Here is a 129,516-nt window from a genome sequence, read left to right as displayed (position 1 = left end):
TATTGTGTAATATATTCAGTACCATAATACATCAAGTACCTATCTATACTAAATATCTATAATCAAATTATATTATTATTAGGCATTATAATTGTGTGTGTGTGGGTGTGTGTGTGTGTGTGCGCGCGAGTGTGTGTGCGTGTGTGTGTGTGTGTGTGTGTGTGTGTGTGTGTGTGTGTGGCATTGCGAGAGTCAAACATTTTCTGCAACCGTGTTACGCTCAATAGTAACTTAAAGTTTTTCGGAATATTACAGCCAGCAGGATTTGTTTACGATTGTTTGTTATTTTTTCTTTCTTTCGTGTACATAAAACGGGGCGAAGAAAAAATAATAATAATATAAAAACGTCAAAACCGGTGTAAAAAAGAAACCTACACTCGGCGGCTATTATTTTTACGACCCAAGAAAACTTTGGACCTCTCCCCGGGCTAAAGAAAGAAATCTCGGAACTTTTAACAACACCTGGACACCGCCGTCGATAATCCCGCGCGCACTCACCCCACAGGACAATACCCAATGACCTTAAGGACTTGGCCATTCAAATATTCGCACCTGTGTGACGGTCCTGTTTTTAAAGTCTACGCTTCTACAGTACTCGGGGGCTCGAATATGACAACCACCGGAGTGTGTAAGCATATCGGACCCGAGAAAATGCGCATTTATATTTTATTTTTTATGGGCGTAAAAATGTCGTTGCCATTTTTCTTGGTCCTGCAGCACACCTCAGATCCGATAGATTTAAGCGTTTGCGTGTATACAGAAATAATGAATTATTGATTGGTCGATGCCAAAAAACCACCATAAAATTTGATAAACAGAAACATAAAACCACCGGGATAAACGGAAATGACAAATTTTTATATCAGCCGACCTCCTTCCTCTCCGTCACTGTCCCCCTTAAAAACGCGCTTTATTTTACGAGGAAAATCCGCACAAAATTTATTAGTTCGCGAAAAACACATAAACCGATTTGCCCGTAAACAATTGTAATGTTGTAATGTCAAATTCTCCAGGTTATGTTATTGGTAAGCTACAGTCTTTACATTAATATTTTATCAACCAAAATAATCGGATTTATCAATTGAATCCTTACATAAGATCTTAACATCTCATGTACACACAGAAACAAATTAAACATATTATTTTGTCATTTGATATTTTTAAACTCTATAGTTATCGAGAATGCTATAGCGGCATATAGTTTCACAGTGGTTCTACGATGATATTTATTTTCTGAGAATATTTTTTTAGAATATTTTTTTTAGACTAAAGTTTATCCACTTATTTTTCATCTTATCATTTGTAGTTGATTGGAAAAATGTTATAAACACTTACAATGTATTTCGTCTGTCAAAATCTCAAAGCTCACATTTTTTTTTTTAAAAACGCTAAAAAAATCTCAATGGAAATATTTCTCATATTACTATGAATTTTTTTTATAAAATTAATCATTTTTGGTATGAACTTTTGCCAGAGATTATTTTCAATTTATATTCCAATTATATCCAAAAAATAAAAAATATATTACTGAACTATTTTTTTAAGTTGATATTTTTTTAAGCCAAGATGTGATTTATGCCAAATTACATAAGTTTGTAAGTTTTACTTAGAATGGCTTTTTTAATGTCATGTTACTATACATATATAATGTTATAAAATTAAAAATTATAACTTCCTCCCAAGATACCTACATGTATAAAACCAATGGTCTATTTCCCCTAAAACGTTTATTTGGTTTTTTAATGTTCCATTAGGTATTTAAAAAAAAAATTCACTGCTCTACATTTAATTTTTTCATAAAGACGGTTTAATATTCATCAACTTTATTGATTAATTAAATCTAAATACTGTGTATAATGTATATAGATTATAGTCTATAGATACAGTTCACAATATATATAATTTGTCGAACAATATCTATTTTTTTATTTTTATAGGTAATTAAAAATTGTCCCTAATAAAAAAACCACAATAATATTCTTAATTTATTGTAAAATGATTGATTTTAATGACCGACTTTTGATTTAGAAGTGAATGTAAAATAAAATTAATCAATTTGATTTGTGTGCAATCATTTTTGGGGATCAGTGATTTGCAAACATAAGTACCTATATAATATATTTGGTTCTACGTGGAATATAGGTCATAATCATTGGTAGAATTTTAATCAACCAAATGCATCAAGCACAAATGACATACCATAATAGTAGAGGGAAATAATTAAAATATAATATATTAATTTTGACATTTTAGATATTACGAACAAGACTAATATTCTTTCGTTGATACCCTTTATTAATTGTGTACATAATACTCACTAAAATTAATATTATGACAACACAAATATTATTTAATACTACTAGAAAATAAATTATTCTATGTATCGACTAATTATTGAATTGAATGTATGACTTTTGTAGTTTCGCCTATGCCTATATATTTATGAAGTTTAGGTTTATTAAAATAGGTACCTCCTACATAGAGGTTCTTGTATGTATTAACAATATATTGTTCAATAATTAACACTTACCGTAAAAAATAAAATAAATTACACGACGCCCTGTCTAAGTTTTATTAAAACAATATATTTATAGTAAGTTAACAAAAGTTTAGTCAAATCGACTCCATTAATAAAGAAAATATGGTGTCCTGAGGTTTTCACTTTGTTGTGCAAAGAGATTTTAAAAATATAAATCGTAAGACTATAATTTATACGTACATAAAAAACAATGTTTTCCTAATAATCTAAGCTATACATAAATTTAAAAGTTTCTAAAATAGATATTTATTATAACTAATTGTTATACAAAATAATATAAAGCTATTTTTCACTAAAAAAAATTATTTAGGAATAAAATAACAAAACGTAGTGAACTGACTTAATGCTTGTAGTATAGGTGATAAAAAAAGTAGATGGTAACTATTTAAACTTTTATGGTGACAAGAAGGAAAGAGGAAAACGTAAAAGAAAGAAAAGAAAAAAAATCTTTTCAAAGGCTCTTTATATTTCCACCGTCCTAAAAAACCACTTGTGAAAAGAGACCACAGGACTCGACCTTAATATTGCATTTCATTGTTCTATCACTAAAACCCCAATTTACCGCACAAAGTGCTCAAAAACTCTTTGCATTTTTCACCCCGACTTGTAACTTTTATATTTCTTCTTGGATTTAAAAAAAAAAGTTTTATTACAGTATAAATCATTAACGTTAATTTTTTTAACCTCCAAAAAAATTGACTTGGTTTTCATAAATATACCACTACAGTAGTGACTAGTTAGTAAAACCTCTTAAAAGCCCAGTAAATTATCAACAAAGATATGATAGCATCTCGACTACCTTTTTTCAAGTTGATCTGTACATCATTAAGACTGAAGTCTTTAATCTCCATAGTCTTAAAGAGTACCTTAAAATTAACTGAATTTTCATACCGAATTCAAAACTCTTGTTCGGGTAATTTATTTGAAATAAAATTATTAATAAGTGGTGAACATTTAATTATTTTTTAGTTAATAATTATTTCATACATCATATTTTATAATTTAGTACACAACTCAAATGAAATAAAAAATAATTAGTTTAATAGTGATTGGCACAAACGGATATTATCATATACTTTATTGAAGGCACATAGGAGTAAGTAGCACTAGCAAACAGATACTATTCTTTCCATCACCAACCAACTAATTGCAATGTAACTACCTACTTTTAGATTGTAGGTAACTACTCGAATATTAATTAATTGAAATCTAATTTGATCAGTTTTTTGTTCATAACTGTATTTTCAGATATCAATTAATTTATTAGGTACACAACTATAATGATAGTAAAATAACGTTTACTGGACATTTATGGATTTGTTGCATGTATTTTATACGAGCAGAACAACATCTAAATATTTCATGTGTTGGTGGCAAAGGTCGAGTGTAGACTTTCAAGGCAATAAAAAAATCTACTCATATATTGTGCGCCGGCTGTGGGGCACTTAACATCATAGTTAGGTCAGGTTAACATGGTGCTTAACCGCAGCAGTTTAAAAGTGCGTTCTTTACGTTTGACACAACGGCTGTCTTAGCTTATAAAATATTATTTAATGCTGATAAAATGTAAAGAGACTAAACATAATTATTGTGAATAATCAATAAAATATTTTCAATCCAAACAAATGTAATAGGTATATACGTAGTACCTATTTAATAATACATGATTATTACATCGGGTGGCTGCCTAAAATGACTTGCTCCATATATTAAATTAAAAATAATGGGTACATACAATAGCTTACATCTGACAAAATGTTCTAATACATGAGTTGTGTTATGTTTGATTTTACGGAATAAAAAATACTTTAATACAATGAATTAAACGCATTACTTACATGTTGTTATTATTTAAGGATATTTAATTTTTATACTACGCTTGTTATTTGAGAAAATTGTTTAACTAACTAATTATAATAACTACGCACAGCACACTACACACAATCTAAGGAAATACTACAATTTTCTACCCTAAAAAATAAGTAACCCGTCGAATAATTGTTTTTGAGTAATTGGTTAATTTATATTTTGACAGCGAGAAGTGTACATGTTGTTGGTAATTTATTCAAGTGAAAAAATAACGGCAAAATAAAGTGTGTTTTGAGCTATGAAAATAATGATTAAACATGACTGCTTGAACAAATATTTTCATTATATTTCTTCTGAAAAAAAGAATAATAGTAATAATAAAACAATCTAATAATGCTTCGTTTCGCGTATAGTGATGTATATTTAAATTTCAAATTATATTCTTATTACGTAGATAATATTTTTATGTATTTGCTTGATTAAGAATATAAATTAACCGTCGCAAGCCATTGAAATATTAAATTTAAGATATCACTCCACATTAATTCAGTGTGACGACTGTTTACTCAGAATCATACGAAATGCGTTACGGTTAGGCGTGTGGTTTTAAATACTAAATATTTTTACCGGCGTAGATACCTAAAATACGTGTACGGATTGCGGACGGAAATATGCGTGAAGTACCTGCCCAGAACTACTGTATTAACCAGTGTGTATTTGTTTTTTGTATTTGTGTTTATACAGTTATTAATATCAATCGAAGTTTTAATGTTACGTATATTTAACCATGTCGATAAGTACATCATTGCGAAAACCGATAGATATTGTTACGGTAGTACGGTCTGAAAATCAGAATAATTATCATAATTGATTTTTCGTCATATTATAATATACATAATATTATGTACTACCTATACTATAATTCCTAAACCTAACATTTTGAACGTGAATTTTTTTGTTGGCTATCTGAACGCGTTTATTATATTATATTAATGTGTATTATTTTTTTTATAAAATGTTTAACGCTACACGCTCAGCTAAGCTTATTTGACTTAAATTTACATCATTTAAATTGATTGTAGATGCACTTCGAAATATTGATGACGCTACATTATATTATAATCAATTTTTTAATAATTTTTTACCACTGATATTTTTATTTCTTATCAAATGATCGTTATTGTTATACATAACAATATGAGATACTTACCCATCCGAGAAAAAGTAGTTTTTAATTGTAAAAACATTATGTATCTTGTCACCAAAATCTGAATTAACATGCGTCAACGAGAAATTAATATGAAGTTTATCTAGAACTCATTAAATGTTTAACGACTTGACCTATATCGTTGCAAAAATATTATTGTTAACGTTAGCGATTTTTAATGAAAGGTTGTAATTGAGGTTTGATTGAATACTCGAATCTTATGTAATTTAATGAAACACGTTTATATGTAATAACCCTTGAAGGTATAAATACAATAGAAAAATCAATTTTCTTAAGCCCCTTAAATTTCGTGCATATTGTTTTGAGTTTTTGATAACACAACTCCAATTACATGTTCAAAGTTTTGGAAAAACACTAACGAGTTAAAATATACGTTTTTGAAACAATCTGCGTAGAAATTAATATGTTAATTGACCTGTAAGAGATTAGTTTTGTAATTATAATATTATTATATGAAATAAATAAAAAAAAGAGATTGAAGATGGCTTGTGCGAGTGAACTACTGTGACAACGTCACATTTGTTTTTATTCGAATGTTAAATAATATGGAAATTACAACAACACTGTTGAACGCATTTCAGATGGAAATGTTCCTGACATCTGACTGGTTATAGTAATAATAACGTCGGTTGTGATTTCATCATCTAAAATTCTAAACCAAAGAGACCGATAAACATACTCAATTATCAATTATTTGGAATGCGTTAAACAATTTAAACATTTATTTTAGAAAATCGTCCAATTAAAAAAGCTCATATTATTGTGTTTTATACACATAAGTGAATTATTACATTTCACTAGTTTTTTTTTTTAATATTACCTAATATTTTTATTGATACAATAATCATATCGAATTAGAAACTGTTTGTTATTTATACACAAACGATAATATATTACATTTTATCGTACACGTGCCAGCCGGTTAATGGCATAGTTTACATATTATACCAATACACACTTTAAAAATATGTTGAAATTAAATTAGCCATATAAGAGAGTTTTTAATTTGTACTAGGTTTTTTTTTACTATTCATATTAATATTTATGCAGTAATAATATCGAACGAGAAATGTTTTATTATTTATACACAAACGATAATATTTCATATTTTATCGTACACGTGCCAGTCGGTTAATGGTATTGTTAAGCTATTACACTAATACACACTTTAAAATTTTGAAATAAAATTAGTTCTTAATTTACAAAATTATATATCATAAAGAAATGATGACGATATACCCAATTAACTGAACAGAATACTCTGAGCCCACAAATTGAAATGACAAATAATACAATTCTTAAAACAATCAGATTTGTAAAGACTAATTTATAAATTAAAGAGTACTTTTAGTACTTTTAGTAGTTACTTTTAAGCAAATATTAACACACAAAAAAAATATAAATAATATGTTAATTTTTCTGAATATACCTAATGCTTATAAACATTTTTGTTGAAGCTCATTGTTTAATACAATAAATAAATTCCACATACATTATATTTTGATGTTTTTTCAGTAATAAGCTGTAGAAATAATATGTACTTTAACCTGTGAAATAACACAATACATAGATAAATACAATACAATGACCATAGATCAAAGACTAGCTAATCAAAATTAAAATACAATCAAATTAATGTTGTGCAATGATATGTTTCAACGCAACATTTTAATTTTAATAATTAAATAATATATAATTTTAAAAACAAAACTATGAAGCTGCGATGAAAAAATTGAAATTAAAATCGAAAATGTTTTGTTATTCGATTTCAAGCTCTGGTAATAATTTTTCAAATAACAATTACAAGTATATATATATACGCCTACTTGTAAATTTAATTAAACAATTAGGCTGCGCGGACAATAATAATTGGGGGTGGCTTGTGCAATTGTCACTGGCTCACGACTTTGTTATGTTAAACGAGTAGATTCCTTTGTCTAGTCAGTATGATTATTCGGTATACACGTAATATTATGTATATAGTGGACAAAACACGAAAATGGAAAAATACGCACTATATACATGTTCGCGACGCGGGCACGATTCCGCCGCACAAAAGGAAGGTAATTTTGCGGCGCACTTTCCACTTTCCTCGTTACCCTGCCGTCATAATCTCCGGAGCCCCGGCGCCTTTGATCTCCAATCATGCGCTCCTGCTTTCTGTAATCATTTCATAGCATTTGTCCCGCAAGCAGCCCCGGGTCAGCCGATCCTGTGCGTGTACACATGCAAACGGTTTCCCGCAATGTCCTTCAAACGCCGGGCGCGGGTAGAAAAATCCTCGGTCTATTGTGTGTGTGTGTGTGTGTGTGTGTGTGTGTAGTCGACTTCGTTATCTGCATTATTAAGTTTAACCGTCCGAGAGTTCTGTGTTGGTGACATTTGCAGGACACGCGTGTTTGAGGGGGGGGGGTGCTTACACAAAGATGTACTTAGTAACAAACGCCGCCCGGCCGACCGGAGTGCAAAATATATAATGCTTAATAGTACCGCGAAATGACATATTGCCACGGTGTCATTAGCAAACCGAGTAGGACGGCGTAAGACGAATTTCAAAAAGTGATGTTTGTTTTTTTTTAGGTACCTATGTATATTTCATTATTACGCGAAACACGTTAATTGTTCGCAATGAAAATCGAGAAAACTACGTTTGTATAAAAGTATAACATGTATTCGGAAAAAATAGTGAAAAGAAATTAAAACGCCGGTCGATGGAGCAAACTGTAAAATCGTATTTAATTTAATTATCAATTACGTAACAATAAATACGAACTAAAATACTTTTTCTGTAATTAAAGTTTAAAAGTTAACGAACCGAGTAAATCGTTCAATAATTCGATACCGAATGATTATGTTTGTGATTTATTTTAAATAATATTTTACATAATAGCTTACGGCAAACAAACTGTACAAACCAAAGTAATTATTTATTTATGACTTTGTTGTTGTTGGAAGGATTAAAGTTTGTTTACTGCGAATTAGAGTCTTATCATTTTGCATGATTCTATAGGTTTTATCTTACATTAATTGTATTAAGTACAATATATTAATAAATTGTACCTAATCGATGGATGTAATGTGAACAAAAATAGTTTGAAAGGCGAAAAGCTTCTCTTTCTCATACATGCACGAGAAGACAAATTAGTGCATCAATTATTCAATTTTTTTTTTTATTAATTTATTATTTTGCAAGTTATTAAAAACAAACTAAATGTATTACACTGTTTGTATATGCCTATGTAGGCAAAAAATAATAATTTAGTAGTACTATATAATATATGCTATGATAAAGATATAAATTTGTCAATTATATAATTAATTAATTAATTAATTAGTAAGTGACTAATTAAAAATAATATGATTTCATAACAATGTCATTTTTTTGTTTAGACATGTTATTTCTAAATCATAATAATTTTATATTCATGTGATTATTCATTGTTTCGGGGGACGTTGTGCATATGTTATTCCACGAACCACGAAACTTTCTCGGGGGTCATACCTGGAACTGCAAGCTTGGTATCTCGGAACTTTGTAATGCGTTGATTGAGGACTTTCTATAATTCTCAATTTAAAAATGTTTTCTATAGTTTTGAGATGATAGGCTCTTATTTGGCTGCTCCGTATTTTTTAGGTAGAAACATAATATTATGTCCAGTTCAAAGCAGTGTAAACGAGAAGGTGCGTTATCGAAAGCTGTTCTGTAAAATCGGTTCGTTCTGTATTTCATGCATTCTTTCGGTCGAATGATTGAGATAGTTGTCCCAGATAAGCATCTACATTTAAGTCTAGATTAGGGAGACATCGTCCACTAATTGATGGATCGGGCACACTCTAATGTTAGTTGGATTGTTTTCTGGTTTGGCGTAATGTTAAAAGGGATAAATTCATACCATAAAAGTGATACCACGTCAAAAGCGTGGATTCAGGGTTTCTGATGTATACCATTAACAAGGTTTCGTACAGGTGGACATCTCCTTTATTCGAAGTGTCGAATACATACATTTTTTGGTTAAGAAGTAAGGAACAAACAAAACCTATTACCTTCTTCAAAAAAATTAAAAATAATGACCCTGATACCATGACACCCCCCCCCTCCGTTTGTAAAGCCATCGGTATGGTGGTTCTTTCCCGTAATGTGTCTCAGTAGTTTGCAGATATTTCATAAAAGTAAATAGTTCAATACCCCAACAATTATAACTATGTTATAATATGTCAAGCATTATTATTATGTTATGGAAATTATCCATTATTTATAATTCAGAATTTATTTAAGTCCATCTTTATAGGGAAACGTTTTATCTTTGGTTAGACACATAATATTGGTTATTTTATTAAAGAGGTTAGCTTAGGTTCTCCGGAAATTAAAATAGTAAATACGTTTTTTTATTTTATAGTTAAATAAATATTCATTTTTGATTGTTATTAAATTAAATTCGTATGTTTTAGTTATTTTTGCTCGTTGTGAAAATGGTAATATTAAAAAATGGCAATAAAATTATAAAAACATTTATTCGTATATATGGATAAAGTGGTATTGTTTATACGAATTTGTTTTTTTATTAAATATATTTAATTTGTATTAAAAGAAAAAAACATTACCACCCTAAAATTTGACTAACTTCCAACCCATTGGTGTAAGTTATAATTGCTCTCGACTCTCGAGTAAGTTTAATATCAATATTTGAATTATATCGACTGCAGCAAGCTTGGTGACGATGTTCACGTCGTGTTCCTATGTGTGCATAATGATCTAACCTAATACAAAACGTGTTTGTAGTGTAGAATACTCATTCGTATTTGTTGACCTTTTCAACCGCATGCGCGTAAACTTCAGTAATTAAAATGTTTAATCATACCGCACAGGATTAAAGATAGCGTTTCGCATTCGCCATAAAACTACCCCCGCACCCCGTTACAAATATTGCATTTTTGTTAATTTCGTTTAAACATAGCCTGTAGTCGTAGAACGAGCGTGATCAGCGGGTGTAAGCCCGTGGAAATCGCACCAAATAAATTAACACCTGCCCCGGTAAAGTGTATAATAATAATCATAAAAACAACAACATATTATAACGGTGTGCCACGCTTACTGCAAAAAGGTGTTTTTATCCGGAATTATTGCTCAGCACCGTATTAATTTCGACCTTTAAAACTAGGAGAATTTTATTCAAACGATATCCAACCGTACACGACTGCTGCAGTATATTAATTCATTTTTATATTACTACCATTGTCCATATCATCAACTACGATGGTAATTACTAATCAGCTGTAACATCAATATTCACGTTGTGTTAACATTACCAATACCTATATTGAGATATAGTCATTTTGATTTATTTAAGATATGAAATTATTGTTTTTTTTTATCTGATTATAATGAGTCATTACTAATGACCAATCGCGTAGTATATAGATGCACGATGATGAGTAAAGTTTTTATTACGTGTTGGGCATAAGGCAGGATCAGTATTTCCCATGAGGTGTCTAATGTCTGTCAGGTAGAATTTAGTGTGGTCAATTCTTAGTCGGTATGAGACTACCTTTTTCTTCGATTCAATATATTACCGTGCATATTTCATACATCTGGTACATCAACAAGTGATGAAAAGAAAAGTGTTTCACTATTGACGTTGCTATTATTCCGTTTCTTGCTGCTATATTTGGCTCCTTATATCGCTTTATGTTGCAATATCTCGGGTTCCATATAAATTGTTTATCCGTTTTATTGGATTTGAAAAGAAATTTGCTGATTTTTACGAGTGCTCCATTAGTATTCCATTATTGATTCAAAATTGGATGGGTACTAAGTGAGTTATAATAATATTATGATAGGTATACTTAATGTAAAAGTATTGTACAGTAGTGAAACACTAATTTGAATCAGAAGAACGGTTTAAACTAGTGATGTGAGTTTGTAAATTTACCATGTAAAACCTTACCAGTAAAGTAAATTTACCATAAATTTCCAAAAAAAATGTACAATCTACATTTTTTTTTACCGCTCAAACAGTTGAGCGACCACTTTATTTGTATGTTTTTGTATTTTTTTGTCGAGATATAAGGATTATAATACAAATCAGGATTTTTTGCAAATGATAATGACAGTTACGTGATACGAATCATTGTGGTATGGTGAATGTGGTTACTGGTTCTGTTAGTTTGATACGATACGTTATCACTTATCGTTATCTCATCACATTTATTTTGAATACAATATTATTATAAGTTATAAATAGAATGGCCATAATAAATAATAATAATTTTCAATATATTTGTTATTATTATTTTTTTTTTTTTATTAAATAAAGTTTTACTGACATCTTATTTGTATGTTCAATTTTATTTTGTAAATGCTAATTAACACATAATAAGTCATGAAGCCTCGACAAATTATGAATTATTATTAATTGTTATTTTTAATAAAGCAATTAAATACAAATACTTTAATTTATATCTATCTTGTCTTCTTTACATAATATTGTGAAAAAATTCAACAGGCACACTATAAATTGAATTTTAATAAAAATTTACCAATTTTACCGTAAATTACCAAAAAATTCTTTTAAAACCTAACCTAACCTTCCACATCACTAGTTTAAACGGTTACGTGTCATCTCCGATCGGTGTGGTTTCTTGAGGTTTTTTTAATAGGGTTCCTTAATTACATCGTGACAATTTCTTTTATCTTTTCACTTTTACTTTATCAATAGTAAATACTTACCTATGTAATATGTATTCTGCGTGTATGGAATTGAAGTGCTGTATATTCAATAATTAAATTTATTTAAAAAAAAAAAGGAATTTGCAAATAACTTTTATCGGATGCATACCAATACAATTTACATTATAATTACATATTCTAAATACCTATATTATGTTATACAGATTATGGGTTTCCTAACATACCTATTTGAACTTTTACGCATCGGCCGACGGAGAGTTTGTAAATTTAATGGCAGGCCGAAAATAGGGGTGCCTAATTACACCCTATAGTATAGGGCTTATACCATACCCCAAATGACACTTCTGCATATAATATATTATATTATATCGGACACTAGCCACCAAATCGGTTAGGTGTTGCAAGGGACGTTGGCGTGCTCACGTGCTGTAATAATATTGTCCTATGCATGCATGTATTGTGATTAAATCGAAAATTGAATTAACTCGAGATATCATACGCGAGTTTGTTATAATAACGTTTTCGGCGAACGCATATAATTTTTTTTAGTCGTTCCCTCGAGACTCGTAGAAGCGGAGTAACGGAAACACGAAAATGCTCATCACTCGTGTACGCGAGTCGAAACGGCTTAAAAACTGTTTGGGATGAAATGCAGAGGAGCAAACTGGTGCGATTCGGAGAACATATTATTATCGTTATAATAAGCATGGCAAGAAGGCGGTCGTAAAAATAGTTTCATTTTTTAGCAGACGCTAATCGAACGGCGTTTACTGCGTATTGCGTTTAGCGATGATATCAAACAGTTAGCATTCAAATAATGGGTGGAAATGCCGGTTAAAATTATATTTTATATTTTAGTACCTTTATACCTTAATTATAATTACTATTTCACTAATCTACTGCTCGATCCCTTTTTAAAGAGGTTAATACTGTGTATTATATCAACGAAAATGAGTTCACAGAAAAAGCTATCACATCTAAATGATATGATGAATTTTGATCATTTATTTTTTTATGTGATAAAAAATTTTATTGAAGTCGGATCAAACTCCAAATTGTTGTTTTACTTTAAAAAGTGCTAGAAAATTACGTTTGAAAAAGATCAAATATTGTGCATTATTCAAATGTATAGTTTAGCTTCCATTGTTATAATTTTGAAAATCAGGTGTCGATCCGACTTGCAAAATGTTTTCTTTTTTTTAAATAAAACAAAAAACAACAAAATTCAACTATTTTTACAGGGCGTGAGAGTTTTCTGGTAAAACTTTTTTTTGTACTAAAAAACGTGTATATCCGTTATATTATAATATTGTCTTCTATGACATTTTCAATGTCTATTGCTTCTATTTGATTATTTCTTTTTTACATAATAATATATTGGTATATTATATTATTATTTCTACCGTATGAACAATTGGGTATGCTCTATAACTTAGTTCATGTACAATCTCAGTACCCTATCCATATTTTTGAACTGTGTTTGCGAGATATACAACTAGACTGTTTGATCACAAATTCCCATAGCTTTCAATTTTTTAACTCTTGTATTTTGCACATACTCGACAATTTTACATTTGTTTGTACCGTGTTTTTGAGGACACGTGGTATAATATATAATTATTTATTATTGTAATATGTAAATATGACAATATGTTTGTATTTTCGTACTGTAGACTTTCACCGAGGTATGCGATAAAGTAAAAACCCTATGATAATATTATTGCACTTATATGTATGGTTATTCAGCACGCAACTCGGAGGCGCCCAAAAATAAATTTCTCATGCAATTCGTTTGTTACGATTATAAATCTTTATCTGCCGTACGCGATTCGGATGCTCCTACGGGTGCAGGAATATCACAATCCACAATGGTAGCTATTAACAGGGTTTAGCGTGCATACACACAGGTATAATATTGTACACTGCGATTTCCGGATATGACTTTTCGTTCGGTTTTCGAGAGGGCGAATTATAATAATAATAATAATAATAAAGGGAGACCTCATTAGACCAAACTCGCAAGCCAGCAGGGCAGCGGCGGAGTTGGATTTCAAAGGCTTTTATGCACGGGACTCTTCATTATAAAGGAGATCTTATTAAAAGATAGCACTGCAGGTTCGTCTTTTCACCATGAACTACTACTACCTATATAATACACTACCACTAAACTACTCAGCCACTACTGCCACTATTACTACTGCTAGCATAATACTGCTAATTATAATAATAAACACAACCGCTGCGACCGCGATAACAATAATTAAATATTAATATTTCGACCTGGGTATTTATAATATTTTATACTGGGTGATTCACCGACCATTGCTCGATCATATTTTTGTCTTTAGTCGCTATTAAACCTACCTGGACCATTTCTTAAAATTATTAATGTAGACTTGGTTAGTATTGATTACTAAAATGTTCGAACCATCGTAGCTCATATCTTCCAAACCCACCATTATAGACGCACTATCTTTTACACACAAAGTTAAATAACTCAAAAACTAGAAGTTGTAATTTTTAGTTTGACAAGTGAAAATTTTCAAATAAAATATAATCCGTTAAATAATTTACAGTAGGAAATTGGGGAGGGGTCATTTGAAAAACAAAACTTTGTGTCTTTTCAGGGCACTCCTTAGGTGATCGAAAAAATCTAAAAAATTTGAAAATATATTTTCTAAGTTCGTATATATTTAAAAATTCCAAAACTCAGACTTTAAGTTGAAGGAGAAAAAAGAGAGTAAGCCTGTTTGGGGAAACACCCTGTATACGGACGCATTATATACGAAATAGTAGTAGCTGCTTAGCACAACGGATATTATTCGTCGACGGACACATTAACGAAAAACACAGGCTACGCTTCATTAAGCCGCCGCCGTGTTATATTGTACGACGACAATTCAATTTCCAAAACCACGAGCGCGCGTCAACAGGTCTTGAAAACCCAGCTATATAGCAACGTTTAATTATTGTTGTTATTACATATTATTATATAGGTAGGTAAGTATGGTTTTCGACCCTTCAACTCGACCTCGAGACTCGAACCTATATATATATATGTGAGTACGACAACTCTTTCGAGAACACGCAAAACGCCATTTTGTATACATAATATTTAAATAGACGTACTTACTTCTATAAACAAGTATTATATGTATTCGGTTTTTCGGGCTTTTCGTGTTTGTTCGTTTATTTTATTCCGTTTTGCCGGTCAATTACGAGGGTTCACGTCGTGCCCTGCCCCCTCTCTCCGCTGGAATGCGAGGGATCTTTCGGCTCGGGATTGTGTTCGATTAACACACGCTGTACACACGTAAATCTGAATAATGGAAAACGTTTTTCTTTTTTTTTGCTGCTGTTGCTGCTGATAATAAGTATTAACGTATACAATATTTTAATACTAGTTTTTTACATCGTACTTTTTATCTCTCCTCGTCCACTCTTTGTACACGTGTTTTTCATTATCCGCGTGTTGTGCATGTTCAAACAAGGACAATTCCAATAATATACTATCCATATATCGATGTATTATCCCTATATATTTTATTACATACTATAGGGCGACCTTATCGATTCTTCAGCTTGTTTAACGTTAGAGATTTTGTTTTGTTTTTCCTTATAATGCATAAGGTGATTAACCAAGTACGTCCATTCTCCACTCTCTTTTAAATTCAAACTATGGTTTTTGGAATTTATAAAATAATATAATCTTAATTACCGAGAGGTACTAATATTAAAATACTTCAATTTTTATACCATTTAAGGACAGTGTCTTGTGTCATAACAAACGCTTTATTTTTTAAAAGAGATTTTGTCTTTTTTACTGTAAGTTGTTGAGTAGGTAAACGATTTTTTTTAAAAAAAATTGTTGTATCTTAATCGAAATTTAAATGAGCAGATTTTAAGTTTTTAAACTTTATATGTACAAAGAACTAAAAGTCCCAAAAATAAGACATAAAATATATGTAATATTTATTACAGTACTTATGACCTTTCCTTTACAAATTATAAAATGTTAATAAATATATTAACTACTATAATTTAAAAACCATATCATAGTCCTTATATCTTTTAAGTCTATATTATTATAACGGATTATTATCCTTAGTACCTACATAAAGTTTAATAACTCAAAAAACTAATTTTTTGAGTTTCAATTTATGTAGTATGCACTTTCTCCAAAATCTAAAAAAAATCATCTGCTTAACAATTTCCACTAAAAAAAAATGTTTGAATCATCTAAGTTCAAATCTAAATATTTAAAAAGTTGTCATTTATAAAAACATTTTAAAATTTCCAAAAATAATAATTTTAATGAAGTATGCATAGTTAAACATTTAATGTGAATGATAGCTGAATTATTATTTTGTATATTTAGTTATATTTAGTGTTTTATGGAAGCTTTAAACAAATACATACAATTATTTTTTCATTTAGGATTTCAAAGCTATATTAACGAGGAGAAATAATTATGATCTTAATAAATAATTACTTACACATCCATTGAAATATCAACCGGACGATCATATAACATCATTTTATTATTGGCTAATATTTTAAATGTTTATTTTTCATTGAAGAGTTAGGGTGGACAAGTGAAGGACGTAACTATACCACTGAGCATACTTGAATAATGATGTATATGTATATATTGTATATAATTTCAATATTAACTAGGAACGTATGTAGCTTGATCTAAAAAAGGAAATGGATTTTATACACCAATGGTGATCTCTGATATCTGATAATATAATACTTAACAGGTACACAAAACACTGTATGTATTATATTGTGAAATATTTGCAATTTAATTAAAAGGATAAAAAATATATAATATTATGTACAGCGTAGGTGCATCTCATTTAAAACGTTATCGATTTGCTTTTAGGGAGTTGTAAATAGCAGTCATATAGTTTACACATTTTATTAATTTTGTAACTTTATGTTTATAACTAGAGGTACTCACATATTGATAAGCAAAAAAAATAAATTAATTCTCCACTCCGCTCTGATACTAGAACGGTTTAGGGGTGGTTCATCAAATGTAGTGTGTCGGTGGCATGTCTATAATTATTTTTAACGGCTTGATATTTAACAGAGATCATGATTTAGGAAATGATATTTATTTTTAAATTATCTAACACCCTCTCTCCAGATATTTAACAGTTAAAAATGAAATCAGTATATTTTATTTTATGCAATTTATCTCTTAACATATGAGAAACAAATTTTAATAGAGTAAAAATATGAGAATGAAAAAAATGTTTATTTATTTGTTTTTAATGTTTTATTAATGTTGTTATTACATAAGCCTCCAGCAATACTTATGTATATACTTAGTTTTCATATAATAGTTGATTGATTGGGTTCTATTATTGTAATTTTTAATTTTCATACAATAGTTGTAATATAAAATAAGTATGTACTTAGCAATTATCAAAATAATAGAGGTCCGATGATACCCAGATACCTAATAGTAATAACCAAAAATTAAAAAGTATTACAGTCCTGTACTTGAAGAGAGTAAATTTGTTATTCGAATATTACTTTAGGTATATTATGTATTATTTTACTATTTATTTTTGTTTTGTTTGTACCTCTTACACTTTTAACAAATCTGCTTATTATGTGCTTTGGCATAAATGTAGGTTGTATTTATTCAGTTTAAAAAAATATATATGATTGGTTTTAATTTAGTTCAGGTATTTTTTTTATTTAACTAGTATTTTCTACAAGTTAAAAAAATAAACAAAAAGTAACTTCCATAGCTACTGTGGTGCGTATAAAACACACGGGTGGGGCTGACAGTGGCGACGGCAGTGATGGTGTATTACACAATTAAATTCAAATTGACGAGAGCACTGTTACTGAAATCATTCGAGAGCTGAATAGGAGAGAGAAATGGGATAATGCTAATAAATAAGATTAGTGCGGTGCTAACTTACACCGGTCGTACACTCAACCACTGTGCCTGTGTGTTCTATAACGTGTACATAGTTATATACGTTTGAACGTTTCTCTCTCTATCTACACTATAATATTATAATATTTTGAATGGTGTAATACGTACACGTACAACAGTGAAGCTGGCGCTCATCTCTCGTTCGGAATTAAACGCCGCGAACATAGCATAATATTATTATGTATCACCAATAAACATTTATCGCGGTCCGATCCAAAAGTCGCGTATGCCCCTAATCTATATATTACAACAGCCATATATAAGCAGTAAATAATACACAATATTAAACGAAAATATGCACAAGACATTGTGAAGGTGTGTAATGTGTATGATAATGGAAATGTATTTTTTGCTGAAAGACAAAATAATTACATCATTATATAGTGCTATTCACTTTTAGTATTTACTTTCTTGTAGTTTATACAGTTCGAATAATGCATAAAAAAACAATAAAACATTATGCAGCTATTATAATTACTGCAGCTGCTGATCTGGCCAGTAATGGATTTCGGCATGAAAAAGGTGTAGACACAAAATTGGAAGTGAACAAATTAAATTTTGTATATTTTAAGTGTGTATAAACAGTATAAACACCCAAGCGTGTATGAATATCTGTATCACTAATTGTCCTCAACACGTTCGTGGTTTTTTCCATAAACGGAACAGAACTTTAACTTTGGGGCTGTTTTTATTTTTCAATACTATAAAATTTATAATTAATTCGCAAAAAATGTACTACCTACCTTCTAAAGTTCATGCTTAATCTAATGAAATACTCGAGTTGTGCTTTATATCTACACAACAAAAGCACTTCACTGAATAAATGAATATAATATGAATTCAATATATTAAATTGAAAGAAGTTAGTTAACACAAAACAGTTATTATTTTGTTTAGTGTGCCAAGAGCGGTAGGTACCTCTACACCGACTTATTGGGACCACTCGCTTATTGTTCCGTTCTAAATGTTTTCAACACATATTTTAATAATTGTTGGGTTTTAATTTTTTTAAATTACATACTTACGAACTTTTAAAAAGCGGGTGTATGAAATCCCCTTAATATAATTCAATATACTAATGTTTCGTCGAAATTATAGCGCGGTACCTAACTGTTGTAATTAAGAAAAACAGTAGTCCGGTTATTGTTTAATTGCATTAATATTTTTTTCTTTTTAACGATAAATTATACAGCTACCTACGGACATTTCAAAAATAATTGTTAAAAACTGATAAAATGAAAGCACAAAAAAAAATATGTAATTGTATAAATGTTTCATTTTTTTTATTTAAAAGTCGTTAAATCACACTATATTATTACAATGATATTATTATAAAACAGCAAACTCAAATTACAATTTTAGATTTTTATTATTTTATCGTTTTAAATTTAACTTAAAAATTAACAGCAACGATTACTACTTCTTTTTTTTAAATTAAAATTTTGTATTATTTTTCTTTTAAAATAGTTGTTATTAATATCAATATAAATCAGTTTTTTCTAAAGTATTACTCGTTTTTAGCATTTGTTTGTTGTCCCATGATTTCGAGTAATCGGACAGAAAAAACTGATTAAAATCTAAAATTCTTTAACAGATGATAGGTTCATAATATTGTTCATCAGTAGTTAAATTTAAAAAGTAATAAAAAGTAATTATTTATTTTTCCTAGGCCAGTTCACTGTCACGCATAACGATGAATATGGAACAAGTGAATGGCACAGGCATCTCGTAATTAAGAATATAAATAAAAACGTATTACATTTATTCTTTAAATCTAAAAAATGATTGTTTAAAAAACTTAAATAATTATAAAACAATTTAATCATTGCTGTGGTACAATATCATAAAATCATAAAATCATATACTATTTTATTTTAAATTTAAATTTAAAAAAAAAATACAAAAACATATCAATAAGTCAAATAAATTGAAATTAAAACTAAAACCGAAAATTTTCAATCCCTGGGCTTATAAAATATATATTTGTATACAAGAAATTTCGATTCAACGTGGAGGATGTTTTTGATTCGAAAACGGAGAGTGTTGGGGACGGATTAGTATCGTTTGTGATCTAAGAGACGACTTAAGTATTATTATATTAAAATGTTTGTACACAGAATACAACTGAGACACACCTATGTGTCGTTGGGTCGATGATACGGTGTATTACTCGGCGGCGGCGACATCGCGATGCCGTTTCGGGATTTTCTGGAGATCGCGCGAGCAGCAATAAATATTACTTCCGTCTGGAATATCAAATCGGATGGCGAATATAATACAATTTCTACCACCGCCGCACGCACTACACGTGTATCGCACATCGATCATAAAATATATTTTTTGTCTTCATATCATATATGTTTCCCCGATACGCGAGTGAAAAAAAAAATAGAGAGAAAAAGTTGTTTTCCCCTTCTTTATTGTTCCCTGTGACTCGGCATACTTTTTCCAGAGCCGTGGTACACCCCGTACAACCGAAAACTTTGCTCTTACACCGAAGCTCCTCCGGCAACTGAGGAAAAAAATTATTTATCGATGCGATTTCTGTCTCATATACGAAAAGAAAATACATTTTTTACTTACGCGCGTTTAACTTTTTTTGGTACTGTGCTTATTACTATTATTATATTTATTTATTTATTATGTTATTATGATACGTTTTCCGTTTTATTTTTCAGTTAATACTATCGACGGTCAGAGCTTGGGACTCCGCAAACTCGAACACGTCTTACATGGACGACGTAAGTAATTCATTTCTAATCCATAAAATATATATATATATATATATATGAATAATACTGCCATATAGGTATATGCGCGTTCGTAGTTCGTTCGCAGTTAAGCCGTGTTAAGGTTTTAATATCCATTATAGCATGTTATTAAATTTAATATTATATAAATGTGCCTCTGCAGTCAGTTATTTTTTTTTTTTTTTACATCGACCTTTATAACGCAGGTATACTAGGTTGTAATATATACGAGTATTAATATTTACGGTATTTATATTTTTCTCTCGCCCGAGCGCACACGGAATATAATATACTCGTAGGTTAGGTATACGCTATATTATGATAATATACCTACAGACACATCGGATTCATTAACGAGATTTTTTTCCCATTTTCCGGCATTAAATATTATATTATTATCGTCACCGTAAGCTCCTGTTTTTACGTGCATATTTCATTTCGCAACCTACGCGTATAATAATAATAGTATTATTACTATTACTATACACCTGAAGCGTATTTTGGGACGAATTTCAGAGTCACGGTGATGTAACTGTATATATATATATAAATTATATACTGTAGGTACATATACAGTGGCAGCAGTTGACAGTGGGTATATAAAGTGCGCGTATACGACAACGCGTCACATTTGAAGTTTGGACTGTTCTGATGACTAAATTATAAATGGGGCACTAATCGATTCTCTCGGGCGTATTTCTGCAATATTTAATTTATGTCGCATCTCTCCAGTGTATAGGTCTGGTAGGTATATCTGAAGCGTTATACGTAACGATTTTAATTCGACAAAATATATATATGTATATATATATAGTATATAAATAGCTGGAAACATATTACTATTAAAACAAACAGGAACGTATTGTTATGCCACTATACCAACAATATCGTTATTATAATTATTATAATATGAGGGATAATAATATTGTGATATGTGATGAACGATATAAAGGGTGACACATCAACAGTATGCTCAGGCGCAAAATATTTTTCTTTAAAAAAGGATTTATTGAAATTCTGGTTTTTAGAAGTTTTAAGCAGGTTAAAAGCCATATTTTCAAATGTATTCAAAAATATTATAAGTCAGATTTGAATGAATGCATAATGAAGGAAATAATAGGGGTGAACATGCTCGGTGAATTACCCTCTGGTGTGTTATTATATTATAGCCATATACAGAACTATAAATATATTTCATCACTGCATACTAAACTATAATATTGTTATATTATAATATTAACAAAACATATTGTACGGTACAGTGGCGTATGCAGGGGAAGTGGGAGATGCAAGTCTTTTCATCAGAATTTGGAAAGAAATAAATGTGTACGATGTTTGTGTAGTTAATATGTTATGAATATAATATTATATAATGTTATGCAAACACGCAGTGCCTCCATAAATATATATGCCACTGAGTGGGCAAGTCCGCCCCAAAAAAAACAAAAAAAAAATATGCCACTGGTACGATACCTTATAATAAGAGTGCGAAGTTGTAAATAACATAGTTATTGCAACATAAGTTATAAAATTTATTATTCTGATTGATCGTATGATATGCTATAAGTTTAATCAAATAAATTGGTTTATAGCATAGAGATTGATAATATTAAATAATATCAAACACTATTAGTGCATATTTCGACATTGTAATATTTTAATGAATTATTACACGAAATTAACTATACTTTACATATAATTTCGTATTTTAATAAATATTAAGATGTTTTTAAACATTTTCGAAGAACTTAAGAAACCTGACCTCAAAAACAACTAATTTCAACATGAAAAATTATTATTATTCAAATTTTGATTAAAAATGTTACGATTAATGTTGAAAGAAATTAATAATTTGGGTTTCATTGCGGAATACCCAGAAAGGTTCAGCAATTACGATACTTATCTTCTACGAGTCAATCTCTATCTTTAATGTTGTTTTGCTATTTGTGACTACACATACTAAAATAATAAAATATCGATTCAGAATATGAAACATCACGATTGATGTTATTTATTTAATAGACGTTTACCTATAATATAGGTATAAAGTATTATTTTTCCATAGGTATTAGAATATATACATATGAGATAGTCAATTTGTACTGGTCAAGAGATAAATACGTATTTTTTTATAGTATGAGAACTCGTGGTCACCTTGGTCCGATTGGTCTTCGTGTTCGAGAACGTGCGATGGCGGAGCCACTTATCAACTACGAAGGTGCAATGCAGTGGTCGGCTGTAAAGGTCACCACGTCAGATACAAAATCTGCAACATGGAGGTAATTCGATAACGGTTGTACTTATGCAGTAATGCACTTAAGTAATTTTATAATTAAGTTTTCGTAACAATATTTTAAATAACAAACCAGTCTTTATGTGACGTCGGAATAACTATTGTAAAAAAGCAGCTTATTTTAAAAATTTCTCTTGAACGTGAATTTTCTTAAATTAGAGTAATTTATTAGAAATAGTATGGCAATAGATAATTTTCTTCTGGATAATACAAAATAATTCAAGTTTGTTAGAACTTATAAAGACTCGACATTTTCTCATTGCACTATTACGCTATATTCACTTTATTTCCACTCAACGATAATGATTAACAGCACAGGAAAAAAATGTAGCATTTTACCATTCACAAAATAATAACAAAGTTTATTTTTATGTGTGATTTACAAATAGCACCGTAAAAGTTAGCAAATATTATTATGATAAAATATTGAAATAAAATATAGTACATAAGAAATAATAATTTACCCTCATATATGTTAAGACATCGATAATAATATGAGACTTTAAATTACTATAATGTTATTTCTCATATTTTATTTAATTGCATACACACATGCGGTGCTTGGAATTAAAAAAAAATAGAAGGGGGATTAAAAAAAATTGCATTCCAAAAGATTTAAATTTCTCATTGATTAGGATTTAAAATATAATTGGAAGAGGTACACTAATATTTTTTTTTTAAAATAAGGAGTACTTCCCCTACCCCAATTTAAGAATTACGTATACCTTCATGGTTACCTACATATAATAGTTTCCTATCAACGAATCTCATAGGTACAGACTAAAAACTGTACTACCATACAGGTTACAGGGTGCTTGTGTTTACCTAGATAATCGCGGTATGCAATCATCATTTGAATAACGTGTATAATATAGCAATAAGTTTGAAACTGCGGTTGACAAAAAAAAATATTGGATTAATTTTCAACAATGCTCTTCGCCACAAACTGATGCCGCACAATCTTAGTCTAAATGATTTAATTCCGAGTATGGGTGTTCCGGGTCGTCGTCGTTCATTACGCGTTTGGCTCGTTGTAATTTTGGCATCCATTTCCCCGGCAGTGTGCACAAATATGTTTTGTACGTCATTTCTTATACTACAAAACCGACAGCGTGTATAATGCACGATATTAATTTCAAAAGGTAATCTACAAGAGCAGGTGGATTCATTATTATTGGAACCAAATCATTTGTTTTAATCTGCGGTCCCTGAGTATTGCGTGGAATTAAACTGAGATCGATCTGTAGTTAATATTATACTTGTCGGTACGAATATAGACAGTTCAGCTGATATGATTTCGCCGTGCTGGAAATACTGACTTAATTGATTGACTTTTTTCTTGAGTTATACTTCTGTATAATATAATATTCGAAAAATCAATGTTGTCCGAACACATATTTTCCTATTTTAAGCCTTTATTTAGAACGAACATAGTTAACTTTAATGGAATTAATATTATCGTGGGATGAAAAAAAAACTATGACCTATAATAATATTTATAACTAGGTAAGTATATTATCCAGTGACCCGCATAGGTTTTTACATTTTAATTTTAATGAGCACTATGAGAATTTTATAATTTACAGAGAAATTACAATTTTAAAATGATCTGACACACTTTAAAATAAAAATACAAAAAAAACTTACGAGATCATGTGGTTATATTCTTACTTTTAATTTTATAATAGGTCAATTCGATCTGACATTTAACATAACAGAGTGAAATGGATTATCTTGAACGTATAATATTTGCTACTATGTTAAGTATTTGTTTATATGACGGAGATAACTTGAGTATGTGTAGCGTCTACTTAACATTTATATTAACTTGTTTTTTTATTTACGGAAATGTTAGTTTGAATAAACGTTTCTCCGTGCATGATCCACGGAATTAGAATGTGGTTAAATGAATAATTAATATAATTTATTTTGTGATGTGGCTTAAAAATTAATATGTCATTGTTGACTTTTGATGACATTTAGCCGTTAGGTTTATTTGGTCTTGTATAAGTATGATTGAATAATACTTATTTTGTTCTGGACCCAATAATAATTAATTGTAAATAAAAACAAGGCTAAAGGCAATATTATTACGATTGTCATACGAACAAGCCCTACTACAATCATTTTTAGAATTGTTATTATTATTTATTATTCGACAGACGAATTATGTCTGAATTATTGATAATACAAGTGTCTAGAGTCTAGACTGTATAGAGCCTGATACACTTCAATATACCGGATTTATTCATTTTTAATGACAATGATCGTGTAATAAATCGGCTTTTATTTCTTTTTGTTACTTATAAAAATTGTCTCGATTTACAATTGAACGCGGTAGTCATACATTCATCACATAAAACAACACTATAGATGGTTTTTTTGTTTTTGTCTTAATCTTTCGACATTTTTTATGTTTATTTTGTATTTGAATAGCCATAGCCATTTTGAAGAACCATAGTCCGTGTTTTTACAAATTTAGTGTAAATTGTGCAAATATAACTATACATATTATTTGAGTTGGTTTTACGACGTAGAAAAGAAAAAACCAACATTAATAAGAAACTTGTCTGGTTTATAATACAACGTTTTGTTTGAATGGTGTGAAATAGTGTAAAATAAAGATTTTGTTGTTATTTTGCACATGAACTTTGATGAATTATTGATAAAAGTTCAAATTTAAAGTACGGCTTAAGTCGTCATCTTCTTGAGCTCTCATACACAAATAATTCATTGGAATAGTCATGTAGAGTTTACTGGAATTGTTTTAAAGTGTACCATATTATATTAACCCTTTGTTAATCGTAGTATGTAGGTACCTAAAGACAAAACATTTTCAACTTTCAACTTTACGTCTTTTAAGTTCTCAGTTATTTCTAATTGTAAATATTCTTACATAAATATAAACATATAATATACATTATAATACAATCATAATACAATGTATATAAAACATTGTATAAACATTTATATTCTCCACTATTGTAGGTACCTATATAAAAAACATATTTTTTACTCAAACATTTCTGAAAAATCAATTATTCTACCACTGTTCGTCATAATAGTAAATGCATATAATTTCAGGTAACAAGTTATATAATAAATGTTAATATATTTTGATATTTCGGTTATCGTATTTGACAATAGCACATCATAACCTTTGCATAATAAAAGTAAACTATTACAACGGCTGATGACAATGTTATGATGCATGCTGCAGGTTGTAATTATTTTGTACTATGAAATAATTGAACTTGAATTTTGTTCAAAAATAGATATCTAAAAAAAAAATTGAAAATCAACTTGTTTTCGATAAGGCCGTGTATTGACTTGTGTAAACTAATTTCGCTGTACGCACACTACAACGAAAAACGTGTAAACGAACCAACTTTTTTTCACTTTTGTCTTTAACATCGTGATTTATACGCAAGAGAACTTATTCGTCTTAAGATTGAAACAACTCACTACAGTATAATATGGTGCGTACAATATAATATATAGTGTATTGCATTTTATACACACGTTCAATCCATTTTAATACATATTCCATTGTTTCGAATGTTTTTCCTTTGTACGCATACAAATTGTTTTTTAAATATCGATTAACGTGCAAAAGAAATATTGTACATTGTACATGTATATAATACACTTTAGTTTCAAACACCATTACGGGTAGTCGTAAATTTCGTGGCACCGGTGGGGACAGCCTGGAAACACGCGCAACGACGACGACAACCGTGATCGAATGCGATTTTAAAGTGGACTCGTTCCACAAAGACCTCGTGACTTTTCCGGGTGTTTTCAACCTATTGCGAGACGTCAAAACCATCTCTCGCACTCGCGAACAATAATTGCTATTTCAAACCGTCGTCGTTCTTTCGGGTCCCTGGCATTTTTTTATTCATTTATTTTTTATTTGTACTGAAATAAATTCAATTTGTATAACTATTACGAATACAAATACGTCATATTATAGTCGTTAGTATCATGTACACCTTGGTAAAAGTTATGGTAATAATAATTTAGTATACAAATAACAATTAATCATTAAGTTGAAGCTATGCCTAAAGACCTAACATAAAAAAATAAACATTATCAATACAAAGACAAAATATTTAAATAATAACAACTAGGGCTAGGATGTTTATATGCACCGAAAAATAGCTAAATATGCATGACAAATGTTAGTATTTTAATTAGGTATTGAATGAAAATTAAAAATTGTGTTTTACAAAAAAAAATACATAATTATTAATTATACTTAGAAGTAAATCTAAACTGAATATCGATTTATTAATTAAGTGAGTTACGTTGACAACAAATTATGAACATTCTTCATGAACGACTTCGCTCTCTCAATCTGGTGTGAAAAAAAGAACTGGGATCTACCAGTGCACCATATCAATATATCATTGATGGTTCAAAATACCAATACTGGATAATATGGGATCATTTTACACCGGTCTGGACCAACGACTTTCTAGTTGATTGTTACAATCGACGAGACCTATTGAACATTCCATGTCTATCTTTGAATAACATTATAGAATAAGCATTTGCTAATAAGCAATAGTTTTTATATAATATACATGTGTAAAATACACATAATATGCAAACTTTCATTCAATTTATATTAACTGCCTTTCTTTTTTTCTATTTTTCTATTTGGTTTCGAAAACCACAGAACAAATCGTTTAAACCAGAAAAAATCAAAAATATATGCCAAATTTTTTTTATATTTTGATCTAGACACAAAGTGAAACAAATTTCTATCTATCTGAGAATATGTGCAATAGGACAATCTAAAAACATTCAAAATCATAAACATCCTAACCCTAAAATATGAATAACCACATAATTGCACGCTAATATTTCGTCGATACCATTTTGGTTTATTTGTTAAAAGGTTATTAAAATATTATAAAGTTACCTATCAAAATATTGTAGGTATTGTACATTTCTTTATTAATTTATTGTGTCCGCCGCAGCCGTGCCCCGACGGTTTGGATTTCCGAGCGGTGCAGTGTTCGGCATACAACGACCAGCCATACGACGGCGAGACCGTGGAATGGCACCCTTACTACGACGAGGAGAGCCCTTGCACGCTAATGTGCGTCGACTCCAAAGGCCGAGTGGAAGAAATGGCCCCGAGGGTGCGAGATGGCACCAGGTGCAGGCTGGGCTCGTTGGACATGTGCATCGACGGCGTGTGTCAGGTGAGATCCGGAAACGGCGTACAGTTGATATATTATGCATTGTATTAGGTAAATTGTTATAAATTAAAATATACGAAGTGTAGGCTCAGAGATGTTCACAATTTTTTTCCCCGTACCACTCTTGTTCTCTATGCGCCAGTCATGAACCACTAATGACTAAAAATAGAACTATTCAAAATTGGAACACATTTTTCATAATAATAATACAGTTTGAATCTAATAATTTAGATAAATTTAACAGTATATTTAGTATCTATCCAAAAGACAAAAAATAATATCAAATCTGTTACAAATATTAGGTATAAAAATGTTAATTTATTAATTGACGTGCTACAACCATAGGGCATCCCACCAATTCTACGTGCCACCATATATGCACTATTATATTCAAAAATTAGGTACATGCAAAAAATATTAAACTATCTTAGTTCAAAAAAATTAGTAAGTTAATTTTAACTGTTACCTGAGTGACGACTAGCAGATAGTAAGAGGAGATTTTCAAATTGTATAAATAATAAAATACTAACTGTTTGTTTAAACACTCGCTCTACTTAATGCACCTGACTTGACGACTTGACATGTACAAGATGTCAGCTGATTATTTATTTATTTTTTATTATTATTTTTTTTTTTTAAGACAAACGTGTATTTACAAAATCTATAATATTTATCTATAGTAAGTAAATTTGCTAATAACTAATCAATAAATACATAGCATTACATGTGGATGGAAGCCCGCCAGTGTAGACACACTCTGACTTTGGGGGGATAGAAGTTTTTTAAATTAATTAATACAGGGCGGAATTCAGAAGATCTTGACACCAGTGTATCTTTAATCGACGTGTGGGGTTGTTTGGGAAGAATTCACTCTCTAAGTTAGATACTAATGGGTTTGTGTGGTAAGCTGATTTTACGAGGAATTTTTCGTAACTGTTTTTAGCTTTAGTTTTTAGATAGTTTCGATTTTTAAATCTGTGTGTAGCGAGAGGTTTGAGACGTTCCATGGTGCAGATGTTATTTTACAAAGAGAAATAGACTGGGAGGTTTAGATAGTACGCATTTGGAAACGCTTGACACATCCCTATATTTTGATGGCATAGGCCCAGATAGGTTTGAGCGTTGATTCGCATATTAATAGTTTGTCGTCAAGCCAGAGTTCGGACTTGAGAATAAAGCGCAATAAAGCTGATTATTTAAAAAAAAAACCTAAATAATATGTAAACTGGTTCTCTATGATTCTATGCTCAATTATTCAGACGTTATGAGAACACTCGAGATCAAAATTGGCACCTCTCGAAATTTACATAGTCTATATGCACGTTTATCAATAAATAATAATTTTACAATACTTTTTTATAGTACATATTTAATCCTAAGTGCCGCTTTAGTTCTAAGTCTTTAATTACAGTACCATTATAAGTTTCATCGATGGACTTATGATCAAAATACTGTACTTAGGAGATTCCATATATTTTTATTTTTTTGATGCTTATGTAGTTTAACCTTTTCTCTCGAAATTTGAGTACAGTAATAGAAAAAATAGTTCTTCATACATACAAACGATCGATTGAATTACATTGTAATTTCGTTATTGTCAAAACCGTAGTAAGCTAGTCGCGATTAAATATTGCGAAAAAGTTATGCCTTGTTTTCACGTGATTGTCGTTGGAATCAAACCAGTACGAATCAATGTCAATGACGTAGATAATGGGATTTTAAACTCAACCATTAACCTAACCTACAATAATATGATAATTCAAAAAAACCACGCTTGAACCAATGAATTCCATTTCACTATGACAACATGTGGACCACTCTCTGTTCATTTTTTAAAAGTACATCAACAGCAGAAACGGTCATTGGAGAAAACAAAAGAAAGATTACAGTGAACAGCTAAAATTAAATTAGCAGATTACATAAGTATTTTATATTTAATGACTCGGTTTTTATTTACAATTAGGTACATCGTATAATTTAATGATGTTATACGACTTTTAGGTCCAAAAGCCCTAAAGCAGTTCCTCGCCGTAACATATTATTTTAACATGTTTACGACAGTAATAATTAGTTGACCATCTACGAAAACCATGTATGTGTGTTAATGCATCGCGTACGTTATATTATTGTCCGCAGAGGGTCGGCTGCAATTTAGAAATCGGATCAAAAGCCAGCGTGGACGAGTGTGGAGTCTGCGGCGGAGATGGTACCTCGTGTTCCAAGGACCTACACCACTGGGGCAAAATAGGCACTGGCTGTTCGGTGTCTTGCGGCGGAGGTGAGTGTGGCTGACGGCCGTAAAAATTTAAAACGAGTTGTACAAGAAATTAATGAATTAAATATTATATTACAATGCGTGTGCCGCTGGTGATGTACATGGGAGACGTAAAATGTATTTTTATTCCTTGAAGTTATACGTTGTAGGCGGTCAGAGATAAACGCTTTTTATTATTTTCATTCTGAACTTCTCACGTGGTAAAATAATACTGCACAGATATCAGAATGTTCCTGCGCTCCAATCCTTTATCCGGCGTGACCGTATAAAACAGTAAAATGAAGTTTGGCCAATAGGTGTTTATTGTTATTTATTATTATTAGTTTATTTTGATATTTTAATTTCTTATAATAACGATAGTGGTATACGGATCATATATTATTTATTTATTCTTTGATCTTCAAAAAATGATTCAATTGTATTTTCAACTAGAAGTATGGTCAGCCCGTTGAATCTGATAATAAATTAGACATGCAGTCATTTCATTACAAGACAATTTTATTGATACTTACAAGTTGAAACCGTTCGTACTTATTTCGACTGATAACTAATTGTGACCGTGGGAGGAACCTATCTGGACTCTAAACCTATACATGATAATAATTATTGAAACCGTTCAAACAAAGACCAATCGGGGTTACGATACAAGATATAACTTACGAAGTGGGAACATAGGAGAAAATAGGAACATTGAAAAATATTACTCAGAAAAATTTCAGAAATTAATAAAATTCAGTATGGTCTAAAAGTTAATGAAAAAATTACCACGCAGCAGTTCAAAACAGCTTATATTTACTTAAATACTTTTATGAGAATTTTAATGAGAATAATACTGTTTACCAGTAGTAATATTATGTTTACCATTACCAAATTATACGGCTACCGGTCAGCAACTTGGTAATTCGTGTCAAACTCGTAGAAAATGTCACTCGACGAAAAAGTCTTTGTTTTTTCTATAGGTCATATACTCATATGATATACATCGGCTGCAACCTGATTTCAATGAATCTTAAATATTTTATCTGAAACATTGGAACTCGTTTGGGCACAGAAAGAAATTAAATGTACCTATTACTGGTTTGCGCACGCTATGATAATTGAATAATGGTTATTATAAGACAAGTGCTTCAATCAAATCATGATGCTATAATTAAAGACATAGTGATGTCATTTTCTACGAAACTCAATACAAAACCTCTAGAAAAAAACTTTTTCGAATCTTCAAAATGACTAAACTCAAACCCCTCCTACCAAATTTCAAATGGTTATTTAAACCATGGAAAATTGAGATAAATATTAGTGTTATTGGGCATCACCACAAAAAGTTCAAATTTCATATTATTTTTTTTCGTCTTAAGTACCTAAGTGAAAAATAATTTTCCTATGTTCGATATGATGTTGGAGTACCAATTGTACTATTTCAGTTTATTCTTAAACAATAATCGTAACGATTTCACAAGACAAGTTGTGCATGAGTGGGTTTTTTCTCGCACCATGTTGATAAGACACTGTTTTCCAGTGGTGCCGATTTGTCGGCCGTCGGTTTATGTCATATTATGATGATCGTGTGCGCGCACGAGCACAGATACTCTCAGGTCAGGGTCGGGGTCGTAATAATATTATTATCGCACGCGCTGGATGGAATATACAGGGTGGTTCACCAGCCATGCTCAATCTTATTTTTCAATGAAGGATTTTCGGAATTTTTAAATATACCTATTACTTACTAAAAGACTATATTATTTTCAAATTATTGAGATTTTTCGTATTACTTGAGGAGTGCTCGGTGGCCATACAAACTTCTGTTTTTCAAATGAGGGTCCTCCCCCCACTTTTTTACTGCAAGTTATTTGGGGGATAATTTGTTTGCATATTTTATTTACCAAATTCAAAATTCAACCGACTAGTTTTCAGTTATTAAAATGATTTTTTAGTAAGGATAATAAAATAAAAACTGATTTACAAAAAGATTAAACAGATGGAATACTAGTTCTGGTGTCTATTGTTTAGTATAATATATAGATATGGAAAATTTTTACAATTTATAAATATGGATGGATTAATATATATTAGGTACTGAAATGTTCAAAACATCATAGTCCCCGTATTTTCCGAGGACATATTATCCTTAGACCTTAGGGCACAATGTTAAATAACTCAAAAACTGATCTATCGAATTATTTTGATACACCAAAATTTACAGAAAAATAAATAAATAACTATGATAATTGTTTGTATCTCAACGGCTGGACGCTCTTTGAGTTCTATATAAAATCTCAAGATTTTGAAAATATGATCTCTAAGTACCAATGTTTGAAAATTCCAAAAATCAGGCTTATTTAATAACGGCTTTATTGTTAAAGAAGAAAAAAAAGGGTGAGCGTGGTTAATGTGAATTACCCTGTACAGAATAAGGGCACTTACACGGGAGAGGAACGACGCCAGGGTGGTGCCAACCATCAGTGGCGCATTTTGTACACCTACCCATAGTACAATAATATACAAACTTACATCAGCTGAGGTGGCACGGCAGACAGTTGGATTTCATTATGTCTAAAAGGCCGAATTATGAACAATAATCCTAATAATACTCTGGAACCTGTAATAACGTTCGGCCGTGTCTCGGCGGCTTTTGACCGCCACGTGAAAAATACTGACAATGATAAAACGTTTTAATCAATTCTAGTACCGCGCGAGCAGTCTGTTTTTCGGTCGCCTCTTATCGCCCCTGCCCGCGATGTGATTAATGGCTTCCAATGCCCCCCGCGCGAAGTTCTTTACGGATATATAGTGCGCCGTATGACTTTCTTCTTATTTTCTTCTATTATTTTCGCAATGCCTCCGCCCCGCCACTTCCTTCCCGCCCGGCCACCCCTCCCCTCCCACACCGACCATCCGCCGCCGATCCCTCACACGCCCGTCGTCGCCCACGTCGTGTTTATATAATATTATTATATACGCGCCTATCCAAGCACAACGCCCAGCCGAATATAATCCGAGCCAAAGTCGCCGCAAAGCTCCTTAACCGCGTGCTCGTCGTGTTTGTGTTCTATTATTGTAATAAGACATATTGTAGATTAGAATTAAACGCATTTGTATTCCGACGGTTCTCGAATAATGTGTATATTATAATGATTTTATATAGGTACATAATATCATGGAGGTTACAATATCGCATCTACGTGTACGATAGAACATAATATTATTATTATTATTATAACGAATCCGTTTGCACGCGGCCGTTCTTCAAATGGCACACTTTAGAGTTTAGATAATGTTAAAAGGTGGTTATTGTAGGTATGCGGCTGCTATGATAATAATACATCTGTATTACGTTATCACATTATGTGATATTATCATCGATGTTCCATGTTATTATCTTGAGCATTACCCATCATCGTTATTCACAAATCACAATATACACCTACATGATTGTATTATTTTATGCATTGCATTTAATTGAATATATTTTTTTGACATGGATGACTTTGCAGAGAGTTCTTCAACGACCGCACTTACGCAGTTCCGCAATTTCATTTTAATTGTTCATTAATTAAGCACGATATATTCATATTCTTGTTGTATAAATACAAACGTGTTTCTCTTCGAGTACTACATTTTATCGTATATATTATATTATTATATTCGTGCTCAATGTGAATGAATTTCCTATAGTGCCCATGTCCTATATATACTTTTTTACTACTAGCTACACGATAACTATAAATAGTGCAAGTAAATTTGCATATGTTGCAATGGAATACAAAAAATATTGTACAACTATTGAAACCGACAATGAATATTGTTCAATTTATTAAACCAATACACCGATTATTTTATTATGTACGTTCTCGAATCATTCGCCTGCTGTTGCCGACTTTATGATTTTATAGAGATAATATGCTGTACTTAGTAGAGTACTATTTCTACAACTAAACTGGTTAGGTTAGGTTAGTATATTTGTTTTCATAAAATTCCAAGCAATGTAGTGGAGTAGGGTAAAAATTAGTTTAACGATACAAAAACTGAACAAAATATTTATAAATTGTTTTCTTCTAAAAATGTTCCACGTATATTCTAGTTTTCGATTTTACATTATTTGGTATGTCTATAAATTGCTTTTGTGGCTATAGTGTATAGTGAACAATAAAAAAAAATTATTTTTAACTCTTGAATAATTTATGTTTGCCTAATATTTTATGAATTTAAAATGTTTTATGTATGTTATTTTTCTATTAGATAATATTATGTGAAAACTGTAAATAAAATTAGATTTTTCATATTTATCAATTTCCACTGATCTAGTCATTCAAGTATTTTTTTCGATATGTTTTTTAATACCAAACCGCTTATCACGTTTTCCAGTCGACTTCTTATCTGTCGATATTTTTTGTTGACACTATAATCATAATATATTCCATTTTAGGTATATTTTCTATTTCCGAAATATATACTTTTTTTTATCTATTTTTAAGTTTTTTTTAGTTGATGCTTCAGTTAACAATCGTCAGTCAATCGTTTTAGCTAACGATTTTTTAACCATATTTCATAATACCTATAATTGACTATTATGAAGGCGGTAGTAATAATATTTTTTAAAGATTATCCCTGCATGACATGAGTATAAACTAAATATTTGTATTATATACCTACGGTCTAAGTACTTCGAACCCATTATGGTGCATACATGTACATACTTAGCGAATACAGCATTTATAGACATCGCCTATTCAATCCCCTTAGATACCAATGTACCGGTACCACTACGAGTTCTGCGAACTGGTAGATTTGCCAATATGGATTTGCTTGTGAGTTTGATCGTAGACAATTTTCAGTGGTTGTCATTTGAGTTATTGATCAGCTCGCACGTACTCTGCCCGTCATATGATTTTCTTGTACATTAAGACCATCATTTATAATATATTACCGCACTCGTACAAATGGATGTTGGTAGTAATACTGTATTATACATCTAGAATTTTTCAATTGCATTTTACCTTATACGATTTATTGTACATTATTCTTGCCAGTAATACACATCCGATGTCAAATAATAAATTATTATCGTCATTTTTACGATGGAAACTAATCCACATATTTTAGGAGTGCATATAATACTCTCTCTCACACACACACACACACACACACACACACACACACACACACGTCTATATATGTATCGCATGATACAGCGACGTTTGTATACTGAGAAATATTTATAAGCGGCACACAATATATAAAACGGATCGTTATAAATAACATCCAATATTTTGTAGTAACAATTTATTTTTAATAGAAACAATTTAAAAATGTTTATTGTATAATATCTGAATAATATTATGATGGGTGAATAGCAGCTGATGTGAACTGTTAAACATTTACAATGTTATTAAAGTATTAAACTAACATTAGTTTATTAGTAATATTGATCATTTTAAATTTCTTCTATAGTTATATTAATTTCATTGAATTATGTAGCTAGTCGATTGGACGTAGGTATAAGTAGTGATGGGCAGTACTATATTATACACGTTGAGGTTTTTTTTTCAAATTTTAAATTTCGATGGATATGTATAACAATGTTTACAATAATTGCATTACTTTTAATTTTATAATTTTAATTTAAAAATAAGTATTTATTAATGAATGTAATTGAAATAAATACCTTCTGTGATTTGAAACTTGCACTACAGTCTGCAAGTTTTCATTCTTACTTTTTAATCGTTTTAAAGTAAAGTTTAATAGGCAATTTAGAAAACCTGTTTAAGAGACCAAAAAATTCAGGGTTTAAAGAACCGAGGGTAATTTTTAATCAAAACATTGCACGTACCTATCCACTTAAAATGTTGGTAACAATACTTTAACATAGATTAGAGCATTTTAAGTTCATTGAATAATACAATCACATATTATCTGTTTTTTTTTAAAATTAAAATGATACGTTTATTTTAGTTGGTTTTTGGGTGGAACACATATTTTTTGATTGTTCTCGCACGTGAATAAATAATTATTTATTTACAATTATTTTATATAAACATCACATGAAAACGACTTTTCTTTCCCACGTGGATTATATTGTGTCTCGTTTTAATGGTTATATAATGCTATTAAATATTTACATTTGCTTATATTACATTACCGCTTTACAATTTTGGAATATTAGGTGCGTCTGCCTAAATTCGTATACTGTAGTGAAGTAGGTAAAACAAGTTGAAATTCTTACGGCTATTAAGTTAAGCCAACTCTATTAATTAGTTCCAATAAATCATTTGAATAATACAATACGTAGATTGGGTCGGCTGAAAAAAGTAGGTAGTGTGTTCACGGGAGATATAAGTATGATAATTGATAACCATAACCATAACAGCGAGCTTTTTAATAATTCTTGTCGACAGTTCAATAAAAATAAAAACCATTGTTATTGCAAGCACGTTTAACGCACTTTAATACAAAGTACATGGTTGGTATGTAATAATCAACATCATATCATTATATAACATGTTACAAACATAAAGGAACGTCTGAATTCGAACATAACATTCAAATACGATAACCAAATCTAAGTCGGACCCACCCACACTATTACGGGTTAGGTGGCTACACGCAACGTTGAACATATTTGACCGTCATTAGTCATTGCATTATATCATACGTCATAGTATTATTATTTATAACGTTAACATCGGATTTACCCAGAATCTACTCCTATTTGAGATTTTGCGCTTCCAGTTGAAAGAGCTAATGTAATTTTTCCAAATTGTATAACAGTTTTCTTGGAAACTATGAACACTGTGGAAAATATTTATAGAAATCCTATTTGATCAAAATTAATTATTCGAAATTTTCACTCTCTGATTAAAAAATCAATTGATCAAATTGCATTATAATGTTTTATTCCTAGAATATGTCAAAAACTCACTTTCACTCTCTGAAAATCTCGTAGACTAGCGAGAAAGTCCTTTAAACCCAAGTTAAGTGTTACCTACTAATAGGTTTTTCATATTAGTGTAACCTAAATGTTTTTCTCATATCTTATCACATATTATTTTTATGCGTAAACGTGTATGGATTGTATAAATATTAAAAAAAATAATGCTTACTTTTATAACAGTACATACAACATTATGATTCATAACAAAAATTGAAAAATATATTCAAATGTTTCTATTATTATTTATTTTTAGCTTAGTGTAGTTCACCTATTTGTATTTTTTATATTTTAATTTAATTTCACTCGTAAAATTCAAAAGCGATTTATTACATTTTTACATTTAAAAAAAATGATACCATAAAAAAAAATTGTTTATACACTGATTTACGACTTTTGGTCTCCGATATTAAAAAATGAAATATCCACTCCGAATAATTGTATATGGGAGACGTTCCGTATAAATTACTTGAAAATTCGACCCCGAATAAAGCAACGAATTTGTCACGACCACTGACTAAATAAATACGCATCCAACGAGCACCGAAGAATCAGGTTGGTGACTTTCCGGGGAGGGGGTGGGTGAGATATGATATCATAAGTTCGTAAGTATACGTGTATATATATGTATGTATTGATCAGCAGATAACAACATTGTCAGCCCCGTCGGCATTGGCCTTGTTTTCTCCACTTACACTTTTTTTTACCACATACATTGTAAAATTTTTCTTCTAAATCAAACCGTGGACGTTCGAAATATAATTGTCTGTTTCGGATACACACACGTATATATAAATCCCATTCTCGTTGACTAATAAAATAACTAAGGGTCAACAGACATATTGGATTCGATTTATATGCTTCGTGTGTACGTAAAACGAGTGCAGGATAGTATCGTTGGAGGGTTTTATGCTGTTCGCCATCAATAACAACCTGATCCTTGAACCAAGATAATTCTGTACTGTAATATATTGTATGTATTTCTCTCGAATTTCACAGATGCATTTTACCAATATGCGACGATACATATTCACATTAAACTCATATTATTATTATTGTTTGAGCATTGTTGTTGGTAGGTATGCACGTAGGTAAACTAAAACAAATAGGTAATACATTAATTGACATTAATTTTTTTTAAATTTAAATTTGAATAAATCTCGGTACGTGGTAATAATTTTATAGTTTTATATAAAAATAAAATATAAAAACGGCTGAACGAAAAATAGAATAAAAATAAAACACCTACCGTAGTCCGTTTTTAAACAGAACGAAAAACAAAAGTTTTGGTCACATACTCACATGGGCTCTTACATTTTTTACTAAGGGTTAATTAAAGCGTACAGCGTAGTGCATTGTATTTTATTTATGTAGTTATAAAATTAACTTTTTGATAAAACGCTGAAAAGGGTCGTTACTATCCATTACACTTAGAAGTTGCGGCTGTCAAATGCGCGCTTAAACGCAATATTACTTCGGATCAGAATAGATGAATAATTAACAAACAAACATTTTCAATCAGCATGTTTTTAGTGAAGAACTTTCATCGTACTATTATGCCCAATACCTATATTTTACTATTTTAGTTGATTGTGTTGGCACTACATTTACAACGTGGTAGCCCAAAATGATTACTCAATAAATAAACAATTAATTTTTAACGAAGTAGTTATGTGTATTTCACTTGACTTAACTTAACAGTTTAATCGCTCATCAGATATCTACATGTAGGAATGTGGACCAGTGTACTAAATTTATTTAATTATTGTGCAGTTAATTGGATCTCTTATATGCGTCAACGTGGATATTCAGATGTATCTAATGTATTTTTAGTTTAGATTAGTTTCATATTGTTTTTCACTGCATTTAATATTGATTTTTAATTACAATTATTTAAATCTGAATTCCACTATTATAATCTAATTATATAAATTTGCTTAAAAATCAAAATGGCCAACATTTGAAAAGTATGATCTTCATAAAACGTCGTGAGGACGAAAAGTAATAATATACGAAAAGATTCGTCTCTTGCAAAGTACACTCTCGCTATAAGATGATCCCAACTTGGATCTGTGAAACATTACCATCGACAAAGATTCAAAACTCCATAGAAGAGAACTAGACATGATATCTGTGATATATAATAAGGACCCAAGTCATAGCATAAATAATATATATTATATACGAGGACGATGTGATAGAACTTGAGGCAGAAAATAGTTGGGTACTCTGTTACTCGGCAGACAAGCGGAATCAGTAAACGAAAGCAGAGGACTGAAGTTCTAGTCACAATCGATCTTACAAACTTCTCCGACAAATTCCTCCAAACGAGTTATTTTCGAGCAGTAAAGTAAACGAGTTCGGCCGAGGTAAAATTATTCGGCACAGGAGTGTACTATGCAAATACAGCAGATTTTCGTTTAGCATATTAATACCATTCGAATTTATTATTTTTCTATTTTAACTACATTATAGGTAAATGTATTTCGCATATCGTAAAATAAATACTTCGCGGGCCAGATATTGGTCGCTTGATACCTCTGATAACATGTGCTACACAAAAATGTGTACACCCCTAAATAAATGCTCGCACAACTGTCTCTAGACTATGTGTCATTGAAAATGATATCATTTCACTGTTCTTGTCGTATAGTAAAGCCGTAAATCCATGTCTGTTGTTTTTTATTCTTCTTAACAATGTTTTATTTTGGGACTTTGGTCATATACCACCGGCAAAAAGCGTCTGCCCACAGGATGTACAAGCGCTTACTCTGTATACCCTGATGTAGTATAGTAAGAAGCAGCGGGCGTCTCACGCGACATTATGATAATATTATCATACAATAATAAAAACTATACAACTCGCAATATTATAATATATTTTACAATGCATTTTGCGTATTATATTATTATTATTATTATTATAATCTATTCGTGTCTGTTGTTTTGTTCAGGGTACGAAATGTCTAGAATAATCTGTCAGAACCGAGACACGGGCGTTGAAGTGGATGCTGATCTGTGCCCGGGCGAGAGGCCAACCGGCAGCGATTTATCTGTGGAGTGTAACAGCCAACCGTGTCCTCCCAAGTAAGTAAACACCAATATAACTAGCATATTATGTATGTATATTCTATTATTTTACACACATCTGCGCACTATGCTACTTATATATAATATAAATATATAATAATAAAACAATACATAGAAGACAGGACGCGTACTATTAATATATATATATATATAAGTATATTATAGACACACATAACACCATATACATATATAATATATGTATGAACCTACATATTATATGTCAGCGAGACGATAGCAAGGTACGACTGTTTTATTCAGACGCCGCCGCCGACACGTTTCGTGCATTAAATATGCAGCCTCCGGAAAAGCCGTGTTGCTCGGCGTGTGGATTTTCGTCGCGATTTTCTCGGGTCGGGTCCGACGCGGTCGGGGTTTCGTTGGTGTGGTGGGACGAATGGGGGGGGGGGCGAGTCATGAGCTTAGAACACGTCGAAAGATTAAACGGCGTGTAGTGTCGCAAAAATGCTTTATCGCTAAGCTGAGCATAATAACCGCGCCCCATATGGGATCCGTGTGGGATTTTCGTAATTTTTTTTATTTTTTTTCTCTTTTTTACCGACAGCCGTCATGGCACGACTTAAGCTTAGCCAATCCCCTTGTTTGAGTCATCTGCACAGAATCAACAACGTGTGTATGACACATTTTTTTAGTTTGGTTTTAATGTATTCGTAGGTATACCTACTTCAGTTTATCAGTGTGTGTGACCCAACGACAAAAGACGTTTGATAGGAAAAAAAACAGTGACTGAAATAAGAACAATCGACAAATCGTACGAAAACTGATTAATGATAGTTAGTTTGATTCGTGTTTTCTTCGGACAGACAAAATATAATTTTTAGGCACGATATGTCTTACAATATTATTTTGAACCACGTAAGTTCAAGTTTTATTTAAGTTATAATCACTATTATTATAACGAGACATTGACCGAATAGGGTAGAAAGGTAGACACATAATTCATCAGAATATGCAAAGTGAAAATATAATAATATTGTTCAATATTGAAAATTCAAAACCATAATATTATTGATATTACGTATTTGAAAATAAATCAAATATTTATTTTCAACTTTTTTATAGTCTGACTTTAATTTTTTTTGACACATTTTTTTTTTTTTTTGAGTAAGTTTTACATTAATAATTACTTTTCACATTTCACACTGTGTTCACTCAAAAGTCACAAAGTATGTTAAATAAAAAAATAAGTAGTAACCCACATATTACAGATAAGTTTCCATTTATAAGCCAATGCCCCACAGTTCTTTTTTTTTATATTGAGCAATACGAAGACAGTAAATAAAATGGAAAAGTATTTAGTTTAATTACCAATATGACACATTATAGTATTATACTACTATTAAGTTCAATATGGTCATGTGTTTTTTTGAATAAAAATAATAACAGATAGTTTTATTTAAAATAATTGACATTTAACACAATAAAGTGAGTGCGGTAGTCAGTTACGTTTTTTATTATTTATGTAAAACCTGAATTGTAAATCAGTAGAAATAGTTTTAAAGAAATCATCAAAGTAAGAAAATAAAGTAAATCAACGGATACAACTTGAAACAGTATTATGACGGAAAATAAAAATACCATTTACCTTTTAAGTCAGATAGGGATTGAGCAGGGTTTTTAAGGAATTATTTAAAGTTATAACGAATGTATATAGGCACTCAATTATTTACGTGTTTTCTCGTCTCGATTGGAATAATATATTTAGATTTCCAATGATGTATACATTATTTTTAAATTAACGTAATGGAATAATTTATAATAACCAAAAAAAATAAGGCAAAATATAGAGTGTGACAGAGCCAACTGACGAGTTTTGAGGGGCAGTAATATAGGGGGGCAACACAAAACCTTGATGTGCACCAGTCCAGACCATGATTACGACTAAAAACCTAACCATGGAATTTAAAATATTCAACTACTAGAGGCATGCCTATGCTCTTATCTTATCTCAGACTAATGACCCCATTACGCCCGTCAGTTGTCTTTACCACAACCTGAAATCGCAAATGTGAGATCGTCTTCAACAATATATTGATGCTGACGGCTGCCATGAAGATATCATTTTCAAAAAATAATTTAAAAAATGGGATTTTTTAATAATTTTATAAAACTAACTGTTTTTTTCTAAGTTATACTGTTTGTTATTTATAGCAATACAACACTCGTCAATTGGCTCTACCACCTCTGTATTGTAATTTGTAATTTTCTTTAAATCATAGCAAAGTTTAAAACATTTTTAGTGTAAATAATATGTCTTAGGCGAAGTATAATATAAAACATAATATGGACTAAACAAAACAATTTAGTTAGCAACGTTTTTAAAATCTATTGGTTAATGTAACAACAATTTTTAAATTTTTATGTTAATTTTTCATGATATTTTTTTCTAGTATTGTTTATTTTAATTTACCTAGCCATATTTAAATACATTTAAGACATAATGTAAGTTATGTCCTCAGCTGCAAAAGGTGTTGTTAACTATCAATAGTAAAAATCTTAAAAAACCAACAATGATAATTAATGCAATTGGACGTTTCAATACTGAGCACTTATCCAATTCTGATTTTTTTTTCGATTTTAGTATAAGTTTCCTAATGTATTTTATATATTTTAAACGTTTTTGTAAAATGTTCTTTACAGTGTACCTAACGGTGGGCATTTCTTCGAATATAAATAAAATAATTAACAATAAATAGGAAGTAAGTAATTAATAATTGTTTGATTTTCCAACCATGATTATTAGTTTTTTTTATGTTTCGACTATTGCACAACTTATCACAATTGTCCACTAATCCAGACTAATTAATCAATAGTATAGTAGGTATAGATTTTAAACAGTGAGTGGATAGTAAAAGAAGACAAATCGGCAATAAACCGATGACGAATCTGTGATAATAATGTTAAACATATATCATTATGTTGGAAATAGAGGTAAAATACATCAAGTTTTAATTGTTTACTATGATTAAAAAATCTCCAAACGTACCTAATAATAATGATTATCTAATATTAATAATATTTGAGTATGAAATGGATTATGGGAATCTAAACAAATAGTTTGTTTGAAGTATGGCAGTAGCGAAAGGGGACTCTGGTTTTATGGAATCGCTGTCTGGTTTGGTGTTGGTCGACACTCGACACGTTTTGCGCATCTTAATATAATAGGCCATGGAGTATGGACCCAATATAATATAGTTGCAAGTAACCACCCCATATCTGTATATTTATGATTATGTTTGACTGTAAGTTTTCAAGGCTTTGGTGCATTGCGGGAAAGTTGGTGGTGAGACGGTTTAGTTTAACAATAGTGCTCATGTTTAGAAGTGTTTCCAATTTCAAAACATCTCGATGCCATCCGAATAAATACGACATAGAAGATACTTGTGATTTGCGAATTGATGCCCGATATGTATTATATTGTGTCCTATTACTAAAGTAACTAATTTTCATTATTGTAGTCGAATAAAAACTGAACTATGGGGATTACACCTGAGACGGTTAATTCAAGTCATATAATAAAATTCATATGAAGACCATCAGTATTCAGTTCAACTTTTCATTTGTTGTCATGATTAATATGTATATACATGGTACATTATAAGGTAAACTGGATAAAATTGTGTGTGCAAGATCCGACGATATTTCAGATTGTTGCTATCATACCATGTTATTTTATCATTAGTTAGATTAAACTTTTTGAAAATTTCAAAATCCTAATTCGAACGAATAGTTTTTAAGTAATTCATTTCGATTTATAAGAATAAAATACCTATGATAATGAGTTTGTGAGGTAAAGGGGCTATGATGATATGGAAATGTAGTAATTCATCAAATAAATCAATATATTAACATTCTAAAATATGTAAAACCTCTAAACTATAATAAATATTAGGTTTATTTTATATTTTTCTAAGACCATTATTTTTTTTTAAATAAAAACCTTTAAATTGTAATCTATATAAACTGAACAACTACTGGTGTTCAAATCTTAAAAATCATATACTATTTAATCAAACAAATGTGTGAAACATAAAAAAAACGTATTCGTATCTCAAACACAAAAACAAATATTAAATTAAATGACAACAGTATCGCCACCAGTGCGGCAGTGCTAAACAAACAATTCGTACATTCACTCGTGTGACATGAAGTCTTATTCGTACGCTTTTGCGTTGAATCTTTTTATTCGAAATACATTTTGTATAGTTTTTGTTTTAGAATATAATATACGATTAGTGCATATTACCATTTATTCAAAGCCAAATATACTAATAATCTATGTCAACTCTATTTACGTACAAATGATACGACACAAGGTCTTTCTAATAACAATAGACAATTAGTATAATAATAAAATACTATACTAACATAATGTACTACACTTGTTATATGAGAGTTAATTAAAAAAAAAAAGGTTGATGTCTTGATAAAACTTACGATTTAGTATCAACGTATAGTAAATCGATTGATTCTGAGTTATTTAGGACTTCGAAATTAATAAGTAAAAATATTCGAATTTTTTCGAAGTAATTTTAGAAATTTTTAACGTTTACTGAACCAATAAATCGTTTGTACATCACGAAATATTTGTAGAAAACAACTTTAATCTCTTTTCGTTACTTTAAACTCCGTTCACAAAATAACGATTTTTAATCGTGCACAGCTTTTATAACTTAAGAGTCTAGTAACATTATAATTGTCCCTGTTTTAATAATCACTATTGAAGCTGTAATAATATAGAGTATCGTTGGATCACGGTAAATTGAATCTCAGTAATTTTAAGTAAATGTAATTTCCTAACCAATTCCCTTTGTACTTGGTTTCAATTTAATCGAAATATTACAATAGATAGACTTCATTTTAGCATTATTTAGATAGATTTCCTAGTTTAGTATAATAGATTTTACACTGCAGTAGTAATAGACAATAAGAATATATTATGCATCAGCAATAATACTTAATCGTAGTTAATTAAATATTGAACATTATTCATTTTATTTTTATTAATTCACTGATCATAATTTATATTTTATATATTATGAATACAAAAAAAAATAATTGCACAAATACTGTTTTCAGATTAAATACTATAGTTTTTTATATAGATACATGACAGTCTCTGTTTCCATTAAGTATAAAAAAAACACACAAACATCATTGTAAAATGTATTGGACATTCATCGCTTCACCCCGCTTGGAAATTATAAATAAATATACAAATAATACAAGTCTTTAAAAAAAAAACTCAATATTTTATTTTATATTAAACATAAATATGAATTTGAGTTTATATACATTGAATTACATAAAAAAAACAATACAGAATGTCATAAATATAATCATTAGCACTAAAATATTTCATACAACTTCTTTATTACGCCGTTATTTATAGTTACTAATTGTAATATTTACAGTATAATATTTCAATATTCTAATGGAGAAACATTTCATTTTATTTTAATTGTAACATTTTAATATCCGGACAGTTTAACTATATAGGATCAATAGCGTTCATATGATAAAAAACAAGAACACAACAAAAGTATACATTATTACATAATATTATACATTTTTTCATTTTTTAGACGATTCAGAATATCTCAAAATGTAAACTGTTTATTTTGCTCTTGGTTAAGAATCCAACCAATTCTCGTTCAATTTATTAATGCATTATGTACCATTATATTATACCATCGATATTCGTTGTAGTTAAATTGTGTTGTTACTTGTTAACATTTATGATGATAAACGCGATACGGTAATGTCATCTACACAAAAGTTCATGTAAAATGAGGGTTTAATAGTATTATATTCGAATGACTTTGTCGACGCTTGTCTATTTACAATTAAATTTCAACGTATGAAATATTTTATTTTTCATATCATACTCATATTTAACAAACCTTCCGTTTTTTTTTTCGTAAATTAAATATTTTTTATGATATAATGATTTTTTCTGACAGGTAAGAACCTATAGGTACGATATTTTTATTGTAAGAAGATAAAAAATATGAATTTTTTTTACTTAAATTTTCATATCGTTTTCATAATCATAAATATAATAAACTGTGTAGTAGTTATAAAGGACGAGCCAACAATTTAAATAACTACCTATGAGGTACCTACTTCAACAATCGAAGGATTGAAAATAAACTATATATTTGTTTACCTACGAATTTATATTTTCTCATTCAACAAAAACATTTTTGCCGACTTTTATACATTCCATTTCTTATATCATATTCAGTCGTATCTTTCGTCCTTAACGTTACATACTTCATTATGGTTGTTACGACGTCGATAAATTATTACTTTTATATACGTATCTCAACATAACCATTAGACTTTTTATAAGCTTCCTTTTAGAAGACGATTTAAGTAGTACAAGTATAATAGTAGGTACCATTATTATTCGATGAAATATAAATGGTTTTTAAACGAATATATACGGCTGTTTCGTTAATTATATATCTATCTTGCCCGGGTAAAAAATAATAGATTTGTTAAATCAAAATTTGAAATGCCCAATACAAATAATATGTGTGTTGTATTACTTATATACTTAATGTAAAATAAGCAGCATTTACAAGATACTTTGGTAAAATAGCAGACCTAGATACCTACAAATGTAATAACAATATTAAAACTGTGATTGGATTTGCAAGTGCAATTTAATTCTATAATTTTATCTGATAACAAGATGCATAATAATTTTTGAAAAATTGTTAGTTCAAAAAATAAGACAATAGCAAACGCTGTAAAAGCATTTCACAATTTATTCTTTTATAAATTCATAATTATATTTTAGACTTTAACAATGACTCAATACAGCATGTATAAAGATACTGTGTAGTTATTATTTTATTATGTTATTATATATTATATATATAGACATTTAAAAGTATAATAAAATGGAAATAATTGAATATTTCAATCATCGTGGACCAACGAAGAAAAAGAAATACGAACTAATTAAAAATGTTAATTATAATATGTATTTCTTTATGGTGCTTGTCGAAAGACATGAGATTTCCGATTATAATTATTGGTTTAAAAATAAACTTCTAACATCTCAAGATAAACAATTATAAAGTTTTTCTTTACAAATTCAACAGAAACTAAAATATAAGTCAGTTGTTCAAGATCGAAACAACGAAATCGATCAATTTGACGATAACAAGATAATTAATTCATATTTTTACGTTAGCCACCTCCATGCACAAAGTACATACGTATTTATAAATGGACTTAAATTTATAATAGTTATTCATAATCAATTATAGTGCAGTATAATATTTTTTAAGTGTATAATTTATAATGCAAGTGTGCAATTACATACGATTCATGATAACAATTGATTCTATGTACTTAATTTTCATTACTAAATGCAGGAACAATTATTACAATTTAAATTAGGTGAACAAATATAAACTCCAATTAAAGATGCGTTGGTAATACGAAAAGGTACAAATATAGAAGCAAAACAAAGCAATTCGCCATCGTGTGCTTTCTAATACGTAATATATGTACATTTAAGGTATAGTTCGATACGAAAACTCTTTTACTATTGTAACTGGAAATTATTATTTCAAATCGAAAATTACAAGTAACAAAGTATTTGAAGGTATTTTCAAGAATAGGTAGTAGGTACATAATATTTTTACTAAAATTATAAAACGTTTCTGAAATAGTAATTTACAGTGCGTTTTATTATGCACTCAATAATATAAATGCATTTTTTTTTTTCATTAAATAAATATATTGAGATTATACTTTTATTTTTAATCATCATAATACTTTTTTTATACATTTAAAAAAAATAGTTTAGTTATCATTGAGGATATAATAACATATTGGTTTGTTATTAGAAAAAAATGTGTACCTACTGCAACAAAAAAAATTGAAAACTACATACTATACTATGCATTATGTATAATTTAAAGTAATACATGGATTAAAAACAGGACATCAGAACAGTAAAAAAACAAAAAATAGAGTAGTTTGGACTAAACGTAAATTACCTCAAATGGAACTAATTTTATTTTTCATGTTTATTCTTGTCATTTTTGTATTAAAATCTGCCATTAACTTAACGCCTCATTCTGTCTCGTTATTCAGACTTTTAGTACCTAACGACATTATATTTTGTAATCTTGCATTTTAATTATACCCAAATCATTACATCGTAAGTTCTACCACTAGGCATATGATGGTTTTATCCATTTATCACATATTTTTATTGAGCTCCAGAGTTCAAATTTTTGTATATCATTTTAGGACTATTTTATCATTTAAAAATAAAACATGTAAGGCAGAACTATGAGTTACATCAATTACTCGTCTAGGGTAACTTCAAAGTCTTGTTTTTTCTTATTTATTTCACTTGTTCTCCTTTTAATTTTACGAGATTAAGAAATTACGAGATTACTAGATTTTTGTGTTCTTCTTAAGTTACATTGGTTTGATCTATTTTAAGTTGATTTATTAAAATGTAATACAAAACAAACACCGTAAAAAGTAATCAATTATGATGATATATAATACAGTATTGGGGTTGAACTATGAGATGGTGTATCTAATGAGAACATTATCATTCCTAACACTTAATTTCATATTACATATTTAAAAGTAAACCAATTAGAGATTCCAGTTGCGTTATTTTGAAGGTGCTCATTACAAACATATTATTTTAAGGCGTTAGCGTTCAAAACAATTCCACATTTATTTAATATTTGTTTTTAAAATATCTTTATCTTTGAAACACATTTAAAGAAAATGGTTTTTAACGAACAAAAAAATATTATCCATCAGCCAAATTAACAATTATTATTCATGATATTTTTTAGGTGGGTAGTATAAATTCTAAAAATTGGACATAAGAATTTTAAGTTAAATAATGAAATATATTCTTTGCTTGTATTAATAACCATTAAAATAATTAAATACGAACAATTTAGTATATGATTTCAGTATGACTACTCTGGAAAAATGATAAATCTAAGAATTAATAATTATTTTTAAATATAGTCAATATAACATAATTTTTGCAAATATTATCTTGTTCAAAAATTATAATATACAAGTATTTACAAATTTAATCAAGTAATCTGTTTTATGCATACGTATACATGGTTAACCATCTCCTGAAAGTTAAATGAATATATTTTAATACTTGCTGAACATATAAGTCGCAATAACAACTGCTGTTACAGCTGGTACTAACCTAAGTTAACTTAACTGAGCAATTGTGGCTTAATCATTGTTCTATGGGAAAGAATTTTAGAATTTATTTTTTTGTGTACGGATAGAGTGATTTGTCGACAATTTGACATCATAATATATTATACGTTTGCGTTACTGTACATTTTTATTACTGTTCGGATAATATGAAATATCACATAGGTACACACGTATTGAGACAAATAACTAATTAATGGTTCATTTAAAATATTTTAAAACGGAAAAACAATATCACCTACCACATGTGGGATACAATCGATGTCCTGGACGCCGTCTGATTCCAGCGGCCGGTGGATATCAAACTCAGTTCCAAATTTAACCACCCACGGGTTAATTTTAAAACGTCTCGCATAATACCATTGCGATACGTCGCAGAAAACACAACAGTATCATAATATTATCTCGACGTTTGTTGTTATTCAGCGATTTTGGCGCACGCAAACAATCGTGGTTGCCATTATTGTAATAAATTATAATACGTATCGTACCTCGTCGATTTCCATACACACACAATAACACACATAGTAATATTTTAAAACAATATTTTATAAATACAATGCATGTTATAAGCAGATATAAAAAAATATTATGAATACAGGGTGATTCATAAAGCACTCTCGCCTTACTTGTTTTTCTTCAATAACAAAATCTAAATTTTGGAATTATCAAATATTACACAGATAATATACTTACAGATCTTTAATGTAAATCCTCTAGATTTTTTTTATTACTTACTTAGAGTAACCTGTAGTGTTGTTTTTTTCAAATGAGATCCTCCTTTTTTACTGCTCCTAAATTATTTAGCAAATAATTTATCTGAATATTTTGAAAAATCAAAATCAAATTCATACTGGTATGTTTTGAGTTATTTAACTATAAGTACCAAGGAGGATAATAGTTCCATGGTTTTTTGATTGCGATATATGAGCTTGACGATAAATACAAAATGTGAACGGCATCTGGATTTAAATAATTCTACATTGAGTGATATTTCTACTGATAGTTCAGAACAATCAGTATTATTGTTTGACGTATTAAGAATAAAACATACGTCTGAATATTTTCTTCGGCATACCAATGAATCAATGACTAATTTTTTCCCTATAGAAAAAATAGAACAAGCAGTCACACAAAATGTTAAATGCTTGATCAAGTGCCCATACAAAGAGTTATTTCAAATCTTTTTCGACTTACTTTTTGATGTAGATAGATGAGGATTAAATGACACTGAGGCCATGTTCTACTATTGGTCGTACAAGCACGTAATATAGGTACTTTCTAGCATGATAATGTATCATTAAAAACATTTACAGTGACTACGAATAAAACATAACATTATTATTGCTTTATTACACCACAATGTATTGAGAAGAAGGAGAGTTGACTTGAAATAATAACACTCAAATCTCTAAGGGACGTTATCGTTTCCAGAATGCAGAAATATGTTATTTCTGGAGTAGTTAAATATGATTTTTTTTCTACAGGTAAATTTAATCTTGAATCATTTGTTTATTCTCAGCGACGGGTCATTCTCAATATACCGGCTAAAGTTATCTAAGTCTAACTGTAACCGAGGCAATCATTTAGATCTATTATTATGATAGAGTATAACTTGAGATCATCAGCAAAAAACAAATACTGTCTGTGTTTAATATCGTTAAAAAACAATTTGAACAATTTATTATAGGTATGCCTACATTATTATACGTTACAGACGTTACGGTAAGAGTACGAATATCGAGAAACCCTAGGTTTAACCCGTGAAAAAAAAAATTACCAAGTACTGTTTCCTGCTGGTGAACGTCAGCATTTTTGGACTTTAACCGATTGATCTTGGTAAATTCTAAGATATTACAAATTAATTCAGTCAAACTGTGCACGATAAGATTTTAGATGTTGCTTTTACAAATGAAAAATAGTAAGCCTGAGAATAAACAATTCATCATTGTATTAGTCCGAATTACAAAAAAAATCTGTCCAAATCAATTTTGATGAAATTGAAATTAGTATTTTAAAACTTGTTCTACATATTATTTCATTTTTAACTGTTTTATAAATAAATATAGAAGTACTATTGAAAAAATAAATACTATTGACAACATTACATAACAATGTTTTAATATGAGATAAATTAAATGTTGTATAATTGATGAATAAGATACATTAAACTAGGTGTTTATTTTTTGTAAATGTCAAATGACGTGTTTTTTTAAATTCTGTTTTATGTAATTATCGATGGTCAAGCGCGTGTTATAGTAAATAAGATTGTATATTGCAATAATTTTCTATTTTTATTTTTTATTATGTTTAGATTTCATTTATAATTATGTTTATAATTACGTTTATAATTATGTTCATAATTAAATTATAATTATTTTAATAATTAAATTTATAAATATTTTAATAATTAAATTTATAAATATTTTCATAATTAAATTTATAATCATTTAAATAAATATGTAACTGAAAATGTAATTAAATTAATCATATTTTTAAACTTAACTAGGTTCACTACCAGAAAAAAAGTCAACCGTGAGTGTCATTAACTACTACACACTACTCAGTCCTTATATCAAAGTTAACCGTTAAAATATTATACATTTCTCATTATTTTAGTTCATTAACGTCGTAGTTAATATTAAATATTAATATGTATTTATATTATGATCCTTAGTTGTAAATCGTGAATTGCAATACAATTTGGAAAAATATATATATTCTATTAGTATACTAGTATTTAAGTCAATTTATAATAGTTGTATATCGTCATTAGTATGTATTCAAATAATAATATAATATATTGTATTAAATCATTCGTATTAATTATAAATGCACTTCAGTCAGAAACAATGTTCAAATACTAATTTCACAATGATGCATTCGTTTTGGATTTTTGTTTCTTAACAAAATGTCTACATCTGTATTTTGAACTTTAACCATAATAGATACCCATAGATTGTTTATCCTAAGATTTACCCATTTATCGTTTTTAAAATCCAGAGCAACAATATTATAATCATTTGTGCGGTTTGACTGAACTAAATTTTATACCTACCTCGACATTTACCAAGATCAATCGTTAAAAGCTGAAAACTCCAATTTTTCCGGTCGTTTAACTCATGTTTTCCTGGTACTCGTACTTTTGCCGGAACACATAATATTATATGTCATTACAACAATTGGCGATGGTCTTGTCTGGTTTTCCGTCCCGCGATAATGGGACATAAAAGTTTCTCGTCTTACACCGCAGACTCAGACGATTTCCGTGAAAAACGCGTTTTCTCGTTAATCTGAAGACAAAATCGACGCGATGTCCATTCGGCCACAGCCATCGTATATCACACTAGTTGATATTGTTATTTGCAGATTTCGTCTACAAAATGTGCAAAAGCGCGACTGTAGACGTTTTTCTCGCCGAGATCATATCTCGGTGTCGGTGCAATACTATACTGGAAAATTATATAGCCCGTTACTCGATGGTATTGCGTTGTCGAAACGGTCGTTTCAAAGTCTGAGCAGTATTATAATAATAATTTATATTATATACAGTATGCATTGTACCCGCCATAGATCGATTTTGTCGTTCGCGATCGTAATCATCGTAAAGTTTTATTTTATAGAAAATCGAGTCGTACTTAGTATACGTATAATTAATAATATAAATAATACGCCTAACTGTAGGTGAAATAAAACGCAGGACTTTTTTATTAGGTTTTAACGTGTCAGTCTGGAAACTAGCGGGTCAAGCCAGGATTTTTATTTAGGTGCCTGACCTATACCTTAATATGTCATATTAATCATATAGCAATTATGTCTAATTATGATTTAAGTTTTATATTATTTTATTTATTGGCTATCTAACACATTATAAAGTGAGAACATCATTTTATGTAGGTATTTCATTTATTTAATAATAATTCCAATCTTTATTTAATTTAAAATTACAAATTTATGACTTTTCAAACACTATTTTTAAAATAAATATATCTATACTAAAATTATCTTAATAAATATTAAGTTAAAAGTCTTGACATTTCTCTTGAAGCCTTAGCTATACTTAACCTATACTAACATTCTATATTCAGCTAAAAGTAAAATAAGCTCTATAAAATATCCGTGATTTTGAGTTCGATTCAATAACGAATGAGCACTTTTTTCTCTTCCTCTGTAAGAAATACTTTGTATAGTTCGTTCTAATAAATATGATTAAATCGATCAATCGTTTTAAAATTTCTTTGAGGGTTTCAACTTCTTTGGTGTGTTGAGACAAAACATTGCAATTTATAAATGTATATACGTCACTATTAGAAATCACGCATAACGGGGCTAAAGCAGCCTTTTTTCATGAGTTTTAAACTTCTCGTGTCTTGCAATGACTTTTATGTTTGTTTATACATGCTTAAATAACCTATAACGAATTTAGATTCTTGTCCACAAGTTATTGAAAAATGAAAAAGCCACGAAACTTTAGTAATAAATAGATCGTATTTCAAATCATGTGATTGGAAAAATACATGCATTTTTATTGTTGGTCTGACGCCATTCGGTTACTTATAATAATTTAGCTATTTTAACTCATTTTATTTTGTTCCCATAATATTTTATTATTATAATAATTTATTATTTATCAAAAAATAATGTATTTACTATTTTGGTTGAAAAAATAACAAAGGCCCGGGCAGTAATAGCACATTTTTAATGAAAAAATGTCAGATCTTCCCCATTTTTTGTTTGTATTTCTGAATTTATAATGAAAAGTATTGGGAATTTTTTACTGTTGCTCCTCCAAAGTAGTAATACAATTCTTTCTTACCAGAAAAAATGCTAAAATTGAAAATCAAATCCCTTTTTTTGCTGTAAGTGTCTTGAGACCCAACAAATATAAAAACATCATTGCAAAATTAATACATTCTTCACTCCACTGATAATTTAAAAAATGAAGACTAATAATAAATCTATTGAAATACAATTATTAAAATAAAAAATAAAGAGAACAATTTAATTTAATTTTTGTTTTTTTCTAGCGAAACACTATTTTCCATGAATGTAATAATTATATTTTTTTTAGTCTAAAATACGTGTGACAGTCTGAATACGGACTGTTCTGTTTCTGGAGAAATTGCAATATAAGTCGCCATTGGGATTATTTTTTTAGATTTAATAACCTCTAAAAACAGTATTAGCTTCCAAATTGGTTGGGGCCACAATCTAGATGAAACTTACTAATGTACTATGAGCAACCGAGCAAAATGTCATTTTTTCACTAGCTAAACCATTCGATTATGTTAACTTTTGAAAACTAGTGCAGCGTGTTTAATGCATGTAAACTAAAATATGAGTGCAAATGCACCAATCGCTACTTTTCTCTTTATCAAAAGCTCAAAGAAAAATGCTTCTTTTAATTGACAAAGTTTTACTGCAAATTTGAACGTCGTGTGCAGATATTGTTTTACTATTTCAAGATTTATCATAACTTTTAATGAGATATTTTATCGAATCGAAATAACGAACAAGTCTGGCAAACACTTTCCACGTTGTTTTTTGTCACGAGATAACAGTTAACTGAGTATTTTCAAAAACAAAAAATTTGAATGTATTCGTGTATATAGTTTTTTTTTTATTTCAATGTTTTACTATAATACCATTTTTGCAAAGGCGTGTGAAACGATTTTTACGCATCAAACTTTTTGGTTTGTATTTGTAACTGTTTATCAAAAGTGAAATTGTTTTCCGATTTGTTTCTAAAGTAAATAAAAGTTAAGGCGAACAAACAACGAGTAGCGCTTGTTATCCATAATATTAGTTGAACAGAGTAAATAATGGTTTTGTTAAACCCATAAAATATTTTCACCATTTAAAGATTAATGCTTGATGGGAATAAATATAATTTTTCCATTTTGTTTTTGGTGATAGTGGTAAAAAAACAATCGTTCACCCGATAACACATCGATGTATGTGTTTTCAAACAGCGATTTTAGACTTATAATATTAATTGTAAATTATTAATAATTATCAAATTAATATTATCATAATACAATAAAATTATGCAACATACCCAACATACCTGAGATCTCCTTCTCGACGCATTGGGCACCAAAGAAGATTCCCTTAAAACAATTTTATTATTTATGAAAGGTATTAAATTGTAAAATTTAGTTTAAGTAATTAATTCAATTCAATGGCCATGTTATTGAGACTTCAACTTTAATAAAATACAATTCTGTACATTTGATTTACCACCGATTTTTTAAATATATATGTTCAACTTAACAACATAATAACATTTTGATAAATTACGATATCACTTTAAACAAAATTAAAAACGTATTTATTTAGAAATATTATATTATATAATTTAAACTCGGTAAAATTACTGTTTTAGATGGCTATTTGAATATATTTTGAATTACGCTTGTAATTATTTAATGCCTACTTGTTATGCGACTTTTTAACAGATGATACGTACATATACATATTACGAAATACATAAATACATGCATGTATTATAGTCATTAAAGTTTCATGTGTATTAAAATATTTTATTTTTTCGTTAATTTAATTCGCGCGCAACGCTAACCCTCTGAATATTTTATTATGATACATGTATTTTTTTAATATTTATTATTATTATTATTATTATTATTTTTTTTTTTTTTAGGTGGGTTGCTGACGACAACTGGAGTCCCTGTAGCAAAACATGTGGAGGTGGAATAAGGGTACGACACGTTTATTGTGTGGAAGAAACAAATGGCACTAGAACAAAGGTAATGAGAATTGAATTAAAAATCAAATTAAACTGGTAATATAATTACGAATGGTTTCAATGCAGTGTTTTTTATTTTTTATTATTCCGCCTCGAAAGCTAAAGCAAGTTGCGAAAATCTCGTCGGTAATTAAACGCTTTCCGCAGTTTCTGAACAGACATGACGTATTATGTACATTGTACTCACATTGTAAAACACATATGCATAGTATTCAGTCCTGAATTGACGGGTGTATACGCAGTTATAAGTTTCCTAATAGAAAACTGCATTCGTCACAGGGTAGATTTTTCTGACTAAAATATGGACATTCGATAATCTGTAAAAACCTTGAATTAATACTTAAATAAGACTCTGAAATTGTTCAAATCGTATATAATCAAAGCGAGAATTTCTCTGCCAATTGATATTACGATTCAAGGAGATAAGTGCTTAATGTAATTGCTTATTGTTTATATTTTTTCTGGTATACCTATATTTAATTATACTTGCTACCTATTGAGTTTTTATTTGCGGACTGAGCTCTAAAAACAAAAACGGTTCATATAATCAGATTTAATTATTATGGTAATGTCAATAATAACAATTGTTTTTAAAAAAAGTATGGCGTACATTTTAAAACATTTCTGAAAAAAATAAAAAAAAATAGTGAATTTGAAAAGTGTTTCATATATACACCTCGAATTACCTTTGAATTAAGGAATATGAAAAGACATAAAAGAAAATAATCATAACATATGGTTTGTATATTACTAATAAATACTTTATAATAATATTATGTATAGTTATTATAACGCATCATATTTATTCATCTCTTTTGATATTTTTATCTTCTCGTTTTTACATTGATCTCACACAGACAAATCATTAATTTTTAATTTAATTTATTAGTTAATGCAAAGAATTCAAAAAATGTAATTATTAGGTTGATGATAAAAATGAAAAATTAGTAATCTATCAATAGTATCATTTTCATTTAAATGTGTAATTTTTTTAACGATATTTCAAATCTTTTAAGCTATTAGTTTTGTTTATATACAACATCCGTGACCTATTATACCTATCTGAACCGACTTACAAATGAAGATTTATGTACATATTATAATATCTGTTTTTACTTTTATATACCTCAGTGTTTTGAAAAGTTATTTGATTTGTTATATAGGTTTTGCGAACTTAGAAAGCTGTTTTGTATTAAACCTACCTATTATTTTAACTAAATAAACATTGGGCAGATGAAAATATAGCCTTACCCTAAGTAAAACTAAAATGATACAACTGAATTAGGTTAAATTTAATTAATATTTGTAAATATGTAATGGACGTATATAGTGACAAGTTATTTCAAATGTGATCTACTTTATTTTTTATTGTAAATAATTTGTTAAGGAGGTGATTTTTTTGAAAATGTTTATGCACTTAGTAGTTTCTAAGTTATTAAGCTTTAAAAACCAAGGATTAGTTTCCTTAATAATTGGTTCAGAAGATAATATGTTGAGCTATAGTATATTTGTAATTCATATTATAAATTTATCAAACATTTACAATTGCGAAAATTGTCCATTTATATTTAATTGTATAATATAGGTACTTACCTAGAAAAGTACTAGGATAAATATTACATCAGAATATCGGATATCGTGACATCGATGAAACAATAATAACTCGTTTGTAATAATTTATTTACTATTGCTAATATTCTACACTTGGATCACACTCATCTCGAGGTTATCTCAACGATATTATTAAGTTACGGATTAACTACGCTGAATATAATATTATATTGCAAATTTTGTCACATACAACATAACATATTGTTATAAATAATTTCACTGCCATTTACAACAATGGATCCGATCTACCTAATATAAATATTACTATGTACACATCTGAAACCCATAAAGTTGCATAAATATTCGAAATAATAATAATAATTTGATTTAATATTATCGGGTAATATTATATTATGTTATTGACTATTGTAAATCAATACGTAAACAATTTGATTAATAACTCAATTAATAAATAATAATTTGTCGTCAAACCATACATAATATGCTTTTTGAATATAATAACAATTATTTATTATTATGAGTGAGTAGCACTTAACACTAGCTAATACGTCATAATACAATTATAATATTATATTGAATTACTATTCGTAAAAATTCATAACAATTAAATAACATAATATTCACAATGCACCTACCCACTGTACCGTATACTTTACCCATCGCTGTATGGAAGAAAAGCCGTCGTCTTAACTCTTAGTAATAATAATACAGATTTTCCGAGCTGTGCTAATTTCGAAATAAGCTAGTGGTATTGAAGTGTGTAGTGTCATCCGATCATAATATTATTAACTTCCCCTAACATTAATTTATACGGTTATTATAATAGCGTAATACTGTTAAAATGCATACAATAGTAATAAATCACAAAATATATTTTAGTACTTATAAAATATAAATATGATTTTCTAATGTTTATGCGTAACAGCTATGTACTATTATATAGTAACCATTAAACGGGTGTCTACGAAGGCGTTTAATATATAATATGAATGATAATGTAGTCTATGCCTCGAAAGATGAGAATTTCAGCAGAATATAACTAGGTACTGTCAGTGCGGCCTTATGCCAACATTTTGGTACGTTTTTTTTATTATATTTATTAGAAACGTCCTTCTATTAACAATAACGTAACCGTCCCCATCGAATATTTTCACAAAATCGGGTATAATAAAATTGTATACATGGTTATTCTCGAATCAAGGTCACCCACATGTTTTTCTTTAATAAAGAATTTATTCAAATTCTGATTTTGGGAATAAAAAAAAATAAAAACATAAGGGCCATATATTATTAAATATCCAGATATTTATACAATTTAAGGTGTATGATGATACAAACTTCTTGTTTTCTGATGGGAATCATGGTTTTTTCATGTTGATTGTTAATCAGATTACTTTTTTGGAAATATCAAAGTATCTAAATCGAAATTTGAACGAGTAGATGTGAGTTCTAAAATTTTTTGTACTCAGGATAATAATGGGGCTATGGTGATTTACACTTTTAGTAATCTATATGTAATCTATATAAATATATCAACATTTTATAATTTGTGAAAAAATGACTGAGTGTAAATAATAATAAATCAAATTTTTTTTTTTTTGAGTTTCGAGAATAAAACTATTACAGCTCAATGATTAAATCCAATATTATATATTGTATTACATATTATTTTAAAACAATTTACTAGGATATGATATAATATATATTTACCAACCATTGTTGGTAGATACGTTTTAATAAAAAAAACTACTGTTTCAAATTTTGATTAAGACACGTCAACATAAACAAAGAAAATCAATTGCTTCATTATTTTCAGTAAAACATATTCATATTTATTTAAAGAAAAGAAGTTTGCAAGGCGTCACAGGACACTTAAATAATAGGTATAAAAATTGAACAATTAAACCTAAAAATGGTCCTTAAAATATAATATAGGTACTTCAGAATTCTAATAAATTCATAGTGAAAGAAAAAAACTGGGCTTTTTGATGAATCGCCAACAATATTTTAATATTTTTATTGTGCAGTATAGAGCCGCTGTAGTAATAAATAGTTATTGAAAATGTAAACGGTGGTCGATTATTATTGTAATCGTGATCGATACGTTAGGAATGTTATACACTTTAATATTATAATAATGTTCGCGTGTGCGACGATTGACGTCAACGATGTCTAATGCAAAATATTTTGAATTCCAAGCGAATCGAGATGAGCGTTCGAATTTCTTCGTAGATGACTTTCACAGGAGCGCGTGTATTTACGAACGTTGTATTTATTTTATTTTAGAAAAATGTGTACTCGACGTTTGAAATCCGGTCGAAAATCGACTATAATGTAAGCAAAGAGATGTCACATTCCTTCGAGACAAACGGAAACACTGTATACATTAACCTACCATTGTAATTCATAATATGCGTTTTAAATTTACAAATAAAAAACCAAAAATCAGACGAAAACCACCGAAATACGAGTTATCTTTACAAACCGTGGTAATACCACCAAAAGTGATGCTCTCGGACATTACACATCAGATCTTTTTCTACAAGTGATATTGTTGCTGTGACGATGAGGTTCTATCTCTTTCTCAACCCCTGTCAGTAGAAATTAAAAATATGAATATGATAATCCGGCGTTTCAGATAGGCAAAATAGGTACACCACTGCTTTGAATCCATTTTCTCGAGGTCACGCGTTGGTGTCTGGTATGTTACAGTGTATTCTTCGTAAATTTTTTTTTTATTCCCTCACATAACAAAATGATTGCACAGCTTTTTGAACGAGTTACTCAACAGGTGAATACCGTCGATGCATAGTCGTTTTGTTGGATTAGTTGTGTGGTATGCCAAGTTTCATCAAAATCAACTATCGAAAACGTTTTACTGTAAAAAAGTAAAATGTAAACGTCATTAAAGCTGATAACGAAAACAAATTTTGACATAACATTTCAAAACATAACGTTAAATGAAAAATAACAATTTGACTATCGAAACATAACAATATCATTAAAATATTTTTTTTAAACGTATTACTATAACTAAAAAAAAAAAATTATTTATGTTTATTTTATTTGTATACATATATAATATATATTATAGTAATTATATACGATGAACTAACATAATTTTATTTTCAGACATAGATGGTAAAAAATGATGCTAAATATAATTTCTGTACATGTTTAAAATTATATTTTTCTAAATTCTTAATTTAAAAAAACCGCGCTGTGAGAAAAACGCATTGACCAATAAAAATGATGATTATTAATTAGAAATAAAATAAAAATAAGAAATAAGAAATAAAATCAAAGGGAGGCTGTGACTGTTTGTAATTAGAAATTAGAATTGATGAAATGATAAATGAAACGGTGCTTATAAAAAAGAAAGTAACAATATAATAAAGTTAAAATAATAATAACATTAAAGATTAAATGCAAAAGCAAAGTAACTTAAGAAAATCTTGAAAACTTAAGAGCAAAATTTAAATAACGTTTAAATTCTAAATAACATTAAACTTATAAGTATGAAACATTTTAATTCTTAGTAGCCTTAAAATAGAATAAAATATTATTTTCTAAATCCGAGAATTGATCAAAGTACAGTATGTGTATATTGTATAACTATTTTAAATTAGCATATATTTTACTTTTTGGTAATTTATAGTTGTTCATTTATACCACGAAATTTTAATTTACTTAAAATTGCAGTTACTGAATTTGATCATCAAACTCTGCTATACTAGCACTTAGATATAAAAACTGATAGATACTTACTTTTTTAACTGCTTGGTTTTTATTTTTGTCACTCACTGTGCTCATGGTCACATTTTTACTACTTATCTTCCCGAAGATGATTTACAGTTTGACAGTCTGATAGCAAACAGTGAACACCAGCAGGTATTATACTATTATACCTAATGGATCCTTTACAATACCTACTTCGCCAACCACTTTTTCTAGTTTATAACATGGTATGTATAAAGTCATATAATAATTAATAATTGTACTTCAAAAGTTTAAAATTACAAATATTAGTGGTCTATATGTATTAGAAAAACTATTCAAACGAATTCGAACAAACACGAAATGTAAAAAAACCACGAAAAATAAACTTGAAAATGAATATCTATATAATATATATATATATATTATAGACTATTGAAAATCTGTAAGTTGCAGGTAACAGCTGCTGTGCACTAGCTAGCACGACTAGCAAGTCATAATATAATAAATTCATAAATATAATATATTCTTGGATATTTCTTTTTTTCGAAAACACAAAAAACGGACTAGCAAACGTATATCGTACGGTTACTCTAATAAAATAGCCTTCAGTGGGTTACCTATATAAATATATTAAATACAATTATATTATATTATGGAATAATGCGCTCACGCGTGTGTTAAGAACATAATACCAATGTTATTATATAAGGACCAAATGAGTATATTCGGTACGCCCGCAGCTACACATAACAACGATATCGTAGGCGGATGGGGCTCGCAGGAGTGTTGTGGGGTGTGGTGGGTGGGGGGCTGGGAGGTGGTGTGGGGCGCGGCGGCGAAAGCGTTCCAAAAATTCGAGACGGCGGCCAAAAAGTTACGCTCCCACGGCGGTCGTTAACGAACTCGTCCTGCACGGCGTGCGTAGTGGTGCTAAGTAAGCGCGTCCGTCCGTATATACCTATATATATATGACGTGTGTGTCTGTGTGCAATATATAACGTAGTTATACACTTGTATAATATATATTGTCGTAGTTTATGTGTACAAATAATAATTGTATATATAAAGGGTGATTCACCAAGCATGATCACCCCCGTTTTCCCGTCGATTATATTGTATATTTTATTCAAATTTTGATTTTAAGATTTTAAGATAGTTGTATTAGAGACTTTCAGTATATTTTAAAAATCTAAATATTGAAGAAAAAAATTAGAGTATACTTGATGAGCCACCCTGTATACGGTATGTTATACATAAAATATTGTATATGAGTCCAGCTGTTTTATCGCATAGGCTTGAGTGTCTAATGTTTTCCTCGTACATTTTGTCAAATTTTGACACAGAAAAAAAGAAAACTTGATAGAAAACCGAAGGCGAAAAATAATGTTAAAGCTAACTACCGATCGCGTTTGTTTCATCACCAAGCACGTGATATAAGCCATTATAAGGAATAACACAATTCAATATTTATTTTTTTTGAATGTAAAATATTTGTAACTGTAAAATCATTTAAAATCAAAATATTGACGTATTTAAATAATATAAATAATATTAAATAACAATAGTTAGCATTGAGTCTTTCAAAAATAATTTTTTAGATCCCAAATCAGATTCCATTATGAACGTATAATATCGTTTACTGCATGATAACTGTTTTAAGATTAAGTAAATTATTGTACAAAATATGAAGAACACGATTTGAACATAGAATAACAGTGCATGACTATAAGAAAATTATATTATTTTGTTTTGGCTTGGCCATGCCTCGTATCATTGATGATATCACTTACATTGTAATTCATATAACGACTTAAATTATGTGAACATTTGAAAAAAAACATTTAACTTCAAATGACGAAACAAATTGAAAATGACTTCTTGTTTTAATTGTATACCAAGTTCAGTGATTTTATAATAGAATAACATCTATTCAGATTTCAAAATCGTTTTGAGAATACAATGATTTATATTTTAATTCAAAAAATATTATAAGTCTTGAGGGTAAAAAATCATAATATATTATTATAGATATCTACCATGTATAAAAAACAAAATAAATTAGAAATCTTTTATAATAAAATGTCGTCTGAAATGTATTGCATTTGTAATATAACATCACACGCTACTGTAAAAGTCAAAACGAGCGGTTTACGTTTGAGCGAGTTTATGAAATTTTTAATGCGTTTGAGCAAATATGCATACCTACCTACTGTGTTTGAGTGAACATTTTTAGTATTGTATTTTGTGTTGAAGCAAAATTCATGTTTTTCCCTCTTCCATTAACAGAACTGAAACAGTTTGTGTATAATTAATACCATACCTATGATCGAATACTATGTTCGACATTGATAGTACTTACTAAAAATAGTGTAGTTATAAAATTCATCAAAAATAACACTTAATGGATTTAATATATATATTAAATTTTTTACTTAATATTTTATATTCTAAAAATGAATTTCAGTAGTTTAATTAGTCATTATTATTTTCTAAAAAATGAATTCAATGAGATTCTATTGACTTAAGTTCTTCACTACTTTTCCTTATGACGTGATAAGATGCAAGGATGGGGGTCGCCCATGCAGCCCAAAGTAACCTTTTTTTATTATTAATTTTTCATATCCCGATTGCACCCAGTACAAAGTAAGTAGAAAATAATGTTTACAGTGGTTATTAAAACAAAATACTTGTTTGATTGTAATGTATTATGTTATTGTAAAGTTATATTTTATAATTATACACAAATATTAGGTTGTATTTTATTTATTGAGTAATATTTTTTTTTTACCTTTACATCAATATAATTGTTTTAACAAGTTTAAATAATTACAATAATTGACGAGTATTTATATAAAAAAGATAAATTTACTTAGGGTTAACTGTATTCAACTATTGTGTACTACCTACTGGTACAACAGTCAATTGAAAAAAAACCAATAAGAAAAAAACGTGTATTACCTATAATATGCTGTACATCGATTATTATTGTATTAATAATCAGCGGAATCAAAATAATATGTAATAAAGAATTAACGGCCAGTGGAATCGTTAAAATGCCCATCAACAGAACTAAAATTTTTAATTGTTGAGCTCACTGTACTCGTATTATTCTCTTCCAAAATACATTTTTCACAACTCGCCAAAACACGTCATTGGAAATTCGTGTGTAGTCAAAAAAAGCAATTAGCCCAAACGCATTACAGCCAGTAAAACACGTGAAGCAATGCAACCTCAATTAATAATTTCTCATAAAACATTTTACCAACTCACACTAAGCATACACTTTTTTTTATTAGAAACCAATTAATACATATCGCGTACAATATCTACGTTATTAGTTTCGATTCAGGGAAATAATTGTTTTTGAGTCGACCGCATATTAAACGATTTGGTTTGTTTGTTGGGTCGAATAACTTTGATTCGACAATATTAACAACAGCGATTGCAATAAGTGAAAGCCTCAGGCGACCGTTTCAGACACGCGCAAAGGTGGCAGACCGTGTAATAATATATTATTATATTCGACAAAATCCACGTCATCGTGCTACATATACGACAACTTTATGCTGTAGTCTGAGCATTGTGAATAGTTCGATTCAATAGCGAATAGGTACCTGCACAATACTTAGGATTTAATTCAATAGTAAATAAGTGCACTCTTTTTTTCAGTTGTACTGCTGCCACGCGCAATTTCGGGTATTGTCATTGTATTAATATGTTGTAATATAGTATATGATATTAACACTGTTCGACAAGTAAGAGAATTAAGTCGTTTAGTGACCCTGCTTCTAATTTATACTCGGTCTCAAATTTTGCCCCGATCTTAACAAAGATACCTAACATTTACTACTTAATTATCACTTATATCATGGTTAACAGATAATAAATGATAACATATAGATAGTTATTGAATTGATACTAAAATGTATTTTAGGCTGGAGAGATTAGAATGCGCCTCAGACCCACGGGGTCCTTTGATTGGAACTTTTGGATATTGCGAAGACTAAAATTCACGATCCACCACTCCCTCATTCCATAAATATTCTACTGGTTCGATATTAATTATTTATCTAATTTACGGTTACAATCTCTAAGAGTGATTCGAAAACTAGAGGTGTACCTTGCACTACATTACAATATTTAATATTATATAACTATAATGTATATTAAGTATTAACCCGTTCTCTACAAATCCGTAGACGCAAACCGTACACAAATAACATAGTTCATAAGTGTATATTGTTGTCGAGTACCTACTCATTTCCTGGAGAGTTCAATTATGCCGAATTATTCACGTCGAGTTATCGCTCACTTTTTAGCCTCTCCGAACAACTCTACCGTTACCTAGCCCAACATAACCGATCCTATGTGAACGAATGTATAATCGAATTATATCGTTAGTACATAATAATAACCTAAAGATTCGTTCGGAAGAAACGAGCGTTCGTGGTTATTTTCACGTTATATTATACAATATTAATGATAATAAATGTGCTGTACCACTGCACCGTGAATTGATCACTTCCAGTGTCGTTTCTTGTTGGCGTAGCGGTCGGGGTCAGAGATCTATTTGGGCCTGATCTAATTTTTATGTTTTATCGTCAAGCGCAGGTGAATATTTTTTATGATTTTATTTATTGAAAGTGACGGCCGCGAGGGCAGAGAGTACAGTACATATAAGTTGAAATAACATAATATGAATAAGTAAAAATCTAGTGCAAGTTTTATATTAACGTCATAGAATAAAAAAGTAACAGTTTTTCAGCTTATGATTATCATCGAAAAAGTATTCGAAGTCAGATAGATTATCGTTACAGTAATATAGAATCTACTGATGGGACTACGGAGAAGAAAATTACGATTACCCGGTACAATGTAAAATATGTAATTATTTCTAGTATTAACTGAGGGTGCTGTAAGGCTAATAAGACTCAAGACTCAAGAGCACGCTCGTTACCCGAACATACGATTTTCATTTTTTTCACTAATATTTAGTGTGGAATCAGTATGAAGTTGTACGACCATTTTTCAAATTTGTACGCATATAGTTTTCTCAAGAACTCATGACAGTTGACAGTACCATTTAATAGCTTATATACGAAAAAACACAATCAATATAATCCCGATTTTTTCCTAGAGGGGATATTTTACATTGCTTCTGGACTTCGACGGCAGTAGACCACACAAATTTAGTTTAAAGACAATCATTCCAATGAAACTTCTTTGGATTTTATCGATTCTATCGATTAAGCCAATTTATCGGGAGTACCAAATCAATGAACCAAACTCCAAGACGAACCGAACCAGAGCAAAGTACAGGACATTTAGACTATATATCCGCACAGTTACGTTTAATAAAACGTACATTTCTAACAGTTTTTGAACAAATGGTTTCTATATGGTGTGTTTGAAACCCAAGTCCGACGATAGAACTATTACAAGATACCTAATCTCGTTCAACACATAGATTCTAGCACCAACTATAAATTATAATCGAATAGTGTTGGTGAAGCATTTGCGATGGAAGAATATTTGCATACATTTACTTGTATTTAAATAAAATACGTCGTCTGAACACCATGTTGAGAAACGATCCAGGTCCGCTTGTAGTTGTAAACAATCACTAATATGATAATTTGTAAACTATAATTTTATATCATCATCGAATAACAAGAACTGTATAACATGTTTTATTAATAATTTTCCTTATTTTAATTTAATCAAGCTTCACACAAAGAACCAAATTTAAAATTATAATGTTTTTTGAATGATTATTCTTACTTGATTATTATTTCTTTCGTGCACTAATGATTGTTGTTATGATATAAAGAAAAAGCAATATTTAATATTATAATACAGGGTTCTTCCATGTTAATCATCTGTTGCGTTGCGCCTGGCTTCCTAAGGTAATTGTTTAAGATCGGGTCTTCAGTCATATGACTATTTTTTTGGAGATATGTTAAAGCTACTGAGCACGTAACACATCATCAACTACAGAATAGCTAGAAGATTATGGGAATTAATTACAACGGACAGTGGTGTAGCTATAGGGGTTTTGGGTGTTAACTCTCTCCCTTCTCTCCTCCATTCATTGAAATTTTTTCTCCTAATAAATGTATTGTTTATATAAGAAAACTTTAAGGAACTTGGTTCGATTTATACTTGACCCCCCCTCCCATTTCATAATGAATGAATTCGAGTTCCGACTATATGTTGTTCGTGTGACCTAATGAAGCCGTATAAAATAATATCATATAGCTACCATTGAAAAATTTGTATATTTTAATTTTATTGAATGTACCTATCGTATATTACTCTAAATCTAAAAACTAAATATATATATGTATATCTTACACATATAAAAAAAAATTTAAATAGTAAAAACTATGACAACTAGCCCCTGCCTCTCTTGCTGTTGTACCTTGACACCAGATTAGTATAAGATTGACTAATTTCCGTCAAGATATTATTTTATGTACCATATAATTAAAAATGCAGGTACACAATAATATTTGATAAATTATTATTAATATTACAGTTATTACAACAAATAATCTCAGAATAAATTATTATCCTGTATAAAATTATATCGTATTATATCACCCAGCATAAATCAACGATCTAAAATCCTACATCAGAGCAGAAAAATACTGCTATTCCGTATTTTTTTCTCAAACATGAAAAAAAAATTCAAATTACCATCCACTTGTTTATTTTTCTGTTTTACGTTTAATTGATTCACTCTAAAATGCTTGCATAAAAGATTGTTACTTAAAGCCATCAAATTTACAAAGCAAACCATAATAATATAATATGCATATTACTTAGGATATAATATTGCGAGGGTATTTTATGTATTTATACAATTAATGGTAAATACCTAAAACTTTTTTAAAAAAATGTATTTTATCTCATATTTATATATTTCATAAAATATAATGATCCATTTAACAGTGCGGGTAATTTATATAATATACAGATTTCACTAGTCATCTATACGATAATAATTCTAATAACCAAATTATACAAAAGGTAAAAACTTCTACTCTATTGTATATAGTAAGACATCCATAAAAAGGTCACCAAAGAAACCGAATATAAATAATATAATTACCATTATTTTAAGGTGACCGTCCTATATAGGTAATAGTTGTATAGAGTACATGCAAATTAAAATAATATACCAAATGACAAATGTACTTAAAAATCTATTTATGAGACACTGAAAGTTATGTACTATAATGTGCGTGTAACTTAAAATTTTTTAATTTGATGCATATTATAATTTTTTTAAATGTGTGATCCATTTTATAAAATTTATATAAATTAAAGAAATTGGGTAGTATTAGTCTGTTTTAAATTTATTTTATTATACTAACAAATTTTTGAAACGTTATACTTCTTAATGCATTTAATTTACATTAAACACTGATGATAAAATATACACAGACCTGTGCAGCGTTCATTGGGCTATCGTAAAAGTTTAATACAAAAAACTATTAAATATTATTTTGGATACTTTGGTGTGTTATTATTCTGAATAATTGGAAAAAACGGAGGAAAAATGTAGGGAAAATATTTATGAATACTCTTTATATTATATAGTGGACAGAGGTATTAATGTATTTTACCCTTAACACTTGATGATACTAAAAAAATGACTATTACATAAAAGTGACCAGAGTTACCGGAAATTTTACTGTATTTGATAATTTCAATATTTTTAAATATACATGATTTGAAACGGCCAGGTATAATATTTTAAACAATATAATGAGTAGACGTGTGTGGAGCCTAAAACCGTAGATAGAGGTAAATAGGTACCTATTTACTGATTAATATTTTGGTTGGTAGTATGAAGGGATATCAAAGTAATAGTTTATAGATGTAGTGTAGTGCTTATTATGAAGGTACAATAATATATAGAGCGGAGTAACTTAAATGATTAATCAATTAATGGATGGGGCTGCGTAACAGTTTCGTCGGCTGTAGACGCATATATTATATACTGCAAGTCATATTATGTTTGTATAATTTAGTTCATCTGCGAGTTAGTCAGCAATACAAGTGTAGGTACCTATGGTGTAAATAAATCCAATAATATGTATATATAATGAAATTTAACAAGATGGAATACTTATATATTGTGTCAATATTATTCGAATGAACAATAAACAGCGTACGCGTTGTTGGCACGACGGTTTTCTATATTATTTGCGTTTTTCGACACTACTGTGCTGTCTCCCCATGCTCACCACTGCATTAAAATTCCCAAAAGGGCATCGTAAAGTTCTTTTGTTCATTTCGTTTCGTTTTCGATTTTCTTCCGAAGCGTATTTTTAAATCCAGCAACAGCACACAATGCGAGTTTTCGATAAACACTCGCCGCGGTGGAGTCGAGAGAAGTCCAACGTATTGCGCGTTGAGACTTTTCTGAAAATAAATTAACGAAAAACACGACATTAAATATAAATCAATCCGTGTGTGGTGGGCGGGGGTGTGAGGGGGGCGCAACAATGAGCGCGCGTATCTCGTAACGATACTGTGTCACGTAAGGTTTATTCGAAAGCCGAAGAAAGAAAACAGAATAAGCCATAAACATCAAAATCGGAGGTTTTATTGTGGTTCGTAAAATCAATGTAAATACAAATAGCCGTTGATATAAAAATAAATCTCGGTATAAATTAGAGTCTCGGGGAATCGTATAATTGTATTTTACCCGTCGGTATGTAATAATTTATGCACGATAATGGAAAAAAAAAACACCGCACATTTGCTGTTGTACGCACCGATACTCAACCAGGCCGCGGCTGGTGTTCGATGAACATTACGAAATTACATCTCTGATCTCGATTTTAGTTTATGTGCATAATAATAATAATAATATATTAATATGTATAGTTACTTTAATTTAAATCGTTTTTCTTTTACTCGCATGTGGGTCGGTAAGGTATAGATAGAGAGTGGGTCAAGGGATTCGAGAGCACGTTCTTGATTCAAAGCATACTTGTAGGTTGACCAGGTAATTTCCGTAAAACAAAATAATGTTAAAAAATATTCGACAAAATAATTGTCATAAAAAATGTATTGTTCGTGCAAATCTAAATAACTAGATACCTATTCTACAATACGCATTACTTTCGTTTATTGTAAATCATTTGATTAAAAAAAAATGTGCTAAGTTATAACTTATGAATGTTTAAAGATTAGACGAGCGGAGTGGAGTGGAGATTATTAATCGCTCATCTTAACTTTAAATACGTATTGTAATTAACTGATTGTTTAAAAGTCGAGATTGGAGTCGAGGTATTAAAATTCTCAGAAAGATTTGAATATTAAAAAAGTATATTTTAGTAGAAAAGGGGGAAAAACTAAAAAATATTATAATGGTGAAAAATATTGTCTTTTAGAGACATCAAATAGTATGTGAAGAAAATATTTCCAAAAAAACATAACGAAAAAATAGCTTTTACTTTTAAAAGAATCGGCCTTGTACCTACCTTTATATGTGTCTGGTAAATCAAACATATACATCGATCGTGTTTCAAAGCGTTACAATTATTATTGTAATACGTTTTGACGTACAATCAATGGAAAATCACTCGCCAAACACGCACAAACCATAAAAACTGTACGTTTCCTTTTTACTATTAGATCGTTTATGGTGCATTAAAACGAGAGATATTACACTCACATTTAAATATCAATTGACGTGCAAATTATTGAGTTTTTTCGCTACCTATAAATTATATTGCGTATAAACATTTGCACGATTATTTAAGTGTATGAAATAAAAATGTTTTTTTGTCAGGCGTTTCGATTTACGGTACACTTTATGAATCCCTCAACACTACACTGCGCATACTTACGACCGACTAGTACTGCAATTTAATTGGCTCAATCAAAGAGCTAATAATATATTATAATGCGTAATAACAGTCACGAAAGCTTATCGAGTTGTGCGAGCCTATAAAAAATAATCGAACTAGGATTAGTGGTGGGTAGGTATCCAGTAGTGTTATTTGTTTTTCATTTAAATGGTTAATTTTTTTTTTTTCGTACTCTGCTCTTCGAGTACGAGTAAAACGTTGTCGTAAAATGAACTGTGAACGTTTGACCGTAAAAAGAAATTAACAATATTATAGCAATTACGGTAGATATTTCCATAATAATTGTTACTGCGAAATGCCCGTGTCCGTGCATTTATTTTTAAGATCATAAGCCAATGATAAAATCAAATTTAAATAAAAACTAACTTTGAATATTCTCTTCATATAGACCCCGCTGAGACTGTTTTAGGAAATACACGGACAGCTCCGGAATTTACGGCGACGTGGGTAAACCGTCATTTATGTATAATATTGTTGAACAAATTTACTATGCAGCGAAATACATTATAATAATATCAGTGTAATACTTTGTGCAAACTTAGATAATGTAATTCATAACAGCTTTTACTCTAAATTTTGAAATGTTTACGTCCCCTATTTATTTCGGCAAAACTTAAACAATAATAAACTTTTTTGATCGTTTAACTCACCCAGAATTCGCGAGCATGTCAAAGTCAGATTTCCACATTACGATTATTCTTTTCGTGGAAATTAAATAATAATAATAATAATAATTAATAGAACAATGCCGTGTGATGCGACAATACGTATAAGATGATGAAGTGAAGCTTCATCCATGCTTACTTGCAACATGCACATTTTTTTTTAATTATTCCTTCTACTAGCCTTTCACTCAATGAATAAAAAAAATCAATAAAAATATTTCCTTCGGGCCGGATTTGAACCAGCGACCTATGGATATCTATGACGTTTACACCACTACAGTCCACCGCTCTACCAACTGAGCTACCGAAGGTTGATAAATATAGATCATTTTAGCGCATTTAAACCGATGGGTTCGCTTTCACCTTAGAAATCACCTTTAGCAAACCAGTCAAACTTGCACCGAACTAGTATTATAATTTTACATTATTCCTTGTGGGCACACTGTACAGCTCGCCGAATACACTCGGGTGTATACTAATTTGTCTACCACTCAGCTCCTGAATAATAATTCCTGATTTGGACAAAGTTCCCACGCGCCAAAGGCTCGAGAACAAACTTTTCCCCCAGCCAACGAGCAACGGACAAACTGACATATTGATGATACATAAATCACACGGTAGCCAGTGTTTCTCAGAAGGTTTGCTTGAAATTTTTAAAGGTGTTCTGTGTTAACTGCAAATAGACAATATTCTAAAACGTGCCGCTGCTTACAACAATAATAATAATAATAATGTGCCGCAATGGAAAAAAAGTTTGGAAACCACTTCCGTATCCCCGGTAGCCATTTCTCGAGTATACTGTTAAACTCCGTTGACGAGTCGCGAAGCATTCGGTTGCAGGCAGGTCTTCCTCATCGGTGACCCGGAGATGCAATTCTATACCATTTGCCAACGGATGCGAATAAACCACAATGGATGAGTGCTGCAGTTGCCGGCCCACACACTTGGCTGTGATTTCGCTAGACACAGCTACTGAACCTAGTTATAATATGGACGAAGTCCTGATGTACGAGAATGAATGAAGAGTTACAGAAATGGCTGGAAGCTCCCTGCTAAGCCAATCAGTCAGTGGGGATCGGCCCGGGTGATACAAAAATCACACCTTAGGCCAACCACTTTACCTCGCTTACTGCTAAGCTTCGAGGACGAACTACCAGTTACAGTATCGCCGGATTTCCTAACAAATCCCACAAGCTCGAATCTTGCTTATACGGGTGGTAACAATTGTTCATAATATTATCAGTGGTTGGATATAAATCAATGAAACGGCATCCCATTCAACTGTCAATATATTTGAGGCATCTCCAAGACATTTTTTTTTAATTCCAGTATTAACAACTTATAAGGAACCGTGTATTAAGTTTAAGACATAAAAATACAAATAAAACACACATGGTAAAATCAACAGTCAATACATACTCGTACATCTCGCCGCTCAGAATTTCATAAGAAAAAAATTTTCATAATTAAAACAAAAGCATGACGGGAGATTAAAACAGTTTATACACAGAAAACTGATTTAAACAGTGTTCGTCATTTTTAATCATGACATATTCACAATTTTTAATTATAAGTAATAACTCATAACTATTGTTATGTCTGGTTAACTTTCGGACGCGAGGTACGTTATACGTTTCTGTCAGAAGACGCTAATTTAATATTCGGCTCCAGACTTGCAGGTAGGTCCTTCCCTATCTTTAAACCTGGGACGCTATCTTTACTACTCTCTAGAGGGGGTAAATTCACAGTGGATAAGATAACGGGCCTGTCAGTGCTGTCGCCAGATCCGAAACCATTGACACTGCTTCCTAATAATGACATTATCGTTTTAATATTTTACTGTACTCCGTATTATGAAACGTTTATTGTTATCAACAACTAATACAATATAATAACCGTGTTGTTGAGTTTACTTTACCTTAACCATACAGGTAATCAGCCCCCCATCCTTATTTTAGTGTACAAACAAAATTGCAAATGTATATAATGCACACAAATTTTAAAAAATGTGTAGCTAATAAAATGCATTCTAAGAATATAAAAAAACTTATTCACCCCTCCACATACTACACATCAACCAGCCCGACTTATTATACAGAAAAACTGCGAATTTATTTTTATTTTTAAAGGCTGCGTATTCAATACAACAAATTCTCCGAAAAATACACCGCGCTTGCTTTATACTCATTCGCATCGCTCAAGTATACTATATATTATATCCATCGTAAAATGTCTTCAATAATATAAATGCGTATATAGGGTCAGATTTTATTTCGTTGGCTATAAAAAAAAAATGTTGTACAAAATATAAAATATTATACTTCATATTATTTTTTTTCTGTATTTTTTGCTTTATTGATAAACTATAGTGTCGCTCGTCATAAACAACATTCTAGATTGCATGTACCTTCTGAAAACATCATAAAACCATATAAACTTCACAGCTATGCAAAATAAGGACACATTTTATTAAATTATTTCAATAATCTAGTGAAGTTAGATTTTTTCACAATTTTTAAGGTGGAAATTGGCTTTTAAATTACAGTTATTTTTTTTATTATTATTGGAGTAGGTACCTATAAAAAATGTAAACTTTTAAGTATTGTAGAACATATTTGGTTCTTGGATTGGAAATATATTTGTACAATGAAAATTATACCATATTTTTGAAATCCCTCTTTAAAAAAGGTAAAAAAAAGGTAAAAAAAAAGGTAAAACCGCTCAAAAATATATATTATATTTGGAATTCGATAATAATCCTCTTATGCGCTAGCCCAAGTAACCTTTCATAAACAATGGTCTATATTATAGTCTATACGTATACCCAACTTGAAAATTATATTCTCGTATACTGTATATACAATACAATTACAATGTGTTCATAATATTATAATATAAATTACTCGGTAACGAATTTCATCCCTAGTGCAACCTACCTTCTAAAAAAATTTGAAGTATAATTATTGGATACAAAAAATATTGTATTTTATATCATTACCTATATTATTATATTAATTAAACAAAAGCTTTGATAAAATAACCAATATTGATCATTAACCTATATATTTTACAATGACGCTAGTTATCTTTACCTATATATTACATTATTATATTTAATTTTCGTATTATCATATTTCCATCGTTATAGCAGGCGCACCAAACAAAACTTTTTAAATACAATGTTTTCCGACGTGATTAATGGTTGTCATAAGTAATTACAAATATTGTTAGAATTTATGATGTACAAATATTGTATATATAATATAACATTTATACCCATAAACAAAATCATCACTTACAGAATATCCACTATACATACCTGCTCAGATGTAGTTACACATATTCCATAATCTTTCACTATGGTATATTACAATATTATACTACCTATACTAGAGACACAGGGCATTAAATAATTATACAATAATATATGCAATGTTAGTTTGTATTATTACCTTCTCGACAGCCGAAATTATAATGATTACTCAATTTCTCGTATCCATTTATAGAACAGTGAACTTGTGGTGTATTATTAGATTAGTAGCCAACTAGCTGTTATTGTCAAGTTATGCATTAGGCAGCATTAACTAATTTTATAGCAACAATTCGCAATTATTAATTCATGAATATTGGATAAACGCCAAAACCCATTATCGTGTCAAAATCGATTACATTCGAGTCGTGGATATTTATGGTAAAAGGTAGTTAGATATTTATGTCTTATTATTTGTGATAAAAAGTAATTATAAAGTGTTATTATAACCAAAAACTTCAAAATATGTATAATAAGATACTTATTAGTTATTACCTATTGATACTATTAAACATTATAATATTTAAATATCTCTCGATTTTAGTATAACTTTTACCTTCTTTAACTTAAACTTTGAATATTAAGTCAATTTAATTAACTAGATACCCAAAACTTTGTTCAAACTAGATTCTAATTTTTGCAAGCTTTAATTTCATGAGAACTTCTTAAAATCTTTAAATCAAGTTCATATCCGATTAATGATTCAGGAGGTCGATCTCCACTATCTGCGCTCTGCAAAAAGAAAAAAAAGAGATGTACAATTTAAATTAGCTTTTAAAACCCTTTAGAAACTATCCAAATTGAATTCATGTATCCAACAATCAAACAAATTTGGTACACTCAAATCTCGACCGCAGAGACGAATTGGTTCACTGTATCTATCCCATGGGATAACGCGAAAGTTAGTTCGGCAGTCCGTTTTCCGTGTTATCATAACTTTTTTATTATTGTTACTATTATTCCCTGTATAATATTTATCATAATAACTTCATTGTTTTTCAAGATTTATCGGTTTTGGTCTATTTATTTTATTAATTTCTCTAATTTCTGAAGATTTATTGGTATAAAAGCCATATTTAACATAACTGCGTGTGAAAAAAAGAAAGAAACTTTTCTGAGTTAAAGACAATAAATTGTTTTTTGCATTTTCTGACAGAATTAGTCATAAAAGGCTTTACGAGTTGTCGGTGATAACTAATAACCAAAGAAAAATTAATATCACAGAAATATCAATAACTATAAAAGTTTAATAAACATATTTTAGCCAAATAACCCAGAAAAATAATGGTTCAACTTGTAACTTGTAAATGTGTGCATTTTTTAAATTAAAAATTGTATTTACAATAATTTTAAGACCTTAACTTTATTTTTATTATAATGATTTGTCACATGACTTGATACTATACACACATTTATTAAAATGTAATAAGTCTTTTCCCGATGCCTTAAAATATAATGATTTTTATTTAATACTTGGAAAAATGTATTGCCCTTGGGCCAAAAAAGTCTAGTTCCGTAATGGCGTCGCCGCAGTTTTTGGACTATAAGCGCATATATTTAGCGATTTCGGTCGAAAGTCGCACTTAAAACACAACCCGCGATACATCGCACGCTTAACGCATTTTTGCAACTGGCACTACTAAGTACTAACCGTCTTCGAACCCCAAAAATATTTTACAATATTATGCCGCATGGAAGTGGTAGTAGTGCCGTCGTGGTCGCGGTGTATCGGAGCATATCGTGACACGTCTTATGAATAATTATTGCATACTTTCACAACATGTTTCTGGTCATCAGCTGTGCGAACCGCGGGTGAAAGTGTGAACAACACCCAACTAAATGCCATAACGAGCACCATACTCTCCGTCCTTCGGTAGCTCAGTTGGTAGAGCGGTGGACTGTAGTGTAAATATCCATGGTTATCCATAGGTCGCTGGTTCAAATCCGGCCCGAAGGAGTCATTAATTTTTTTCGATATTTTTCTTATACATATTGCATCGTGCTTACTCCGTTGTTTTTGCTCGCAAAAAAAAAACATTATTTAATAGCGACCGTGGCACATGATAATATTTCGTGCTTCCTGGTTATTGATATTGTTTTTTCTTGATTTTTATATAGGTAGAAATGGAGGCGGGGGAAATTTTCTTGAGCGGGACTTAGCCACTTCACATTTGAAATTAACCTCCTCGAATAATTTTCGTATTATAAATAGTATGGGTCGTTGGTCTCGGAAATTACTGTCACAAAGAACTGTATTACAATTTACAAGTACCTACCTATCAAAGTATTAATGGCTAAACTGAAATTACAAGAAAAGAAGACTTGAAGTTTAACATTTCAAAAACCATCAATTATAATTTTATTTATACAAATTAATAACAAGTGTCTATAACTCTTTGTACACCGGTGTACTCGAATATATTAGTTACATAGTAATTGGATATCTTAAGAACATTATTTATGAAAGAAAATTTTTAGTATTTACTATTTAGTGTATTATTATCTAGGTGTTTATAAATTATAAATGATCATATTGGTGACTTTATAAGGATGTTCATTTAAAGTTTTTATAGTAATTGAAACTTAAGTACTAACAGTTATACCTAAGTAATTAGCAATATAATAAGAAAACCGTTTTTATTTGTAAATATAAGAGGGGGAGATGGCGAAGCATTGCTATTCTAAGTATTAGTCTTCACCCAAATGTCTGTAGGCTTACGGATATATGTCGATTTGAATAATTATTACTATGCATCTCGCAACATGTGCATTTACGGCGACAAATAACGGATATTAATATCGTACAAATCCATGTTTAGATACAGGTATATAAATTGAATAAGCCATTTAAAATTTAAAGGCAGAAATGGAGATCTTACTCCCCCCCCCCCCAGACATTTTACTGGATTTCTACCTATGCCAAAGTGTAAACCACAAAATGTGTACAAGTCACTTGACTTACAATTTAGATGCGATCCCAACACGTCATTCGAGTATTAGACACACGATTTGTACATTAGTGTACCTAACACATTATCGGACGATGTTCTGTTTGTGTATATTATAATAATATTACCTGTATTATATTACACTCTGTATGGAACCATGAAATCATGTGAGGTTCGAATTGCAGATTTAACTCTCGAGGATACCTTCAGAGTACCTATCTATACACATAATATTATATTATATACATACGCATACATACATAAGCACGCGCTGTTGTTTAATTACACTGGACAATTCTGCGGACGGCTCGGAGTACCTACCATTAAAACGACGCGTTATATATAATATATTAAACATATATAATATGTATGCAGAGGGGGAGTGACAGAGACGGGGAGGGAGAAGAGTGAGAGAGCACGTGATGACTTGTCACGTGTACTTGATGATGGTACTTCATACCTATATATATATATATGGTATGCGTTTCGAAGGACTTGTCTAAATTTTGGCTATTACCCTTTTTTCGGCAACATAATATACTCGTATTATACTCGACTGAAACATCAACAGATCGATGTCATCCACTCTCGTTAGAGCGTCATGATAAGTGCGTCCATACTCCATTTATATATTTGTGTAGGTGTCCTGTTGATATATATAAAACTTAAGTATATATTGCAGTAGATGGGTTTTATACTCTTGTTGTTCACGCGTACACATACTCGGCTTTTATACCTACTACAGCTCCAGTACATGGTCGAGAAGAGTTGCAAATCACACGGCCAAGCGATTTCTGAGAATATTTTTTTTAATAACGGCTATGTGACGCTTTCTTCTGTCGATGTGCTTTTAGGGAAAAAAATAATAGCATAATATAAATTTATAATATTGTTCTAAAAGTCGTCAATAATTTATAGTATATAATATCATTACTCACATCAATCTCACTCCATATTCCAGCATATCCAACAACGAACCCCTCACTTTTTACGGTCCAACACATACCACCAACTCGTATGGTATAACAATCACATCATACACAGAACGATTCGCGCCTGTAGATATAATCAATTGTTTTATTTTATCACTAATGAATTCCATTTCATGTGTTTGTAATTGTAAACAATAAGTACTCCATCGGATACACTGTTTCACAAATTATTTTACTAATTTCGTATTACTATATTACTATAAGTTATTAAAAATAAGTAGTCACTTTGTTTTGGAAAACTGAATTGTACATTGGTATGATTTTGAGAGAAAGGTGAAAAGTATACTTTTTCTGGAAATTGGAGATATGGCCCCCATGTCGAGGTATAGTCTTATATTATAAAACACTCTTGTCGATTAAGATTATACGTTGGCGTTTTTGAACGATTTAAATTTTAAATAGTTTTAGAATTCTAAATGTAATATCTGGAATAGTGCGAAATGATGCACACTTGACACTATTACTTGGGATTTTGGCGTTTTTGTATGATACGATTTATTTTTTTCTTATCTCGTTTCGGCGCATAATATCACGTATTTCACTTACACGACGTTTATAATGTACCTATAACAATATCTTCGGAAATAGTTGAAAATAACACGATCAAGCGATTTCTACGAATATTTTTTTAAATGCCTCATTGCCGTGGCGAAGGAATTTGTCGCATCGACTATTAAGGGAAAAAAATAATAACAAAATATATTGTATAATATTGTTTTTAATAATGCAGTGAAGTTTCTAATTTTTATTAATCTTTTTGACATAATGTTATAGCGCCGCGATGCGCATGATGGTGTATTGTGCAGCTGTGTATAATAATATAATGTGTTCACAGAATTTTATTTTCCGTAGGTTAGTACATTAACAAACGCACTCACGTGTATAGTATATAAATGTAAAAAAAAATCCTTTAGGGTCCTTTAGAGTTTCACGAAGTACGATTTTAATGTTTAAACTGTTTTTCGTACTTTGGAGCCTTTAGTTTTATTTTATTCTGCAATATTATAATGTATAATGTAGTATAAAATCTTTTCTTAAATAACTAAAACGTTAACACATGGTTCTCTGAAATGTTGTTATATAAGTTCTTATGAATTATAATTATAGGTGTTTAACTACACAGTACATACTCGATACTACCTATTAACATTTAAGGTACCTATAATACAACTCTGGTGTTTGTTTCTCTTATAGGGACTGTACCATTGATTTTAAATGCTATACTATAATCAATGGTACTACCTATAGTCTGCAGGTTAAATTAATTCAATTACTTAATTGTCATGTTATTCAATAGTACGCTGCATATTGTACACTCTACTATTATAATACACATTATTATTGTAATACGAGTATCTGCATAGTTTTGTTAGCCAAAGATATATTTTTAAATAAGTATTTTTCAGTCTAAAATTGTATAGAATTCATGAACGAACAGACATCATACCTATTTAGACTATGATGATACATTCATTTTACACCGATATTTTTGTGTTTTATCTAGAGTGAATTATTATTTAAACGACGATTTTTCTTTGCATAATATTTCGCGGTTAACTTCTGTTTACAATCCATCCGAGTATTCGATCCACTTGAATATTATAATATTATGTTCACGGCCTAAGTTGGAAATCGCGTCTTTTACATATTACTATTATTATTTTAACAGTACATTAGCATTTAGCAGCTATACAGTAGCTACCTCCTACCTATATACCTATATTTTTGATATTATGTGTCGGGAGATTTTGAGGTTTAAAATAATAGATACGCATCAGGAGCACCATATCGTGCGACGTGACGGGTTGGGTAGGTGCACGTTGTATTGTCAAACCCAGAAAACCACAAACTGACCGGGTCCAGTTAATTTATCGAGAAAAAAAACTACACAGCCATTCCGTCCACAGTGCAATATATTATTTCATTTCCGACATATTACTGTGGTACACTGTTGCAGGTGTGTATTCATTTATTATTATTCGGTTACAGTTGTAATACGACTGGTATGTATATGCGGTAGATAGATGATATAAGTTATATAACCATCTATCAGTGGTGGATTTAAGGGAAATGGCCCAAATCCATTAACATTATAGTATATAGAGAAATATATCAGTTGATTATAAAATAATATTTTTGAACCAAAGACAAAATCACCGATACTGTAAGTCCGAGTATTTTTAATTTAGTTAGTTTAACTTTAAAGTTGTTTTTAAAATTCAAGTGGGACGTAACTATAATTTTCAAGATATTTTTTTTTTTGGAAAAATATTACAAGAAATAACTTATAAGGACTAGCGTAAGGCTTAGAATAGATAATAATTAGATATATTACATACTTAAAATACAAACTACTACTTGTACAGTCGTACCTAGTTCGCACAGTAAGGGCTTAGAGTAATTACCAATTTCTATCGAAGCAAGAAAAAATTTGTTTAACACCTTTATTAAAAGGTTTTTACTGTTGTAACCTATCAGTGAAAATGGCGTCTACCCACGAAGTATTTTAGCAATACATCACTGGTTACACCTATCAACGCGCATTATATAGCATTATAATAGTTCACGTGTGAACAATTGCAGCAGGCGCTATAAATAATAATAATAATAATAATAACAATAAAATATTGTAGTCCCAGAAAATGTTATATGTACGCACTTATACATATTATACCTCCATCACACTGTATGCTGATGTAGGATAATAATTTTTCGATATTCTGGACTGTTTCCAAAGGTATAGGCGCTTGGCACTTGATATTCGCTGGTCCAAATAGGTATCCTTTGGTGGTTTACTGTTTGAAATACTACAGTATACTACGACACTATAAATTATATTAGGTATATTGTCACCATCACGAGGACTTCTGCACACTATCATGTGTGAAGTCCATAGACGATAAATTATTATATTATTTTCTAGCATGATATTATTAGGCCGGTGCGGTGGTCTAAAAAATTTAACACTCACTTATCACTATATAATATAATACTTTAATCCACAAATTTTGAATTGATTTATTCAACAGAAAACAATTGTTTTTAAAAATAAATAAAATTATATTGTAAACAATTGTTTTTCTGTTTTTTTCACTTTTTACAATCATAATCCTTATTTTTACAAGTTACAATAATAATTACGAAAGCATAATATAAACGTATAGCAATAAATAATAATAATTCTATTGTGGCTACAATGCGGTCAATCGATCGACACTAAATTATATAGTTTATAATACCGTGTTAGATACTTGAATATAGCAATATACATACGCATAGCGTCAAAATTTTAATTTTGTATAATATGGCTATTGCAAGTGCTTTATGCATTTATACTCACATGTATATATTATATTATTATAAAATATATATTTTATAATATAAATGTCGAGTATGAGTTAATTCTCACCCTCGATTGTTTATATTAATATCGTAATAGTAAAAGTTCGGATTGCACATCTATAGTTAAAACTAGCATAACGATACAATATAATATAGTGGTAATAATGTACTTTATAATAATAATGTCTTTCTTTATTTACTTCTATTTACACTGAATATTCATTAGTATTAATAATATATATTATTTATACAACACCGTCACTCTATCCCGCAATATACAGGGTGATTTATCAAGCATGCTCGCCCCCTTATTCTTCTCAATGATTCAAAATCTGATTTTCAAAACTCTTAAATTTACTTAAGAGTTCAGACCATATTTTAAAACTCTTGACATTTTTTGTACTATACTTAAGAAGTGTCATGTAGAGATACAAACGTCTGTTTTTCAATTGACAACCTGCCTTTTCTACTGTAAATTAATTAGTTAATAATTCTTCTGAAAATGTTGACTAATCAAAATCAAAATTCAAATGAGTGGGTTTTAAGTTATCAGCTAACTTTGTTAAATAAGGATAATATACGTCCATGATAACGACTAAAATGAGTTTGGAAGATATGGAAGCTATGGTAATTTGGAAATATTTAAGTAATTTATATCATTATTTATATTTTATAAAAATCATTCAAGTATAATCAATACTAGGTATATTGTATGTCCAATATTAGTTACATTTATTTAATATATTTGCTAAACAATTTTTAAGGACTTTTATAATTCTTAATATAATCATTTTTATAACTAAAAAATAACTCGTTTGAATTTTGATTTAGGCACATTAAAATTTTCAAAAATATGACCTACTAAACAATTTACAGTATGAAAGAGGGTTCCGCATTTTACAGTTTGCAGTATCACCACAGAAAATTCTTTAAGTAGTATAAAAGAAAATCTTAAGGATATTAAATTATTATGGTTTTGTGGTTATCTTTCAAAAATTTAAAAATCAGAATTTGAATAAATGTATTTTTAAATGGAGATATAGTGGTGAGCATGTTTGGTGATGGTTTTCCACGTTTATTTCAAGGATCAAATTTTATCAAATTCATTAATACACGATCGTGTTGCTTGGTGAGAAGGGTAATAGAAATTAGAAACTACCTATGAACAGAGTACCTACCTATTGTATATTATCAATTTATACATCCACAACATTTATGTCAAAGCCATAACTATACGTACATGGTTGAATATATAGCTATAGTGTTTTACTGGCTATGACGTTGTTCCAGTAATGTACACACATGGGGGGGGGGGTTGAGTGTCTAATTTTTTTTTTCTATTAAAATTGCATTTCATACATTTTTTATCATCGCATGCAGCATAATGTAATTTAACTTACCCCGGACGCGCTTGACAAGACACGAATTCACGATGTCTCATATTATCGACGTCATTAGGTACATACTATATGCGGTTCTATAGTGCACCTATACTTAAGCGTTAAGCCGTCACTGAGTATATTCATTTGCTGCACATTTTTTTTATGCCCAATTTGTTCACTTTTTCTCAAACAATTGTCAATTACTACTATACTATACACCGTATAATCATCGCAGAATACTAGAATGCACAATATTGTACAGGTACAAGCCATTTTTTCATCGTTAATTAAACTAAAATATAGGTAGGTACTAAATTTAAGCACTATTATATAGCTGTCGAGCGGTAGTGCCCAAAATTAAAATGTGCATTAACAACATGGTACGCTGAATGCAATCACATAATTGAAAAAATTGAAAAAGTATAATTTGGTGATTGTAATTATAAATAATAAAATGAATAATAAAAGCTTTATATAATCAATATTGTTTAGTTATATTAATACTTTGACTTCCTTTGGAAATTCCTGCCGAAAAACTGTTTACCTAATGTCTTAATTGTACCTAATAATTAGGTAGTATAGGTACCTAGTATAAAAAAAACGACCCTTGTTTGACAATTATAATTTTATAGATACCTACTTGCTTAATAAATAAGTATACACTTTTGAAAATAAAAATAGTAGGTACACAAATTTGCATGATTTTCTGATGGTCCGAGTGCTACATTTGCACCACCCAATTTACGCCACTGATTGGAATGATGAAGGCAGTAATGCAACTTATAACTATTATTTATTGTAGGTTGTGATATACTGAAATACCTACATTAATAATATGTATAAATTCCAAATAATATTCAAACATTCAACTTTAAATGTATTCAATGTTATGCATAGTGCCTCTAATTTTATCAAAATATAGTAAACAAATTAAATTAAGTGATTATGAAAAAATAGTACTATCAGTATAATTAAACTGAAAAATATTTGTTTAGTTTCAATCTGATACTTATAATGAGTGTTGTATGTGTATTCGAGCAATATAAGAAAAAATTTTTTTTGACTTAATGTCAAGGTTATAACACAAATCAAATCCCAAAAATTTAACCACGTCAAGGGAGCTTATACCTACGAGTATTTTTAGCAATACACCAAGGTAGGTATCAAAGGAACTAGGGTATGCTTTAGCCTCGTCAACCCCTTGTACGCATAAACTACACTATATAGAAGGTATTTAGATACTATTGGTAGCCGGTAGGTAAATAAATCATAATAGACAGCAGCGACTAAATAAAATACGCTATACGCGGCGAAACCGCAAGCTGATAACAGCTGGCGACGGCGGTGACGTGTGAAAGTTGCAGCTGATTTAGATATGGTGATTTTCGTCGAGTCTACAACCACCTTCGGTAGCTCAGTTGGTAGAGCGGTGGACTGTAGTGGTCACATAATCACAGATATCCATAGGTCGCTGGTTCAAATCCGGCCCGAAGGAATTAACTTTTTGCTAATTACTAAAAAAACGTTCCTACTGAACCGAATTTATTGCATTCAATAACGTATGGTACGCATATTATTTCGCGCACTCGCACGATGCTCAAGTGTACAATTTTCATTATCATTAATAATTTATATGACAATGGTTCTTATCATGGAGTTGACAGTCATATCATAATGTAATCAAGATAACTAGATATAATTAAACACATGTTGATGTCATATTATTTTTATCATACATTGTAGGTACTATTATATAAATAATTGCACTCTGGGTAACTTGGTTAGTTTTTTTTCACACACACATAATTCATAAATGTATTTGGATAAAATTGTTATATATAATTAAAAAAAAAAAAGATTAAGTATGGTTTCATTTTCAGAATATTTCATTTTAATTGTTCTGCTTGTATTTTATACAACTATAGGAGTATAGGACCATTAGCAATGTCAACACAGCATATTTGCATTCGTCATGTTAATTAGTAAAATTAATTAATAAACGTATATTAATAAAATCTTCAATATAATATTCATAATAGTATATAGGTATACCCATCTGTGGCAGGGCACTTACTCTTGCACCGAATAAACATTTTAATGTTTTATTAAAATGTAATGTAGAACTAAACTCAGATTTCCAGACACACGATATTCGGCATTGAATCAAAAAAACAATATTACAGTTATAAATTGTTGTGCTTGCACGATGATAACCATGTCAAAGTATGAATTTTGCAACCGTAGAGTTAACATAATAGTGTGTCGGCATTTCCATCATTAACATATGTGTAGCCCGGCTTCTGGCAAATAATTAAATAATTAATTAAAAGTTACTACCTATTTAATTATTTCGTTATTTTAAATTTTAATTATACATTCCATATTTTTCTTAGAGAATAATTATAGTATTATTGTCCAAATAATTTGAAATCGTGATCCAGTGAACCATTATAATATGATATCATTACAAGACAGTCCCGGTAAATAACAATAACGTTGAGGTTTAAATAATAACAAGTGTATTATAGTTATTATATAAACATTGCTAAAAAAAGAAACCGTATAATATTAAATTATGATAATAATAATAAGTACCTAGGTATACAATCTTATGATGCAGCAACGAATTCTGAAATTGATTAAATTTTCGATTGGTAATAAACGGATTTCATTATTTTTAAGGTAATATAGAAAAGGATATAGCATTGTTTTAGTATTTTATTTTTCGAAATTGTGTTTTTATTCAAATCACATTCATTTATTTATGATTTTTAGATGTTCATATTTTTCATTCTATAATGCAATGTACGAGAATATAAATTTAGAAATTCGACTGGCAACACTCTGTTCACCGATGTAAAAAAAACCCCTTGCGTAATTAAGGTACAATGAGTGCTTACATTTGAAATGAAAAAATAATGATAAGTGTAATTGGTACTTAATGTAAATGTTGGTAAACAGTCGTGTATATTATGTGGTTCAGTGATTGTCACAATATGTAAGAGGACGTAGTACACGCTAAATGCATAATATAAGAAACGATTGTAGATAATATTATTATAACCGAATTAAGTAGGAAATAATAAACGACTAATTATTGAGTACGAATCGTTTTCTTCGAATGGTTATAATGGTAACTTCCTTACCTATCTGATACGATTTGGCAGCTGTGGTGGCGAACGACGTAAAATGTACTTAACGTTTACTATATAAATATATAATAAACATTTATTTATATTATCCAAGTGCCATCGTGAATCGCATTTTTGTTTTCCCCATTAGCAGCAAAGTTTCTCGCAGCATATTGGTGGCGCCGAGGAGGGAAGCGATGAGTGCCAACTACTCAAAGTATTTATTTACCAGAAATACATGTTTACTCAATTAGTATTGAACTGTGGAACTCGACAGTCCGCAATATAATTTTTCGGACTCGATTAGGTAATTTGGGCAACGCAACTCTGTAACTTTAGTACGTCCGACAATATTTATTTTGGATTCCACTTGTGTTTGAAATTCGAAAACAACTAACAAGTGGAGCGTAGGTACCTTTATATTTTTAATTTCATAATTATTAATTATTTAATCATCGTACTAACTACGTCATACATGTGTATCACAATGGTAGAAGCCTGAATAAGTAACTATAATTATACACTTTATATTTTGAACATTATACCATTTTTTTATATATAAAGATCAAAAAGGAACAAATTCCTTTTTAGTAATTGGAATAAGATTTTGGAACATGCTCCTTATTATATTAAAAGATACAGATGAACGGACCAGATTCCTATCAAAATAAATGTTAACAAGTAACAACACTACAGGTGACTAGTTACAATTTATAAGATATAGGTAGGTACCTACCAACATTTTACATCATGCATATAAATATCACAAGTGGACTCAGTAGAAAAACTCGTCGTTGCAAAGGTTGGGGCCGCCATGAGGCACATACTGACTTTGTAGTTCAGCCAGTTCAGGCATATTATATTATTATTGTTATATATTCTTTTGCATGGTAGGGTTTTTCCATTGAGAAGATCCGTGCCCCAATACTTAAGAAAAAAATTCCATCTAGCAGTGATGTAAATCTTGTAAATTTACCATATTAAATTTTACCGGTAAGGTAAATTTGCAATTCACATTTTTTTTACCGTTGAAACAATTAAGTGACCACTTTATTTGTATGTTTTTGTATTTTTTTATCAAAATATTCGGTTTATAATACAAAATCAGGATTTTTATAAAATGATAATGACCGATACGTGATACGAATTATTGTGATACCACATTTCGATAACCATTACGTCACTGTGATATCTATGTGGTTACTGGTACAACAGAATAATTGCTGTTAGTCTGTGCTGGTACTGGTAGCTTAATACGATACGTTATCTCTTATCTTTATCTCATCACATTTATTTTGAATACAATATTATTCTAAACTTATTAATAGCATAGCAATATTGTGAAAAATTCAACAGATACACTATAAATTCAATTTTAATAAAAATATACCAATTTTATGGTAAACGTATGGAAATTTTCTCGGTAAACAATCTAAAATTGTTCTACCTAAAATTCACATCACTTTTATTTAGTACATAATATAATATAAATTATATTGTATATACACCACCACGACCATCCAGATTAATATTTACTGTAAGATCTAGATCAGTGTGATTTTGAATTCTGAATGCGTGATTATCAAAATACTGCAACCTAACCTAACGACAGTTATGCAGTTATTCGATTTGTGTGTACCTATAGGTATACTACGATTTAAGAATTTAAGATACTATCTTAAACACTGTACATTGTACATTTAGTTGTAGCCTGTAGCCTGTACGTATTGCAGAAGTTTTCTCTCGTAACTAAATTTATTATATCAACAATATACAAGTTCAAGTATTCATAGGTTATGGGTAGATGATGCTATGTAGTGTGTAGGGTATAGGGTGTGTATTCGAGTAAGAATATATTAATAACAAGTAGGTGAATAGTATTATCAATTTAATTGAAAAACTATGCTAATAAATTCGGATAAATCGTATGACTAATTTATTAAATATTTAAGAGTATATAATATTATATTATTATATGTGTTATCGTATAGGTACGCCAAGTACCACCTATGACCTAACCATATAATAAAGTCGCAGGAGAAATGCCAATGAGTATAATGACATTAAAATCTAAAGTATAGACCAGAGGTATTCAAATTGTGCGTCGCCGCTCCCAGGGACGTCGCGAGAGTTGTCGAAGGGAGCCGCGTAGTATAATTGAAAACCAATAAATATTTTTACGAAAAACATTTGCTATTATCATTGAGGCACACCGGTTAGGAAACGTTGAATTGTCTACAACAATCATTCGCTAAATATAGCTTTATTTTTTTTTATATGTGTAATATGGTAAATAAATAATAAATATAAACTATAAAATATAAATTACATTCATATAAACATTGATTTTTTTGTCATTTATAATTTTCGAGCCATCAAAATTGTGTGAAGACTTAAATTAGCCGTGGGATGAAAAAGTTTGAATACCTCTGGTATAGACCATAGTCCTTAATATGGACTCCATATTATTGTATACCTACGACCTACCTAATGCCATAAAGTGTCGTTGTGACTCGTAAATCACGGGGTCACATAATAGTCTATACTCTATACTCTAGTCACAAAATGTTATTAAGATAAATGATAATTATAGTTAATTGCAATTAGTTTCCTATGCTTTTGTTCATTGCAGCTTAAATAATAATCGAATATCGCTAAGACAAATGTTATGATAGCGTTCGCAGTGTTAACACATTTTTTAATGTTTTTTTACGTATTTGTATAGGTAGGTAGACACCTACCTATACAAATACGTTTGAATGGTACTACCTGCGACGAACTGACGACTTAACGCTAAATAAGTTTACATAAGCCTAAAATAAGTGATAACGCATGTTATCTTACCTCAAAGTAAAATTTGATCCAACAGATATATATTTTTTTAACATGATATAACGTCATGTTATTTAACCAACATAAACATATGATCCCATGACTACCAAATTATACAGAAAAAAATGTCTAAGAATCAAATAATTTATGGTCATCATTGCGTCACACATTATATATCTATCACACTAGCATTCATACACAATTGAGTTTCAATAACTCAAATCTTAATGGAAATTCAAATACATTCAACTTATATTGCATTTTTCGAGCTATATACCTTAAACACATTTTAAAACACTACAAAGGACAAGAAAAATATCCGAGTCGTCGAAATTTAACTGTATACCTACATGTCTATGGATATAAATAAGTCGAACTATTTAGAGTCGAACTCATAGCAGTCCTAAAAGTATATTATAAAACACTCCTAGAACTCGCAAGGCCGGAGAAGGCCACGTTATTCAAACATTTTCGTAACAATTTATTATATGAAACCGAGGACTTGGGAGTGAAGAACTGGAGATAGCATAAACACCCACCCTCTTATTATAGCAGTTGAGTATATGCTGCATGTATTACTATTTATGATAAATACCGTGTTTCTAAAAACTATGAAAAAATTAACTTTATAATTTATATTAAATTAAATATATTATGGAATCTTTCCAATTTTAATCCTCATCCTGCAGTTGTTATATAATGGCTTTCTAACAATAAACTGCATTATTATGTATTAAGTTCATCCACTTGCACAAAGAAATGTACCTATTACAAAAAAAGTATTTTTTTTATGTAAATAGTGTCATTTGTTTTTAGACTTATATAGTTATATAATTACATTTCATGAGTATATTTTTTTAAGTTTGTAAAATAAAAATTGTTTGATAGTTACCAAACAATATTGTGTAGTTTGATTTTAAAAAAAGAATTAATGTTAAAAAAATTATAAATATGTGGTACCTAGTCACTGTATCATATCATTGTAAACAAAAAAGTGTTGTACTTACAATTTTTTTTGAAAAATAAGGGCTGAGTAGGTGTGCTCAAAAAAAAAAAATGCGGTACCTAAGAGTATACTGAAGTACCTACTATTAATATTTATCATGGACTATGTCACTATGACTTATAAGTTAGCAGGGCAGCACAAGAAGGAGAGGGGCTGTTGGTCCTGGAGTTCAGGAGAATAAATTTGTAATTTTTGAAATTTTGATATTTAAAATTTTTAATATTATATATATTATATTTTATATTAGTTAAATAATACTTATAAGGCCCATAAAAACATTTAGGGAGTCTGTAGGTACCTACATACATAACTTTAAATAAATGAAAGTCACTCTAGGTACATAATATATTGACATATTGTATTATGATTGCTCATATAGGTAAAATATTTGGTACCTATGTAGGTAATTTAAAATAAAAAAGTACATCTAAGCACAACCCACTTCAAAAATTAATTAGGTGGGTACCTTTGAGGTAGGTACTTATAAAAATATATAGTATATTATAATTTATAGTACCTTTAGTCAGTTTGTATAAAATATAAATGTTTATCATTATCAACATTCAACTTATCATTTAGGTAGGTACTTCCTTAATATTAACCACGGATATAGTATCTATATCCGTGATATTTACCTACCTATGTAAGTACTAAAATACTATTATTGCTAGAATAATTATATTAAATTAGTACAAAAGTCAATAATATCTATTTAGGAATGTAAATAATCATAATCATAATATAATATTAAAATATTATGATCTTATTACATATAAGATAATGTGTTATAAAGCGTAAAATCGTCCCTTCGCTATCAACCTTCGGTAGCTCAGTTGGTAGAGCGGTGGACTGTAGTGTATAAAATCATAGATATCCATAGGTCGCTGGTTCAAATCCGGCCCGAAGGAAGAATGTTTTTTGCCCATTTTCTCCAGTTTTTATTAGAAAATTGTTTCATTATTTATTCACAAATACATTATAATTTATAATTTTACCAAAATCGAAGAAACAAGTTTTTGATTACATAACACAAAAAAAAAAATATACAAGTGTTCATACAGTGGTCATAGTGTGGTCATAGTACCACTTCGATTTTAATTATTCGGAATTGTATAGTATACACTTAACTTGTATTGACTAATGACGAATGATTAAAATTAGGACGTTTTTCTTAATTTTATGAAAAAATTACAAGACCTGTAAGCCAATGGTAAATGTTTTCTCACATTCTTTCAAGTAAAGAATAGTTTTGTTTGAATTGGGTTTATTATTATTTATTACATTACATTTTTAAATAATAATGTAAATTAATTTTCAACGATACTGTTATCTATTTACTTGCTTATAATTTATCACATGAGTAGGTATGATAAATTATTTATAATGTAATGATCAAAATAATGTATATAATATTATAAATTCACTCATATTTAAAAAGTCGAGGGCATTGAATACTTGTATGATTAAACTTAATTAACTAAATATTTCTTATTGTATAAAATACCTTACCAGTTACCTTTATACATATATCAATATACTACCTACTACCTAGTACCTATACAAATTATTGTTCATGGGTTTAATTACAATACGGTTAATTGAACAATAGGCATATTGATCCTTAGGTACGATGTCGGATGTACACATAATCATAGTATACTATATAGTAGATATATTATACTATTTATATTTATAGTATAACATATTACATATATATTGGTACCTAATATTAAATATTTATAATATAATATAATATACAGTCAACATAATAAATAACAATAATATTATATAATATTGTTGTTTATCTCGTATTGTTATATTTGAAGTATCAAATACAATACCAGTTAACAAATAAGGAGCTTTTTTATTATACCATAGCAGATTTACAAATTCTATATAATGGTGTATTGTGTAAATAATAATAAACAATATGATATATTGTATATATATATTATATATATATGATGTTATATGATATACCTATTATAATATTAAAAAATAAAATGATAGAAGTCATGATGATAATAATAATAATAACAATTCGGTTAGGTTTTAGATTTATCAATCTTTTACTTCGGGTTTAATGAATTTGTAATTTGATAGATATAGAACTCCCACTTTGGTATATAGACACGGATATAATATGTCCCTTTTAAATAGAAATCTGCTACCCATTATTTTAAATTTTAATATAATGAGGAACTTTATATTTTCTATCTCTACAAAAATATAATTTCTTTCCTTTCCTAGTCACCACCTAGTCTTCAGAAACGGAGAGACAATAATGTTGAAGTAATATAGTACTTTTATACAGGAATTACTGTAGTAAACTATAGTGGCGTAACTGTGAACCTTTTTTTTTGGAGGGGGGATATCAAATACCCAACTTTAAAAGATAAGAAAGTTAATAAGTTGACAAGTTATAACTTAAATTATACTGAATGTCCAAACGAATATATTGTTGAAAACATATTAATATTACAATAAAAAATAAATATGCACTGAGCAAAAAAATAAAAGCGTATTTTTTGGGGGGGAATGCCCCTATTGCCCTCCCATCCCATAAATATGCCACTGGTAGACTAATTACAAAAGTCAATACCTCAAACATATAATAATAATTATTAATTATGATATGAGTTGTATGAGAAATCGGCACCATCTTTAAAAACTATATATAGAATTAATGACTTGAAAAAGGTACACAATTATTAATACTGTAAGTAACCGTTTACTGCACGTATAGATGTACAATAATATTATTATAATATTATCGTTGTGTACAGTTTTGATAATATTTAAACACAAAAGCGTTTTATTTATACCTAATAACTAATAACTTTATAAAAATACCATTTTGTTTTTTTAATCTCGGCGATAACGTCGTGGTAAACATTGTATTTACGAATCACGTTACGAATTCTACTACGGAAAAAAATCACTAAACTTTTTATTATTTATTGCAGATTGGCCGTTATTTATACGTCGAGTTTAACGCAAACTATACGAAAAGTATTTTTGATATATTTGGAATACTCGCGTACATTGGATTTATTGTTGTCGAACAAAACGCGATTTGATATACGTTTCGATCAAAACTCAAAAACCGATTCTACGGACAATACTTTGACTATAATACGTACAATGTACATGTTATATGCATGATTCTATTACATGAACGTAGCCACACGCTTATTCATAGAGGGATGTGAATTAGGGGGAGGGCCAAGCATGTATTATCCAAGGTCAACAACCTTCTTGTAGTAACGAACATAATACCACGATAATAAAATATGTAGATTTATAACTATTTTTATGATTATGTCAATACTTATTTAAATATAATATTATACCATTACAATTTAACTAAATTTATTCAGGTGCACCCAAAGCTTAGTCTTAATCTCAATGTTTCATTGTTTGAATGGTCTATGTACTCTATAATAAATATGTTATATTATGTAATAATTATAATCATTTAATGTTGCACTATGCAATTATAATCAATACATACCTACTGCCTAAATCCATCAAAAAGCCTTGAGCACCATATTTTTTAGCCCAAATAATTTCTCTGCTAACATTGTGAAGTCGATAGCCGTCAAACAGGTGCTACGCATATTATTAAGTTATATCGATACATCGATAAAGTATATTGCAGGACGCATGCTCGAATATTATTATTTAAAATGCATAATATTATACGTGCATCGTGCGAACCGGTGAAAGTACGAACAAATTGCTTAAGTGCATTAACGAGCCACCCGGTCTCCATCCTTCGGTAGCTCAGTTGGTAGAGCGGTGGACTGTAGTGTTTAATTTGATCATAGATATCCATAGGTCGCTGGTTCAAATCCGGCCCGAAGGAAGCAATTTTTTTTTTCAATTCGTTTGTGCGGACATTTTTATCGTTTACGAGCAAAAAAAATAATAATATTTTTATTATAACTGTATTACTATTATTTATATCCGGTTGTCGGATCGTCACCGTCGTCATTTAAAAGCATCGATTTCGACGGTATTTCTGCAGTAAGGGTGTTTAAATTGATTATTATCAAAAAGTAAGGCTGTAAAAGTTTGTAACAAGCGTACTTGGGAACTTTTTTTTCTCTTTTTAATGTATGACGGGGAGTCATGTGACATTTTGAATTATAATATCTATACCTACGGTCATATTATACACGCAATAATAAATTTAATTTTGAGCATAAACGAGTTAAAAAGTTAAGTGAATTTGAAACTTTAAACTTAATGGGATTTCATTTTTATTGACTTAACTTTTAACATAGTTGATTTTTATTGATATTAACTTAATAAATAAAGAGTTGCTTTCAATCAAATCCTGCAAAGTACGTTTATTTATAAATGATTAAATAATAATTGCAGTAATAAAACGATTATTGAGGTATTGGTACATAATAATTAATATTACATACTAGGGAATTAAAATAAAATGAAAAAGTTCTAAAAACACAGTACTGGAGCATATATTTTACCATTTACATACGTAAAATATCGTTCCCTCATCTACCTACTGCATATTATGGTTGACGTGCATAAAATAATTTATACGATGACGTATGCGGTCAAGTTCACTATTATTGTATTAAATTATTATATACATTTTACATTTATATTTTATGCGAATACTACATGCCGTGTTTTGAATTCGGGCAAGTACCTACCTCGAGATCTATATAACTCTAGCTCAATGACGCTATTATGGGGGGCTTACAGTATCGTATGCCGCTCGGATTTACAATTAGCACAGTCGGCCTCCTCTAGTGTTTGAACTAAACTAGAGTAAAGTCACGTGGATACGTAGGTATATTATATTTTATTACCACATGATAATACAGGGTGATTCTTTTATCGTGACCTGCAGGTAAATGTACGTCAAAGGAAAATGCATAAGACATTTTTAAATTTCAATGACAGTTAATACTAATAATCATAGGCAAATTTAAAAAAAATGTTTAATATTCTTATAACGATAACGCTTGGTTCGCAATGAATCGTAAACTTGCCCGAAGGCCGAAATACTTTGGGGAATACACTAGACATTTTTAAATTCCAATGAAAAATACTGATAATCATAGAAAAATGTTGAATAGTATAGGTATATTATTAGTTTCTATTGAACATTTAAAAGATATTGTTTAAACATATTCTTTGTATTTCCTACGCAATATCGCCTGGCTTACAATAAAATAATTTTTTTTTTTTTTTTGACGACCCATTACGAGTGACCAATTTATTTGACATCAAATTCCAAAAGACTAATATCAATTACGAGTGACCAATTTTACCACGACCAATTGACTGTATCCCGTATTACACTAATAAACAGTTACGAAAAATATTTATTTCGATAAAATCAAAAATTATACTGGCCACATTTCCACAGTGGCATATTTTGTAGTGTATCATAAAACTCAATAAACGTGTCTACACTCGAAGCTCCAAGCGTTTGAGATATTTCGTACAAAATACAATTAATAATAAAAGTTTTCATTTAACAATATAATCTTTTTAATTATATAATTTAATAAAAGTGCAGCCAATTGTATAAGGAGCAGGCACGTCCTTTTAAGATTAGAATAATTGACACGAAATCCCCAATTCATGACTGTAGGTCTTTGGAGGAGCTCAACACAGTTATTGTCCTAAGGGCTAATCAGGGGCACTATATAGGCAATTATAATGAAAATAAAAAAAATATACTCTTTTAACCTATTTTAAATTTCATTACAGCAATTTACAAATAATATTTAAGAGTTACAACCATTATTTTTGTGACTTGTTATTAAATTATCAAAATACTAATTGTTGTAAAATATTAAACATTTTATGGAAACAATATTAAGCTGCTATATTTTATTAAACTAAAGGTCTCTTAAAAACCGAATGAAAATTTATGTAAAATAAATACATTAAAAAAACTTTTAAATACTTACCTTTCTATGAGAGTTGTTACTTATTTAGAACGAAAATTTTCCTAAGTAGGTATGGTATACGTACAAATATTGTTGTATAATGATTAAATATTATTTTATTATGAATTGAATGGAGACAATGTTAACAGACAAATGTCTATAATATTTATTGTATAAATACTTAAAATATAGGTAATAGGTTTTTTTTATAATACTTCGTACTTTTAAATATCAAACCACAAAATACATATTTATAATTTAAATATTTAAAAATGTTAATGATGGGCGTTTAATTATATTTATTATATTGGCTGTATATCTATTAAAATAAATGATATGTGTAATGTGTAAAATAAGTTTCAGCACTCTTTTCCAAATGAAACTGCACGCGTCAATCTCATTCTAATCCGGAAAAACCTACTCGAAACACGCATATTACATCATTGCATACAATAAATCGCACGTTTCAAAATTCTCGTTTTTTGTTGTTATCCACGAGTGATTCCAATTCATCCAGGCAACGGAAACAATTATTCTAATTTTAATTATTTGGAAAAGTCTTGAACTGTGACAGTTAAAAACTGGAGTAGACGCGTTTAAAATTGTACCTGTGGCACAGTATCATAACAATTTATGAGTCATAATATTAATGGACTGTAGTATTATAATAAGCTTCAAATTATGTACATTTAATACTACCGATCAACTACCACATAAATGACTAAAAAAAACCTTTTTACTTTCTATATGAAAACTAAATAAATAAAACCATTTTCGATGAGTTTACTGATGTTATAAATTACGTTGAGCACACTGTTGGTTTATAGAGCAGCTATAAGATAATTGCTAAAGTTATATTCATAATAAATTGTTGAAATAATATTTATATAATATGCATGTATAATAATAAGTGGAAATATGACATACTGTATTTGCGACCGTTCGTTTTTATTGTGAAAATCAGTGGGGTATTATACTGGGTGATTAACCCAGCAATTCTCAAACCTATTTTGTCATCTAATAATTTATTTATTCATGTTCTGATTTTTATAATTTTTTAACATGTTCATACTATTATAATAAAACATTATTTTCAAATTCTTGAGATTTTACTACTCTTTACTGAAAGAGTGTCCTGTGGTAATATAAACTTCCGTTTTTTTTTTAAATCTGAACCCCATTTTTACTGTAAATAATTTAGTAGATTTACCAAATGCAAAGTAATTTTTCAATTATTAAACTAAACAGTTTGTATTAAGGATACAATTCCTTAAAAATGACAGTACAAAAATATAAAATATATGTAACATTCACTTTAGGTAATTTGAACATTTTTATGAACATTAACATAAATAAATTAAACAATCTTTAAGTACCACAAAAAAACTTAAGAATTTGAAAATATAGTCGTTAAGACGTTAAATATGTTTACAAATTCTAAAAATCATATTTTAAATAACTGTATTATTGAAAAAGAAAAAGGTGTTGTCGTGTTGAGCATCCTGACTGGTGAATCATCTCCTATAATGTATAATGATAGATGATAATAATTCGAATCAAAATCATACGTTTTTGTTTATTTCGTTTTGTGAAAGTTTGCGAGTCGGTCGTTGCAGGTAGTCTTGAGTACCTACCTATTGTGGAGTTCATCTGAGAATGGAAGTTTGTCAACGGAAAACATGTTATTGTAGACGATTTGTTGTTGAGGTTGACACATTAACATATTTATTATAACACGTTGTGAAATGAAATATATGAACAATATACGTTTTGGCTGGATTCGAAAAATACAGACTTAAGAATATTTTTCATTGAACATTCTCGAACGAGAATTTTTACTGTAATTTATTTTCGTCGGTTTTTTCCTTACTTTTTATATTTATTATTTTTATTATTATATCGTTGTCGTTGTTTTAGTTCACTCGAGATAGAATATTTCAGTAGGGTACGGCGGGGTCGGTTGTTCACTTTGACTGCAGTCGTAGTACATTATTAATTAGCACTGCACTTGTTTTGAACTGTAATAATATTAAAAATAAAAATCACTATTAATAATTACATTAGTTGTGGATATTACAATATTTTATTTGATTAATCTGTTTACACGATGATAAATTGTATTAGAATATAGCATAGGTGAGGATAAAGAGGGCACTGTATTCAATATAATTGTGTTCTTCGTTTTTATTGTTTGAACACTTACCTATAAACTATTCAATAACCGCAGTATCTCTAAGAAAAATAATGATGTAATGCAACCTCTAATTGGGGTCAGGGCCGTATTTAGGGGGGTCCGAAAGGAACATTTTTCCTGGAAGTCAAATTTTTGGGTGGCTTTAATACTTAAAGAGGATAATACGGAAAAGAGTTTCTAGATGATTCAGGAACATAATTTCCAAACGAAATAGTATGTATCAAAATGCATTAAATGTTTATAATGAGCAAATCTACAAAACAGACTATAAACTATAAAAATTTACTCATATTTGCGATATACCATTCCTAATAATTGTAATCTAGCCGTATCTAACTACTTTGGAAGATAATTGTTTTCCAAATTTTGAAAAAGCCAAAATATTCCAATTATTTAAAAAAGTTTTCTAATTTTTTTTGGAAATATTGTCCATTTTCAAAACTATAAAATGTGATACGTATAGCTTTTGGCCTTATCCTTCAATATAAGTGCATTTGTTTTAACTCCAATATTTATTAAAATGTATGATTACTTACATGTTTACAATATCTTCTCCTATTAAAAAATCGAGGAAACTCCACAAAGTATACCTACTTATATTATGTAATCAAAATATACTGATACTACCTTTATCATCAATTTATCAAGAGAATATTAATATTCGTTTTTAATGACAACTATAAATATAATATACATTATTACTTATTGATGGTGGCTGTCGACAATATTACTTATATAAAATGCGTCGTGTTGTCAAATATTATTATTTGATTCAGTTCAGTAATTAAGTTATAATATTTTTTACGTTACAGGTATGGCATCACATGTGTCATGGGCACAAACCTAAAATTCAAGAACAGTGCAACATCCAACCGTGTTATTCCGACTGGTCAACAGGCGAATGGTCCAAAGTAAGTAGAGCGTGATATTAAAATATTAACTAGTAAGCTACTTATTTCTGTTGAGAGCGGTGCACACGAATCACCTTAAAAATCTCTGGGTAGGGTTTATTACTATGCATCCGATACAATTCGAGTGTCCTTTACAATAATATGGATGCACTCAAATCGCATTCCATGTCATACCAATATAATAAATTGTATTGTCTAATGTAGGTACGAAAAAACGACCTTGAAAAACGATCCTATAATTATTTATATTTTTTTAAGTATTCTTGACCGGTATTAGGATATTTAGAGTTAAGAAATCTATTTATATTTTCTGATATGTATCTAAAAGCAATTTTAGGGTTTCCGTTGAAAGACGTTGCCTATATTTTATTCCGGATTATTTGGGTTCATCCAGATCCGGTTTATCCCCGCCGTCTCATATACATTTTAATACAAACATAATATTGTTATGCCCTCGAAGAATACAATACATGCAGTTTTTTAATGTCTCTGATAATATATTGAAATCGTATACATAGCCAATTGTCTTGTTCACTCACCGTTAAATGTATTGCAGTGTTCGGCGACTTGTGGCGAGGGAATGCAGATCAGGAACATTACTTGCAAATCTAAACAAAAGTATCTGACTTGTGACCCGATGACCGAGCCCAGGAGGACCAAGACTTGTTCAGCGAGCTTGCCATGTTACCGTAAGTTCAGTAAAAAATAAAATACATTATATCATATTTTATTATACTTATTTATGTTATTACCACGGTCATCTACTAACCGTGGTTATTACCTATACCTACCCACTATTCAGAGTGCAATTTTATTAAGAACGCCGGATTTAATTTTGTTAAAACTTTAATTCGGAAAACTTGACTTAAACATAGCAAAATTTGTAAACATGTAGAATATACCCCCCCATTTATGTAGGTAAATAATATCGGAAACAATAATATACATCCGCCTTGGCTTCGATGGCGATTTTCAATTCTGGCCAAAAAATTGACAATCACTCACCGTGGACACATCACTGTAGGTTCAAGTTCACCAATAACGCTACGAATTTCTTCTACAAGTGCTGCTTCAATATGGTTCGTCATTGGTTATTCGTAGACGTGAGCTTTAAAAACGCCCCAAACAACCCGATAAGAGCAGCCGTGTCTCCGATACGTGTGAATGAAGTCGCCTCCCCCCCCCCCGGACTCCACTCATTGTTACGTGATTGTCGATCCATCAGTGTAGTACCACCCTGCTGGAACCACATACCACCGTGTCAATATCTTTTATATTCTGGTCACAAGAACTCGGTAACCATAATATGTCCTGTAACCAAGTGATTGTTGTGCTGCAGACCACGAGACCTAACGGCTCGGGAAACTTTCGTGTACACTATATATAACTATAAAAACGATATATTATAATGTCGTAATAAGTACGAGAACATTATATTATACGTTCGTTTCTGTGTATACATGTGGCGAGGTATTTTTCCTACCATTGGACGGCGCGGGGGACTTGTGACAAGCGGTCGAATAATGGTCCGAAGATAAATTCGCTCGTCGTTGAAGTTACATATATGTATACACGATCGGTGGTGTGTGGTTTGTGTTTATTTTGAGGGGAATGCGCCCCACGGGAACGATACTTTTCATTTTGAAAGTCACCCGACATGTATGCCGACAGCTGGACTGGCGGGGGTGCATGTCAAAAAATGGAAAATTCAATGTGTCGCCGTCGTTGCATTCGGCCTCGATTTGTCGTGGGAAAAATCTCGTCGAGATACCCAAACGAATTTATTATTGAACGGATGAAATAGCATCGCCCACTCCGCACACACAATGTGTGATGTATATAATAATATGTATACGACCCAGCCCGAAGAGACCTTCGACGTGAATAAATATAATCATAAAACACGGAGATCGGTTAAAGTCCGTTTTATTTTCGATTACAAAACCACGACGGCGGTAGTAAAACGGCGATTTTAAATTACATTTTTTCATACTACTAGCTGTATTATATCGGTCGATATCGATATAAACCCGCTCGGCTCGACGCGCATAAACCCTTTCCGCCTTCGCACCGAGGCCTTAAAAAAAGTATAAGTGTTATAACGCCCGAGGAACCGTGCAAGTTTAGCCTGGCCGGTCATAACAGTCGTGAAATTTGCTCGAAGGCTAATCGAATCATTCCCCATATCGTTTTTATTGGGCCGTTCCATTCATTTGTAGTAAAAATAACACTTTTACGCGTTCAATCTTCACTCTGACCAAACAATCCCGAATCTCGTAATTTGTTTTTCCCTTCGCCGAAATACTCGATCAAGGCTATATATTTTAAACCAACATGCGTATATTATGTATAGGTATAAAATAAAATAATATATTATGTTGTATATTATATGCTTACCTATATAATCTCTGTATAGACGCACCTCCACACAGTAGATGCGAGTGGGTCGGGTTTAATATGACAGGGGCGAGAACTTATTATTTAGATTACCGTATAATATAATATATTATAATATATCGCTCGAAGGGTTAGGTAACGTAATAAACTATTAGGTTACGTATACGGTATATGTCACGTAGTCATCCCATTGATCAATACCGCAAATATGTCCTGTAAATTTAAATTTTTTTTCTAGATTAGAACTGAATACCAAGTACTTTAATCATATTTTATCATATTCAGTTAACACATATAATACATCAATTTTGTTGTTCTACAATAAACGTTTGTTTGTGCTTTTACATAGATACATTTTATAGCTAAGTGCCGTATATAATATGAAATTTATCGATAATGTTCAGGACTTCTTGCATTCGCATGTTTTGTTTTTTTGTGGAGACTGCAGCATGCAGAATATTTAAGATGATATAAACATTTGTTTTGTAAAGTTAAATAAAAAGTTTGAGTTTTCATATTATTTCATTCTATAATTGAAATTTTGAAAAAAAAAGTAGGCGTATTTAAAAATGTAAGAATTCGTAACAATTATTAACGACATAGATACTGCATATGTTTAATAATTCCTTATACACATAATGTTATAACGTTTCCCCATGTATTTTCTCTAGCGAATTTAGAAAATATTTTGGTAATATTTCAATTGCATTTTTTGAACATTTTTAGTGCAAAACATTATAAACAGTATTTATCAATCACTCGTTTTATAAATGAGATAGATAATCTTCTAACACAAAAGTCTTTAATATATTGATGCGTTGTTTGAAATGTTTAATATATGTACCTACACTACATTACTATCTATACTGATTAATAATTATATTGAACAAACAGAAGTCTAAACTTTAATATTTTGAGCGAAGGTTTTAACATTTTTAACTAATTGTGTCATCTGCTTCAAAAGTTCAAATGATTAAATTTTCGTTATAAATGATTCACATTTTAAGAATAGTAAGCTTCCAAAAATAAGTATTATTACGTTTTATAATTGTACATTCACTCAGAATGTTATATCTTTACATTTTTTGGTTAAAAAGCCAGAGGTCTAATTAAAGTGTTTGCCTGTCGAGGTGTACTATTACCACTGCGTTGTGTAAATATGATGTATGACTATTACTTTAAAATATTTTAATGTCCTTTGCAGTGATTTTAAATTCACTTACGGTTTAAAATTCTCATAATATTTATATTATTATTGCACATGAAAAATAATTATTTTGTCGAACGAAAGTTGTAAAATTCCAGTGGTAGAATACTATATTTGTATACTATATTATAATTGTATCATCTTCTCAATAAACGAATTGGTTTTGGTATTTATTTATGAAATTCAAAGAAACAATGGGACAGTAAAATATTGATCGGTAAAATGCTGAAAAATTGTTCTATAAAACTTTATATTATTTCCAAAAATAATAGTTAAAAAAAATATAATACTCTTCTTGACCAACATAATAAATCAAAGTATCGTGTTTTCAGTTGTTTATTTTACTTGCTATTGTTACTTAACGTCGTGTTTGTTTTGCCACGCGTGATGTTATAGACGAAAATTTCGACGCAGACTCGGATTTCCAAGTGTCGTCCAAATCGAGTTTTTCACAAGCCCACGCTCAGCGATTGATCGGCCAACAAAAAACTTCTCCACACACACTGTAAACTTTTAGCGCCCACATTCGCTGGCATGACGATTTATTTAACTGATAATATGTTTAGGTTCGTTTCCGACAATTGGAGCCCATGCAGCGTCACGTGCGGCGATGGTATCAGGACGAGAAAAGTGTACTGCAAAGCTCATTTAGATTACACTCAGATCATGACGAAGTTAACAGACGATGCGTGCGTCGGTCCCAAACCACCGGAGGTGGAAAAATGCTTCTCGGTGCCCTGCTCGTTGAACAAAATGTAAACCATGTCACCGATATGTTTTTTAAAAAAAACTATACGAGCTCATCATAATATTAATATAATGTCTCGTGACCAATAATATTGTACCCTTGATTTCAGATTTGATCAAAATGAGAGGTCCATCAGGGATGGATACGCAGACGCCAGCTCCGATGATTTCAATCCACCGAAAGTCGCCCCCGGTTCGTTTGGTAAAACATACTCTTGGAAAAGAGAAGGCTTTACGCATTGCAGTGCTTCTTGTCTTGGAGGTTAGATTTGTATTGCCTGGACCATATAAGGTTACGATAAGCGATTAATTGCTGGTTTTAATAGTGAAAAAAAATATCAATTTATTACAATAATAATATTTTGATATTTTCAATATTATTACAATTGTTGTATTATTTAAAAAAATATTGTACGTCTGTACATTCTTTTAGCGTTATTGAGTTATAAATAATATTATTATGTTTGTGTATTCTTAGTAAAACGCTGTGCTTCAGCTATAATATACGTACGTCTGGTGTCTGCGTAAAACGCGGTTTCATAACAAAATTTGAATTAGTTTAAATTATATAATAATATAATATTATAGTGACCAAAGGTCAAAAAGGTATTGTAAATCGTATTATGTGTTTTATAGTAGTGAAAAATTGAGGCTTCGAGTTGTGTACAGTTTTAAGTAAAGAGTATTTTTAGACGGTGACAATTGAAAATAATAATATAGACGACGATAATATTATCAGTCATCATACTGAAACTTTTGATAAACGATTATTATCATTTTTGTTTTGGTGTCCATGTATAGGAGTACAAGAATCGTTGGTATTGTGCGAACGTGAAGAGGACAAGAAAATCGTCTCCCCTTACTTATGTTCCCGAAACGATCAGCCCGAAGTACTGACGCAGACTTGCAACGACCAACCCTGCCCACCCCGGTGGAATGTTAGCGACTTCCAGCCGTGTTCGCAGAGCTGTGGCATCGGGCTTCAGATGCGTGAGGTCAACTGCATACACGAGGTGACCGAAGGAAACACAGCTACAGTGCCGAACAACATGTGTCCACAGCCCCCGCCCACGGATCGGAAGCAGTGCAACATGATCGACTGCCCCACGGAATGGCGGACTTCCGAATGGTCGAAAGTACGTTCCCATAACCGCTGTGATAAATCTTGGATTTCAAATTAAGAGTAGTTATTTTGGAATATACCTTTTTTTAAATGTATCTTCGTATTTCAAATCGGCTGTAAAATGTATTTTATATTATAGTGTTTCAAATAATAACTATATATTTTGCATATTATTTTAAACACTATATTATTAAATACATTTTCCAAACCAAACACTCAAATCGTTGTCTTTAACTCATTTGTATTTTGTGTTTATAGTTAAGCTTCTGTGTCCATTATGCCCGTTATTGTTAAGTCTATCATGGTTACATGAGTAATATGACACTTAACACTATATGACATGTTTTCTTAGCAGTTGTAATAGAAACAATTTTAATTTTGTTAAAAATCATGTTATAAGTTTCTTGATATTATACAGGAACAATAAAGAATTTCGTTTATTTTTTTCACCACTAAGACCCACATGGCGACTCACAGATGAATTTTAAACACTATAACTTGTACATATAGTAAAGTATTTTCTTAATTTATTTTGTGTCTGTTCTCCATTTTCCAATTTGATATTATTTCACTTATAGTTTAAGTCCATGAATCGTTATGTTATCACTAACGTACCAATTTCTTGACAATACAATTTAAAACATTAATATTATTTAAAAAATATATTGTTATTTATGGTATAAAAAATGAATCATTTAATTAAATGTTATGCCCCAGTGGAGCTGTAAGGTAGTGTAAGTTTCCTAGTTTGCATTTGTACGGTATCACTATAATTTTCACATGTAACTAACTCTGTGCGTATCATTCAATGAATAACAACGAATCTGTTCTTTACTTTTTATAGTGTAGTAAAAAGTGTAACGGTGGCGTCAAAACCAGAGTGGTGGAGTGTGTGCAGAGGATTGCCCACGGGCACATCATAAACCGACCGGACACAGATTGCGGCACCGACAAGCCACTCGATAGCAGGCTCTGCAACCCGAACGCTTGCAGTACGCAGGAAGCAGTCATGGTGTCAGATGTAGCCCAGAAATACGAACAAGCCACCACCGAGGAGGACGTCATGCTCAAAGTCGGCGGGGAGGCGACGGTGTACCGAGGGGTGGAAATGAAGATGCGGTGCCCAGTCAGCAAGAGGTATCTATAGTATAATCATAAGTGTGCGCAGGTACTCCTCTTGTCAGGAGAGACCACAAAATACCTAACCTAACCACGTGCAAGATATTTTATAACAGTATTATATAATTTTCAATATTTCAACTTATGTGGTAACAATAAATGAATGTCTCTAAGAATGCGAAACACTACTTCTAAAATAAATTATTTCATTAAATTTTCATTCATCTTTAGCTATGAAAAGGTTTAATGTATTAAAAAAATCTTCTTCGTAATCAAATCTATGATCTTCATCTTGTTCAATAAACATATTTAAGAGTCAGTGGGTATGCGCAGTCGGTATTGTCACAAAACAAACCAGCAACCACCGTCAGTGGGATGCTCAGGGAGGGACGATAGTGGTTAATATACCCCCGCTTATCGAAAATTCCTGGACAACTGCTAAGGCTGTCTCATCATTTACAAAATATATATATAGTGATATGATATTGTATTAATCTTTTGATTGCATATTGAAAATATTACTATAAAATACTTTGTCGGGATATCTCACATGAAAAGCAAAAGCCTCCCTTGTCACTTCTGTAGCCTCCAAGCTTTTCCATAATATTATAACAGTATACGCACATATTATGACGTCATATTACTATACGTACCAGCCTTTATTATAATATAATAATGATCAATGACGTCATACTATAATAAATAAGGTCTACAGAATATGCAGTGGGTGTAAACTACGCGTCTACACGGAGTTTGAGGCCTGAAGTGCACTCGGCATAGCCCTCTGGGAACTCGTGTTATAATATAAAGGATATAATATATCTATCTCATCTTATTGTTTTAGACCATTGTTATTATGAACGCGGTGCATAAAATGAAACGTGACCGCCGCGGACGTGGGTCGTCGGGTCAACGCGAGTTTATTTCGTATGTCGATGACGTAAAGACATTTTTTGTAAATTCAATCGATCCGGGTAGGTATTTCCTACGTGTAAAGATGAGTTAAAAGTTTTAACTTAATATTATGCACACGAGCTTAATGTAATTCAGATGTCAGAGTAAACGAAGAATTGTTAGTGTCATTTACGTGCTGTATTATTTAAAATAATAATTTTACTATAACGTTTATAATTTTATATAATAAATCCTTTTTTTTTAAATTGATCAGAATTTATTAAATGTAATGCTATTAATCGACATGGTTTTGCGATTATAATACTGTTATAATATTATGTCCTATCTTTATATATATTGTATACGTATACACTATACATTCAGCATATGGAAAGCATGGTAAATTTTATATTTTTGTATCGAACAGCTGAATGTGAACGGTGAACAATAATACTATTATTATTTGTATATAATACATATAGTGACTAATATTAATGAGTTACAGAGGGAAAATACAGTGGTCAAAAGACGGCCAGTTATTGCAAAATGGCAAGAAGGTTCGGATATCGAAAAAAGGCATACTCAAGATCCGGGCCACCACATACTCGGACCGCGGGACCTATACTTGTAAAAGTATGTTACATGGAAATTCGTCAGTAAAATATTATGTTATTAGTTACTTAGCCGCTTAGGTATGTTCTATATTCGTATTGTATCGAAGGAATATATAAATAATGTAGGGTGATCCTTTATTGTGAACCAACGCACCAGACTATGTCTTAATGGATTTAACTATTTTTGTTTTAATTATAAAAACAAGTACTGATGATTGGTAATCATGTATACAACTGTAAAATAATAAGTTAAAGGTAGTTCTCAAACGTATGTAATTTAAATGTATGTTTTTTGTACAGCCGGTAACGCGCAAGCCACAATGAACATTAACATCAAACCCCAGCCAGGAGAGTTTCCGAGTTCCGAAGAAATCGACAAGCCTTTGAACCAACAAGACCCAGGTACGATTTACGTACTGTTGTACTAGTTATTTTTACAGTCTACCCTTCGATTAAAATCTAAATTAATTTCGTTTTAAACATAATTTTAGACATTCTATTGAAATATGTAATATTGCATTGTACCTAAATATAATGACAAGGGAATAGGGATTAGGGGTATAACTACTATATTGACAAGTGAGGTGTATGATTTTTCGGACTGCGAAGCTCGTTAAATGTTTATAGCATCATTTTCTATTTCACATAAATACAGAATATAAACTGTATATTAAAGAGGTTATTTCTCGAATTTTTGACCGACATATATGTTTCGGAGCAATACGCGGATTTAATAGTAAAAGCATCGAAAAAAATAAAACTGTTTACTCTAATTGTAAATAATCATCGATATAATTTAGAATCCACCCCTTCCCGTCATCAGCATCTTGTCAAAACACATTTTTAGTCGTGTTGTCACACCACAGTTGTATTGCATAATATATGATGTTAATTTATTATTGTTGTAATAATTTATTTATTCGTCATGATATATTCGTCTAAAGGCATGAACCCTTCATACGCGAATCCGCAAGGGATAGAACCATCATTTGACATCAGCCACGAACGCATCAAAGGCGAACACAATCGCGAACAGAAACACAAACAGTCACGACAGAAAACTACCACCATTCAGTCAACCGTAACGAGCACGGCGACTTCCGAAAAGCACGTAGTGGCAAGTATCTTCTTGATTTTGACTTTTTTTTCATTTAACTTTTTTTTTTTACTTTCAATTTTTGATATTATATACTATCTGATCTAACCTGACCTGTTTTCCCCCGAAATTGATTATACCGTTTAAGAACAACGTTGTTGGCGCATACACACGAGTATTATACTATACCCGAGTCTTATATATAGATATTGTGTATGAGTATAAAAAAAAAATAGTATAGTTGGTACATTACAACGTTTCTTTGTGTCTGTAAACAGGAAACAGAGAAAAATGCTATAGACGTCTCCCCAAAACCCACCACTTCCGGAAGTTCACGAAACTTGCCTCACCTTCACAGTCTTCTTTTTAACCTCAAGGTGAGATAAAGGAAAATAAAACTGAATTTCCTGGGTTATCACCGTAGATGATTAGCTCCCTTACATCTATTAATATTGTATATATATATTATTATTACACTTTGTTGCACATTCCGTTGACTTTAATATATAATAGTGTTTTATTTTAATTATTATTAATCACTTACCTAAACACACACGCACACATATATACACACACATTATATAGTACAATACACATTATTATTATATTACTCGAATATACAATATATAGTTTAGCCAACCCTACATAATACCATCACCACTTTTTGCCTATTATTATATCTCACAATTAAACCCTTGCATGTATAATATAATACACGTAGGTATTTGGTTTTATTTATTTGAACCCTGTACTTAAATACCTTACATTAACGCACCGACGCACAGTCGATTTCCGTAAACATCACGTTATTTTGTTTGAGTTGTGCCGTAAATATATTATGAGCCTGGGGAAAGTTTTGTTTCATTTTCCATCGGCAAAACATCTTGACAATCATTCATACTAATAAAATGAGTAGGCTCTGTGGCCGTTTCAGGGTGTGAGCAACGCACGGGTGAATAGAATGTTTATGGAGGAACCGGCGAACCCAGCGCCAGAAATCGAAACCACCACCGAGGAGGACATGTTCGGCAAACCCGTTTTGCTCGGCAAAGGTACCTATAACATGCTATAATACACATAATAGAGGTGTTTATTAATATTTTAATAAAAATGATAGCATTGTAGTTTCATGATAATAATATTGTAACTAATTAAAAGAATAATTAAACACAAGCTTTGTTTCGGGCTGCAGGTGACCGGAAGAGCGTGAAATTCGAATGGGTCATCACCGAGTGGTCGGACTGCTCTCCGCCTTGTGGAGGAAACGGTTTTCAGGTACGGTTTTGTCTTATTTTGTTACGATGACGTAGGTATTTATAATTTATTTCGTTGGTGGTGAACTACGCCTCTCGGCAATATAAATTTTAACCGTACACTATTGTCTCATAATCGTCCGCCTTCTCGCAGATGAGGGCAGCTCACTGCATGGTCAAACTAAACAATATGACACAAAGCGTGGACAACAACTTGTGCGAGGACGCCCGGTTGCCGACGCCCGTCACCATACAAAAGTGCGAGACGGATGATTGTCCGCAGTGGTCGGTGACCGAATGGAAACCGTGTGAGGAGTCCAAGTGTTTCACCTGGAATACTGGTGAGAGACTGAACTTATAATATCATAGTACCTACTATAGATAGGCAGCATTTGTCACATCTGTAAAAAGGGTGGACATTTATCCCCCCTCTCCGACCACATTTTAACATTATTAATATAGTTATTAATTATTTTAAACTTACAATTTACTCCAATAATAAAAATATAAACAGTTGTGTTTGTAGGATGGAGAGGGAGAAACGGTTTATCCATTATTGTTATTAAAATAACTTAAATAAGAATATAATATTATAATATTACCGTCAATGATCAAATTCAGGCACTGAATAAGTTAATAAATAATGCCATAGGCAAAGTTGGAAACGTTATAATTATCTCACATTGAAAAATGTTTATAGACAATTCTATAATAATATACAAGTATACAACAACTAAATTGTATTGGCTAAAGATAGTAAGTTTGACCGTAGCAAGGTCTTAGGCAATGTTAACGTTACACTAGGTAGTAAAAATAAGTAATTTAAACTTATTTCAATAGTATTTTGGCGATAACGTTGTCGTAATAAATATGATTCTATAATTAATAAAAACGGACTTTGTAAAGCAAAAATCAATTATACAAAATAACAATTACCTATCTCGATTCAATGGGAATATAATATTTATAACTAGAAGGATTTAAGAAGTCAGAGGTAGAACATTAGGTATAATAGTATTAATATTGTCTAAAGATTACAGCTACGATATTTGGTCAGTTACTGTTAATAATTACTATGTCAACTATCTAATTTTCTGTAGAAATTAGGCATTTTATTATCATACAAGATATTATGTATTTAGTCGATGACTGATTTTCTCCATTGACGGTAACATATTGATCATATAAATATAAAAGAGATTAAATATATGTAAACATATTATATTTGAGTATTGTATGTTACCGACAAACCACGATCATTATAGAGCAGCAAAGTTTTACTAGATAATGTTAGCATTAATAAATGCAATAGATCGTAATCACTAAAAGCTGAAAACCATAATTTTGTTCAAGCGATTACTATAATTTGTACAATCCTAGGTAGAAATTCATGACAGTATAATATGATCGATCCATATCAGAAGACTATAACATGATTTTTTACTAAATAGGTATAAAAATTAAAAACTAAACACTAAGTAAGGATTATTTATTTTATTTATATAGCTTTCAGTACTAAACTATTACAACTAAGTTATGTTATGTTTGATTATACATATATTTAATCATGCATAATTGTTTATTGGCATTTGAGATACATTTATTTTATTTGAAAATTTTAATTAAGTATACATTATTAAAAAAAATTCTGATATTTATTTAAAATGTTTAAATAATATATATTAATATTATAAACAAATATGAAATAAAATCAGAAAATTAATAACTGTTTATTTTCATAACGTGAACTATTGTGCTACCTAATCCACTACAAAATATATATACATTAAAATGTATTTCCATATCGTGGGTTCCAAATTAAATCACTGAAAACAATACGCCAAGCTGTTGTTCAACTTTCCTAGTCACGGAAAGGGAACTTTTAAGATACAATGTAGAAGATAAAATGTACAACCAAAAAATCTGTAGTCACACATCAGTCAAATATAATAATACTATATGTAGGTAGTAAAAAATGCCACACAAGTTATACCAGGTGCAAATAATGTAATTTAAGATTTTTAAATAAAATAAATGTATGTTAAAAAAGTATAAACAAAAGAATAATTTAATTTATTCTAACTAAGTTTTTAATTTTTAATTACGAATTAAAAAAAAAAACAATAATATAAATTAATCAGATTTTACTGATTCGTACAAAATATTTTTTTTTAAATGCCCGAATAAAATTAATGAATTTCAGTTTTTACTGAGAATGGTATTAAATGGTAGAAACATCTCGAAGAACCCAGCTTTATCTAGTTATTGGGATTTGTGGATGAAATAAAATATATTCGTATATATACAGGATATACAATATACATACTATAATATATATTGTATATATATATATATATATATATTATAGCCTCCTAGTTGTTTTCGTCGACCTATAGATTTCCCCGTAAATATTTAACGTTATTTAAATTTTTAAACACGTCACCCCCTTTTTTTCCACTTTGCGCAGCGATGCAGAGGCGAAACGTGTACTGTCAGAATTCGGATGGAGCCACTATATCGGACGAGGCGTGCCACGGGATCGAAAAGCCGGTGAACCGGAAGGAATGCTACAACGATCAGTGCAAAGGCACTTGGAAAGTGGGCGAGTGGTCCGAGGTAAGTGTCTGCAGACTGCAGTGTGCGCGTGTGCGCGCGTATGGGTAGGTACGTGTGTGCGGGTGACGTCGATAAATAATGCAACCGAGGAGAAAAAAGTGAAAAAGAAAGAAAAAAACTAAAACAGCGAGAAGAAAGAAGGGATAAAAATCGAGTTTTTCGATTCGCGTCGTCGTCACTGTCAATTATAAGTTGTTTGCGACCGTATATACACCGCCGAGCGGGTGCGTGCGTTATCTCAATTTGCGCCGCTTGTAAATGAAACTGTCGCGCGAAGGTCGATAAACGCGCTGGACCATTTTTGAAGCTGTGTAGTGTTTGTGTGCGCGCTTGCGTGTTCACTCGTATTTTTACCCACAAATCACTATGATATTAACCTACTGCAGTTGCAGTTCTACGGATAAATGTACCTTCGGTTTCCCGAAATTCCACGAATAACGACAACTTTATTTTATTTGTATCCGCATCTGCAATTTTGAGCGTTCAAGAAGTTACACGCGCGACATACAAGCGATGCGTACCGACCCGTGTCGGACTCAGACTCCGATACGAGTCGGTATACGTATAGGTACTGCAAACTATTCCTGTCGGTACGAAACTTTTCCCCATCGAATTTTTCTTCTTGAAAATCTTGATTCAACTAGAACGGTTCGGAGATCTGCTTATACTCTAATTTTTTGTTTTTAAAACCAAACATTATTATAATATATACAGAACGTCATTTGTTACATTATATGTTCACATTACCTCCCTCTCACTCGCGCGCGAACGCACACTCACTCACACACACATAATATGCGAACACGTCACAAACACTGCATAAGTGTGTGAAATTTCGACTCGCATACAAATAAGGTATGAAATCAACTTTTGACGTGCGTAGACAACACTCGCACGAGTAACGTCAATCTTCGTCTATATTAAATGTATTACCTATCATTTTAATATTTTCCCCTGCAGTATTAGTATAATATATGGTATACACTGAGGTGATTTTTACCACCCAAATATTTCGAAAAAGATAAACATAATATTTTTATTTATCTCCGTTCCATATTGATTCGATTTCGAAATCGGTAAATATCTACATAAACGCGATTTACGTTTAAATAGAATACGAAATGGATACATTATAATTTATCATTTATATCCATACATATAAAATAAAAAATATTACATATTAATTGTATACAATTAATGTGACATGTCATTATTTTTCTGTCCACAATATTTTATTTTGAATAATATATCAAATGTCGCATTAATTTCAAAACAAAAATGCTGAACGTCAAACATTTTTTTCTCTAAAAGAAATCGCACGATCACCTACAATATAATATAAATAATTTATGTAAAAATCATAAAGTTTAGCAGGCAGTTATTATTATATTATTATACTCCAGCGTTTTAAAAGTTTTTATAATTTATCATTAATAATTAAAATAATCCCTTGAATTTTTAAAAATATATAGTGTCCTGTGATATATCTAAATGTATAAATATTTGATTTTTTTTCAAAAATGATTTTGCAAATAGGTTCATCTTTCAAACGTTCGTGTAATATGCTAACATAACTAATGGTACAATGCAATAATTAAAATCTAAAACTTAATCTATAGAATTTAGTCGAGGATAACGCAGTTAATTTATTGTTAAAATTGAATCATTATAATATTATACTAATAATATTTATAATCACAGATTGACTTACAGTTCAGATCATTTATTGATTGGTTTAGCGCCATTATTATTGTGGTATTTAGGTCTTACAGCACTATTTCCAAATTATAACGACACGTAGGATTATTTAAGGGAATTTTAGGTGACATAATATGGCATCAATTTTATCTACATTGTAAATTTTATTGTTTTGAAAAAGTTTTATTTTTATGTAGGCGAAGTTATAAGTATACCTAAAAAATAGCACAATATAGGTAAACTAATTAAAAATGAGTAGTATTTGTACAAACATCAAGTATGAATGCATAGTACAATAATTTATTTATAAAAAATAGAAACCTAGTTTGTATAGTTAAGGAGTGTAGGTAGGTATTCTAAGACGGTTTAAATAGAATAATTTCTACAATATAACTGCATGATAGGTGGGAAATAAAAGTGCAACGGGAAATGGTTGGTGCTTGATGTACACAAGTGCATGCGTATCACTACCCATTAAAACGTCTCAACACAATATAATATTATAATGAGGAAAACTAATAAAACGTCCCGGAATCATCTCATTCGAGATTGTATTTACCTATTTGCATACATGACATTTCATACTATAGTGACAATGTGTCGAGATATATTAATACGATTCAAATGATAAAACTGCAGTGGAGACAGAGCAGGGCACGACATTAAACAGCCTAATTATCATTCCCGCTACTCTACTACTGCGGCTGATATTCGTATATTATCTGCAAAACCCGCAGTGTCCGCAACTGCCGTCATTATAGTTGGGCTCCCCCATCTCTAATCTATTATATGCGTATAGACACAATAATATTTAATATACATTTTCATCTTTTACAATGTCCTGCCGTTTGATTTCAGTGTACGGCGTCATGCGAAAAAGACGGGCTGAGGTACCGAATATTGCAGTGCGTCTGGTACGGCACCAACAAGCCGGCCGGCACCGCCTGCCGCGACCAGCCAAGGCCACCGGTGATGAAGACTTGCACCGGACCGCAGTGCGCAACAAGTAAAAACACGCATAACTGTACGAGCACTTTCGACAAGGGTAGCGATCTCATTAAGAAGGGTGGGCGATGGGTGGGAAAAAACCGATGACGATGATAGTCTATGCACGTGCATATAATATGCAATATACTGCAGTGTTCACAGTCGACGATCGTTTAGGGTTTAAATCGATTATTACTTATCGTTTATTACATAATAAACTTGACCATACGCAATGTCATCGTAACACGTGATATAGATGCATATAATGTGCATGATGATAATAATAATTCTCCGATACGTTATGGCCGATAAAATAATAACTAACGATGCGTGCGGAAAAAATGTAGACATCCAGAATCGTATTATGTGCAGTTACAATGTTTTGAAGTCCAAAAACCTCCGAAAAACGTATTGCTTAGAATGATTTAGATAGCTGATCGGTTAAAACTGCACATATTGCAGTTCAAAATTACTCTGATTTTCAGCATTTGTTATATTTTTAGATAGTCCCCAAATTGTCGGTCATTTTCAACTCTCGTGCACAACCCACCCAAAATATAAATTAACACCTCGAAACTCATTGCATTAGTGTTAAAGCGTGCTACGAGTCTACGAAAAATCGTAGTTATTGTTTATGTTTTATTGTAAATTATATAATTTTGTATACGATTTTTGTTACAGAAGATGAATGCAAGGATCACAGCAAACACAATTGCAAGAACGTAAAACAAATGAACATGTGTCACTTGCGTCAATACCAAACACAATGTTGTCTTTCGTGCGCATAAAAACATCACCACTGTAACTTTATTTTTCTATTTAAAATTTTTTTTCCACGTTCTAACGTGTTAATACATGTTTTTAGCATTCATTCCGTTGTACATAATTATTATATACGATGAGTTACAAATAAGTATTAAGTGTGACGCACGTCTTGTTAAACTAATATTTATATTGTTAAGTAGGTGAAATATTATTTTAATCTGATTTTGAATGTGTGTCGTTGATTACGTATGATATTTTGTACACTATAGTATATACTATTATAGTATTATACTATTCCTAGCGTTCTATTTTTTTATTGTTCTGTTTTCGAATAGTCGCTAAGTAGATAGGTACTACATAAGCGGAAATCGGCTACTCATTTTTTATTTATTTATTTTTTTTTTGGGAGAGGGAAGGGGATTCTAACAACTTAAAAACTACCTATATTAAAATGTCGTATTATAGTTAATGTTACAGAATTATTAAATCTTTTTTTTTTGTTTAACAGCCAACGGGTAGGTTTTCAAAAATTAAAAAAATTAAAAAATTGTTTTGCATTTAAAACTTAATTACATTTTCAATTTAAATACCTAAGATTTGAAAATGTGATACAATGTTCTCCATAGTTGTTCATATACATACATTTAAAAATAGGTATTGAAAAAAAGTGTGCAGAAAGTTCAATTTCATCGATTCCTTTGCCCAGTGCACCGAGTGCTCACTGCTCAATGTATTAAATATACAAACCAACGTATATCTACACACAGCCAACGTACATCTATATGCAGCAGAAGCAATAAGCTCCCTGGTTTTTATAATTTAATTTTAAAATTAATGACATTTGGTTATCATTCATGCGCAAGAAAATTAACGAACAAAAACTTTTTTTAAGTCAATATTTTTACCACTAAGAAAATATTCTATACATGACACAGTACTTTTGAATGAAAATTTTGGACAGTATTCATAAATATTACAATTATTATTTTGTTATTAGTGGGGCTAAGTCCCAAGCACCCTTTGATTTCCGTTAATGTTTAAGTATCAATCTCACGACACAAACGATGATGGTTAAGTAGACACTGTTGGGTGTTAATCCTGAGTTAAAAACTTAAGCAATTGATTAATGTTTACTTCAGTAAAATACTTAATGCATCATTATGACATTATTTATAATAATATTCAATTTAAACGGGCATTACAGATCGTTCTCGGTAGTTTTGTCGACCGCGAGTTCCGATCAGTCTTATCACCGCAAATAAAGTATTAGGTATTTAATATTATGTTATGTTATTATAATATATTTGTATTTTCTTTGTAATTTAAGTTTAGAATTATAAAAATTACGCACTAATGAAACGACTGAAAAAAAAAAGAATCGGGGATACTCTACAGTATTGTTTTATGTACAATGATTTAGCTACGATTTAAATGTAATCTATAATATACGAGTAAGTTGTTTATTAAAAAACCCTATTAAATATAAATACTAATTATTATTCATACGAAACGTCCCAAATAGTATTATACATTCCATTGTACATTTGTACTTCAATTTGATGCCACTATGACAGTTTAGTTACATTCGTCGACTGTAGGACGTCTTGACTTGTCCTAGGTCCCTCGTTTGTTCAAATAGCCTCTTCTATACAAATTAAAAAAAAAAAAATGTACAGACCATTTTAATCAATATCATTACATTCCCATACATTTGTCAACATCCATGTTCTGAATTTATTATCATATGCATAGCAACAATTGTCATGTATTCGAGTCAAATAAAAAAACAAAATTTTCGGTGCACTAACAATCGTTTAATTTATAGCATGCACCTATTTCCATTTATCTGTAAACCTTCAGAGACAAATCTTTTCATACGAAAAACATATGCCAAATACACATGTTGTAAGTAGATTTTGATAAACTATCACAAAAAAGTTACGCAACTCGGATCGTACACGTGACACGGCCACAAGGAGTTTTTTTTTTACGATTGGACTTGTTAATTTATCAATTTGTGATGTATTAATTTGTCCTAAATAGTATTCGTGTTATGAATATCAACCATTCACATTAAGAAGAAACTTTATTATTTGTCATATAACAAATTACCATGCATTCACTTTAGCAGTTTTATCGTGCAGATAACGTGACTGAAAAGTTACGATTTGTAACAATTTTTGATATTTATTATAACACATTTTTAACTTACATATTACTTTAAAGTGGTTTGTTATTTGTTGTAGTATTATTTTAAATAACCACCAAGTTCTATAATTATCAAATGTTCGATTGTTATAATTACCTATTTCGTTATTTACATTTAATTTCTGTGATGGTGAAAATTGCATTTTATTTTAGCTACCTATGCCTATTTATCTGTTTGGAAGCTGTATTCGAGGTTTCACTTTGACAAGTGTAAAGAACTCCTCACTATGGTACTGAACACGTCCTTCTTAGATCGAAATTTGAGGGGGTGTTTTAAGAATTTTAAGTTTTCCGTGCAAATAATAGTACCAGCCTAGTAGGTACCAACTACCTATATATCCAGACCAGTTAGCAATCAATCTTTGGTTGGCAACACAATTAATATTTATAATTTATTTTCAACATTTTTCGTCTATCCAGCAGTTACTACAGTTATTTTCCCCTACTATAGATTAAAATGTAAAAAATATTGTTAAACATTCACAATTTTCAAAATAACGATTAGGCTTGCTATGATGTACTTAACACTATTATTAATATTTACTCGAGCGGTCCGTTTCACAAACAAATATATTATTGTAACATATTTAATATATTATTGTGACATATTTAATAAATTATTAATATGTTATAAACGATATAATGACTGATAAATAGATTTTAGATGATTATTTGATTACCTATTACGCGAGATTAGTTAATTTTACCTTCGTTAGTTAGGATATTGAAATACTGTGTCAGTCTGTAATAGCTAATACGTGTATAATTAATATACTGAATATAGTTTTATTAATGTACCTAACCAATTTGTTTTATTCCTTCTTATTGTTATTATTACTATTACTAGAACTATTACTATTAGCAATACCTATGCTAATATATTATGTCGATTTTGTTTGGCGATTGTCATTATTTACATGCGAACCAACGTCGACTAAATTAATAACAGCATTACATAATATTATTATATATTATGTACATAATAGTATAATACCATTATTGTTTTACCCTATAGCCATACTTATAATATGAGTTATAGACCAGAGGTATTCAAACTTTTTCATCACACGGCTCCTTTAAGTCTTCACAAAATGTTGACGGCTCCCAAATTATAAATGACAAAAAAATTAATGTTTATATGAATGTAATTTATATTTTATAATTTATTTACCATATTACATAAATAAAAAAATTAAAGCTATATTTAGCGAATGATTGTTGTAGACAATTCAACGTTTCCCAACCGGTGTGCCTCAATGATAATAGTAAACATTTTTCGTAAAAATATTTATTGGCTTTCAATTATACTACACGGCTCCCTTCGACAACTCCCGCGATGCCCGGGAGCCGCGACGCAGTTTGAATACCTCTGTTATAGACTATTAAACTATATTAAATTTATCAATTAAGTTAAAATAAATTAATAAAAACCTATTAGTAACCCAAAATATAAATAGTATATTGACACATATAGGTACAGTAATAATATAATAAATAAGATGTTTTCAATTTTATTTGTCGTTGAATTTCATTATTTTTAATGAATTTGAATCGTAGTTGTTCATTCCAAAATATTGTGTAACATTATAATTATAATTATTATTATTTTAAAGATATAATTATTTATACTATATTATATTGTAATTTGTTTTGTCGAAGTAATAATATGTTAAAATAATATTGTACAGCGTTGTAATGTATTGCTTTGAAATAAACTATATTTAGTTGTGCCTATAATTAACAATTAATAGGAGACAAATAATAAGCATGTTGATTATAATAAAATAATAACAATTATTATTATTGTGCTAAAATAAAAACGAATTTTGTAATGAATGTTTATTCTGTGTCTACTCATTGATTACATTATCCAACGTCATGACACGAAAGTTATACCTACAAAATTATATATTAATTATTATATAAATTGTTAATACTTATAATTATTAAAAATATTAAAAATATAGATAGTTCATATTTATAATTTACCTAATTAATTATTTTTGTACATACCTACGTTACCTGTAATCTGCATTATATTTAGGAATTGTTTTATTACAACGATATACCTAAGGTAGTCAGGTAAGATAGTAAGGTACCTTTACCAATTATCGAAATCGATTATTATTAACATATATTTATAATTTAACGTATATTATAACGTAATAACGGTATTTGATTAAATTTTCGTATTTTAAAAGGCATTTTTTATATTCATATTCTATATTATATTGGAATACCTTTAAAGATTGAGAAAAAAATAAAACAATAACCCAGTACCATCAGAACCTACCCACAGATCACAATTCACAAACATCATATTTAAGAAAGAAATTCCATTAGCAAATACGGCACTTTATAGTTTATATACCCATTTTAGAACGTGATATAAGTTAAAAATTATTTTTTAGAAAGCACCAGCTGGTTATCAAAGTTTAAATATTGATATGGATAAATCAACTTGGGTTAAATAAAAGAAAAAAATGGAATTTATTTTAAGAATAAAAAAAAAAAATGTTTTAATATACTGTTGTAGGTAGTTGGTACATACACTGAAGACTGCAGTCTATAATCTCAATATTCCTCAACCCATAACATTATTTACAATAATTAGGTAATCAACGAATGATTAATGAGAGGTGCTCCACCAAAAGCTGGCCAATAGGTATTTTAAAAAATGTATATAAAAAAAATCAACTAGAGCTAAATTTAAGAAAAAACGGAAAGGGGAGCACAAGCATCCACAGGCAAATGTATATTCAGAATAAAAAAAAAAAATGAAAAAATAACTGTAGGTATATACACTGAAGACTAGTCATTTTAATAATGTATACCAAAAATCAGTTTGAATTAAATTCAAAAAAGAAATGGGAAGGGAAGACGTGGGCACCTACATGTATTTTTGTTTTAAAAATAAAAATAAAAAGTTAATTGGGCTAAGACTCGAGAATGAAGTTCTAATCTTCAGATTCTTTAACCTGTAAATCTATCTGATCTTTTTACATTTTAGCTACTGGTAAATTTAAAAGTACCAGTGCTTGGATTTTTTTACTTAGCTAGGTATATTGGATCAGTTCCATGTTCCATCTAATACATCAACTTGAACACCAACAATAAATAGTATACATTTTGATGCAGCAGATACATTATATTTGAATGATAGGTATTTCAGAAAAATCTTCAGCTAAACACTTAGCAATTTGAAAGTTCTGAAATAATCTAAGAATATTTTACTGGTTTTATTCGTACAAATATTATCATCAATGTTACTTGAAATTTGTCTTATAAAACTAAATCTGCAAGAATGTTGTTCATGTGCTGGCATGGCTGTGACCAATCAGCATAAAAATGAATAAACAGACAACCAATTTGATATGAAAACCACAAAATACTGTATTCATTTTGTAAAGTCTTCATAAAGAAATTTATAGATTTTTAACAAATAAAAAAACTAGGTACATACTACATAGTATTATATGATATTGGTATTGTGTTCTTATTTTTTATTATAATTTTATTTACACCTACTAAGACTCCAACGACCATTTTGTTTCAGTAGCAACCTCTTCTGCATCAGTTGACCTTCTATAAAGAATATAGCCTGCAGTTTTTGGTTCGATTTGGCAGCTTTTGACTTCCCTTCAATCTTATTTATATAATGATACATCAACATCCACTTCTATTGAATTATCTGATTTAACAATGGATAAATATATTATTTTTGAAAGCTCAAGTGCACTTTCATTGAACAATACATATAGTTCATTTTTTTCAGGCATTCAGAAAATAAAAACAAACACCATATAATTTCTTTCATATACAGTCTTCTGCCTCAAAAATAAAAAGAAAGGTTAGTTCTAGTTTGCATAACAGTAACATATTTCAAACATTAATTTCTCAGTATAATAAATTTATTATTTTTTTTTAGATTGATTTAGCAACCGGGTATATAGGAATTTTATCAGTTGGTTCTTCAAAATATTAAAAAAAATATTAATCCAATTCATTGGTTTTTGAATATTGAAAATCATCACAGCAATAATTCTGTTTTTGGGATAAAATCAAATGTTGTCATGTGCAGTTTCTATCTACGATTTTCTCTTGATGTTAGACAGTCATATGGAACTCAATATTTTGAGTACAATGATCAATGAACACATTCAAAATGTCTAGAAGTAAATAGTTCTACAAGCAATAACAGGTTAAACATAAAATGTTTATTGCTAGTCGCTCGTTAGTTTTTAGTTTTTCACATTTTATATTTTAATTTTAGTGACAGTAATTTATGCATATGGCATAAGATTATTATTTTCAATTTGTAAAATAGAGGCAAAAATTAAATAAGAATAAACAAATTAAGACATATTAATAAAAAAATGTTAAAAAAGCTTACTAAAAGGCACAAAAATCTGCAAATATTATTAGAAACAAAACAAAACAGCAGAAGGTTTAAGAGTAACTCTGATGTTAACCATAGATTTGGTCAATATAATCATAACGGAGTATTACTAATTAGTAATTAGTATTTATTACTTATTATAAATAAGTAATAACTGTCATTATTATTACCACAGAATAGATTGATGATTTTTGATCAAATATAATATAATATTTATTATAATATACATTTTATGAAGTTTATTACACAAATATATGCATATCTATTAAGTATTAATATAGATTAATCTATTCTGTGATAGTACTATCTAAAGTCGTGCTCGCACAGCGACGGCACAGGCACCATGACAGAGAGTCAACGTTGTCAGCACTGAGCACAGGTATACCACATATACCGAGGTTATTAGATTTTGAACATGATGCTACCGGAGAAGCGATCCGCCTACCGCTACAGCTATTGAATTCACGATAACATAACCTCACAATTTCGCTGGATGCATTCTCTCCTTCGCGTTTCTTTCCACGTTTGGTGATTTTCAGTCGTTCGTGATTCGGACCGTTTTCGTTCATTTTCACCGTCAGCTTGCTGTATTGTCGCCATTCAATCATGGTAAGTACCGAATGACCGGTCATCAATTGATCGCCGTTTTAAGTTCGACGCTTTCCAGAAAATTAAAACCGAACGCATCGTTTACCCGTTTCCTTTCGTCCAAATGCATTAAAATGCTGGTCTTTTCCGGCGGTGGACGCCATATGAATAGTATTATTTTGATGTGTGTTGTGGCGTTGGTCGGTCAATGAATACATTTCGGATTGCGGTTGTCGTTTCAAACAACTCCAGCTTTCATCCGACCTAATGGAATCATTAAGCACTTATTTTAACTGCATACAACTTGTATAATATCTACTGTATATGACATATTCTAACCCTCTTCTGTGTGTTAGTGTGAAAGTTTGATTTTTGCTCTACATTTTAAATGCTTGTTGAACGATGCGTTTGATTTTGGTTGATGTTAACATTCAAATTGCCCCTGTTCAAATTAGGTCTTTTGTATCATAGTTGCTGAGTCTCTACACCTAAGGCTAAACATTGTTTTTATTTCACTTTTTCTAATTTTTCTATCAATTGTCCCCTTATCGAAAAGAACCAGTTTTGGACTAGGAAGTCTTTGAATTTTAAGATCCTAAACCTTACCAAAACATGAATTTAAATTAATTTAAAAACTAGAACTTTACTGGAACTGTTAATTTTTATGAAAAGGTTTTTTTTTAATTAACTTTGGTTTCTTATTTGAAACTGGATCGTATATTAAATGACAATGATGATTACATTTTTTTACTTATTTACTCTAGCAACTGTTAAGATAACTGGTTGAATATTGGTATTGATTCACCATAACTGACACCAATTGACAATAAAAATATTTAATTACAATTTTTAAAGAATTGAAATGGAGCCAGATATTTTAACTTGAGTATTAAAACAAAGCAGAAACCAAAATTTTTGTTTTTTTTAAAAACAAAAGAAATCAAAACTAATTTTTCTAAGAACAGAAACTGAAACAGGAAAAACCATCTAGGTTCCAGTCTCTGTTTGTATACCCTATATATTATGTCTATTGCTTATATTTTATAGGGCATATTAAAGTATGATAGAATATTCAGGTTACTCCAGAGTACAGACATTAGTTGTGAAATAAACTTATTTTAGGTACCAAAAATCTCAAACATTTATTTTTTTCTTAAATTTTTATTTTTGTTTTCAAATGATAGGTACATTCTTAAATATTTAATATATTTACAGATCAAACTACCTACTTCTATATTATACTAAATCATTGAGGTTCATTTATGGTATCATATCTCTTATCTCTTATTCCTATCTTATTTGATGTACCTAATAACTCATTAAACCATTTTGCTACTATTTTTCCTCAATTGAACTTTATATTTCTTTACCTAAATGTTAATTATTTTGTAAATATTTTCGTACCAATTGATTTAATATGATCAGGATCTGTATAAAAAGTTCCCTTAAATTACGCGTTTTTTTTTTTATTATTAGCTTTCAGTCTTAGACTATGGTGACTCAACAATTACAATATTAGGGATACATATTATGTAACACTGTATTTTCTTATTAATAACTATCATGTTAAATGCCTCCTTTATTTTTGTTTAAATTTTTAGTCACTAGTTTGATTATTCAATAAGTATCTTATTTTGAAACATTTACATGAATCATATATTTTTTATACAGACTAGATAGGCAATGTTCGGAACGTTTACTAAAAAATGAACTCTTTCATGTTCGTGTTTTTTTCAAATGAATGTGTTCACTAGGTTGTTCATTTAATTTTTAAATATTTTTATGATAGGAATTATAATAAGAATATATCATTCTATAATTTAATTAATCAATGTATTTTAAACGTATAATTATTAAGTGGCAAATAAATTGAGAGTTAAAAATCGTTCAAATTTATTAGAATATAAACGACTTCAATTTAAATTTATTAAAAACGAGTGATGTTCACATATTGTTTACTATATATAAATGTGTGTTCATGAACTCACATGGACGTTCTTTCCAAACACTGAGAGTAGTTCATACTATAATATTACACAATAGGTACCTCATAATTATTAAATAAATGATACACCTTGATGTATTATTTTCTTGCTAAAATGTTGGAAAGACAGTACTTAAAATAAAATAAAATAATATTGTACCTATTTGTCTTAGGATATGGAATTTAAAGATGTGGAAAACGCTCCTACTGATCAAAAGAGGCACAAAATCCGTATTACATTGACTTCTAAGAACATCAAAAGTTTAGAAAGCGGTAAAACTTATTTTCATTCTTATTTTTATCCATGTTAGTATGTTGCCATGTTGATTGAAATTTAATACTTTACAGTGTGCTCCGAGATGATTGCCGATATCAAAAAGAGGAAATTGCCAGTTAAAGGACCAGTACGTATGCCAACCAAATTCTTGCGCATCACAACTAGGAAAACACCTTGTGGTGAAGGTTCAAAGACATGGGACAGATTCCAAATGAGAATTCACAAGAGGGTGATCGATTTAAAATGCCCAAGCGATAAAGTCAAACAAATCACCAGTGTCAACCTCGAACCTGGTGTTATTGCTGAAGTTAGCATTGCTAGCGAGTGATGTGTTTTTTTTTATATAATATATGATTTTAATGGTACGACAACTAATATCATGTCTAATAAAAGTTAAAAATTACATCATGCCGTTAATTTAATTTTTTTTTAATTCAATCCACTGTTGTGGATTCTTATTTCTTTTTTTGTCTTTTACATAGCCCTTATTAACGATATAAAAAAACCACAATAACTATGTATTGATTGATTGATTTCTTTGGATGTTGTGTAGCCATTTTTTAACTTGAGTTTCAGTTTATGATTTTAATCAAATGAATGCAAAAATGAAATAATGTTAGTTATTCTATAATATAATGGTAGGAATTGTTGAAAAAACTAATTTTTTGTGATTGAAATAAAGAGCTTCTAAAAAGAATATTTTTAGGGGTCTAAATATTGTTGTACAATAATTACTTCTGTTTAAATATAAATTGAGATCTACATCATAAAATCACAAGGCTAAACAGACTACCTAAAATACACATGTGGTATTTACTTCTGAAGTGTTAAAAATTGTTTCTAAGTGATTAAAAATAACGATAAATAATAAACTCAGTAATTTAAAGTCTAAACTTATACTTCATTATAATGTAAGAACTGAAATAAATGTAAAAAAAAATTTGAATTAAATTGAACATGTTCTCTTGAAAATAACATATAATTATGTTGATTTTCAAAATTTGGAATTCATATGATGTTTGAAATTTATGTTAGCCAGAATAATTTTAGAAATATTGGTCGATCTTACTAAAAATAACAAGTTATAATTATATCTGTTCATCACATGTGTAATTTTAAAGTATAAGACATTAAACACACTTGCTCTTTTTATATAAAGTTCAGTATGTGCTAGTAAAGAAAAACATACAATTTTCTGATAGCAAAATAATGAAAGAATAATGTAATACAATTCATTATTATGCTGCATGTAAATAATATATTCAAACGATTAGGGATCAATTAGATACTTTTTTAATGTAGCTCACTTTTTAGGAAAGGTTGGGACTTCTACTTGACAGCAATTTTTAGACCATCCAAATTGTACTTTTTTGAAAAAAAAAAACAAATTATTTTTATTTAGTTATTTAAATATTAGTCCTTTAACATAATATTGTATAGTAAATACCCGCATTGTAGTCTCTGTCTTATAAACTCATAACTAGGGCACGGATGATGTGGCATTTGCAACTTTTTTTTCTACTTTTTCAATTAATTGCTAAGGTAGTTTTAAATATGTTTCGTGTAAGTACGAATTCAAATCTATAAGTTTTAAGTGCAATTTTTTCAATTTTATTGCAATTTTGTAGAATTTACTCATTTATACAACAATTTTAGCAATATTTTACATATTTATTTATTATTTTATATTTCACTTAACGGTCGTATGGGTAAGATTGAACCATAATATCTCCAGCCATAAAATCCAATTATTAGTATAGTATAGACTATACAGTAATAGTGGTATTTTATCGAAATAAAGATAAAATCAAGTTGATAGGTATTCAATACAATACAAAAATAATTGTGACTGATTGTATAAAATATATTTTGTAAAATCGGGATTTCAATTCATGAAAAATGTAAGATAGTTAAAATCAATGATATACTCACTGGACAATTAAAATAAATCGTTCGATAGTTTACTCGATGACTTAATAGTAAGCTAATTTAGCTTATTTTAAATACGCTCCGCTTACATCAACCGACGTAGAACGAAGTTTTTCAAGGTATAAGAACATACTAGCTCCAAATTGAAGAGAGTTTGATTTAGAAAATTTAAAACAAACACATAGTACAGAGCAATGATGTATAATATAATAAATTTATGATGGCATGATTATAATATAATGTATATATATATTTTTTGAATTACTTAGAATTTTAGATTATAATTTATAACAGTAAACTTCAAACATTTATAACAAAACGTTATTTTTTAGTGCAATTTTTGGTATTTTTTAGTGCAATACTGCAAACAATTTTACTATTTTTTTAGTACTACAACATCCGTGCCCTACTCATAACATTGAAAATTGTTAGAAAGCGAATTGACATATTATTAAATTTAAAAGCAAGTTATGAGCATCTTAAAATATATAAACAATTAATAACCATCAATTACATTAAAATGAAACTATTAAAATATAAAAAAATCTATGAGATTCACTAGATAATATTTTTACTTCTAAATTTGATTATAGGGCAATTCACTCTAATATTAAATTTGACAGAGTTAAATGGATTACTCAGAACTGCATGGAGAACTCTTTTTTTTAACTTGCATTATTATTCAGAAAATATTTAGGTCTTTACCTACTACTTTGTTTAAACAATTAAATTATTATAAATTATTACTTAATAATAAAGTATACATTTTGTTAATTCAAGCAATTTTCTTCATAAATTCTGACTACAAATGCTGATAGATGATAAGATTTCCATTTGAAAATGTTATATACCAGGTAGTATACTTCACAAGTAGGTGCCTCTCCAGTTTCAAATACCACCATGACATCACTTCCACATTAAAATATAGTGGGTCTGACCACTGTACAAACACATATTATGCCGATGTCAAAGGATTTTGAGCATCTTG

At 29.9% G+C, this 129,516-nt stretch overlaps 2 protein-coding genes and 5 non-coding genes across 11 annotated transcripts; 6 read left to right on the top strand and 1 right to left on the bottom strand.

The window, feature by feature from the left end:
* The first annotated feature begins 20,910 nt into the window (after window positions 1-20,910).
* LOC111036926 (ADAMTS-like protein 1) lies at window positions 20,911-119,616 on the top strand. 5 transcript variants are annotated; one of them, XM_022319235.1, is made up of 23 exons: window positions 20,911-20,967; window positions 23,112-23,255; window positions 28,258-28,485; window positions 30,619-30,760; window positions 40,640-40,772; window positions 56,692-56,797; window positions 100,529-100,627; window positions 101,184-101,316; window positions 104,628-104,736; window positions 104,798-104,986; window positions 105,089-105,171; window positions 105,780-106,114; window positions 106,946-107,238; window positions 108,620-108,747; window positions 109,029-109,130; window positions 109,673-109,845; window positions 110,103-110,201; window positions 110,741-110,876; window positions 111,017-111,099; window positions 111,232-111,418; window positions 113,545-113,693; window positions 116,250-116,397; window positions 117,060-119,616. In XM_022319235.1, the coding sequence occupies exons 1-23, from the start codon at window positions 20,959-20,961 to the stop codon at window positions 117,164-117,166; spliced, it is 3,315 nt and encodes a 1,104-aa protein (XP_022174927.1). In that variant the 5' UTR covers window positions 20,911-20,958; the 3' UTR covers window positions 117,167-119,616. The 5 variants fall into 5 exon arrangements, with proteins under 5 accessions (XP_022174927.1, XP_022174918.1, XP_022174913.1 ...); XM_022319226.1 differs by having other exon boundaries at window positions 105,089-105,240; window positions 110,759-110,876; XM_022319221.1 differs by having other exon boundaries at window positions 105,089-105,240.
* On the bottom strand, window positions 72,863-72,954 carry Trnay-gua. The gene is given in 2 exon segments: window positions 72,863-72,898; window positions 72,918-72,954. It is a non-coding gene; the product is annotated as a tRNA-Tyr (tRNA).
* Window positions 77,821-77,910, top strand: Trnay-gua. The gene is given in 2 exon segments: window positions 77,821-77,857; window positions 77,875-77,910. It is a non-coding gene; the product is annotated as a tRNA-Tyr (tRNA).
* Window positions 86,021-86,112, top strand: Trnay-gua. Its single transcript is given in 2 exon segments — window positions 86,021-86,057; window positions 86,077-86,112. It is a non-coding gene; the product is annotated as a tRNA-Tyr (tRNA).
* Window positions 92,405-92,494, top strand: Trnay-gua. The gene is given in 2 exon segments: window positions 92,405-92,441; window positions 92,459-92,494. It is a non-coding gene; the product is annotated as a tRNA-Tyr (tRNA).
* Trnay-gua lies at window positions 95,362-95,454 on the top strand. Its single transcript has 2 exons — window positions 95,362-95,398; window positions 95,419-95,454. It is a non-coding gene; the product is annotated as a tRNA-Tyr (tRNA).
* A 4,611-nt stretch (window positions 119,617-124,227) lies between the features above and the next one.
* LOC111036989 (40S ribosomal protein S20) lies at window positions 124,228-127,016 on the top strand. Its single transcript, XM_022319333.1, has 3 exons — window positions 124,228-124,359; window positions 126,496-126,595; window positions 126,671-127,016. Exons 1-3 carry the CDS (start codon window positions 124,357-124,359, stop codon window positions 126,925-126,927), a joined length of 360 nt encoding a protein of 119 aa, XP_022175025.1. The 5' UTR covers window positions 124,228-124,356; the 3' UTR covers window positions 126,928-127,016.
* Window positions 127,017-129,516: the final 2,500 nt, after the last annotated feature.

Source organism: Myzus persicae, unplaced genomic scaffold (assembly GCF_001856785.1).
Source record: "Myzus persicae strain clone G006 unplaced genomic scaffold, MPER_G0061.0, whole genome shotgun sequence".
Lineage (NCBI taxonomy): Eukaryota > Metazoa > Arthropoda > Insecta > Hemiptera > Aphididae > Myzus > Myzus persicae.
Note: the sequence above shows the minus strand (reverse complement) of the source record. Positions and strands in the feature narration are given on the sequence as shown.

Excerpts from the sequence above, each read along its gene's own strand:
- LOC111036926 (XM_022319221.1), top strand. Across the intron at positions 106,115-106,945 it reads GGACTTCCGAATGGTCGAAA|TGTAGTAAAAAGTGTAACGG; the intron begins GTACGTTCCCAT and ends TACTTTTTATAG. Across the intron at positions 109,131-109,672 it reads TTTGAACCAACAAGACCCAG|GCATGAACCCTTCATACGCG; the intron begins GTACGATTTACG and ends ATTCGTCTAAAG.
- LOC111036989 (XM_022319333.1), top strand. Across the intron at positions 126,596-126,670 it reads CATCAAAAGTTTAGAAAGCG|TGTGCTCCGAGATGATTGCC; the intron begins GTAAAACTTATT and ends AATACTTTACAG.